This window comes from Pongo abelii, chromosome 5 (genome assembly GCF_028885655.2).
Source record: "Pongo abelii isolate AG06213 chromosome 5, NHGRI_mPonAbe1-v2.0_pri, whole genome shotgun sequence".
Classification (NCBI taxonomy): Eukaryota; Metazoa; Chordata; class Mammalia; order Primates; family Hominidae; genus Pongo; species Pongo abelii.
This window is the reverse complement of record NC_071990.2, coordinates 143,341,325-143,485,503: the sequence shown is the minus strand read 5'-3', so window position 1 is coordinate 143,485,503 and position 144,179 is coordinate 143,341,325.

The window sequence follows — 144,179 nt, the reverse complement described above, 5'->3', positions numbered from 1 at the left end:
ACTTCCCCATTACCTCTCTGTCTTAATTCTGTGCTCTTCCTCTCTTGATCATTAAATTCATCCATACTGGCCTCCTTATTGTTCCTTGAAAATGCTAGGTTGACTCATATCTCAAGGAACTTTGTGCTGTGGTTTTCTTCTTTTAAGAACACTCTCTCCCAGATATCCACATGACATTTTCCCTCATTTAAATATTTTTGCTTAAAAAGTCACCATCTCAAGTGAGACATTCTCTGATTACCCTATTTAAAATACTTACCAGTACTGCCAAACCATGTTCCTCCTATGGCATTTTGGTCTTCATTTTTAGCTTCATTTCATTCCGTTTAATCAGCATGACATATTATACATTTTTAAATAAAATTTTTGAAGTACTGTATACATATGACAGTCACAATCTATAAATATACAGCTCAATGCATACACCAAAGTGAACCAATGCTTATAATCAGAACCCAGAACAATTAACAAAATATTATTACAATCCCAAAATCTTAATTATCACCTTCTAGTCACTGCCATGCCAGCCAATGGTAACCACTATCCTGATTTCTAATACTATAGGTTTTTCTACCTTTAAACTCTATATAAGTGAAATAAGACATAAGATTCATATTTTCTTATTTTTGTATTCAAATATTATACTTGTGAGATTCATTACTATCGATGCAGTTGTACTCTGTTCAATTTCATTGTTGTGTGGTGTTCCATTGTATAAATTCACGACAATGTATCCATTCTAATGAGCATTTGGAATTTTTCCAGTGTGGGGCCAATAATATTGCTATTGATGCTGCTTGCTGTACTTTTTTTTGATATTTTATATTATATATTTGTATAAACACTACCATACGTGTATTTGATATTACATATTTCTGTTTATTATGTATATTCAGGAGTAAAATTGCTGGATTACTAATATTCTATTTATTTGATTTGGTTATTGTTTGTTTTTCTCTTTCAAGATGTAAGTTTAATGAGTACAAAGGTTTTTGCCTATAATATCTAGAGTTGGGGTAGAGAAGACTTTCTTAGAGAAGCAAATTTGTGTTGAAATGTTAAAGTTAAGTAGATAGTTTATTATATAAGAAGGTTGGAAAAAATCTTTTCTCAAGCAGAAGAAAAAGCCTGTTGAAAAGCTTGGAGGTGGCAGAGTATGTGCATTTGAGAAAATGAAAGACGTGTGTGGTGTTTAGGGAGTGAGGAGGTCAAAAAATGAGAGCATATTTTAGAAGATTCTAAAGGCTTTTATCAAGTCTTAAAATATTCTCACAGTTTTACTTATTATATTTAAACTAGTGGAAATGTGTTGCTTATAGGATAACTCATAATCATATTTTCATTTGAAACAAAAGCTCTGGCACACAAGCGGAGTTATAAGTGGGGAGATAGAAACTGACTAGGAGGATTTTTAGCAGGTTAGTAAAAAAACAATCAAGGTTGAAGAGAAAAGATGTTTTGAAAGGTATTTAGTATTTAAACTGTTAATTCATTGATCATGGTGGCTGAGATATTTTTCTAGGATGCTTTAGGCTTTTTTTTGGGGAAAAAAAAACAGATTAAGATGTATTTAAGACATTCAAGGGAAGATGCAGATGTATGTATATCTCCAAGGAAGAGTATCAGCTGAAGATATAACATCGGGCGTTATTTGTAATATAGTAAATAAATATGATATCTTATTTGAAAATGCCTAATACCCAAGATCAAGTTTGGAGAATTTTCAATATCTATATTGTGTCTAGGGGAACACAGGCCAGCACATGTGCCTAAGAAAAAAACGTCTAAAGATGCAGAAGAACAGCTAGGTAAATATAGAAAGGGAATGTTCCAAGGGAGGAAACTCAGTGACTAACACCATTATCATCACACACATATCACTATTTGACATTATTTTTGCCCATTTGTTTGATGTTCATTGTCAGTCTCCCACTTACTAGAATGTAAGCTCCATGAGAATAGGCACTTGCTGCTTCTGTTCACTTCTGCATTCTTAGTACCTAGTACAGTGGTAGGTACTCACAAGTATTTGTTAAATTAATGTTAATGAAAGTTTTCTTATTATGAAATTTCATATTTTCTTACTTTCGTGTTCAAATATTATACTTGTGAGATTCATTACTATCGATGCATTTGTACTCTGTTCAATTTCATTGTTGTATGGTGTTCCATTGTATAAATTCACTACAATGTATCTATTATATCCACCTTCTTATATAATAAACTATCTACTAAACTTTAACATTTCAACTCAAATTTGCTTCTCTAAGAAAGTCTTCTCTACCCCAACTCTAGATATTACAGACAAAAACCTTTGTACTCATGTCCATTCAATTTAGCAATATGGTTGTTTCAGTGACATTTTCAAGAACTGTGCACTAGTTTGCTCTGGCTGCGAGAATGAAATACCACAGGGCGTGTGGTTTAAACAACAGAAATTTATATTCTCATAATTTTGGCAATAGAAATCCCAGATCAAGATGCCAACAGATTCAATTTCTGGTGTGGCCCCTCTTCTGAGCGGGCAGACAGCCACTTTTTTACTGTGTCCTCACATGGTGTTTCTTCTGTGTTTGCATGTAGAGTGAGAGAAGGAGCCCTCCTGTGTCTCTTCTAGCAATATGAATCCTGTTATATCAGGGTTCTATTCTTATGACTTTATTTCACCTTAATTACTTCTTTAGGAACACCGTCTCCAAACAGAGCCACACTGAGGATTAGAGCTTCCATATAGGAATTTGGTGGAGACACAAACTTTCATTCCATAACTAGCTGTGTAATAGAGAAGTGGAAACTCAGTTGGGCAGAGTTGGAGTGAATGGTGGGTCAGGAAGTGAAGTTAACGACTTTCCCGATGAGAAGTTTGCCTGAGAAGGCATAGAGTGAGGAAAAGCAACTATTGGGAGATGTAGATTGGAGGTGGGTTTTTGTTCTGTTTGTTTATTTGTTTATTTTATTTATCTAGTAGGAAACATGAGATAAAGATAGCAAAAGAGAGCAAGGACAATAAATAGCATGTGTTTTCTGAGAAGGCTGAGGGGAAGAGATTCAGAGCACAGAGTGCTTGGCTTTAGGTACGAAGACGTGTGTTTTGTAACAATTAAAATGCAGGAGAAATTGGGTGCAGATACATTGAGGTTTAGAGGTCGAAAGAGTAAGACTTCCCATTTGATATTTCCATTCTTCCTCTATGGAGGAGAAGGCCTGGGCTTCACCCGAGTGTTAAGTGTTACAGATTGAATCGTGAGAGAAGGGTTTAATCAAGGAAACATATTAACTTCATAGGAAAACTGGTTTCAAGTGCATGCAATTATGCACTAAAGATGATCTCAATTTGATGCTCTGTTATGTGATTTATTCTCAAGGTATCCAGCTTGGCGAGTAGAGATAAGAGAAAATAGATGGTTTTTACAGAGTTGTTACTTGTGGATTTGTTTTCTAGTTCTTATATGTTGTATTTTGTTTTGAGACAGGTTCAGAAAAGAGAGGAACAACTTAATTAGGAAATTAGAGTAGCAGTTAAATATGTCTATAAAAAACTATCCAGGGTATTAAAAATATGTAGGAAAGAATTTTGCCTTATGTTTCAAAGAGCATAGAAAGGACTAGCTGCATTTTAAAATGTCTTCTCTGTTATTAGCTCACAGCATCCCATCCTTTCCCTTCATAATAATTAGTACTAATTGCAATATATATATTTATTTGTTCAATGTTTGTATCTTTTAGTAGAACATGAATCCATAATTGTAGGGATCTGTCCCTCTTATAATGTTGGTGCTCAAGGATATTTATTATGTTGAATGTATGGAGTTCATATGATAATTTCCTCCTGAATATTAGCATAAAGGTTCTGTTCAAGTCCAGAATTTCTTCTTGTTATGTGCTAATTGTTTTCAAATTGGTGTTTAATGAAAAGAGAGTAGGCTTTGGAGTCTAAGTAATCTTATGTAAGTTGCACAGTCTCAGTTTTCTCATTTGTAGAAACGATGCATCAGAAAAGAAAAGGTTGCTATCTAGAGAAGAAATAACAATTGAAGTCACACTATATTTCATGGATGATGGATAATTTAATCTAAAATAATGAGGTTATAAAAGATTAGCTCTATGAAGTCTTAGGGAAAAAAGTTGAGAAAAAAAGAATTTAATTCTGTATAATAAATAACTAAGAAATTGTGAGCAATATGTTAGTTCCCAGTAGAGTTGTTTTGGGGAGGCTCAGAAAGACATTTGGCTGGAAGAAATGGAGTCTTGGAATTCTGGTGTCAGACTATGGCTGTGGAACCTCATAGCTGGTTAAAAACTCCCTTATGGAAGTGATAAAAATAGTAAATGATGTGTGATATTTGATTTTAAATAGTTGCTGATGTGTTTTGTAATTTATCTTCCTCATCCAGAGACCTTGATAAGTTACCAATAGCTTGTGTGTGATTTACTGGCTTAGGTAACTCAGATGAAAAGGTCATGATTTCCTATGGAGCAATATGATGTTGTGAGATGACAGTAGTCACAAGACTGGTGGAGAGACAGCCAGAGTAATACACAAAATTCTAACCAGGAGATTATCACATCAGCTGAATACTGGATTCCAAATACATATTGAGGCTTCTTGAGTTTTCACAATTAGGAGGATGGGATAGGCTCATATTGTTTTACTTGACTACTTAAAGAATAATCCATGTCAGAATGTTTTAGGTTACATGGAATTCATAACACCTACATTGTAGGATTTGTTGCCAGGAATAATAGATAATGCTAGCACAACTGTTAGCACGTGCAGCAATTTTGTGCAGATTACAAAAAAAGGTATCCTCTTTTGGTGGATGAATTAGAAAAAGGTACCACTTTGGGACAGATGCATCCTGCTGTAAAGAGCATAACCCTAGCTAGACTAGGTTTCCCTACCTTTGTGGCTGGTCACTTGTGAACAGTCCCAAAACTGTACAATCTTAACACGGTAGCCTTTGGATAATGTAAATGCCAGGTATAGAATAGACGCACAACAGAAATGGTAACAACTAAAATTACTCTGGATTACATTAGACTGTGATTTAATGCTTGTTTCTGGAAATAATAACTGATATGCTGACTATAAATGATTTTCCATTTTTTCCTGCAATAAATCTAAGTTCAAGTATGTGTATGTGTGTGTACGTACGTGTGTATGTATGTGTGCGTGTATCTATGCATGCGTGTATCTATGCATGCGTGTGTATCTATGCATGCGTGTATAAGCCTGCTTACAAAGTAGATTCGTTGTATTTCTTTGAACTTGCTGATATAAAATACATGTACAATAGACACTTTGACTCATCTCCACTAACTTCTGCAAATACAAATGCATTCTACATTGGTAATAGATGTTTTAATAGAGTTCTTTTAGAGAAGAACTCACAAAGTATTTCAATTTAGTTTTAATTATCACTCTAGGATAGCTTTTCTTCTCTCACTACAATCTGAGCTATAAAGACAGCTCAGACTTCTGGAATTGGGGTGACCATGAGATCAGGCTTTGAGCTTTGAATGTTTTGTTACAAGCCAACCTCCTGCAGATCTCTCTGCAGTGCTATATTGACTTTTGTGAATAGATCCTCAGATGCAGTTTTGACTTTTGTGCTTCTGTGACCTTGGAGCACACCTAGAGAGGTGCAGCCATGCACTTTTTTTTTGTCTTGCACCTCTCTACCCAAAATTCACATGTTCTTACTGGTCTATAGTTAACTATCTTAGACATAATGTGACTACATAAATCCTGTATAGAACAAAGGGTATTTTAAGTGAAATATTACATGATTTGACATTATGCTTTCCAATTTCTTCTTCTAGAATTTATTTACAATTCTCCTAATTACTTGCTAAACCGAACTTTTTCAGAGTAAAGAATTAAAACAGCTTTCTTAATAGATAGTGCTATAGACTGTATGTTTGTATCCCCTACCCCAGATTCGTATGTTGTAGCCTAATCCCCATTGTGGTGGTTTTAAGAGGTGGGGCCTGTGGGAGGTGATTACGTCGTGAGAGTGGCACCTTCATGAATAGGATTAGTGCCATTATACAAAGAAATATGAGAGAAATTATTTCTGTCTTGGCCACGTGAGTATACATTAAAAAGGATGCTGTCTAAAAGCCAGGAAGCAGGCCCTCACTAGACATAGACTCTTCTGGAGCCTAGACCGGGACTTCCCTGCTTCCAGATGTGTGAGAAATAAATGTCACTTGTTTAAGCCACCAAGACTATAGTATTTTTGTTATAGTGGCCTGTCCTGTCAAAGATGGATAGCGTCAGGCATTATTTATGTTTAACCTTCCTGGGAAGGATATAGATCTAGAAAATGAGTTTTGAAGTCAGTTTTGATGGGAAATATGCTTCTGGCTACATATAAATATGCATCTAAATTCAACTAAATTCTCATCCTGCAAGGTAGTAGAAATGACATTTGTTAATTTAACTTGAATAGTAAATAATGGAATCACAGCCTTTAAAAACATTAAAAACAAAGCTGATGACAACATTACACAGTTCAAACAAGATAAACAGTTTCTTTGTACATAATAATATGGTGTTATTGCAATTGTTTACCCAGCATTGGTTTCCTTTTTATTCTTTCTAACAGAATGCTAACTTGGTTTATGCATCTATCTCTCTCCCACACCATCTATGCCTCAGAGAAATCTTCACAAACTCAGCTTCAAGGATGGGTCAGAGCCTTGGAAACTGCATCTGCCTGGTCAGTGATCAGCTCAAGTATAAGCTTGTGATCCAATGTTGTCCAGTGAAATGTGAGATTAGTTTTGCTTTTAGGAATGTTTTGCTCAGGCCTTAAGTCAGTCAACGCAGCTCTCTCCCTGTGGCTAAATACGAACAAGGAGATATAAAGTTACTGGCAGCCATTGTACAGTCTAATTTACCCCTGAATCAAACAACTGAAGTCCGACCTACCTCTGGATTTGCTTTCAAGTGAGCTAATGTGTTTTCTCATTGTTAATCAAGTTCAGTTCACTGGGATAAACACTAAAGGAATGATAGTAAAAACATTGTCACCCAAATCTATGCAGAGATAAAAAATGATAAACATTATGAAAGCAAAACAAAGCAAAACTAGATTTGAGGAGGGAATTTAGAATGGGCATTAGAGAAGACCTCTTTGTAGAGATCACATTTAAGTCGAGATCCAAAGTATAATTTTGCTAGGTGAAGCACTGGGGAATGAACATTTCATGCAAAGACTCTGAGGTGGGAAATTTGGTGACACTTTTAAGGAACTTAAGAACACTTACCATCCTATCATTACAGGTAAGGAGCAGGCAGGGAAACAGGAAATTGGTATAAAATCAGCCTAGGGATATAAGCAATAGACAGACACGACAGGTCGTTTAGGCATCCTAAAAAATTTTGGAGAAATAATAAATTCAATCAAATATCAAAAGATTTTATAAGTTTAATTGCATATAGCTCTTTCAAGTTGCCCCTGGACCCATATTAATAACCACAACAAGGGGAGGGTGTTGGAAGGCAAATATGTGAACAAGCAAGGTGTACATCCCACTTGGTTCCACTGTCCTTCCATTTCCTTTCTTTGTTGCTGGTGATACAATGACCACATATTTTGCTGTGGAGTTTTATTTCTTTTATTTCCAATTTAATTAATTCAATTCTGAAATATGAGAAAAACTTTATACGGCCCAGTTTTTAGTTAACCTAAACGAAGAGTTCTGTTCAATTTCTGTGGGTTGGTTGGATAAAGATGACAAAGATTTATGTTCACTCACAAGCTTGTATGTATCTTTCTTTTTATTATAAGCATGGGAAGGCATTTAGTTTGTGGCTTACTAAGATACCATACATATATAACTCTTGAATAAAAACCCAGAAGAACAAGTAACTCAGAACAGTGAACCTGCCTGCTGGTCCTTCTTTATCCTTGCACTCATGAGTCTATCATGAGTATGACAGAATCTCAATAATCTCAATAATCTCACACTGGTGGGAAAACAGAGAAGCAGAACTTATCAAGACTGGACCTAGAAAATCTTATGAGGTAGGAGGTGAGACACAACTCTGCAGGCAGAACTTAGACACCTGACCAAATTGAGGACTATCTAAAGTGGGGAAGGGGTGGAAGCAGCTTTCCGTAAGATATGCCCACTAGTGTGTCATGTCAGTTTACCATTGCCATGGCAACACCTGGAAGTTACTGCCCCTTTCCGTGGCAACAATCAGGAAATTTCTGTATAATCTGCCCCTTAGTTTGCGTGCACCTGAAAGTGGGTATAAATACGACGGAAGAACTGCCTTTTAGCTGCTACTCTGGACACACTGCCAATCGGGTAGCCCTGCTTTGCAAGGAACAGTGCCTCTGCTGCTGTTGCTGTACATGGCTGCTTCAATTAAAGTTGCTATCTGACACCACCAGCTTGCCATTGAATTCTTTCGTGGGTGAAGTCAAAAACCCTCCCAGGCTAAGCCCCAATTTTTGGGCTTGCCTGCCTTGTGTCACTTATCAGGTGAATGGCTCTTCCTTGAGTAAGATGGCTAGTAGGAGTCTAAATTATAGGGTCCACTGAAGAATAATACTTTGTTCTTCTGTGTGACAATTGAAATATAAAAAGTCTGTATCTGAGATACAGTTGTCAGATTTTTCAGGGAGGAAACACTCAAAATTCAGTAGAGAAGAATTTTATACTTTAGTAAGAACCATATGGATTATGGGAATAGAGTTCCCCCTCCTAAGCCCTTGCCAAAAATAAAAATAAAATTAAAAAAATAAAGCAAAGGTATTGTCAAAGGCTAAAAAGAATAAAAAATAGGTTGAGAATCAGCTAAGACTTTAAATCTAGTGGTAGAAATGGAAAGATGGTGAAACTCTTTGGAAGATGGCCAATTAAAAATAGAACAGGAACCAGCTGTAATATTTTACTGTTTTTTTGATTAACAAGTTAAATAAAATACATGTTCAAAAATGTAGCTATAACAACACAACTGCAATGATAACAAAAATGACTAAAGCTGTTACGGCTACCGTTTATTTATGCTAAGCACACTGTATAAGTATTGTCTCTCTCACAATAGAGCTACCCCTGTCAGGTAGATGAGTAAGTAGTTAGCCATTATTCATTGGAGGGGAAAGAAATCTAAAGTAAATTATTCTTTGAGGAATGTCCCTTATTACCTTACTGTGATCAAATTCACATACTTTAAATACTTTATGTATCTGCCTTTTTTACTTGCAAGGCAAAAAAATTGGAAGTTTAACTGTGTTTCTGTATATCATAAACAGTAACTCCTAGAAATTGTCCCACAAATTCCAAATACTGAATTAACCTGAAGGAATTAACACTGCTGTGGACCACAGGCCCTGTGTTGTGTTGTTGAGTACAAAGTGTTTGATAGGGATTTCATACAGCTTGACAAAATTAATTCATTACCAACTGACTAAGGGTCACTAGGCACAAAGAAATTAAGGAATTTCCTCAATATCATAATTGGGGGATACCAACAATGATTACATATTTATAGAGGGTATTGGAAGAAAAATGAGAAAAACATAAACAATATTTAGATAGTAATGAGTACTCAAAATCTGTTAATTAGTTGTTAAAAAATGAATTTCCCAAACTTAAAATCTTTTTAAACAAACAGTTCGTTTATAAAGGGTATTTTAGAAAAATGAAATTATTCACAAAGCAGGGATGCAACCTGAATCCAATAAACTGAATAAATTGCTGGCACCTGAATCCATGACCCAACCTGTTTGTCATTTATGGTTTCTGTTTTTCTTGGCCTCCCTTTCTATTCTGGCAAAATGTGGTGTTGACATTATAATTGCAGATGAAGCTAATAATAACATGTTTTGCAGAAGCTGTTTCTAGCAAGGTGTAAAATCCCACATTGGTCTACCTTGTTAGAGTCAGTGAAAGCCAAAAATAATCAATATGACATGAAAGATAACTGCATTTCCTTTCAAATTTGCATAATGTTAGGGGAAAAGAGTCAAACTCATTTTCACATGTTTTCTGGTTGAGAAAATATATATCAAGACTTTTTGACTTAATTATATAGCGATAGTGCATAACTTAATTCTGTTTTGAATAGAGGACTTTGCTCTTTTTCGGGCTCAGCAGAATACTCTGGTTGGTTAGGTTGGCTTCAGAAATATATTCAGCAACTGACTTGTGGATGGTTGTAAATAATTTAATACAAGGCATCCACTAGTATTATAAATTACTTAAGTGCCCTTAACATGGATGGGTGGGCATACAGTAGATGTTGAAGAATAAGTACTTGTTGAAAGAATTAAGAAAACTTGCATAAAATTGAGATTGTTTATTTATTTACATGTATTCATTTATTTATTTAATGATGCCAACAGGCTAAAAAGCCATCTGTGAATTAGGGCACAAAGATGCTAGTGAACTTTATAACATAAAGATAGAATCCTGTTTTGTTAATTCACCTCTGTCCATAAAAATTATGTAGTTTAACCCTGGAAAAGATGATTTATTTCATGGCAAAAGTAGATTCATTCTAGTAATGTAACAAGATTAGGATATCATCGAGGCTTCTTTACTTCATATTCAGTTATAACCTTTTAAAAATTAAGAGCAGGCACTCCCTAATATAATAATAAAATTTTACATTTGTATAGTACATGACTCTACAGGTATACTTACTATTTTAATTTTATCAGGAACAATTGGCACAGAAAGACCCTTTGACATACTTAGTTTTAAAGAAATAGACAATTTCCTGTCATTGCTAATTTCCCATTGTAAGTCCTTGGGTACAGGTGCGTGTATAACCTGGAGCCCTTTGCTTGTGCATTTATCCTCTGGAATGAACTCTCTCTCTCCCTATTCTATATGTGACCCAGAAGATAAATGCAAAACTGCTAAATTAGGAAAAAGCCTACCATAGTTGCTAATTCTTTCTTTTTAATAACACTATTTACGGTGTGATAGTCTTTCTGAAAACCTCTTTAAATGTTATTACAGTCCTTTTTTCTTTTTTAAGATGGAGTTTTGCTCTGTCCAGTCTCGCTCTGCCCAGGCTGGAGTGCAGTGGTGCAATCTCGGCTCACTGCAACCTCCACCTCCTGGGTTGAAGCAACTCCCCTGCCTCAGCCTCCCAAGTAGCTGGGATTACAGGCATGCACCACCATGCCTAGATAATTTTTTGTATTTAGTAGAGACGGGGTTTCACCATGTTGGCCCTGCTGGTCTTGAATTCGTGACCTCAGGTGATCCACCTGCCTCGGCCTCCCAAATTGCTGAGATTACAGGCGTGAGCCACCATGCTCAGCCCTGTTATTATATTCTTAAATTTGTATAATCTGCGCTTCATATTGTGCTAGGTTTAAATTTTATTTTAAAATTTTTCTTGGAAAGATACCTATGTATTTGATTACAGAATAATTTTCAGAACAGATTGTTGTCTGACACAAAATAAAATGAACTGTAAGAAGATCCTATGTGAAATCCTGTGTTTAGAGCTTAGTACAAATTCAGAAAAAGGTGTTTTAGTTTCATATGAAACAGAAAAAGATACAGGAATGCTTGATTTATTTTATGCTTCGTTTGTGTGAATAGTGTAATTGTGTTGTCAATAGTGCTAATATGATCTTAGGTTACATTTGTAGAAGTGGGATGTTTAGAAAAAGTCCAAAGTTTATTGGTTATTCCATACCTCAGATACTGAAGCAGCACAGCACATGCTTTATAAAAACACTTTGAAATCACATTGCCCAGGTGTGACTTTTGGCTTCTGCACATACTAGTTATGCAAACTTTGATAGGTTACTTAGCAAAAATCCTTAAGACCCAGTTTTCTCATTTTTAAAGTTTAGATGATGTAATAATACTTTCTTTAGAGTGATGTTTAAGAATTAAATGAGATATTTATTGGTATGTTTATTCATTAATTTATAAATATTAACATACCAAGTAAAAGAGTCTCTTACTTTATTTTTTAATGGCCTATGAAAAACCTAGTCCCTCAAAAAGACACCTTATATAATCAATTTATTAATGGAATGCATTCTGTACACTATCTTCAATGAAACTTGACTTTTCACTGTAGCCATATCTGTGAGGTTGACTGGTTTTCTACATTCTCTAAGTCCTGTGGCATAGAATTCCCATTAAGTGCTGTCCTTACCATTTAACCCTCGTTTAAAAACTCTCCCATATCTGAGAGTTTTGCATTCTTGCTATACTACCTTATACCTATTGTTCTGCAGTTATCTAACCTCTTAATAATGACATTCTCATCCTTTGAATAAGGATTCTCAATCACATGACTGAAATCTTTCTCTTGAATCTGTCTCTTGATAGTTGAATGGCCTGTGAAATGTAATGTAAGTTCATATTTTATTCTAAAATTATTAGTGTATTTGCATTTTAAGGATATTCTTTCATTTTCTTATTTGTTGTAACAAAGGTAAAGACAATATAAAGTAAATCTATTTAGTGTACTGAGAATATTGTTTTGGTCAAAAAATTCAAAAATAATTGACTGTCTTCATCAAATAGACTATGATAATCTACATATAAACAAGATTGAGAGCCAGATTTATGCACTGTTCATTCATAAGTTTTCCATTTAATATTTCCTTTCTTGTCTGCAGGGTTTAATGCCCTTATGGCAATATATTACTTGCTAATGGCAACATGTCCAGTCAAATATGAAATTACTTTGTTCATATTTATTTTATATTAATATACTTAAAATTTTAGATGTATGCTTTCACGTAAAATTGTAAAACTTTAAATAAATGCTTTTATAATTCTACTGTGAACAGGATTAATAGGCATAATATTGCATTTTAATATTATAAAAAGTTGAACTATTTGTTTTAATACTAATGGAGTTCACATACTAAGAAATACAGAACTTAGGAAACATAATATAAGATATACAAAATAGAACTGAAAGACCATAATCAAAATTAAGGTCTGACAATTTATAAAAATTTAATTCCAAAATGATTGAGATTTCTAGACTTAGAAACTTAATTACTCCTTGCATATTTTATATGATCCTGAATTTTTTATACAAGCAACTAAGACTCTTGCCTTTTGGGTTTCATGTGCTAACTTTATTCCTCTATCCATTTTTTACCACTTTGAAATATCTTCAGAATTAGAATATCTAAGTCATGTAAATGTAAAACCCAACACTACAAAACTCTAGAGGAAAACCTAGGCAGTACCATTCAGGACATAGGCATGGGCAAAAACTTTATGAAGAAAATGCCACGTGAGATCTAGTTAAACTAAAAAGCTTCTGCACAGCAAAAGAAACTATCATCAAAGTGAACAGGTGATCTATAGAATGGGAGAAAATGTTTGTAATCTACCCATCTTACAAAGGTCTAATATCCACAATTTACAAGGAATTTAAACAAATTTACAAGAAAAAACCACTCCATCAAAAAGTGGGCAAAGGATATGAACAGACACTTCTCAAAAGAAGACATTTATGCAGCTAACAAACATATGAAAACAAGCTTAACATCACTGATCATCAGATAAATGCAAATCAAAAACACAAAGAGATACCATCTCATGCCAGTCATAATGGTGATTACTAAAAGTCAAGAAATAATAGATGCTGGTGAGGCTGTGGAGAAATAGGAACGATTTTACACTTTTGATGAGAAAGTAAATTAGTTCAACCATTGTGGAAGACAGTGTGATGATTCCTCAAGGATCTAGAGCCAGAAATACCATTTGACCCCGCAATCCCATTACTGGGTATACACCCAAAGGAATAGAAATCATTCTACTTTAAAGACACATGCACATATATGCTTATTGCAACACTATTTACAATAACAAAAGCATTGAATCAACCCAAATGCCCATCAATGCTAGACTGGATAAAGAAAATGTGGTACATATACACCATGGAATACTATGCAGCCATAAAAAGGAATGAGATCATGTCTTTTGCAGGGACATGCATGAAGTTGGAAACCATCATCCTCAGCAAACTAACACAGGAACAGAAAAACCAAACACCACATGTTCTCACTCATAAGTGGGAGTTGAACAATGATAACACATGGACCAGGGAGGGAAACAACACACAGCAGGACCAGTCGGGGACTGGGGGGCAAGGCGAGGGATAGCATTAGGACAGATACCTAATGCATGTGGGGCTTAAAACCTAGATTACAGTTGATAGGTGCAGCAAACCACAATAGATTCTACAGATATTAAAATGATTTTAAAGTAATTAATAACTTATAAATGTGGCAACATGAATCAAATGGACAATTCTTTGAAAGGCACAGTCTATCATGGTTCACTCAAGAAGAATAGGTAACCTAGGCCAAGCACGGTGGCTCATGTCTGTAATTCCAGCACTTTGGGAGGCCAAGGTGGGCAGAGCACTTGAGGTCAGGAGTTTGAGACCAGCCCAGCCAATATGGTGAAACCCTATCTCTACTAAAAATATATATAAAAAAAAATTAGCCGGGCTTGGTGGCGGATACCTGTAATTGCAATTACTCAGGAGACTGAGGCAGGAGAATCTCTTGAACCTGAAAGGCAAAGGTTGCAGTGAGCACTCCAGCCTGGGTGACAGAGTGAGACTCTGTCTCAAAAAAAGAAATTATATCTTAAATATTATAGTATATCTCAAATATTATAGTATATAATAACGTATATATGTTATGTATATATTATGTATTCATAAAGGTGAATACATACATGCTATTATATACCATTAGATAGTATTTTGTAGTATATGTTACTGCTATAAGTATGTATGTTAAAGTAATTAAATTTGTAGTCAAATACCTTCCCACAAAGAAAATTACTAGGAAATTCCTACTAACATTTCAGTACAAAATAATAATTCTACACCAATTTTTCCAGTGACTGAAGAGAAGAGAATACTTTCCAACTGACTGTATAAGGTCTAAATTACCCTGATATTAAACAGACATAGGCATTAAAAGGAAAAGTACAAGTCAATATATGTCACAAATATGTATGCCAAAATTAAAAAATATATAGCAAATTCAATGAAATAATACAGAAGAAAGATAATTATGACCAAAGCATATAAAATCAATCTGTATAATTAATCATATTAACAAACTCAAGAAGAAAAAAAGTAAAATTATGTGATTAACGTAATAGAAACAGAAAAATTAATTGATAAAATCCAAGATACATTTCTGTTATAAACTCTCGGCAAAATATAAATATAATGAAATTTTCTAGACATGATAGAACTGATAAAAGATGTTTATGAAAAACATAGTTAACATCACACATATTGGTGAAAGTCTGAAAACTTTCCCCTTAAGATCAGGAAAAAGAGAGGACTATGTGCTTTCACTACTTCTATTCAACTTTGTACTGGAGGTTCCAGCCAGTAAAACGAGGAAGAAAAAAATTAAAAAAACAGAAGGTATGCAGATAGGAAAGGAAGGAATAAAGCTGTCTTTATCCAGAGACAACATGATTGCCTATATATCTGACGACATCTGCAAACAAAATTTACTGGGATTAATAAGTGAGTTTAGCAAGGTGATTTATGGTTCAGAATATTCAATCTTATTAAGATGTCAGTTTGTCCTAAAATGATCTACAGATTAAACATAACCCCAGTGAAAATCCTACAATGTGTTTTTATAGAAATGGACAATTTGATTCTGAAACTCATTGAAAATGCTGTGGCAGCCAAAGAAGTTTGATAATGAAAAACAAAATTGAGTGATTAATACCACCTCTAAATAAGAAAAGAAGAAATATAGTAAATTCAGCCCTGTCCCAGGAGCCTGTGTTTAAGTTTGACTTTAATTTCCAATCTGTTTTTTATTGTTTATTACTCAAAGTCCTCAGGTAGTTGCTTTTTGAATTCTGTCTAGAGGTGTAATCAGTAGCAGATATAGAATGTACTAATGAGTCTATAATATCTAGGCTTTACTAGCCTTCCTTAAAATTTTTTAAAAAATAACCAACTTCTGATATTTTTGGTCTTCTCCTTTGTAGGTTTGTTTTACATTTTATTAAGTTGTTTTCATGTTTATTATTCATTTTCTTATTCTTTCTTTGAATTTAATGTCTACATGATGTTTTGATGCTAACAAAAGTTCTAGATATCAAAATTTAATAGGACAAATCAAGTCCTTTAATCTAGCATCACACAACTTGAACAAAGTCTATGAATTTATTTTTCCATCATCATCCTTCTAATAAAAGACACGCAATTTAGTCCTTATCTCCAGAAATCTTCTCATTTTGTTTTCTTTTGTTTTGGTCATTGTGTTAGGCTGTCATTTTCTGTAAGTGCTGGTGAATGATCTGTGTAATTTCAAGATTTGCTTGCCAAATGCATTATAGCATACTGGATAAAAACAAGGACTGCTGGGGTAAGTTAGACTTGGATTTAAATTTGTAATGTATCACATACTGTATCAGCTGTATGGCTTTGAAAATAATCTCTTACCCTTTCTTTGAGTTCTTTATCTATAAAATTGTGGTGGTAATATCTAACGGATATGGTATGTAAGGTTTCTAGCATGTGCCTAGCATGTGGTAAGCATTCAGCTACAAGTAGCTGTTTATTAACCTTAAGCCAGTGAATGTTTTTAATTGTGACCTACTTATTCTGGTGGTTTATAATATTAAATTATTTTTATTTTCTGAAGTTTTTTACATTATTGTTTTTAATCTTGCATAACATCTGATTGGAAAAATTAGAGGAAGACACTAGTCAGGTGTACAAGTTGGGATTCTGCTACGTGGAGAAATAATATATGCTCTCCCAATGAACAAGACATGCAGTGAAGAAAGAAGCTGGCATTTGGTAACTTCCTTGAAAGGTCCCACGTAGAGAAAGAATATTGCTGGATATCTTAGTCCTGCCTAGGTTGTGAAGCCAAATATGCCTCCCCTTTTATTATTTAATGGACTTGATTCACTAGATGCTTCTCTGCATGGTAAGCATTAATTTAGAAAGCTGATAAACATCACATATAGAGCATATTAATTGTGAAGGAAAACAGAACAAAGTTTCTGAAGTGAACTGATTGCAAATGTACTAATTTGAATTAGTGTTTGCTTCACTTAAGGCCTGTTATATGTTCTAAGATCATTACATGTGAATAAAGAATTGATTTTAATTCTTATGTTTGAAAGGAAATGAAACAAATAAATTCAAGTTTGGACTGTCTTCAGATTTTTGAGTTTTTGGAAAATTTAAATTTGTTATAAATATAAATAATAAAAATAAAATCTGAAAGTTAATACTAACGGATGGTGTAATAAATGACTCTCTTACTGATCAAAGGCTTAAAGCCCAATCTACTGCCAAAAGGAAACAAAATATCATTCATTTTAAAGACACAATAACTATATAGCTATATTATAAAGTTCTAAGGTAGCAAATAAATTTCTTAAGCTAACACACACAATAACCAATGGTATAAAACTGAATGTCATATGATATAGTTCATTGTCTTACTATAAGGCATGTTACTTGAATTTTTCTTCTTTATATTTTCAGTCTAAAATTTATAATTACTGTAATAAATCATAACAGTTATGAAATTCAGCAGTGCTTCTTTGGTTATTATTTTGCAGGCATTTTGCTTTTATTTTAAACTAGATTCTAAGTGACGTCTCATTATACTTTGAGAAATTTATTCTTGTTTGCTGGCTTTCTCTCAACTACATATTTTTCTAAACACTAATGGAATTAAAAATTAAGCCATTATTCAGCTTTTAAATAAGAATTGCTTTCCTTTTTTGAATTGCCTTCTCATTAATATTAATAGATTCAATTTTTTAAACTAATGTTCGGTGTCTACCTGCCCTTAAAATTGTAGAAGGCTTTTGCACATGCTATTCTTTTCCTGTTGCTATATTTCACTTTCAAGACTCAATTTATCTTGGATAATAGGTTGTGTCATACAGGGTTTTTGATTTTGCTTCAGAGCAGGGGTCAGCAAACTGTAGCCTGAGAGCCAAATTTAGCCCACTGCCTCTTTTTTTGTACAGCCAGTGGACTAAGAATGGTTTTAACATTATCAAATTTTTGAGAAAATCAGTGCAAAAAATCTTCATGAGAAGCAAAAATATGAAGTTCAAGTTTTCATATCTATAACTCCAATTTTTAATTAAAATATTTAATATTTGTGAACATCTGCTTTCTCTCTTTTTTATACAAGTTCCCACATAATATCCTTAATTTTGCTTCTGGGGCTGCAAAATCTAAATATTTACTATTTGGTCCTTTACAAAAACACTTTGCTAACCCTTGCTGTAGAGCAATAGATTATATTGCAACTCTTAGACTGTGCCATGTTTTTTTTTTTTCTTTTTTCTTTTTTTTTTTTTCTTGCCTGGGATATGGAGATTGTCCTATAGAGATCTACTTATCTTTTCTGACTGCAAAAGTGCCAACGCTCAAGATTTCTTACCCTACATCTCTGGTAAAACTGAATTTGGCAGTATCTATGGGGAGCAGGGAGAGTTCTTCAGAGTTCTGTACTAAAATTTCATCTTTCATGGTATTCGCCAAGCTGTAATGGTTGAATTTCTTACCTTCCTTTCTTCCAACTAAGAGGAAAGTTTTGAGGAGATATGACTGTGATGTATCTCTCTGTAGCCTTATGGATCTTGCCTTGCTAATTGTGTGCACCAACCCTAAAGGTTTTGTTTGTTTGTTTGTTTATTTACAATTTTTGTGAAGTTGGAAGCTTTCCAATAACTCACAGAGAGTGGGTCTCTAGGAGATGTAGGGATGGGCATTTTGTAGGAAAGTACATCTGAGAAAAAAATGTGGAAGTTTTATGCAGTGCTTGTCAAAAGCAGAATAGAATAAATGCGTGAATTCACTTTAGTTCTACTGTGTCATGAATTGATAAAATTGTAGTAACTGGCTGAGCATTTATATTGACATTTCCAGAAATCAACGACTGACTGTATGTGGGATTTTATATAGCAAATGTGCCCAGTTGGTGAATTGAGAGTCTTCATGGAGTTTTGCACTCATGCATTTCCACTAAGATATGTATGTGTACACACACACACACACACACACACACACATACCCATATTCATATACATATGAAGCCACTGAGGGCTACATTTTTTAAAAATTATTTTTGATTTTTTTCTTTGTGCCTGATAAATTATTTTTTTGCTGGTGATGGAAACAAAACACGTAAGGGGACTGTCATAATTCAAAATCAAGGTCTCAAAGAATAGCAGTGAAGTAAAAAAACACATTTGTTGAGACTCATTCAACCAATTGCTCAAATTGAGTGCAGTCAACATTATTTACATTAACAAATGCTCTATTTTGCCCTCTAAGAAACTATTTGTCAATGTTGGAAAGTCATTTTTTATTAACTACTGTATTTCATGAATTGTGTAATTTTTTAATAAATTATTTTTAACCTAAGTAGTTATTAAGGACAGCATCTCTAGACTATAATAATAAAACCATAACATGGTAGATGGGACTGATGGGTTTTTGTCCAGGATACCCACAATTACATACCAAATTGGTTGTAAAAAAAAAGAATCCAATTTATATTATATGCTGTTATTATAAGTGCATTCAAATGGCAGTTCTTCAATATTGTTTCTCTTCAACTGATATTATAATCTAATTTGCAGTAAACTAATAGAAATAAGCCACTAAAATTTAAAGATAATATTCAAATAAATAAACATTTTGGGATCTAAAGTTGTCCCAATTCTCCTACAAAAATATAATATTTTGTAAGGATATATTATATAGCATTGTGTCCACCTGACCCTTTAAAAGAGCTATGATACATTGATTTCTGTCCACAGGTTTACTCTGGAACTTATCTTTTCTAATAAATTCTTCTTTTTTTTTAAAATCTTACTTTAAGTTCTGGAATACATGTGCAGAACATGCAGGTTTGTTACATAGGTATACATGTGCCATGGTGGTTTGCTGCACCTATCAACCCATCATCTAGGTTTTAAGCCCCACATGCATTAGGTATTTGTTCAAATGCTCTCCCTCCCCTTGCCCACAACCCCCCAACAGGCATGGGTGTGTGTTGTTCCCCTCCCTGCATCCATAGGTTCTTATTGTTCAACTCCCACTTATGGTGAGAAAATGCGGTGTTTGGTTTTCTGTTCCTGCATTAGTTTGCTGAGAATGATGGCTCCCACCTTCATCCATGTCCCTGCAAAGGACATGAACTCATTTATTTTTATGGCTGCATAGTATTTCATGGTGAATATGTGCCACATTTTCATTATCCAGTCTATCATTGATGGGCATTTGGGTTGGTTCCAAGTCTTTGCTATTGTAAATAGTGCTGCAGTAAACACATGTGTGCATGTGTCTTTATAGTAGAATGATTTATAATCCTTTGGGTATATATCCAGTAATGGGATTGCTTGGTTAAATGGTATTTCTTGTTCTAGATCCTTGAGGAATCACCACATTGTCTTCTACAATGGCTGAACTAATTTACACTCCCACCAACAGTGTAAAAGCATTCCTATTTCTCCACAGCCTGGCCAGCATCTATGGTTTCCTGACATTTTAATAATCGCCATTCTAACTGGTGTGATGTCTTTGTTTTTAATTGGGTCAACTTCTATTAGATGAACAGAACCCCAAAGTCCAAATTCCTGGGCTTTCTAATAATGTAATTCATAAAGTAATATTAGAATGCTTTTTACAATAGATTGGTTTAAAGTATGATATTTTATTGCATTAGATTATAAATATGAAATTAATATGCATAATTTAAAAAGAAGAATACATAATTAGAACAAATTTTTAAAAATATAAATACTTAGGTACCATTAAGCATCTTTCATGTCAGACATAACTAGTTTTAGGTACTGATTATTAAATTTAATCTCTGTCGGACTCAGACTTTCTTAATATTATTTATTTATAAAAACACTACTTTATTATATACATTGTGTTTTAAGCAACACACTTAAATAACAAAGATTATGCAACCCTTGTTCATTTTTTTCTAGGCAGTTAATTTTGAAAACTTTAGTTTAAATAGGTCAACACATCTGTTTCTTAGAATAATAATTGTTTTTGTTTTCTTTTCTTGTTCTCCTGTCTTTTTATGAACTTTAAAAAAAGTATCTGTCTATATCTAAACTATCTATCTATCTATCTATCTATCTATCTATCTATCTATCATCTATCTTTCTATCTATCTTGCATATTAGAAAGTATTGAGATAACTTGTCCAGGGTTCCCACAATTAAACATTCATTTGGCTATAAAGAAGAAAATGCCATTTATTTTTCAATTTGTTATAGTGATTATAATTGTACATGATAATGATATATATTTATAATGATATATATTTTTCAATAAAAACTTTTTTCAATGTTTTTCAATAATACATATCCTTATAAAATTATTATTGAAAAAAGGGTTTGCTCAACTTTCAAAATTTAATTGAGAAGAAAGAATTCTTAAAGAGCAGACCTAGTGCTCATAACAAACTCCAATTCTGCTAAGAAAATGTGTGAGCATGCACTTTCTCAGTGTATGTTTGGAAACTGGGTATGCTTTCATTCAATTTAAATTTCTTTACCCACACCTTTCTCACTCAGGTGCTTCCAAATTTATACAGACAAAATATTGGGGTGTTTATTCTAATTGGCATTGCAAAATTATTATATAACATATGGTATATTTGTTTCAATTAGTTGATTTTTGTATCAAAAATTATTCAATAATTATTTTGATTGCACATTTTTTTAGTTACTGGCTTTTTACACCAGAACCTCTTCATCTCAAGCAATTTATACTGTTTCATCTCATGACCTTCTAAAGTACATCAAGCCATAATTGTATTTTATTTTTTAATTTTTCTTTCTTTCTTTTGTTCTAATTTTTCTCTTTTTTTCTCCCTTTTCTCCCTCATCCTCACGCTCTCATCATCATTGTAGAAAAACGCATTAATTATATACTTTCTGAGAATTTCTAAGTTGACGTCTTCTAGGTGTATTATAATTTTATGTACCGCAAAGAAAGAAAGAAAAGGATTCTACCCAATAGACTCTGGCATGACATTGATCCAGAGCATACACTAATCTCAACCAAGTTAAAAACCTGAAACTAATTTGCATTCTAGAGTCAATGATGAAATTTAGCTGAAAACATCTTCCTTACTCTTCTGTGCATGAAGATCAACCTGGATATAGATAGAATCCTTTGGGAGGTAGCACAGCGTAGAGTTTAAAAGCACATAATTTGTCCTCAAAACCCAGCTCTGCTCTTTATTATTTGTGTGACCTTGGATAAGGTCACACTTTGCTTCAGTTTTCCCATCTTTGAAATAGGGGTAATAAAATGAGCTAGCTCATAGTGTTACAATAAGCATCAAAAGAGTTCCTATTGGAAAGCAGTACTCTTAAAACAGTATGGATCATATAAATATTAGTAACGTAAATAACAAATGAATAAGATTCTCAAACTCAGTGAATTGCCTTCTGACATTGTGCATGGCAGAGAATTTTAAAGCCAGGTAGGTAATAATTTGCCTCCCTTAGTACTGTTAGAATTTCCCAATTTTTAATATTGAAAAAAATTACACACTGTTACTTGTTGGGCTGCTTATAATGATTTTCTATTTAAAGCAAATTTCTTTAGACATTCCATGTTCTTACATTCAGGTTAATGTCTGCTGTTGCTTCTCTCTTTTTGCTCCTATTTCTCCTGCTGTAATTCCTTTTCCTACTTTTCTTCCCAGGCCCCCGCCTGTTCATCTCTTGTCTTCTTCCTATTTCCCTTACTTAATGTGGTTGCTGCTGATGTTTTTAAGGTTTATAACGCACTGCGTTTGTTGCCATTAATGCAATTACTACTCTAAGAAGAGATTGGCTCTTTCTCCCCTTTATTTTTGCTTTTGCCTTCACAGTATTTATGTTTTATCTTCAGAATCTTTGTTTTGGGAAAGTTTTCTTCAATATACAGTACTTATCTTCTACTTGAAAGTTATCAGGTAAGTCTCCATCACAATTTTAATTGGAAATTTTATTCTTTGTATGTCTTAAAATAATTCCCTTTTTATTTATTTATTGAGACAGGGTCACCCTCTGTCACCCAGGCTGGAGTGCAGTGGCACTATTTCTGCTCATTGCAACCTTTGCCTCCTGGGTTCAGGTAATTATCTGTCTTAGCCTCCTGAATAGTTGGGACTACAGCTGTGCACCACCATGCTGGCTAACTTTTGTATTTTTAGTAAAGACAGGGTTTTATTGGCCAGGCTGATCTCAAACTCCTGGCCTCATGTGATCCACCTGCCTCGGCCTCCCAAAGTGCTGGTGTTACAGGCATGAACCACGGTGCCCAACCAAAATTATGCCTTATTTAAGTTAACTTCTTATATTTCAAATTAACTTGTGGTCCCTGGTATTTTGTTTTTGAGAATATTTATAATTACCAATTCAGTTTCTTTAAATGCTACAGGTATATTCAGATTTCCTTTTTCTCCTTGTGTTAGTTTTGTTATTTAATATTTTTTTCTAGGAATTTTTCCATATCACCTAAATTTTTGAAGTTTTTGGCATAAGGATATTCATAATCTTCTCTTGCTATCTTTTTAATCTCTGTAGCATTTATGGCTATGTCCTGCCTTTCCTTCCATTAATGTCTATCTGGATTCCTCACCTCCTTTTTCTTCCTCTTCCTCCTCCTCTCTCTTATTTCCCCTTATCCACCCCAATGAATCTTGCCAGAAATTTGTCAGTCTATTGGTGTCATTTCAACTGAGACACCATTGTCTATCATTCCATGCCTCACCCATGTGCACACATTATTTAGCTCCTACTTATAAATGGGATCATGAACTATTGCTCTTTCTGTGTCTGACTTGTTTCACTTAAAACAGTGGCCTCAAGTTCCAACCGTGTTGCTGCAAAAGACTTGATTTATTTTTTTATGGCTGAAAAGCATTACATGGTATATACATTTACCACATTTTTCCCTATCCCGTCATCCACTAATGGACATTTAGGTTGATTACATATCTTTGCTATTGTGAATAGTGCTGCAATAAACATACAAGTTCAGGCACCATTTGATATAAATATTTCTTGTCCTTTGGATAGGTAACCCGTAGAGGGAATGTTTGGATCACATGGTAGTTCTATTTTTAGTTCTTTGAGAAATCTTCATACTGTTTTCCATAGTGATTGTACTAACTTACATTCCTACCAGCAGCATTATAAAAGCTCTCTTTTCTCTGCATCCTTGCCAATATCTATTATTTTTTGTCTTCTCAGTCACAGCCATTCTAATTTTGTGATTTTGATTTGCATTTATCTCAAGATTAGTGATTTGAACATTTTTTCATATGTCTGTTGGTGATTTTTATGTCTTCTTTAAAAAAAGTCTGCTTTTTTCAACTTTTAGGTTCAGCGGTACATGTGCAGTTTTTGTATATAGGTAAATTGCAAGTCACGGGGTTTGGTGCACAGATTATTTTACACCTAATAGATAGTTTTCAATCTTCACCCTCCTCCCACCCTCCACCCTCAAGTAGGCTCTGTTGTCTGTAGTTCCCTTCTTTGTGTCCATATGTACTCAATGTTTAGTTCCTACTTATAAGTGAGGACAAGCAGTATTTGGTTTTTTGTTCACTTAGAATAATGGCCTCCAGCTCTATCAATGCTGCTGCAAAGGACAAGATCTCATTCTTTCTTATGGCTGCATACTATTCTGTGGTATATATGTATGTAAAACTTTTTTTTTTATCCAGTTACCATTGATGGGCATTTAGGCTGATTCTATGTCTTTGCTATTATGAATAGTGTTGCAATAAACATACACATAAATGTGTCTTTATGGTAAAATGATTTATATTTCTTTGGGTACATAATCAATAATGGGATAGCTGGGTTGAATGGTAATTCTGTTGTAAGTTCGTTCAGAAATCACCCAACTACATTCTGCAATGGCTGAATTGACTTATATTCCCACCAGCATTGTATAAGCATTCCCTTTTTTCCACAACCTTGGTAGCGTATGTTATTTTTTGACATTAATAATAGTCATTCTGACCGATGTGAGATGTTAACTCATTGTGATTTTGATTTACATTTCTCCAATAATTAGTGATGTTGAGAATTTTTTCTTATGCTTGTTGGCCACATGTGTGTCTTCCTTTGAAAAGTGTCTGTTCATATTCTTGGCTCACTTTTTTATGGAGTTATTTGTTTTTTGCTTGTTAATTTGTTTATGTTTCTTATAGATTCTGGGTATTAGAACTTTGATGGATTCATAGTTTGAAAATACTTTCTCCCATTTGTAGGTTGTCTGCTTACTCTGTTGACAATTTCTTCTTGCTGTGCAGAAGATCTTTAGTTAAATTAGAACCATTTTTCAATTTCTGTTTTTGTTGTAATTGCTTTTGGCATCTTCATCATGAAATTTTTGCCAGGTCTTATGTCCAGAATGGTATTTCCTAGGTATCTTCCAGGGTTTTTGTGGTTTTAAGTTTTGCATTTAAGTTTTTAATCAATCTTGAGTTAATTTTTGCATATGGTGTAAAGAAGGGGTCTGGCTTGAGCCTTCTATGTATTGTCATGGATCCTTGGGGTGATGCTTTTCTGGCTAGAAACCCCTGTGGCTAGTGGCACCTTTGCCAAAGTTTTGCTCAGGCCTGCTGGGCTTGTTCTGCCCACTTGGTCTGGCAGGCTGTGCTCAGTTTACACTACTGGCCTGCATCCTATGCCAGCCAAGGGTGAGTAGAGTGGCAAGGGCTGTGTGAGCAAGTGAGCGTGGGGTCCAGCCATTGTGCACAGCCAGGCATGCTGGCTGCAGTGGGGCGGGCAGCCCCAGGCACTGGCCCTGGTGCTGGCTCCCTTTGAGGCTGCAGTTGGAGCAGGTGTACCCCAAGCAGCTTCCACGGCTGGCACCAAGGAATGCAGTGATGCCTGGAAGCTTGGAGATGCCAGGAACCACAGAGCCCCAAAGAGGGTGTCACACCCCTGGTTCAGAGAGCTCCTAGGTCTGGGCTCCCTGAAAGGCCACAGCTCTTCTTTCCTTATTTCTTTTCTCCTTTTTGTCACCTGCAATGTGGTGAGCAAGGGGCATGTTACAGCCCCGTTTGTGTTACAGCTCTTTTAGCCCTGCCATTCGGCAGTTCCTGAGTTCTTGTCCTGCATCCAGGAAGAATGAGGTATGTGGACTACTGGAGGGTGAACAAGGTGAAGAGGAGCTTTACTGAGTGATGAAAACAGCTCAGAGGAAACCTGCATTGGGTAGATCCTCTCTGCAGGCAGGGTGTCCCAGTGAGTGTTCAGCTGTCAGCAGAGAGGAGACCCTGGAGTGGGTAGCTCCTCTCTGCAGCTGGTAGTCTGACATCTCCACAGCTCTCAGTGGTAAGGTCCCCTTTATCATTTCTGATTGTGTTTATTTGGACCTTTTCTCTTTTTTTATTTATTAGTCTAGTGAATGGTCTACCTATCTTATTTATTCTTTCAAACAATCACCTTCCAGATTTGGTGATCTTTTGTATGTTTTTTCCTGTCACAATTTCCTTCAGTTCAGCTCTGATTATGGTTATTTCTTGTCTTCTGCTAGCTTTGGGGTTGGTTTTCTCTTGTTTCTCTAGTTCTTCTAGGTGTAATGTTAAGTTGTTAATTTGAGATCTTTCTAACTTTTCAATGTGGGTATTTAGTGCTATAATCTTCCCTCTTAACACTGGTTTGGCTGTGTCCTAGAGACCATTGTATGTTGTGTCTTTGTTCTCATTAGTTTCAAAGAATTTTTATATTTCTACCTCAATTTCATTATTTAACTCAAAAGTCATTCAGGAGCAGATTATTTAATTTTCTTATAATTGTATGGTTTTGAATAATTTTCTTAGTGTTGATTCCTATTTTTATTGTGCTGTGGTCTGAGAGTGTAGTTGGTATAATTTTGTTTTTTTAATTTTTTTGAATTTGCTAAGGATTGTTTTTATGGCCAATTGTGTGGTCAGTTTTAGAGTATGTGCCATGTACAGATAAGCTGAAGAGTCCCTTCAGCTCATTGGTCCATTTGGTCAAGAATTGCACTCAGGTCCTGAATAGCTTTGTTGGTTTTCTGCCTTGATGATATGCCTAATACTGTCAGTGGGCTGTTGAAGTCCCCGACTATTGTTGTGTAGTTATCTAAGTTTCTTTGTAGGTCTCTTAAGAACTTGTTTTATAGATCTGGGTGCTCCTGTGTTGGGTGTGCTTATATTTTTAGGACAGTTACGTCTTCTTGTTCAATTGGATCCTTTACCATTATGTAGTATCCTTCTTTGTTGGTTTAAAAGTCTGTTTTGTCTGAAATTAGAATAACAATCACTGTTTTCCATTTGCTTGGTAGGTTTTTCTCCATCCCTTTACTTTGGACTTACGTGTGTCATTGAATGTGAGATGAATCTTTTGAAGACAGCATACCATGGGTCTTGTTTCTTTATCCAAATTGTCCCTCTGTGCCTTTTAAGTGAGGTATTTAGCCCATTTACATTCAAGGTTAATATTAATATATGCGGATTTGATCCTGTCATTATGTTGTTAGCTGGTTGACATTGTTTGTGTGGTTGCTTTATAGTGTCAATGGTCTGTGTGCTTAAGTGTTTTTTTGTGGTGGTAATGGTCTTTCCTTTTCATATTTAGCACTCCCTTCAAAACTTCTTGTAAGGCATACCTGGTGGTAACAAATTCCCTTAGCATTTGCTTGTCCCAAAAGGATCTTATTTCTTCTTCACTTGTGAAGCTTAGTTTGGCTGGATATGAAATTCTTGGTTGAAATTTATTTTCTTTAAGAATGCTGGACGTAGGTATCCAATCTCTTCTGGCTTATAGGGTTTCTGTTGAAACATTGGCTTTTAGCCTGATGGAGTTCCCATTGTAGGTTACCTGACCCTTCTCTCTAGCTGCCTTTAACATATTTTCTTTCATTTCAACTTTGGAGAATCTGATAACTATGTGTCTTGAGGATGGTCACCTTCTGTAGTATTTTGCAGGGGTCCTCTGCATTTCCTGAATTTAAATTTTGGTCTATAGTGAAGTTGGAGAACTTTTCATGGATGATATCTTGAAATATGTGTTCTAAGTTGCTTGCTTTCTGTCCCTGTCTTTAGGGATACCAGTGAGTCATAGATTTGGTCTCTTTACATAATCCCATGTTTCTTAGAGGTTTGTTCATTCTTCTTTAATTATTTTTCTTTTCTGAGCTGAGTGAGTTGTTTTGGAGAACCACTCTTTAAGCTCTGAGATTCTTTCCTCAGCTTGGTTGATTCTGCTGTTAATATTGTGATTTTATTCTAAAATTCTTGTTGTGAGTTTTTCAGCCTTGTCAGATCACTTTGGTTCTTTCTTAAGATGGCCATTTTTTTTTCTTTCATCTTCCATATCATTTTATTGTATTCTTTAGAATTATGGGATTGGGTTTTGACTTTCTCTTGAATTTTGATGATCTTCCTTCCTATTCATATTCTGAATTCTATTTCTGTCATTTCAGCCACTTCAGCATGGTTAATAACCATTGATGGGGAACTAGTGTGGTTGTTTGGGGATACGAATATTCTGGCTTTTTGAGTTGCAAGAGTTCTGTTCTGTTTTTTTCTCATCTGTGTGGGCTGATATTTCTTCAATCTTTGAAGTTGCTGTCCTTTGAATGGTATTTTTTTTTTTTTTTTTTTTTTTTTTTTTGCTTATATCTTCTTTGATGCCCTTGGGGTTTAATAGTGGTATAATGTGGGTTCAGCCAACTGGCTTCCTTTTTGGAAGATTTTATGGGGCTAAGGCTCAGCTTAACCATCTTGGGCTGCATGCTCTATCTCTGTACGGTTGAATTGGGACTCTGACTTTGTCCTCTGGCACCTCAAGGTTAGGAACCTGCTGCACTGGAGGGAATGAGGTGTTCCTGAAATGACTGTCCACAACACTCTAATTGGTGGTGCTGGCCAAGTCACTTCATCAGGGTGGTGGCAATGGGATCCATTCTTGTTCACACATGCCAGCAGCCGTGGCAGCATGGCAGGGTGCATCATTATTAGCTGGGATGGGGTGGTAGCAGACGCGGGACTGCTGGTGTCTGTGCATTTGTTTGAAGTGGCGGTGGTGGTGGTGGTGTGGGGCAGAGGGCAGGGCCACTGGCATCTGTGTGCATGTTTGTATTGGCAGTGGTGTTGGCATGGGGGCAGAGAACTGTCAAGCACAGAGCTACCAGCTTCTGTGCATTTGGACCAGCTGCATTGGTGGTGTGGAGTTGGTGGCGGGGCCACTGCCATTCATGTATCTGTATACACCTTGGCGATGTCAGCATGAGGGCAACGTGCTGCCTGGCATGGGGCTGTTGGCCTTCATGTTCACATTTATGCTGGCAATGGCAGCTTGTTGAGGGGTGTGCACTCACACTAGCAACAGTGGTGTGGTGGAGGGGAGGTGAGATCCTCCCGTGTGTGTGTTCCAGCAATGCAGTGGGGGCGTGTGATATTGTTTCAATCTGTGTCCCTGCCCAAATCTCCTGTCAAGTTGTCATTCCAGTGTTGGAGGTGGGGCCTGGTGGGAGGTGAATGGATCATGGGGGCACTTTCTTATGAATGGTTTAACACTTTCCATCTTGGGTCTGTTCTCATGATAGTGAGTGAGTTCTCATGAGATCTGGTTATTTAAAAGTGTGTAGCACCTACCCCGCCTTCCTCCTGCTCTAGCCATATGAAGTACGTCACTCCCCCTTTCCCTTCCTTTATGATTGAAACTTCCTGAGGCCTCACCAAAAGCAGAAACTGCTACGCTTTCTGTACAGCCTGCAGCAACATGAGAAAATTAAACCTCTTTTCTTTATAAATTACTCAGTCTCAGATATTTCTTTATAATAGTGTGAGAATGGACTAATACAGCATGGCTATGGGCAAGTGTGTGCCATCAAAGCAGCATGGGGGAGGATGCAGTGAGGGGAGTGCGTGGATGGGCTTCTGCATATCAGCAGGGGCTGCTCTCCTGGAGCTCTTTGACAGACAGGTGTGGTTTGCTGGTGAAAGAGCTATGATGTGTGCCTCCAGGATTCATCACAGTTGGGTGTCTGAGGCTGCACTGCAAGCGGGCATGGCCAGACTGGTCCCATCTCATGGGCAAAACTGCCCTGCTGTGTCCAGGTCCGACAATATCCCTAAGGCTAAAGTATCCTAGGGAAGCATGGTAAACCTTAGGGGATGGGTATCCTTCTCTGTGCTTCATTGCAGATGTTCCCAAACCAAACACTCTGGGCACTGCACAGGCTAGTCCTGCCTCTACCACTTATCTAAGCAGCCCTTCCTGCCAGCTCCAGTGACTGAGGGTTGTCGGGTCTCCTTCTGTCAGAATTTCAGAGGTCTCCGGCAAGAGCGGGTTGCTTCTCACCTGTTCAACTCACCTCTTTCCCAGGAGTTTTGGGGGCCAGGAAAGAGTCCTGATGCATGGTAGCCAGTGCGGGGTTCCCAGCTTCCTTGCCCTTCAGCCCAGAGTGTGTGTCCTCCCTCTGTTCACTCTCAATGCCTTCTTTCTGAAGACCTGCTCAGAGTGCACCAGTCTTCCTGATGTACTGGTGTCTTGGTGGCAGATGTTCCTCTTGGCTGTGTCTAGTCAGCCATCTTGCCAGTTAACCCTGCTTTGTTCTTAATAATCATCTTTCCTCAATCTTCAGTGCTACTCTGAAATTCTTTTACTAACTTCTTAGATTGCTCATTAATATTCAGCAATTCCTTTCTTTCTAACTGAACATTTATTTATAACATGTACATTCCCATTCAAGTAATACACTAACTGTACTGTAGGATTTTCCTAAGTGTTTTTTTTATAATTAAGTTTAGTTCTATTTTTTCTGATTTTTTTTTTCTTAAATGGGTACATAAGATTGTGGGTTTTAAAAAAATTTCAGAAACATTTTATTTACATTTTTGTTATTAATTTCTGATTTCATCATGTTATTTTCAAAGAATGTGATCTGTGTTATATAAATTTTAAATTTTTTGAGAATTGTTTTACAACTCAATATGTGGTACTTTTTTCAAATGTTTTTTCTTTACTTCAAAAATACAGAGCATTTTTGACCTTTTTCTTTCTTTCATACTCCACAGCTTGTCTATCAGTGAGTACAGAAAATATTCATAATCATTCTACTTCGTACTCATGCCCAGATGTATAAAACACGTAAAGATGTATGCTGAAACTTTAAAAAATCTTTCTTGTTTCTAGCCTCTCTAATTCACTCTCTCATTTCTTTCTCTCTCATATTTTCCATATTCTTATCACTTTTATCACTCTGTGTTGCAATCTAGATAATTTCTTCAGATTTATCTTCTAGATCACCATCATCTCTTCTGCCTTGGTTAGTTGTTTAAGTCATTCATCAAATTTCTAACTTTAGTTTTTTTCTACCTGTAGAAAGTATATTTGAATACTTGGTTGTTTAATTTAATTTTATTTATATTAACATATTATAATGGAATCACATTATGTGCTGTCTTGGGCTCTTTGGTTTTACTAATCTTCCAATTCTTAGCCATTAGTTCTCACCCCCATAATATTAATTATATTTGTCTTTCTAACATCAGTTGTATAGATAAAATTCATTAATTTTGAGTGTATGATTAAAGAGTTCTTACAAATGTGTATAGCTACGTAAGTATCACCATACTTATGATACAGAACATTCCATCACCTCAAATTTCCCCTCATAACCTTTGGCGTCAGTCAATCCTCTCTCCCATCCCAGCTGTTAGCAACTACTGATCTGCTTTCTGGCACTATAGTTTTACATCTTCTATAATTTTATATAAATTGAATCATACTGTATATAGTGTTTAATTTTTGTATTTTTTTATTTAGCAGTTTTTGTGATTCAGCCATTTTTTGTGTGTCAGAATTTTGTTTTTGTTAATGAGTAATTTTCTATTGAATGGACATACCACAAATTTTGAATTCATTCAAAACTGATGAATTTATTAGTTTCCTGTGGCTGCTTTAACAAAGCATCACAAACTGGGTAGCTTAAGCAACAGAAATTTATTGTTTTACAGTTCTGGAAGCTAGAATTATGAGATCCAGGTGTTGGCAGGGTTGATTCCTTCTGAATTCTGTGAGGGATAATGTTTCAAGCCTTTCTTCTTGCTTCCAGTGGTTTTCTGGTAATCTTCAGCTTTCATTGGCTTGCAGATATATCATTCCAATCTCTGTTTTTATGTTCCCATAGCATTCTCTCAGTGTGCATATATGTCTCCAAATTTTCCATTTTTATAAGGACATCAGTCATATGGAATTAAAGCCCACTCTAATGTCCACATCTTAATTTGACTACATGTGCAAAGACCGTATTTCCAAATAAGATGTTATTCTTGAGGTACTGAAGGTTAGAGTTTCTACATGTCTATTTTGAGAGAAAGCAATTTAAGCCATAACAAGCGTTTGTGTTATTCCTGTTTTTGGCTAAATAAAATTGCATTGAACATTTAAACACAAATCTTTGAACATATGTATAAATACTTAAGAGTGGGAATGACGAATCATATGGTAAGTGTACGTTTAACTTTAAATGGTACATTCCAATTGTTTTTAACAATTTTAATTCTCTTCAGAAATGTGTAAAATCTCCAGTTGCTCTATAGCCTCATTAACACTAAGTATTTCAAGTCATTTTACTTTTAGCCATTCTGGCATGTATTCAATCATATCACATTGTGAAAAAGCTTTCTTTTTTCAAATGATGAATGAATGCCACTGAGCATCTTTTTATGTGCTTGTTTGAAACTTGTATATCTTCTTAGATGTGATGTATATTTAAATATTTTATCCATTTATAAGAAGTATTGTATTTAAAAAAGTGAATTTTAAGTGTTTATTGTATATTCTGCACACAAGTTGTTCAGACATAGATTTTGCAAATATTTTCTCCTATTCTGTAGGCTGCCTCTTAGTTTTCACAGGGGCATCATTGAAAGATTCTAGTCTCCAGACTTGCCAGACAATAAATTTCTGTTGTTTTAAGCCATCCAGTGTGTGTTACTTTGTTATAACAGTACCAGGAAACTGAAACATATAAATATTTTTAATATACTTTGTCTTTTATTCAGTTCAAGATACTTTTATTATTTGTTTTTAAATTTTATTTTAGATTTGGGGGTTCATGGGCAGGTTTGTTACATGGATCTATTGCATACTTGTGAGGTTTGGGCTTCCAGTGAAGTCATCACCCAAATAGTGAACATTATACTCAGTAGGTAATTTTTGAACATTCATCTCCCACCCACTCTCTCCTCTTATGGAGTCTCCAGGGTTTATAATTTCTATGTCTGTGTATACCAGTTGTTTAGCTCTCACTTATAAGTGGAACGTATTTTTTTTTTTTTTTCGAGACAGAGTCTCACTCTGTCACCCAGGCTGGAATGCAGTCGCACAATCTCTGCTCACTGCAACCTGGTTAAAGCAATTCTAGTGCCTCAGCCTCCTGAGTACCTGGGATTACAGGCATGTGCCGCCATGCCCAGCTAATTTTTTGTATTTTCAGTTGGGGCGGGGGGTTCCCTATTGGTGTGGTTTGGCTGCATGCCCACACAAATCTCATCTTGAATTGTAACTGTCTTAATTCCCACATGTCCTGGGAGGAACCTGGTGGGAGGTGATTGAATCATGAGAGTAGGTCTTTCCTGCACTGTTCTCATGATAGTGAATGAGTCTCACGAGATCTGATGGTTTTAAAATGTGAGTTTTTCTACATAAGCTCTTTTTGCCTGCCACCATCCATGTAAGACGTGACTTGCTCATCCTTGCCTTTAACCTTTGCCATGATTGTGAGGCCTCCCCAGACATGTGGAACTGTAAGTCCAATAAGCCTCTTTCTTTTGTAAATTGCCCAGTCTCAGGTATATCTTTATCAGCAGTGTGAAAATGTACTAATACAACCATGTTCACCAGGCTGGTCTTGACCTCCTTACATAAGGTGATCCACTCACCTTGCCCTCCCAAAGTGCTGAGATTACAGGTGTGAACCACCACGCCCAGCCCAATATTTTAATTTCTATTTCTTAGTTATTTCACTTAGGACGATGGCCTCCAGCCCCAGCCACATTGCTGCCAAGGACATAACTTCATTATTTTTTTATGACTGAGTAGTATTCCATGGTGTGTACATAGAATATTTTCTTTATCCAAGCAATCATTGGTGGACACTTAAGTTGATTCCATGACTTCGCTATTGTGAATAGTGCTATGTTATATAATAAACATACAAGCACAGGTATCCTTTTGATATAATTATTTCTTTTCCTTTGGGTAGATATACAGAAGTTGAATTGCTCGGTGGAATGGTAGTTCTATTTTTAGTTCTCTGAGAATGCTCCAAACTGCTTTCCACAAGGATTGAACTAATTTACATTCTCACCAACAGTATATAAGCATGTCAGCATCTTCATCAACCTCTTATTTTTTGCCTTTTTAGTAACAGCTGTTCTGACTGGCATGAGATAGTATCTCATTGTGGCTTTGACTTGTATTTTTCTGATGATTAGTTATGTTGAACATGTTTTTTCATGTTTGTTGGCCGCTTGAATGTCTTCCTTTGAGAAATGTCTGTTCATGTTTTTTGCCTAATTTTAATGGGGTTATGTGTGTTTTTCTTACCAATTTGAGTTCCCTATAGATTCTGGATATGAGTCCTTTGTCAGATACATAGTTTGCAAATACTTTCTCCCATTCTGCAGGTTGTCTGTTTATTCTGTTGATAACTTCTTTTGCTGTGCAGAAACTATTTGGTTTAATTAATCCAGGTTTTCTGTTTGTTTTTGTTGCATTTGCTTTTGAGGTCTTAGTCATAAATTTTGCATCTAGGCCAATGTTCAAAATACTTTTAAAATTGCCTTATAATTTCTTATTTTACTTATAGTTGACTGATGGTTACATTGTCTAATTTTTCCAATATTTGATAAATTTCCTTTTGTGATTGATTTTTAGTTTTAGCAATACATTTACGTAACTTTTGCTTTCTAAATCTTAGATACCCTCAGTGTGTTTTACACTGCTAGGACATTTGTATTTGTCCTAACAAGGATTTCAAATGTTCAACAGCTATGTTTGGCTAGTGGCTACTGTATTAGCATAGTCTATGTTTTCTCATTCTTGTACTTTTAGTTTTTATCCAGGTACAGACGTCCCCCAACTTATTATATATAATTTATGATTTCTCAACTTTGCAATAGTACAGAAGCTATACACATGAGTAGAAACCATACTTCCAGTTTCCATACAGGAATTCCGTTTTTTACTTCAGCACAGTATTCAGTAAATTACACAAGATCTGTCTTTTAAAATTTCCTTTGAACTTTTTTTTTGACCCATAAATTATTTAGAAGTGTGTTACTTAATTTCCACATGTTCCGAGATTTTACTATCTTTGTATTACTAATTTCTAGTTTTCGTTTCATTATAGTCAGGTAACATACTCTTATGATTTTAACTGTTATAAATTTGTTTTATGACCTAAGATACGACCTATCATATCAATGTACCATGGATACTTGGAAAATAATGGGTATTCTGCTGTTCTTATATAAAGTTTTCTATGTAGGTTTATCAAATCATGATGGATGATTTTATTTTTCACTTTCATTTTTGAAGACTTTCTTTCCTAGAATTTATAATTTTTAAACGGTTATTTGGTTTCAACACCTTGGACATAAAATTTTACTCCCTTTTGGCTTTATTCTTGCTGTTAACTATCATTTGAATTGTTGTTATTTTATTAAAGTAACCTGTATTTTTGTTCTGTCATTTACAAGAAATACATTCAGAAAGAGAAATGCTTGTGATTTCAGATTGTTGTGCATCATGCATGAGCTCTTATGCTCCTCTCTGATGGCAACCCAGTTTCTAATTAGGCAAATTCCAAAATAACACTATTAACTGATTAAATTTCAGCATATTTTTGAATTAAATCACTTCAATTCCAAATACGTTAAAGAAATTCTGGTGTCAAGAATATGTAATCACTATACATTTTTGTGAATCTCTACAAACCTTCCATCAAATTAATAGAGATCAACTAGAGTTCAATAGAGAACAAAAACAAAAAGACAGAAACAAACAAAAATAAACAGCAACAACAAAATCCAATGCATCCATTGGCATCAAGACCATTGGCTGTGTAACAATAGTTTTACAGAGAAGTGTGGAGGATCCTATCAGCAGAGGAATGCAGAAATTACTGAGCGTTCTTACCAGCCAAAGCAGTGCTTCTTAATAAATGAGAACTTAGGTGGTAAACCAGGAAACTCTGAGAAACCCTTACACCTTCCAGTGTCTGATGAGTGCTATCAGACTTCACTTAATCACTTAGCGGCCCATGAGAAAATTTAAACAGTTTTGAAACAACCTATGCTTGCCAGAGCCTCAGAAATATTCAACATATAGTCCCTTTTAGAAGGGGTTTTAAAAGTCTCTTTTAGAATTTTGACCTGGAAAAAAAACCCCAAAAAACAAAAAACCCTGCTAGAAGACAAGTATAACTGGGCAACGTATAAAAACTGAGAATCTCTGAGATTAAAACAAAAGAGTTCAGCCAGGCACGGTAGCTCACGCCTGTAATCCAAGCACTTTGGGAGGCTGAGGCAGGCGGATCACCTGAGGTCGGGAATTAGAGACCAGCCTGACCAACATTAAGAAACCCCATCTCTGCTAAAAATACAAAATTAGCCGGGTGTGGTGGCGCTGCCTGTAATCCCAGCTACACGGGAGGCTGAGGCAGGAGAATTGCTTGAACCCAGGAGGCAGAGGTTGCAGTGAGCCAAGATTGCGCCATTGCACTCCAGCCTGGGCAACAACAGCGAAACTCCATCTCAAAAAAAAGAGTTCATACACTGAGTGGAATGGACACATGTCTATAAAAGGCAGAGTTTTAAGAGGCTAGCAGAATATATATATGAATTTTTTAAGATGACACCGTTTTGGGATGTAAGGCCTTTAAAGCATGGACAATTTAGGAGTAAAAACAGAAAGTTTTCATAAGACTTTCTATTTCTGAAAGACAGGGAATTGCCTAAACAAGTGGCACATTTTTGAAAATATAGCAGCTTTGACAGAAGAGAGATTTATGGAGTCATGTAATTGGAAAAACTACTATAACTTATCTTCACCTGCTACAAATGAACCAACTGCAAGGAGTTTAGGAAAACCAGTCTAATATACAACTGGGGTGGAAAGGTTAATAATAGAACTCAAAACATAGACATTACAAGGAAAAAGATGTATGAACATGAATTGAGTATATTCCAACAAGATGAAAGTGTACCATAATTAAGTCCACAAAGAGGATGAAATGTATTTTTTCTCACCTACCACCTAAACTCACATGTAGTTATTAAATGCTTGTTAAGATCACTCACTATTTCACCATGCCTTTGCAGAGTGTCAATACAATTTAGTAGTAACCAACCAACGTTGCTGTCCTTTTAGGCATTCCCTCTCTCCCCATGTTTTATAGGTGCCTGCATTTTTGCACATGCTGCAGCACTTCCTACCCCTGGACATTTTTCCAGGTCACACTGTGAAAAGCTGTAACAATGAGTCATCACCTTGTGACAGAATGGCGTCTTCTTCTGTGTCAGGGAAAGGAGTGAGCCATCCCCAAATTACCACTTGCATTCTTGGGCTACTCCTGGTGGTGCTAGTCTTGGGTCTTGGTCTTCTGAGATGTAGTCACCAAAGCAGGTAAAGATTTTATTGGGGGAAATGCCTCTGTGAGAGAAAATATGGAGTTAACCTGAGAAGGCTGGAAGAAATGACCAAGACAGCCTAAACATTCCCCTCAGCTTCACTACACTTTAAACATCTTTCTTCCTGACTATGGGTCCCTGTCCTCTATTTTCTTAAAAATTTACTTTAGAAAACTTAAAATTGTAAATGCTTCCTCTGTCTTTTTGTGATGTACATCTTCTCCCAGCCTCTTGCCAGTTCCAAAACCCAGGAATGTCTTTCTCAAATACCTGGGAACCAGCTCTTTGAAATATAATCATCAAGAAAGATAGTGTCTCTGTCTCTCCCAGTGTCTGTGCTAGGGTAGAAGCCTGACTATAATAAGGGCCAATTAGCAAACACAGATGCCTAATCACATTGACCAACCTCTTCCTAATGTCCTCCAGCACTTTTCCACTAGTTCACCCCAGGGCTAAATAACTCTCCCAGCTTTTCTTTCAGAGGAGTTGAATTCGATCTCTCTCTTTCCCATTGCAATCTTGGAAAAAAAGTCTTCTTTGACCATTTAACTCTGTCCAGTGAAATTTGTCTTTGAGAGAAGCACTAGACTTGATAAAAGTCTAGCCCTGCGTGAAAGAAAGGGAGGAAAGGTTGGTGAAAGCCCCCTAGATTGCCTTATAGTCTAAAGAATGTTTGGCAATTCTATCATGGAGCCCTTAAGCCAAAGCTGTCTCTCAAAAGAGTCCCATGTTTCCCAGGAATAGGTGTACCTTACTTACCATTCCTCTGGGGTTCAGTTACTGGTTACGGTCAGTCTGTAGGAAGCTTGGTTTTGTTGCAAATGCCGTCATGGATTTCAGAGCACTGTAGCTGGGGTCCTTGGTTCATCTTTGTCACTGTAGTTGGAGTTCTGCTGCAAGTATATTCAAGGCAGCTACCCTATGTTACTTTACTAAAACTTTCAGTTCAGTGTTCAGTGAGTTCATTGCTGGGTACTTTCCTAAAGGTACACTGCAACTGATTAGACTAGTGTCTTTCATTCTAGAGAAGGCATGAGTTTGTGTTTATTCTCATGAAGGAAAAAAACAGATTACCACATTGTGAAAAGAAAATAAAATTTCAGGACCTTCCAAATTATTATGCCAAGGGGAAAAATTAAGCCCTGGAAACTGAGTTATGTAACATGGGTGTTTATCTTCCCTTGTGCATGACCATTGCTTCCTGACCTTTGTGTTGAGATGTACGTTAACTGGACTCCTTATTTTTCATCCAAACCTAGACTAAATTATATTGGAAATAGAGACCCTTCTGATTGTTACCACTTTACAATAGTATGTTAAGCAATCTCTTTAGAGTGTATTCAATAGAAGCCAATCAAATCTTATATCTGTATGTTAGCCTTTGAATGGAGAATGTTGTAATCCTGTTCAGCACCTCTGTTTTTGCATATATAAACAATTTTTACTAGGAGCAGTGGTTAGCATTCTTTGGCGACCATGTTTCCCAGACAGCCACCCTCACATTTTGCACTTGAATAAACACTTTTAACTAGATTTTTAGCCTTTTTCTTATTTTAGGTTGACAATATTTTGCTATAGAAACCAGATATAATTAACAGGAGTGTACAAATGTAGCTGAGAAGAACAAGAAGTAAATTAGAGTTGACACTTGAACAATAGGGGTTTGAACTGCATGGGTCCACTTATACACAGGTTTTTTTCAATAAATATATTGGAAATTTTTTTGGAGATTTGCAACAATTTGAAAAACTTGCAGAAGAACCACATAGCCTAAAAATATTGAAAAAATGAAGAAAAATGTCTGTCATGAATGCATAAAATATATATAGATACCAGTATATTTTATTATTTACTACCATAAAATATACACACATCTACTATTAAAAGTTAAAATCCATCAATACAGTCACACACACACTTACAGACCATATATGGTGCCATTCATGGTTGAGATAAATGTAAATGAATGTAAAAATGCATTATTAAATCATAACTATAAAATTAACTATAGTACATACTATACTACTGTAATAATTTCATAACAACCTCCTGTTACTATTGGAGTAAGGTCAAGTGTTTGCAAGTATCCCCTTAAAATGCTGTATGATGCTAATCATCTCTGCATGAGCAGTTCATTTCTCTGGTAAATTGTATATCTCTGTAAAAAGGGTTCTCTTATATTTCTCATTTATTTTACATAATGTTTAATGCAATAGTGTAAACTTTGAATAACACCACGGGACCTATAGGAAGTACCATTAATGATGCTGGAAGTGCTCCCAAGAAGCAGAGAAAAGTCCTTACATTACAAAAAAAAAGTTGAATTTCTTGATATAAACTGTAGGTTGATGTCTGTAGCTGCAGTTGCCTGCCATTTCAGAGAGTTAATTCATCTTGTAAGCAGATAACATAAACTTATGGTATCAATGAATACAATATAGTACTGTAAATATATTTTATTTTCCTTATGATTTTCTTAGTAACACTATCTTTTCTCTAGCTTACTTCAGTGTAAGAATACAGTATATGATACATATAACATACAAAATATGTGTGACTATGTAATTGGTAAGGCTTCTGGTCAATAGCAGGCTATTAGTTAAGATTTGGGGGAGTCAAATGTTTCACACAGATTTTGATTGGGCATGGGTTGGTGCTTCTAACCCCACCATTGTTCAAAGGTCAACCATACATATGATATAGTTTAGCTTTGTATCCCCACCCAAACCTCATCTTGAATTGTTATCCCCACGTGTTGAGGGAGGAACTTAAGGGGAGGTGATTGGATCATGGGAGTGGTTTCCCCCATGCTATTCTCATGATAGTGAGTGAGTTCTCACGAGATCTGATGGTTGTATAAACGTCTGTCATTTCTGTTGCTCTCATTCACTTCTCTCAGTGGCTGCCATGTAAGACGTGCCTGTTTCACCTTCCACCACGATTGTATGTTTCCTGAGGCCTCCCAGCCATGCAGAACTGTGTGTCGTTAACCCTCTTTTCTTGTTAAATTACCCAGTGTCCGGTATGTCTTCCAGCAGTGTGAAAACAGACTGATACAACACAGGAATCCAACTTTGTGTGCATCCTCAGAATTTCCTCAGCAACTTGTTCATTCTGAGAATTTTAATGCTTCCCATGCATAACTACTGCCATTTTCGGCACCCTTATGGAGCCCTCCTAGCTAAATAGCATCTAAGATGAAGTCTAGCTCTTGCGTATCTCTCAATCTCAAAACACTCAGCCCTATTTGAGCTAAGTTATCCTGACACATCCAGACTTGGATAAAATTATCCATTGCAGAGCACAGGATCTGGCTTCTGACCAGCCTCTTAGAAACGTATTATGCAACCTTCAATGTTTGGTAGTCGTTAGGAAATGGGGAGACCTTAACCAGTGAGATACTCGAGAAGAGAAGGAGCTGAGTGGATAAATGATCCCACCTGTGGGTTACACAGAAATGAGATTTTTCTTTTCAGGCTTTCCGCAGGTATATCCCCTGTGCCCAGTGAATGGACCTGATAGAGGACCTGCAGTTTCTATTTTTGTTTTTGATACTTCCTGGAGCAGTTGCTTGTGTTGCAATACACCACATGCAATTGCATTGCATCCTTTCTCCCTTAACCTCATTTTGTTTTTTGTTTCATCACACCCTTAGCATCTTTTGGGTTTTCAGCTTTCAAGTGAAGTGCTAGCATTTTAATTATTGCCTCATATTCTTTTTTCTAGAGAGCCCTGACTAATACTGACTCTAAGATAATTCACCCTGTCGACAGATCTAGAAAAACACAAAAACAAAAAGCAAAAATTGTATAGTCCTTCCCATAGATATTTAAAAAAGCATTTCACACACACAGACACACACATACACACACACATACTCCAGCCAGAATCCTATCCTACATAGTGGAGAAGCGAACACAGGTATTCCTGTTAAAGCAAGGAAGAAAAGCATGCCCACAATCACTACTTTGTAACATTGTGATGAGGGGGATTAGTCACAGTAATTAGACAAGAGGCATAAGAATATAAAGGGAACATGCAAAATTATTACAGATGATATAATGTTTAGCTAAAAAAACCCTGAAAACATAAGAGAATTAATTAATTGGGAGAATTAAATTAATATATGAAATTATAAACAGGGCTGGCACAGTGGCTTATGCCTGTAATCCCAGCACTTTGGGAGGTCAAGGCAGGTGGATCACGAGGTCAGGAGTTCAAGACCAGCCTGGCCAAAATGGTGAAACCCTGTCTCTACTAAAAAATACAAAAAAAAATTAGCTGGGCATGGTGCCGGGTGCCTGTAATCCCAGCTACTTGGGAGGCTGAGGCAGAGAATTGCTTGAACCCAGGAGGCAGAGGTTGCAGTGAGCCAAGATCGCGCCACTGCACCCCAGCCTGGGCGACAGAGGGAGACTCTGTCTCAAAATAAGTAAATAAATAATAAAAATAAATAAAGAAATAAAATTATAAACCTTATGTAAAAATAGGCAGATCAAAGTTGTCATGGAGGAAAAGATCACATTTACAGTGTCAACAAACTGATAACATATCTAGGCATAAAAACTTAAAAAATATGGTAACATTAATAATTTTAAATGTGTAAATAATCATAGTTATAGTACCAACAATGTTATATCTAGGCATAAAAATTATACGAAATATGGTAACATTATCTAATTTTTAAGCTCCTGAAAGAAACAAGTTTTTTTTTTCTTTTTCTGGATCTAGGCAAGGTGTTTTTAAAATAAGAGGACATAGGAAAAGTAAATAAGCAAGAATAATCCTAAAAGCACCCTAAAAATAAAAGCAATGCATTTGAAATAGTCTTAAAAGTTATTAAAACATATTGCAAGTCTATCTAATTAAAACAGTGTGATATAAAACAGTGTGATATTTTTACAGAAATAAACTATAGAAGGAAAAGAACAGAATAGAAAAATCAGCAATTAAACAGAAGGGCACATGTAAATTTAGTATATGATAGAGATACTTTCTCAAAACAAAAAGAACAAAAAACGATTAAGTAAATGATATTTGGATAATGTGAAAGTAATTTGGAAAAAGAAAAAATTGGACCATTTCCTTATGTCACACATTAAAATGAATTTTCAAAAGATCAGGGATCTAAATAAAAAGTTGAAGTTGTACAAAAGTAACAGGTGAAACAATAATAACAGAAAGATAAATTTCTTTTTAACTGTCAATAGGAAAGATATTCTTAACCATGAATCAAAATCTAAAAGTGAAAAAAAAATCCTGTGGCATTCAAAATGGATAATTTTTACTACATAAAAATTTAAAATAAGGACATGCAAATAAACATCACCAGAGTAAAATGGAAAATGCGGAAAGATATTTGCAATAGCTGTAACTGCCCTTATATATGAAAAGATTCTAAAAATTGAGAGAAAAAATGTAATAACATGATAGAAAAACAGGCAAAATATAGAAACATGTATTTCACAGAAAATATATAAGCAGGGTATAAAATGAAAGGTGCATAACATCCTGCATAATAAGAAATTAGGCAATTAAATAAATAAGTGCAAGTTAAACTTCAGATACGATTTCTCCACAATCAGATTGATACAAATTTAAAAGTTTGACAACATACTTTGTGGTAAGGCTTTGGAGACCCCATCACTCTCATACAGTGCTTGTAGTAATGCAAAATTATCAACCAAAGATGACAGTAAATTTAGAATATTTAGGAAAATCATATATACATTTATACTGACAATGAGCAATCCTACTTCTATGATATTATCAAAAAAAGATAGGGTTACAAAAAATTAATTAACATATGCATGAATTTCTCATTGTGGCAATGTTTGTATTAACAGAAGCTTAGAAATAACATGAATGCCCTTCAGAAAGAATTAGATGAATTCACTATAGTAAATCCACATAATGCAATGAAAACCATACAGGTGAAAAAAGGAATTGATGTCACTAGGGATTCGGTCTACATTCTGCCGCTTGCTGCCCACAAAGACAAACACTGAGACGATTATTACCAAGGAAGAAGGCTTTAATTGGGTGCTGCAGCTGAGGAGTTGGAAGAACAGTCTTAAGTCCATCTCTGTAACTCACTGAAATCAGGGGTTTTATATAGCAGGGGAGAAATATAATGATGTGTAGGAAAATAGGAACTTGGGAGGGGTAAGGATGCAATCATGGTGAATGAAGGGACTGGCATCTCATTGTCTGGATGTGATGATCTGGTCAGTTTTCACTCTTTGATATTTTTGAGAGGCCTGGGGGTCCTAACGTGAAGAATAAAATCAGATAAAACAAATTGAAGTTACAAGCTTTAAAACCAGAAGGGTCAATTTTTATGTTTGTCCAAAAACACTGTCTTTGGGACTATTGGGTCGGTTTCAACAGTAGTAGCGGAAGTAATTCCTTAATGTGTTATAACAATGTGTTTCAAAAATGTTTCAAGATTTCAAGACTTTTTCACATATTTTAAAATTTTCTTTTCACAATATTACCTTGAGTCTGGTAGACTCAATATGTCCATTTTAGAGATGAAGAAACTAAGGTTAAGAAAGTTTAGTTATTTGCTCCTGTTTATTCAGCTAGTGAATGAAACAAATTGGGATTCAAATTCACATCTTTCTGAATTGAAAGCCCACAGTCCAAAAACTATTCCCACTGCTTGATAATATGCCTTTAAAGTATGATGTTGCTTTATCAATATTAAAGAATTATTTTTGTTTTTCCCAAATCGTCAGTGATTTTGAAAGAAAAAAGATGAATTTGAGAAAAAGAATATAATGTAATGTTATTAATTTGTCTTTAGGAGTTTCTCATATATGGCAATTATGTGGTTTGGCTGTGTCCCCACCCAAATCTCGTCTTGAATTGTAGCTCCTATAATCCCCACGGGTCCTGGGAGGGACCTGGTGAGAGGTAATGGAATCACGGGGGTGGGTCTTTCTCTTGCTGTTTTCATGATGGTGAATAAGTCTCACAAGATCTGATGGTTTTATAAATGGAAGTTCCCCTGCACACACTCTGTTGCCTGCCACCTTGTACGACATGCTTTTGATTCTCCTTAGCCTTCTGCCGTGATTGTGAGGCCTCCCCAGCCATGTGGAACTGTGAGTCTATTAAACGTCTTTTTTTTAAAATAAATTACCCAGTCTTGGGGTATGTCTTTATTACCAGTGTGAGTACAGACTAATACAGGCAACATGCTGAAAGTTAAGCTACCAAAACATAGAATATTCAGCAGAATAAATTAATCTGGGCTATGAGTAATCCCATTTAAGAAACTGCTAAAATTTCATAGTTTTCTGGATGGAATGGATTAGCATTATCCATAATTTGATAAATACATGTGTGGCTGACTTGCATGCTTTTAATAATTAAATTCAGAATATGTCTCTGAAGTTTTCTGAATATATGGATGAGGCATAAGTATTTCCTAAAGATACAATTTAATTTTAAAAAATACTCATAGCCTTCTTTTGCCTAAAAGATATGTGTAAGAATCCCATAAAAATGTCCATGTCATGATGCAGGTTATTTTTAAAATACAATGTATGATAATAGTAGCACTGATATTGCATCAGTGCAAGAACTGAGAAGGGAAGACCTTCTGTGGACAAGAGGGAATGATTTAGGATATAATCCTAAGGAAACTATAAAGCACTAAAAAAAAAAAAAAAGAATGGGTGAATAATTGTTGAAACCTTACCCTGTATGTAGAAAAATATTTAAAACATTATTATCTCATATGTTGAGAGACTTTTCTATGTGACATAACTTTAGAGACAATTTTTTGAATACGATAGGAGAAATTCTAGATTGCCTGCCTCCTGAAAAATCTGGGAGATTGTGAAATTTGATGTTATGAAATTATAATATGAAAAATTATGTACTAATCAGAGAGCTTTGAACACCACAATAGGGCACACACTTGGCAATTTTTTTGATCCTTGGGAGTCTATCCCAAAGTAACACTGAAATTTATATTTAATTTTACTGATAATTTGTATGTATGTATGAGTGTAGGTGCATATATGCACACCCACATGTACACACATATATACACATAAAATATTATTTATTGAGCACTACTACCTCTAAGTTCTGGCACGTATTAATATTATTTTACATATTAATGTTAGGAATCAAATATTCACTATGTGTATATTCAATCAGAAATTGAGTTAAATCAGGGTTTAGTACTTTTGATTCTCCTCTCAGCCTCCTCCAGCATTTCATTCTGCTTTCTCAAAGCTAAAAATGACTCATCTATTCAACTGATGATTGGAGAGTCGGATGGCATTTTTCTCTGAAATTTGTGATTGTAACCTAAAAGCTGCATAGAAGGAAGATGAAGAACATACTTGTCACATCTCATATTTACGTAGGGCATAGGGCCACAGGAAGTCTGTAGTCAGTGGTTAGTGAGTGCTATAGAGTGGCATATGCCTGTCCTCTGAAGAAAAATATGCAAAAATTTCCTTCATTTCTCTTTAATTCAGTTTAGAAGATATTAAAGTTATTATGATAGCAGGGGGGAGGCGACGGAATTGCAAAGCCATTAGAAAATACTGGAATGTAGGCTGGGGACTCAGATCAAGTGCTTGGGAACACTCCCAGTTTAGGCTAGACTTGGATATTTAATATTCTTTAGATGTCTTGAGCACCACAGGATTCATGCAATTTCCATTATTCTGTGAGCTGGGTGACTTTAGCCCCATTTAAGGACCTGGCTGCTAATAATGGGATACTATTCCTCATAAAATGTAGACACATAAGAACTAATTGTACAAGGTACTATTATTATTCCTGTTTTGCTAATAAAGAATTGATTCTCAAAGAGGTTAAGCTACTTGAGATGGGATTTAAAGAGTATAATCTTGTTGCTTTCTAAATTCAAACAGTGCTCATGGAAGCTATTATGAAAACACTCAATTCTGAAATATGAAAAATCTGGTAAGCAGCTCACCATTGCAGATGTGATGCCTGAGGAATGTTAATGGTCTCAATGCTGCTTATGTTTTATTTCTTTACATTTTAGTGCATGGGGAAGAGTCTTTCCTGTCACCCTCCATTCTAGTTATACCTTACTTAGGAGACTTCAGGAAGCTGCTCTCCATCCTCAGGAGAGTACAGATGCCTTACTACATATGATGGGGTCACACAAATCTCAGTAAGTTGAAAATATGTCAAAACTGCATTTAATATACCTACACTACCAAACATCATAGCTGAGCGTAGCCTACCTTAAATGTGCTCAGAGCAACAGGAACAAGAGTTGAGCAAAATAGTATAACACAAAGCCTAGTTTATAATAAAGTGTTGACTAACTCATGTAATTTATTGAATACTATATTGAAAGTGAAAAACAGAATTGTTGTATGGGTACTTGAAGTATGGTTTCCATTGTATGTGTATTGCTTTCACAGCATCGTAAAGTTGAAAAATCCTATATTCAACCATCATAAGTTGAGGTCTGTCTGTACTGTATTTTGTTGTGGAGAATGAGAATTGCTTTATTCTTCCTAATATTTTCACTTGTAGATTCACCTGCCCATGGGGCCAAGGACTCTTCTTTTTCTTCCACTGCTATGTGGAAGTTCAACAGAGCAGTGATGATCTGTCATCTGTGTAACAAGATGGACAAATTGCCAAATTCATCTAGAACAAGGCAAGAAGGGATGGTGAATGGAGCTAAACACTTAGGTTCTACATATTTAAATAGACATCCCCCTCCTACATGCTTTACCTGTCAATTTTAGAATGTTCAAATCTTAGTTAATAGTCATGTCCTCTGTTTCTGCCCTTAAAGTTGGGTCTTCCCTGGTTGAACTCTCACTACACTCACATGTGCATGTGCTCACAAACAAACAAACACACACACTTTCATGTTCCGTGGAATGCTTTTAGTGTTTGCTTCTTGTCATCTTGTTCTTCACAACAATAAAGTGACAGGTATTAGACTACGTAAGAGTAAGCTTGTTTTCTGGAGTTCCCAATCACATTCCACACATTCAGAGCACTGCTACCCTCAGGAATATTTGCTAAATGTATTAATCTCTCAATAAAGTGATTTGTTTATGCTTTTAACAATACGTTAGAGGCAGGAGAGGGATTAGATTAGGCACTCCAGGGATTCTGATCTGATCCGTGCATGCTGCCTCAGTTACGGAAAGGAAAACAATGAAGATTTTCTGTTGAATACTTGGTGGCTAATTAGACTTTCTATTATCTAAAGACTAATTGGTTTCTTATCCATTCTATTCATTTAAGGTGAAATACTAATTAAATGTTTTCTCCCCATGATTTTTGTGAAGACAACAAAACAGCTAATGAATGGAAGAGGGAGTTTCAGCATTTTAAATGGATATAAATAAATATATACAGGGAGTTTATATATTTTATTGGGGATTTTAAAATACAGATGGAGCTTACTCTGCATAGATTTACCATTATCAAAAATCCCTAACCTTTATAACAGGCTAAATATGCCATAATGGGAGAAGAGAATTAAACCAGTGATGTATTAGAGTGAGGTTCCTTCTACATCCTCCCTGTTTCCTTCATGCTGCCTTTCTCTTGCTTCACTATATTACAGTGCTTGAAAACCCAGCAGGCTTAAGTCTGTTCCTGCTGTGAGTGTGTGTGTGAGTTCAAGTTCCTTCAGGAGGCAAAGTCACACTAATAATAATTTTCTGTTAGTGGCAATTTGGAAAAGTCTTATGTTACTAAAGACTGCTGCATGACTACACAAAGAACTATTTATTGAAGTAGCTAATATTTAAATGTGTTTTTGTGAAAGGTGGTCAGGCTTCCTTAGAAGGAAAAAAGTGATTTCTGAATACTTGGTTAGGCCCTTTTTTTGCATGATAAGAGAAATAAGCGGAAGAGTCTAAATTTTTTTGCTTAACTTTTTATCTTGAAACAGTTTAAGACTCACAGCCAGCTGCAATCATAATACATAGCTTATCCTCGTACTTTCTACTCAACTCTCTCCAATAATAACATCTTACATAAGCATAGAACATTATCCAAAGCAGGACACTCACATTGATACCATACTGTTAAGTAAACTACAGACTTTCTTCAGATTTCACCAGTTTTTACATATATTTGTTTTATTTTGTTTTTGGTGTACAGCATGATACATTTTTTTGTCAGATAGATAGATAGATAGATAGACAGATAGACAGATAACAGATCCATATAACCACCACCACAATCAGGACACAGAACCATTCTATCAACACAAAGAAAATTCCTAATCCTAGCTTTGTCACAATGACATCACAAATGACAATAATTTTGTCATTTGATAATATTATATAAATGGAAATATACAGTGTGTAACTTTTTATGGTTGACTTTCTTCACTCAGCATAATGCCCTTGAAATACGTGCAAGTAGTAGAGTATATCACTAGCTCCTTCCTTTTAATTGCTGACTAGTAGCCTATATTATGGATATTTATTTATTTTTATTCATTCACCCATTGAAGGACATTAGGGTTGTTCTCAACTTACGTCTATTACAAATAAAGCCATTCTGAACATTCATGTATGGGTTTTTGTATGGACATAAATTTTCATTTTGTTGAAATAAATACCCAGGAGTACAATTGCTGGGTTGTTGTATTATATTAAAACACCATAAAAAATAGAAACAGACACAACAGGGAAACTTTTAGAGGTGAAGGATATGTTTATTACCTTGATTGTGTGATAAATGTAGCATTAGTTCATTTCCTTGATCTGGTATATAGGATTCCATTACATGAATATAGTATAATCTTTTTGTGTGTGTGATCACAGACATTTAGACTACTTCCGTTTTTAAAAAACAGTTATTTTAGTTTTGGGGGTACACGTCCAGGTTTATTATATAGGTAAACTCGTGACACAGAGTTTGTTGTACAGATTATTTCATCATGCAGGTACTTAGCCTAGTACCCAATAGTTATGTTTTCTGCTGTTCTCCCTCTTCCCACCCTCCACCCTCAAATAGGCTTCAACAACTGTTGTTCCTCTCTATGTGTCCGTGTGTTCTTATCATTTAGCTTCCACTTTTAAGTGAGAATATGTGGTATTTGGTTTTCTGTTCCTGTGTTAGTTTGTTAAGAATAATGGCCTCCAGCTTCATCCTGTTTCTGCAAAAGACATGATCTTTTTATTTCTTTCGTTTTTTTTTTTTTGGAGACAGGTCTCACTCTGTTGCCCAGGCTGGAGTGCAGTGGGGCGATCTCGGCTCACTGCAACCTCTGCCTCCCGGTTTCAAGTAATTCTCCTGCCTTAGCCTCCTGTGTAGCTGGGACTACAGGAGCATGCTACCACGCCTGGCTAATGTTTTGTATTTTAGTAGAGATGGGGTTTCACTGTGTTGCCCAGGCTGGTCTTGAACTCTGGAGTGCAGTCAATCTGCCTGCCTCAGCCTCCCAAAGTGCTAGGATTACAGGCGTGAGTCATGAGTCATCATGCCTGGCCGATTTTTTGCTTTTTTATGTTGTACATACATGGTGTGTATGTACCACATTTTAAAATATCTCATCTGTCATTGATGAGCATTTAGTTTGATTCCATGTCTGCTTTTGTGAACAGTGCTGCAATGAGCATTTGCATTCATGAGTCTTTATGGTAGAATGATTTATGTATCCTCTGGGTATGCCCAGTAATGGGATTGCTGGGTTGAATGGTAGCTCTGTTTTTAGCTCTTTGAGGAATCACTGTACTGCTTTCCAGAGTGGTTGAACTAATTTACACACCTATCAACAGTGTATAAGTGTTCTCTTTTCTCCACAACCTTGCCAGCATCTTTTATTTGAAAACAAGCTCACTGCAACCTCAATCTCCTGGCTACAAGCAGTCCTCCTGCCTCAGCCTCCTGATTCACTTGGAACACAGGCACATGCCACCACACTTGGCTAATTGAATTTTTTTTTTTTTTTGCAGAGATGAAATTTCACTTTGTTGTCCAGGCTTGTCTCGAACTCCTGGGCTCAAGCAATACTCCTGCCTCCATCTCCAAGGTGCTGGGATTACAGGAGAGAGTCACAGCACCCGGCCCTCCATTTTCTTTTGTTTTTACAACCAGAACTTCTAAGAAAATTCTTATGTATGTTTCTTTGTGTTTGTGTGTGAGGGTTTCTCTAGAGTTTATAATTAAGAGTAAAATTATTGAGTCTTAGAGTTAATATACATTTTTCTATATGATGGGGCAAATTATTCTCAGTTTAGTTTTATATAATTAATTTCCTAGCAACGTCAGGTGGTGTTTCTTATTGATCCGTGTCTATAAATGCCTGATATTGATACACTTTTTACTTTCTGCCAAACTAATGAAAGTAAAATTTAGACCACTTACTGAGCTCTTACTAGTGAGATTCTTCATATTTTCATATACATATTGGTCACTGGCTTATCCTTATTTATTTATGGCCAGTTGATATCTTTGTCATATTATCCCATGGAGTTTCTGGTGTTTTTCTTTATATATTTGGTATATTAACACTTTGTGCTTATATTTCCTCTATTTATCCTACCTAGTTAGTGATAATTTTTTCTTATGATTTAAAGAACAGTACTCTGAATATGAATGTACATGAATTAGCAATATTTTATGTGCTGTGGTTTTTTCTTTTTGGTCTTGTTTAATATATTTTAAACTATTGTGAGAAAATAATATATTCTTGTATGGTTTCTTTTGAGAGTTCTAAAATGTTTCTCTTTACATTGAAGTGCTTAATGCATGAGGAGCTGATTTTGATATCAACACAGAGATCTATTCCCAACCCCACCATTGATAAGTATTATATTACAAATTATTAAATACTATTCCATCTTTTTCTGAACTGAAATGACAATTCTCCCGTCTATAAAAATTCCATAAACATATATCTGTGATTTTTATTCCAAAACTATATTTGTTTAATACTTTTACTGAAGCCAGTGTTGCAAATTTTTGGCTATTCTTAGCTTTTTGCGTTTCTACATATATTTTAAGTTACACTTGTCAAGTTCCTCCAAGTACTTCACAACTACTGAGATTTTGTTTAGAATATTGTGAATTTATAGAGTAATTGATGATAATTGATATTTTAAAGATACTAACATTTCCCATACATCAATGTGGTATATAGATATATATTTCTATGTAATATAACTCAATAAGATTTTGTAATTTGCTCTATAAAGATCATGCTTACATTTTATCAGAGATATGTCTGTGGTACACACCCATACACATACACAAAGCATGAAAAGAAAAAGAGATTGAGTTGAAAAAGTCATTTGAGTTGAGATTCAGGAAAAAAAGGAGTTGCTATGGAAAATAGAATCCTTGCAAAACTATGCTTTTTTTCACTTTTGTTACAGACAGAAAAACATTGATTTTTGTATATTGATTGCATATTTACTTAAGTTACTAGATTTCTGCATTATTTATAAAAATTTTAGATTCCATTGGGTTTTCTGTATGGATAGTAACATACTTTGTGAATACAATAGCTTTTTTTGTCATTTTCAATCTTCATAAATTTATGTCTTTTTCTTGACATATTATAGTGATTCTACCTTCTTTTATTCCTCATCTCTTTCCTAAAAATGACACTGGTTTCTTTCCTGCTTTACTGGCAGTTTCTTCTCACTTTACTCTGCTTTTCCTTTTTTAATTTTTCTCACCTCTAAATGCTGGATGCTACAGCAATCAGGTCTTTGACTTCTTTTTTTTTATATTTGCTTTTACAATTTTATAATTTTATTTTTTAAATTATAAATTGGTAATTTATAATGATATACATTTATGGGGTACAAAGTGATGCTATGTTTTGTAAATACAATGTGAATTATTATGTCAAGTTGGTTAGCATATCCATTATCTCAAATACTTAACTTTTTTTTGCCGTGGGAGCATTAGCAATTTAATCTCAGCAATTTTGAAATGTATAGTACTCTATTATTAACCATATTTACCATGCTGTGTAATAGAACTAAAAAATATATTCCTTGTTTCTGAGATTTTTTACCCTTTGGCCATCATTTCCCTATTTCTCTCAATCTGCAGCGACTGTAACCACTATCCTGCTCTCTGCTTCTATGAGTTCAATTGTTTTAGATTCTGCATAGAAGTGAGAACATGTGGTATTCATCTTTCCGTGCCTGGCTTACTCCACTTAGCATAATGTTCTCCAGTTCTATCTATAGTGTCACAAGTGACAGAATTTACTTCTTTTAAAAGGCTGAATAGTATTATTGCATTGTGCTATAGAGCATGTTTTCTTTAGATATTTGAGTTCTAATCTTCTGTATCTATGTATATTCTTTAAGTAAACTCAGTTTCATTGCTTTTAGCACGTAAGAACACTAATGTTTCTCAGGGTTATGCATCTAGGTTAACAGTCTTTCTTGAACTCATGACTTGCATGTAAATTTTTTTTAATTCAATACCTCCATTTATATGTATATTAAGGATCTCAAACTTACCAGGCTTGAAAATAAAGCCTAAATATGAGAGAGCTGGACAAGTTGAAATATAAGAGCAGGTAAGGGCCATTCTGTGAATTTCATAACAGGCATGAAGAAATTTTATCTTTGTACTAAAACAATGAAAAGTTATTGATGTACTTTAAGAAAGAAATAATAAGTTCAGGTTTGTAATTTTCAAAACTCTAGCCATAGTATGTAGAATAGATTGAAGAGTAATATGAGCAGATAAAAGGTGCAGCTCAGAGACTTTATTAGTAATCCAGGTGAGAAGTGATGGTGGCTGGGATCAGGGTAGTGGCTATGGAAATGGAGAGAAAAAACGTACTGGAGAAATGAGTTTTGTATGATGACCATACTGAATGCTTACATGTTGTTGGCTCTGTTTCTGACTTGTGTTTTCTTTTCCATTAATTTATCTCCCTATTCTTACATCAATACCACACTGCTTTAATTGCTGTGGTTTTTATGTGTTTTAATATTTGGCAATATACTTAGTTTATTGTGCCTTTTTTCTTCAAATAACAAAAGCTATTTTTGTTCATTTACTTCCTAGAACAGAGGTTGAAAAACAACAAATATTTTCCAGTTAATTTTTAATTAAAGCAATATTTTAAAATGAGGATATTTCATATAAGAATTGGATTTTTTTCCTACTGAAAGATCAGAAAATCCAGTGATGCTGAGACTATTTCTTATATGGCAATAATTGGCATGTGCTGAGAGACTGCTCCTGAGAGAGAGGATAATAATAATTATATATATATATATATATATATATATATATATATATATATATATGTTCAGATTTGCATGGGATGGTCTGGGCTGTAACTCTTACCTAGACTAATAATTACTCTCATATTGTCCAAGTTAGGAAAAAAAAATCAGGTTTACCCTGTCTTTGCATATTATAAATGCCCTTTCATTTTACTTGATTTTGTTAGTTTAACTACTTTGACCTTATAAACATTTGAATTTAGGGATACTTTTCTAGACGAACATTAGAACAAATTTGTCAAGTTCTCCCAATACTACTTAATTTAAATGCCTATACGGTAAATAATAACTAATTTGGAAAGTGCGTAGAGCATTTTATTTTTATTTACAACCTCACTTCTATAATTATTCTTGAATAGTAGCCAAGAAATTTGGTTTCCATTCCAAAGGTAGCTCTTTATTGGCTTAAATTAATCAGCATCTGGCACTTTCTTCATTGTAGTGACTAGTTAAGAATTGGCCACATAATTTAAGGTTGGCCAATTAGAATGCATTTCAGGAGTTTTGTTTGAAGTTTGTAAGAGATATACAGCTCTCTTTCTCTCTGCTTCTCTCTCTATGCCCTGCCCCAAATTCCCCACCATGTGGATGAGGAATATTCTAGCTCAGGGAAGTTTTGGCAATTGACTTGCAACCAGGAAAAAAGTCAATTTTAGATTTAGAATAAAGCTAAAAACATGCCAGAAAGAAAAAAAATGTTTAAAAACAACATTTAGATTTTAGAAATAATTAAGTCAATAAATTAAGCCAACCTTGAATTTCACTTTTCTTCTGAACCTCCATACACATGCGTGAATAAACACTCTCATCCACAATGCCAGTTTGACTTGGTTTTGTGTTATTTTTCACATAAAGTGTTCCAATTATCACAGAGAGAAGTAAAGTTTGCATTTCATCTTCCCAGTCAGGAAAGGAATGTGGCTTTCATTTGTTTGTATTTTCTCTACATGCCTCAGCAAATGTTTGTTCGTTTTTAATATATCTCCTGCCATCTTTATTATGTTTATTCCTAGGGATTTTCCTAGAAAGGATTACTATATTAATTAAATTTGCAGCACTATTTGTATCTCTAATTCTATGTACATTAGCCATGCATGCAAAAGAGCAAAGGAAGGTTTTGTTTAGAAATTCTAAATTTGAAATACAGGTAATATATAAGAAATAAATGAAGCACAGTATATTTTCACTTCTGAATTATATAGATATGAGAAACAATTTCTTACTTGAAAAATTGGAGAAGGCATCTTGGTAGTGATACATGGCTTATAACATAAGTATTATGTTGCAAATGATTCAAAATATATTAGCACAGACTGAACACTGTAAAGTGATGCTTAAATTTAGGCCACAGGTGAAAAAAGATAGGCTTTTATTAATACCAAATATATTGAAAGGAAATTTAAACTTTCCTATAGCCGTTAGCTTTCGTCAAATACATTTCTTAAACTGCTACTACAAATACAATTTGAAAACTCTGTAGAAACCTTTAAAAGATATTAAAACAGTGTAAATTAATGAGACATTCATGCATTCTTAAAAATATTGCTTTACTAAAATAAGTAAATACAGTGAACAAATCTTTTGTTGAATTGATCATTTGCTGAAGTGATCATTTGATGCATATTTTGCAAAGTGCACCATTTCTGCTGGTAACAAACAACATTCTCCTTTCTCTAAAGTTTACTGTAAAAATTATTTTTGTCTTTTTCTCTGTGTTAATATCCAGTAACTCTGTGTTTGATATTTGTCAATGGAAGTGCAGTAGAAATAAACTACATCTGCTTTATGAAATGCCTATCAAGCACTCAGTGGTCCCTAAACCATATCTAGCTTATAAAGGAAGAATAAACAATCCTGAAGTTTTGCTGTGGATATCTAATTTTGGAAGTAAAGCCTTCCTTTCCATGTGTCCTGTGTTTTTTCAAGTCCACCGTAAATATAAAGATTTAACTTACTTTTAGAGCCAAAGTCCACAAGCTTCAAGCTCAACGTTTCAGTGTAATTAAAATTGGCTTCTGAATTCTAAAGAACACTAAACTACAATTTGGCCCAATTCTTAGCAGACGGATTAATTATACTCAAGAGACTAATTACTTTTCCCATTTTGATGTTTTAAAATTGTAGTGTGGATTCTGTGCCTTGGGGTAATTAAGCAATTGTTTAGTTTTGAGGAATAACCCAAATGACTTACATCAAAGGACTATTCACTGTGAAAAAATAGCTTTAAAGGCAGTAATACTAAAATACTAAAATCATTTCTTTTTTATATTAATTATAATATTTAATTAGCTAAAACATAGAGACATAATAATTATGACTAATTTTTAGTTTTAACACAAATGTTAGAGAAATGTCCAGTTTAAAAACTGATGTTGATCTTAATGAAATAAATCAGTTGAACAATTTTATTTCAATTAAGGTCATTTGGACTGCTCAAAATACTCTCCCACATAAAGTAATCGGCGACCAAACTTAAATTTAAAATTAATTTATCTATCTATGTATATTTTTATGACTTATTTTTATGAAAAGGATATATAAAGATAGTAAAATATGATACCTTTTGTTTAATTTTATCTTTTGAATCTTGCCTCATTCCTTAAAATTGCACATGTGAATTTCTCACTTTGTATTCTTTTGAAAGTTTTATTATCTTGACAAGATGCTAAACCTGTATTTATATTCTAACTATAATAATAATGTAGTGACATTATTCAACAGCTTATCTTCAAAGGGCTCAAAGGCTGTAGATAACATGTTATCACACTCATCACAGCATTCTTATGAATTGTGAGGCTTTCTTTTCTTTTCTTTCTGTTTGAATTAAATAACTCCAGCATAGGGTGTTGAGAATGAAAATACTTCATTTTGGAAGCATTATGAAGAGCACGGTTAATTATTTTCTTAAAGTCTAAAATGGAAAATTTGAATTAAGATTTTATCAAAAGTTTCACAGATATTTGATTCAAAAAGATATTCCAGTTAATATAATTCAACTTCCGTCAGAAAGCAGAATAAGCCTTCCCATTATTCCATACATAGTATCACTCTGTGTCCTTAAGTTCTTCTATGTAACTAAATAATATCTTCTGGAATAAAGTAGTTCTACTTCCCTAAAATACCTTTTAAGAATTGAGCTGAAATTGGTCCAAATGTAAATTTCACTTTTAGCTGTCATTCTTCACCATAGAACAATAAACAATCTCTGTTACAGTAGGTAGTCAGGCAAGAGATGCCCCCCACCACCAATTAGAAATGTCAGGTGACCATCAAGTGATAGTCAGGCGATTGTTAACTGTCTCTCTCAAATAATAACTGGCTGCAGCCAGCACCAAGGAAAGGCATCGTGCCCACAGGTAGAAAATACCTGAAACAGGCCAGGTGCGGTGACTCATGCCTGTAATCTTAGCACTGTTGAAAGCCGAGGCAGGCGGATCACCTGAGGTCAGGAGTTCGAGACCAGTTTGGCCAACATGGTGAAACCCCATCTCTACTAAAATACAAAAATTAGCTGGGCATGATGGTGGGTGCCTGTAATCCTAGCTACTAGGGAGGCTAAGACGGGAGAATCGCTTGAACCCCAGAGACAGTTGGTTGCAGTGAGCCCCGAGATCACGCCACTGCCCTCCATCCTGGGCAGCTGAATGAGACTCCATCTCAAAACAAACAAACAAACAAACAAACAAAAACCAAAAAAAAAAGAAAAGAAAAGTCCTGAAATTAGTGATAAGCAGCTTCTGGATAAGATCTCAGGAGTTGAGTGGGTGTGCTCAAGCATGTGCATTAAAAGGCAAAATGGTGGAGCTTAACAGGTACATGACCTTCCAGGGGCATTCCACTGGTAAGGGAAGAATGCCTCAAGTGAGCATGCATACAACTCCACTAAACACGCTGTGCATGCTCCCCTCCACATTTGCATCCCCTCCACAAGGCCATTGCACATGTGGACAACCCACCCCAAGGGAAGAATCAGGGGAGAAGAGACCCAAGATTCTGGAAGTACGCTGACATCTAAAACCCCAAGTCAAAAGGTCAAACCCCACATTTGTCCTCCAAGATGCCCACTTGGCCCTCTTCCAAGTGTACTTTACTTTCTTTTCATTCTAGCTCTAAAGCTTGTTAATAAACTTTCACTCCTGCTTTGAAACTTGCCTTGGTCTCTTATTCAGTCTTATGCTCCTCCATTGAATTCTTTCTTCAGAGGAGGCAAGAATTGAGGTTGCTGCAGATCTGTAAGGATTCACCACTGGTAACTCAGATACGTGGCACCACTAACATCTCTAGCCATAATCCCAGGATTGAAGTGTTTTGGTGAACAGATCCAGGCTTAATGACAGATATGAACTATGGAGGGTTTTACACTCTCTAGGCTTTTATAGACTACAAAGAGCCAATATCTTTTGAGAATGAGGAAGGTTTTGAAAAAAGAATATTGCATTAAGATAATAAATTGGATTGGAAAGAGCTTGAATATAAACAAAAGTTTTACATAATAACCTAGAGGAAAGACATAAATACCTGAACTAGTACAATAATAATAATGATTGAGCAAAGGGGAGGGGTTTGGAAATTTTCACAGTTAGTTTAGAAGATCCGCTGACTCACTAGATGTGGGGCAGAGTAGTATCAAATTTTGAGCCTGATTGACATCAAGAATTATAATGATATCAATAGAATAACTCATTTACTCAATAGTTACCCCTCTAAGATAGCAAACAAAAGCATATTCAATCTTTGTGAGGAATTACAGAGTTTAGTGCCATCCTTAAGTACCTAAAAATACAGGAGTGTGGTTCCAATTATATCCCCATTTAGTTCACCAATCTTGTCCCTACAAAGACCAGAGAAATCGTGGTAGCTTCAGTGGTATCATCGTACCAGTCCAATATATTCATGACCTCAAGAAAACAAAACCAGATGAGCGGAAATTGTCAAGTTGGTTGAAGGCCTTGGTAGGAAATATATTCTCCATAGAATGAGAGCTGAACTGTGAAGACTTGGTTAAGTATTTAAGGATCCAGTAGTCCTGGTATACCATGACATCTCTTCTAAAGTACAGGACAGATTTTTGCATCTCGCCCTACCACATGGTAAAGAAAATGCAATGCCTGACATGCTGCTAGGTCATGAAGACAACTTAATCCATACCCAGAAATACAGTTCCGGCTCATACAATAAGTGACATGAAATGCCTTTCAATTCACCAGCTTCAGTGGTTCCCAGAGCAAGAAAGGCTTTGCATCAGGCTCTGGCTGTGGCTTATGTAACGGTACCACTTGATTCATATAAACATTATCATAAAGAATACCCTATAATATTAGCAGTATCTGAAGAAATATGCAGGAGTAGTTTTATAGCAAGCCCTATGTAGACTCTTCAGATTCTGAAGCAAGGCCATGCAATTTTTAGTGGAAAATTAATGTACCTTTTGTAAAAGAGCACCTGATTTGCTGCTGAGTCTCAGTTGAGAATTGGAATGCCTGACCATGGTTCATGATATGACCATGAGGCCATAATTTTCCATTCACATCTGGATTCAGTCAACTACAACAAGTCACAAGATTGAGAGGCCGAGCAGTAAACCATTGTAACATGGAAGTTGTTAATCTTGGTTCAGACACAACCATGGCTGGAAGAAATAAAAAAGTTGCATCCCCATATGACCCAGAAATCCACCTTTCAGTTTATGTCTAAGACCACATGGGATGCAGATCCCTCATGACCAGCTGACAGGGAAGGTGTGATGGTTAATCTTGAGTGTCAACTTTATTGGATTGAAGGATCCAAGATATTGTTCCTGGGTGTGTTTGTGAGGGTGTTGCCAAAGGAGATTAACATTTGAGTCAGTGGACTAGGAGAGGCAGACTCACCCTTGATCTGAGTGGGCACCATCTACTCAGCTGCCAGTGTGGTTAGTATAAAAACAGGCAGAGGAACATGGAAGGACTAGACAGGCTGTCTTCTGGCCTCCATCTTTCTCCCATTTTGGATACTTCCTGCCCTCAAACATCGGACTCCAAGTTCTTCAGATTTTGGACTCTTGGACCTATACCAGTGGTTTGCCAGGGGCTCCTGTGCCTTTGGCCACAGACTGAAGGCTGCACTGTTGGCTTCCCTGCTTTTGAGGTTTTGGAGCTTGTACTGGCTTCCTCACTCCTCAGCTTGCAGACAGCCTATTATGGGACTTCGCCTTGTGATTGTGTGAGTCAATACTCCTTAATAAACTCTCTTTTATATATATCTATCCTATTTGTCCTGTCCCTCTACAGAACCCTGACTAATACAGAAGGAAATTTTAAAAAGAGTTTGGTTCACAGATGGTTCAGTTCATTATGTGTGTGCAAACTAAAAACTGAAGTTGCACTTTGTTTCCACTCAGGGGTAGTTCTGAAAGAGAGAAGTAAGAGGAAATGCTCCTCAAAGGCACTACAGATGGTGAATTTGATTGTCAATTTTGGGCAGAAGAGTAGACAGCTGAGAGTACACCCATGGGTAAAAGCAACTGTTCTGGTTGTTTGGTCTAGGGGCATGGAAAGAAAAGATTGGAAAATCACAGGCAAGGAGGTAAGGAGTAGAGGCATGTGGACTGGTCTGCTGGCAAGGCATGGCGTGGACAACGTCTCATTGTCTACCAGGTAGTATTCATCTCAGAAGATGCATTCAATAACACAGTAGACAGCATGATTCTCCTAGTGGCCCTAACCTAGCTTCTGCATCAGCCACCCCTGTGCTGATATAATGGGTGTCTGAATATGGTAGGTATGGTGGAAGAGATGGGGCCTAAGCATGGGCCCAACAGGCCAGGTTCCCATTCACCATAGCTGATAACTATACTGACACTGTTAAATATTCACTTGCCAGCAAATAAGCCCAACACATAATCACTGATTCAGCACCTCACTGGAAGAGATTTACCAGCCTTTTGCTGGCAAGTTTACTCCCTGGGGCCCCTTTTGCCATGAAAGGTGCAGCATTTTCTTTTGACTGGAACTGGCACAATTCTGAATATGGGTTTCCCCTTTCTACCCATAGGTTCCCAGTTACCATCTTCTATGCAAGTGCTCAGTGTGCTTGTTCCAGTAACTTAGGAGTCTCACATTGAATTACATTGATCAGGACAAGAAATCCAATGAACAGCTAAGGAGATGCAGAAATGGGCACATGATCTTGAGGTTCACTGGTCTAATTACATCCTGCATCTCAAAGAAGCTGACAGCCTATCAGAGTGATGGGATGGCCTATTGAATGCAAAGCTGAGACTCAGATTAGAGATGACACACTGCAAGCATGGACGGTTATCCCCCAGAATGAAAAGTACACTATCAATTACCATTCTAAAGTGGAGAGTCCTCAAATAATAAAATACAGGGTCTGGGAACCGGGGGGCAGAAGTGTGAGCAGCTCTGATGACTGTTGCCTCTAGTATCTTATTTGAGGAAATTGCTTACTTCACAGCATCGAGCTCTGTAGGTATCAACTTTCTTAATCCCCCAAAAGGGAAAACTTACATCAGGAGACACAAGAGAACCAGTGAACTTTCTGTCATGGCTGCCAACCAGGAACTTAATTAAGCTCTTTGTGCCAAGGGGCTGGCAATCAAGTTAGGAAAGCCAGCATTCTGGCAGGGATAATTGACTCTGATCATCAGGAAGAATTAAGGCTGCTGTTAATGTTGAGGGAAGAGAAGAATATGTGTGGTCCCCATGTGATCCATTGACCCATGTTGGTGACGATAAAAAGACAAGTGCAATAGACACAGCCATAGAAGAGCAAGGTGAGTGGAAGCTCAAACCCCTCAGGTACATAGGAAGGCCACTTAGACCAACAGAATGACTAGCTAAGGGTGAGGAGAATAGAGAATGTACAGTAGAGGGAGACGACGATATTTAGTTATAGCCTTGAGAACAGCTGCTGTGGTGGGGGATTGTCCCATTAACTTTCCTTTTCTAAGTTTCCTCCAGGGAAAGAGGACCATTGGAATCCAGGTGAAACTACTCCCAGAGCTTATGTAGAAAAGTAGAACTAAAAGGCACAATTAGTAAATAGGGGATGTTACCACGTGTTACCCATTTCTCCTCTTCAGAAATGAAGTACTTACATCCCCAGTTGTGAATGCTATCTGCTGCCAGTCCTCAACTTCCCAGAACTGCACTCTCTGGGAATTGCCTCTACTTAAGAGAGCTACTTCCTGTGAGTCCACACGTCTTTTGTCGTTCCTAGGAACAGGCTTCGTCCAATGACTGTTCACTGGAGGAGTACAAAGGTCTAGCCTCTTGCTCCTACTTGGGATAACTCTGATGGACCATTCCAGCTTCAGATCCACTCATGGGGAATTCACATGAGATTTTTGCTGTCTAGGCATGGCTTCCTAATGCCTCCCCTGACAAATCTGACTTATTTTCCTTTTCCTACAGATGTTTAGCCAAAGAGCCCTCCTTTAAACATGTGACATTTTAATTTCCACCTCAAAGTCTAATTCTCAGAGAAAATGACTTATAGCATCAGATGCCTAATGATGTTGAACAAGTTTTCATGTGCTTATTGCTAATATATTTTTTGTGAAGTGTCATCAAAGTCTTGTCTTCTTTTAAAAATTTGTCTTGTTTCTCTTTTTTAGTGCTGTTTCATTGCAGTTTTTAAAAGATATTCTGGAAGCAATTCCTTTATTATGTCCATATGTATTGTGAATAATTTCTTTTCTTAACAGTGAGTAGATGTTTTAAGTTTTAATATTCAATTTATCAGTTTTTTATTTTATGATTACTTTTTGTGGTGTGTCCTCTCTAAAAAATCTTTGCCCACCCCAAGGTGGTGAAGATTTTACCTTAACATTTTTTCATAAAAATCTATAGTTTTTGTATGTTGAGCATTGGGGTTTGAGGTACATTGTTTTTTATTCATGTTGCAGCACCATTTGTTGACGTGGCATTCTTTTTAAAATTACATTGTCACAGGATTTTGTTGAAAATCAATTGACTTTTTATGCATGAGTCTGTTAATGAACTCTCTTCTGCTCCACTGAACTATTTGTCTCATCATATTTTCATATTGCATTGTTTTGATTACTGCAGCTTTATGGCAAGTCAACTTCCATTGCTTTCTTCTTTAGTAAAGATTGTTTCAATTACTTGTTTTTTAGCACTTTATATAACTTTTAGAATAGACATGTCAGTTTTTAAAAGTTTAAGTTTTGAATGAGATTGCATTAAACATACAGATCAGTTTGGGGAGAATTGATATCTTAATAACATTGTCTTTCAATCGATTATCATTATATCTCTCTGTATTTATTTAGGTTTTAATTTTTCTCACCAATGTTTTATAGTTTTAAGTTTAGAGTTTTCCACATCTTTTGTTAAACTTATATTTAATATTTAATTTTTATTATTATGCTACATTATTTTTTCAAAGTCATTCTCCAATTGTTTCGTGCTAGAAAATAGAGCTATACATGACTTTGTATACTGATATTTTACACTATGTCTTTGATAAATTCACCTTTAGATTTAGTCTTTTGGTTGTGTATTACCCGGATTTTCTATTCGAATTTTGTCATCTGCAAATAAAAAAAGTTTTACTTTTTCCTTTTTGATTTTCACGACATTTATTCCTTTTAATTGCTTTACTACACTTCAGACTTTCTGTACAGTCTTGAAAGGGCATGATGAAATGGGACATTCTTGCCTTCTTCCTCAATTTAAGTGGAAAACATGTAATCTTTTACCATCTAGCATCATCAGAACTTACATAAAGATTTGTAGATTTTTCTGAAGGATGCTTATCAGAATGTCGCCTCCTATTTTTTGTTAGCTGATGGTTTGCATCATGATTGGGTGTTGAGGTTTTTCATTTTTTCTTTTTCTTTCTTTTTTTTTTTAACAAATGATCATGGAATTTTTCTCCTTTGTTCTAATAATATGATGAATATATATATATATATATATATATATATAAAATTTGATATATAAAACTTACTACTGTAAGGAACAATGAGTTCCAGGCTTAGGATACTCTCAAATTATTCTCCAAGGTGGACTGTTAAATGCTGTTCTGCTATAGGTAGCAAACTCGATGCACTCCAGCTCCTTGCCCATTCTCATCCATTTTAGCCGTATTTCAACTCAAACTTTAGTTCATGCATCAGACAATATTTGCTATATTTCAAGTGCAACAATATTTAAAACAGTGATTGCACTTACCAACTTTTTTGAAGGGTTGGAGAAGGGGCTCTTCTCTGAATCTCCAGCACTGATTCACAGGACACACCACAGAACTGGTCGGCTGAGGAAGCTGCTACCACCACTACATTTAAGAAGCTGGGGAATCAGACAGCTGCTGTCCAACTGCTGCTTACCACATTGCACCACTTTAGCCTTGATCTTAGGATCAGAAGTCTGCTATGAATATTTCTTCCAGTTCTATATCAACAAAATGAATGGCTTGTATGCAATGTCCTCTTTTCCTGCCTACTCACTCTCAATACAAGTTTTGAACAAGTGCACCTCATTTGTGAAAATAAAGTGTTAGCTTTCCAGCATCTGCGGTATAGGAATGCACACCAAAATAGGAGCAGATGCTGGAAAAGGTATCCTGTCATACTCATTAGAATAACTTTCTCCAAAGCTTCAGCTGTCCCAACCAAATGAGAAAAGGGTGTGGTTGGTGGAAGTGTGGAAAAAGAGCAGTATCCTGTCTGCTCTCAGTGGATAGCTTTTCACCAAGAATCGAGCTTTTGTGTTTTGTCTTTCTAAAGTTTTACTTGGAAGATTCTTTTTCTGCCAAGAACAAACCCTGGTATATATTTTAAATTTAAATTAAGAGCCATTAACTTGAGCTTTGTTTTTTTCCGTCTGAGAATGTTTTTAGAGAATATAATTTAATATAATAATATAATTTAAATTATAATTTAATATAATTTAAAAGGCTATAATATGAACACAGAAATAAATAATATAATACAGAATACAGAAATAAATAATAACCCAGGTAACACAAACCTAGAACGCTGAGATCACAGTGCCTGTAGTAGGATGACTCACAATGCTTTATGTTTATCAATTTGCAACAAACCTGTTTTTTTTTTTTTTTTTGCCAAATAGTTCTGTCAAAATAGATAAATCAACAGCTTTATTAGACTTCATCACTTCGGTTGATAGAAGAGTGTATTCTTTTTTTTTTCAAACAGAGACATGATTTAAGGAAGTAAGGCTTAAGAACTAATAGATTTAGTTTTTATTGTGAGGAATTATTGCTGAAAAATAAACAACATATCCTCCAGAATATTTTATAATACCTTAAAGATGAAGTATCAGAAATCATGTGGGATCAACAAAGGTAATTAACTTCAAGGATTTGAAATAACAGGGAAATAAAATTGCTAGATTTTATAAAGTAGGGACATATTAACTTACATAATAGACATCTCTATTTTGTGTTTTTCAGGATGAAATTGAGATTATGAAGCTCTTGAGGTGAGAACATTGGTCACAAATCTATGAAACTAATTATGATCTGTTTTCAACCTCTTCAGAGTTGGGCCTTTTGCATCACATAATTGTGTTGAGCTCAAAAAGAGTAAAAGGGGTAGTTTTATTTTGATATGTTTTATGATACAAACAGCATGTGCTTCAATAAAGCACTTAACGTTCTAAATATTCTTTAAAATACGTAAAAATATTTTTCAAGAGTTCTCATTTTTACAGATGAAAAATAGAATAAACAGAAACAGAGATATATAAGAAATATTTTGGGAAGAAGAAAATATGTATATCTTCATTCATTTGAATACTAGTATCCCATTTACTAATATTAATTATCCACAGTTACAAAATAATGCCCCTAAAAACTGGGCTCGTTCTAGATGTATGAAGTGAGACACTGTTAAACATATGATTCTTATTCTACTGGGTTAGTGAAGTTAGCAGATGCTCTTCTCACAAAACAAATATTACACTGCTTTACTTTGCTGCTGTTGCTGGTATTAAAAGCTATTTGGAAGAAAAGTTTTATCTTTTCCCCACCAGTTTTTTTTTTAAAGACCACTTTGTCACTATCATTGTTTCATTGAATATATAGAAACTTTTATTGGCATCATGAGAAATGAAAAAAAATTGATGTGAGATTTATCTTATTTTAACAGGTATAAAGAAGAAAACATTCACAAATACCTTAGCAGAGAGAATATTAAAGTATTCTCTCTAACTTCTCTCATACTTACCCCACTGCATCACCAGAACAACCCATCACCTACAATAAATGTAAGAAAGGGACAGACAGGGATGTTTTTATAGGGAGTCTAAAGGATATCCTTTTTAATAATCACAGTTTACCACCACCAACTATGTCACAGTTCTGGAACATTCAGGAGCTGATATGTGTTTCAAAGGCTTTAAGTTCTTTCTATTTTATATGTCAGAGGGGAAATCTAGATTTATATCAATGAGCTAAAAAAATTTATCTACAGAGAAATGTAAAATGTTAAAGAGATGTAAGGAAGCGAATCTTTTGAAAGGAAGACAAATATTTATGTATATATCAGGCCATTTGGTTTGTGCTATTTCTCCCTAAAGTAGGACTCTGATACAAACAATGTAGAAACAAGGAGGAAGGGTCAAAATAAAAAAATAATTTATTTTATCTCTCAGGGTTTAATATTAGCCTTCTATGTAGTTCAACATTAGTATCATCGATACATTCAACTCCATGAACACTGTCTTTCTGTAGACCTCTTTTTCATTCCCATGATTCACTTAATGAACCTAGCAATAATGGTGGTATTAACAACACGTAGTCAAATGAGATGTAGCACTTGACTTTGGAGGAATGTGGGGTCAGATGATCAGCATTTGAGGTGTCTTTGTTCACTTGCTTTTACCACCCTGACCACAGGCATCCTGTTTTCTCACTGAGGAGGAAGGCACTGCTCTGGTTGTATTACAGAGCAAAGTTTGGCCCACATTTTTAATGGATGGAATCACTATTTCATACAAGGACAAGGTTCATGGGTGTGGCTTTCTCTTCATTTTCTCCCTTCTACAGCATGAAATAATAAGGGCCAGAGACTGCTCTTCCATGGAAAAATGTTGAGATGTCTCACAACCCCCAAACCCCACATAATCTACTTGGAATTAGTCAGTGGTGGTGATGTTGGTGCCACAGTTCAACTTTTCATCTCTTGCTCTATATCTATCTCTGGTTCTATCTCGTCGATGCTGGGCGAATGTTCAATTTTAAAAGACGGAGATATCTTTATGATCTGTTTGAGCTTGAAACTATTTAGGCCTAAAGTATTATAGGGCAAAGTTACATAGTAAAGTCAAGCTCACTAATGTTCTATAGGTTGAGTTACAATTCTCAAGCCTGAGATCATTTGGTGGAAATTGCAACCTCTGCAAAACAGTATGTTTGAAGACCATATGTGGGGTGATAATTGTAGTCTGAGGGACAAGATTCAGAAAATCCTGGATTTCCTAGCTGTAATATTTAACAGCCTTACAATTTCACCCCTTATTTTACACACCTCAGAGTGTTATTTTAAACCCTTTGGTTTTTATTCCTACGTAGAACTCTTAAAGAACCTTGGCTTCTGGGTCAGATAGTATAAGAGAGATAACAAAAGATTCAGAAGAAATAAAAAGTACCCTATAAAAGGATCAAAGGAGTAAAATATAGGTCTGAAGATGTATTACAAAACAATTATTTAGGTGTTGTCAAATTATAAAATTATCTTTCAAATGTAAATATAGATCTGGTGCTATAATTAATATTGGCAAGTCTCTTTTAAGATGTCAAGCTTCAGCATTTAATTTCATAATAGACTTTTCAAATGATGATATTTACCTTATAAAACAAACTAAAAGGCCTTTAGGATAAAGTTCAGAATGTGACTTACAAGGATGTCAATGAGAAATGCCTTTACACTATTCCACATATAGAAAATCACATGCATGTTGTGATGAGAAATTTTGAATAACTTGGAGGATATATAAGTCCTGATACTCAGAAACAGTAGTTTCCATTGTGATTTAAATTTGTGAGACTTTCCCAGCTATTCCAATAATTATTTAAAGCAAATATGATATGTATACACAGTGCAATATTGTTTTGGCCTGATTAAGCAGTGGTAGCTTATACTGCCTAGATGTCATTAATGTTGTTCCTCTTCTAAGTCCCCAAATCCAGCTACCCAAATATGTTACTTCTACCTCCAAATTGTCTTCTTTTCTTTTAGAGTTCCCATGCTAATGACATATTATATTTTGTTTATGCCACTGCAAAAGCCATTTTTGCTTGCTAACTCTATTTCTATTATCATTCAGAATTATCTTAAATAAACACAATTTAAATTTTAGGATTTTTTTCTTTTGTAATTGAAACCAAGCAAGTCAGAAACAGAAATAGGAGGAAGGAGTACACTTAATCCATATTAGGAACTGCAGCTCAAAAAGATATGCTACTGAATTGTTATCGAGGAGATAAGAAAAAGGAAGTAGAATTTAGGTGAATAGTATCCTTAATTAATATGGAAGAGTCTGGAACATAAGCTGTTTTAGGGGCAGGAGAGATGGAGATGATGAGTAAAATAGAAGACAGAATTCAGAAATGGACATGCCTGCTCGACATTTGGAAGCTTATGTTAGAATGCAGGAAAGAGGTTTTACAATTAATCAATGGAAATCATTCCCTGGCAGTTATCCCTTTGGCAAGGTGTTTGTGACAATGCCAGTGTTAGAAGAGTCAAACAGAGATTCATCGAGAAAATAACTAGTTTGTTTGTTTCCGTTTTGTTTTTGGTGTGATGAGGTGATAGCTGAGCCATCTTCTCTAATTTTTTTAGATGCATAATGTTACTATAACTCCTCACCTGTTTAAAGTACTTCTCCATTCTTCACTTATTTTTGCCTAATATAGATGATGATTAAAAACCTAAGGTGTGAGTGTTTTTATGCCATTAGAAAGGTGAGAAATCCCATTTAACACTTCTGCTGTAGCCTTCTGATTACACCTAGAAAATTGCTGGATTGCTGCTGTCTTACAAATTGATGAATGAGATCGGGTATATGAACAGTAGGATTATTATTTGTTTCCCAAATAAGTGAATGACATGTTGGCCTAAATGATATGCCAGCAACATAAAGTAGTTAAAGCAGCTTCCCCAGAATATTGAACATTGCAGCACTTATTCTGTCAGCTAAACTGAAATTGTTTCAGGAGGTGGCTTCAAGGGTAAGCCCCAAGGACCTCTCCTAGTTATCCCACAAGCAGTATTATTAAACAACTCAACAGAATATTCCCTTTGTTCTATCATTCTTTAAATTAAAGCTAAATGGTAGTGGGACTTTATACAACCATATTGCATCCCTATCCACACTAAACAGAGATTGCTTGCAAACAGCATAAACAACTCTCTGAGTCCCTCTGAATTCCATGAAGTAATAAGATATCTATGGTGGAATGCAAAGTAATTCCCAATGGAGAAAATCAATGATCCTCTGTTGTGTATCCTGAGTTTAAATCAACTGATTTGTCTAAGGTTCCTGGTTAGGAAAGATGGGTTCTTTAAGAAAATTAAAGTCCAAGTTAAAAGGTAGCAGATCCTATTAGGAGAGAAATGCCTACAAGACTCACCTTGTTTTAATGAAAATATTTTCTGTTTGACAGCTCAGGTTGAGAAGAAAATGATAATTGCATAAACAAAGAAGAAATAAGTGTGAGTGTACATTCCCATCCATTTTCTAATGCTTATAGTACAGTTTTGTGGCTTTAAAATAATAAGCTTAATGGGATTTGTCATCAAAGAAAACATTTTTTACTCAGCTTTCCCACTGCTATAAAATATAATTATTTTGTGATAAGGTATAAATATAACTTTGACCTATACTAGTGAAGGCTAAAAAAAAAAATCTAAGATCACCACAGAAGTATGTATTCAATTTCCCTACTTTCCACATGTATCTTTCTCCTTGAAATTTTTAGTGGACAGAGTAGAATATAAATTCTAAAATCATAATGTTTAAACAATATGAATGTCCACTGATGCATAGATCCTCTGTCTCTGGCTGTTTGGAGATGTTCCCATCAGCTGACACCAAGATAATAATTTCAGAGGATAATTTGAAGGATTAAATTGGAATTATTCCCAAAAATTCTAAGAGGGGAATGTTGACACAGAACAGATTGGAGTTTTCCTACTTTGGCCCACCTTGGCCTCCCAAACTTGGAATTACAGGCATGAGCCAGTGTGCCTGGCTTCTTTGACAATTTTTCTATCGTTTATGTTGATTATTTATATTTTTGCTGGTGGTTTTCCTTATTTGCCTGATGATACCTGATCATATTTATGAGTAATGATTTGTTTAATTAATTAAAGCATTAGGAATCAATTTCCTATACAATTAACAGATTAATTTTTAATAATTATTTAGAGTAGTTTTAGATTGACAGTAAAATTGGGAAAAGGGCACAGAGATTTTCTATATACTCCCCTTAATTGCCCCACTCAGGCATAGCCTCCTCCATTTCAACATCCGCCACCACAACAGTACATTTATCACAATTGATGAACCTACACAGACACATCATAATCACCCAAAGTCCATTGTTTACATTAGGTTTCACCCTTGGTGCTGTACATTCTGAGTTTGGACAAATGTGTAGTGACATATATCCACATTATAGTATCATATAGAGTACCCTAAAAATCTCTGTGCTCCACCTATTTATCCCCCAACCACTGGCAACCACTGATCTTTTCATTGCCTGTTTTGTTTTGACTTTTATAGAATGTCATTGAGTTGGAACCATACAGTGTATGTAGCCTTTTCAGATTGGCTTCTTTCCAGATTCATTTTTGAATGAGGAGATTTGTGTGTGTGTGTGTGTGTGTGTGTGTGTGTGTGTGTGTCTTGACAGGTTATACGAAACATGAGCAAAAGTCAAGAAATTCAAGAGAATGGACTTTCAGCTCCAAATGCCAAGCTTGGATGTAACATCAACCCTGGCTCTGGAAGTCCCAGCCTCCACTTGCCCATTGCCAACAGTTGGCTTCATTATATAGAAATTATTTTACTGTCTTCAACTGGAAGTAAATGCTAATAGTGGAAGGACAGGATTGTGCATAGTAGATGTGTGTGTTGGGGGCCAGTGAGAGAGAAATCCTACATTGATTCTATAGCCACTTCGCCAGCCCCTTACTTTGGCTGCCAGTCCCCTGGTGCTCCATGGAGGCTCTACTGAATTTCAGCTTTATCTTTACGTGCTCAGTGCTCCATGCACCTGAGCTTTGAGTTAATCAATTTTGTTGCACTAATTCTTTGTTTTACCTGAAGTTCATAATACCTGATTTGCTGAGGTATCTTTTGTTGTTTTCAGTACCTTTATACATTCATTCCTTTTTAAGACACCTTCTCCTTTTGATATAAATGATACTTTTAGCAGGAAAGAAAAGAAAGCGTGAGAGCTCCCTGTCATCTTGAAATAGAATTGGCTATTGTTGGGGCTTAGAAAAGGATACCCCAAAATATAACACTAAAAAAGCATCCTCGCCAGGCGCATGGGCTCACGCCCGTAATCCCAGCACTTTGGGAGGCCGAGGTGGGCGGATCAAGAGGTCAGGAGATCCAGACCATCCTGGCTAACACGGTGAAACCCCGTCTCTACTAAAAATACAAAAAATTACCAGGTTTTGGCGGTGGGCACCTATAGTCCCAGCTACTCAGGAGGCTGAGGCAGGAGAATGGCGGGAACCCGGGAGGCGGAGCTTGAAGTGAGCGGAGATCGCACCGCTACACTCCAGCCTGGGCGGCAGAGCAAGACTCCTTTAAAAAAAAAAAAAAAAAAAAAAAAGCAGCCTGAAGGCCTCTGACCATCCTCCCATTACCCCATCTCTCAATCCATACTGTCTTTCCCGAAGCACAGGATGTTCTCTGAAGTTCCCTTACCTATGTAGAAACCAGATCCTCAAAGAGAAACACAATTGCCTTAGATTCCTTCCTTAAAATTTTATTAACCAGAGAAGATTAAAACTCATGTCACAGAGAAAGAGACTGAAAAGTAAACATCACATCTAGAGCTCAGACAAACTTTGTCCCAAACCAGTTGTTTGTTCTCCAGTTCCATTCAATTCCCAAAGAGAATTATCTCTTTAACATTATCTGACAATTGGGTCTACTCATTGCCCCTAGAAATCATTTACTTTTATACACCCCATCTCCGCTTCCCCTATGAAAAAGGGCATATAAGCATCTTACCCTGTGGGTTTATTGGGTAATCATTCTCATGCAATTCCTCCATACTATGCCTGTTAAAATAACTGTGCATGCCTTTTTCTCCATTTAATCTGCCTTTGTCAATTCACATTCAGTGAACCTTCAGAGGAGGAAGGGAGTAGTTTTCCCTCTTTGCTCCTATTCTGTGCATATTTTGAGAAAAACTGCTAACTTCTCCATCCAAATAATTGTATTAATTTACTCTCTCAACATTCATGTGTAAAGAATGACAATTTCAACACTTGCCAAGAGGGGATTTTACAGAATTTTATAATTATTGCCAATGTAACAGGAGTAACACGTTATCGTTTTGTGATTTCAATTTGCATTTTCTTGTTACTAGTGAGGCAAAATATGTTCATGATGTTCATTTAGCCATTTATGTTTTTTCTTCTTTTAATTATCTACTCATTTCCTTTGCCAAAATATTTCATATTTAACTTTGTTATAGATTTTAGAATAATTTTCTATTTTTCTTATGCAATATTTATCTTAAAATGTTTTGATGATGTACTTTGTCACATACATTTTTGAATATACTTGAAGTCATCTATCCTTTATGATTTTTGTTTCATATACTTTTAGAACATTTTATCTAACTGCAGATTAATACATTTTATCTTATATTTTCTTTCTTTTATGACTTTTAATGCCTTTAGATTTTTTATATGTGTGTGTGTGTGCGCATGTTTATGTATACATATATAAACCTTAGTTTTAACATGGTTACTTTATTTCATTTTTTCTGTATATTTTTTCCAACACCAACATCATATTGTTTTATTTATAATTACCCTTAGCATATTTTGATACCTGATAATTAAGATTTTTTACACGAATTTGGTTTAGTACTTTGTAAGCTCTTTACTTTTGAAGACTTGTCCCTTATGCTAGTCTTGAAAACTTGGTAAATTAAGAATTCCACTGTTTTTTTAAAAGTGCTTTTTTACTCTTTCTTGTACATTTCCTCTTCCAAATGAAAAGTAACTTTTCTAGTTTGAGAAATTTACCTCAAATGGCGTTTTTGAAATATTCTATTTTTTTTTTTTTTGAGATGGAGTCTTGCTCTGTCACCCAGGCTAGAGTGCAGTGGCGCGATCTCTGCTCACTGCAAGCTCTGTGTCCCAGGTTCACGCCATTCTCTGGCCTCAGCCTCCCGAGTGACTAGGACTACAGGCGCAAGCCACCACGCCCGGCTATTTTTTGTATTTTTAGTAGAGATGGGGTTTCACCCTGTTAGCCAGGATGGTCTCGATCTCCTGACCTCGTGATCCGCCCATCTCGGCCTCCCAAAGTGCTGGGATTACTGGATTGAGCCACCACGCCCGGCAGAAATATTTTATTTTTTTAAAAAATGTGAGAAAGAAACATTTCTTACACTGACTATTTTAATATATTAATCTCACATTTTCCCATTATTCAGCTTTCTTATATGTTCCTCACTACAAATTATTCTTTACCCTAGGCTTGGGCATTTCAAATAAGGGTTATTACTAGATGATTTACAGACTTTTATTGCATTTGTAAACCTTCTTGTTCTTTTTTATTTACATTATTCTATTAATATAGACGAATAAGAAAACTTGAGTTTATATGTTGAAATGTGACTTAAGAGATAATGATTTTTCAACTAATGTCTTGTTTCTCTGTAGATTGTTGTATAAGTACAAATTACAATGATTCCTTTCTTCCTTTCCAATATTTAAAAGTCCTATTATTTATTCTGTTTTATTCCATTGGAAAGTACTTACAAAGCAACCTAGATATTGAATGGTTCTTGCAAACATAGAGACTCTCACAGATTGGGAGAATTTGCTAAAGGCATATCTGATAAAACACTTTGCTATCCAAAATACAAAAATAACTCTTAAAAATCAACACTAAGACAATGAACAACTTGATTAAAAAATGAGGAAAAGACCTGACAGACACCTCACCAAAGTAGATACGTAGGTGGTAATGTTGGAGGACTTTCTCCTCAGTTCAGCTAAAAACTGGGATCTTGTCACACAACCGGGAAAGATTAGGTTCGTTAGACACATAGATGGATGAGGAAAATGGAATTCACTGGGTGAAAAGGAAAAAGACTCCCAGCAAAGTGAGGGAGTTCCTGTTAAGAGACCCCCATCTCACAGACTGAATCCTGGGTCACCACGCAGGAACCAGAGAGGCCAGGCTCCTCCTCCCCCCTGCAAAGAGCCCGAACTTCCTGAAGCTCCACCCTCTCCTTTCAGTGTGCAGGCTGGTTGGAAATTCTACAAAGAACCCTTTTTACTTGGCTGTCTCATTCCCCTCTCTAAAGAAGTACATCTAACTGCTGTTAGAATAAGTATAAGGATAAGGATGAAGACCAATTTAACTGCCTCATGTTGTTTTGAAAAAACAGCAGCCAGAGCTCCCTCAGAGGCCTATGTAAGGGACCCCAGCAAAAGGACCCATCGTCTGAAGCTCCAGTTGCATGACCATTTGGAGTTTCATGTCCTGAAGGCAAGAAGAGACAGACCGAGTTATTAGAAAACATGTATCAAAATTAAACAAGGAGTGGGTAAGGACAGCTCAGAAATCCTGAGGCCTTTTACCACTTTGCACAGGGAGAGACAGGCCAAAAGCCCAACTGGTAAAAAAAAAAAAAAAAAAAGTTTACCGTTTTGCTGGCATGTCAGCCTTCTGGGTTCCCTTCCCCTGAGCCCAATCCTATGCCAACCAGTTTAAGGTTTGGGAAAGTAACTCTTCCCAGTTTGGAGGATGCATCTGAGAGGAGTGTCACACAGTATGGAGACACAATTACCTATTTGTGAAGAGAGGACAGAGGAGGAAAAAAGAAAAAATAAGGCATTTTTTCAAAGGAGTCCCAGGGGTTCAGGATGCTTTCAAAAGGAGTACAGAGAGAAGATAAATGACTACTTATCTAGAAAGAGGGAAGCAGGGGTCCCTGGTTCCTTTCTCTTCCCAGCAAATACCTGAGGTACATGAGGGAGGGAATGTAAGGCATTCCTCTTTCTTTCCTCCATCCTTGTATTCCTGAGTCCCAGTGAGCATGACAGGGTACCACCCATGAGTGTTAAAGTGGCTTTCACCTGTGTTAACAGGGGAGCCTGGGGGGTGGGACTATCCATTCTTATCTACATACGCCCTATCTCCCCTGAGATATGGTCAGTATCCTCGAATTCCCTAGACCTCATTTATGCTGTGAATATTAGCATGACCTTTACCCATGAAATGAGAAGCTTGGCTTAATGAGCAGGAGTCAGCCATGCTCACCTGCACTGTGTCTCTTAACTTCTGTTATTGTCTGCCTTTGGATACCTCATATCCAATTTTCTTTCCTGGGGCTTTGACCCAAAGCTTGGAATTCAGTTTGGGACAAAAATGTGTCAGGTTGGGGGAGGCATTGCACGGACTCCTTATGATAAGCCTAATGCTAAGGTGAAACTGTGGAATTGAGTCTTCCTCCAACAAGGGAGAGGAAAGGATGTCTTGTGACATGCCCCCAAAACATGTGGCTGTACTTATGCTTGTTAAGATTGTGGTGCATGGTGCTTGGCTTTTGTTAGCTCTCTTGGTCTTACTTTCCCCAAAGGAAACCCCTGGGTGATAGGCACCCTATTTATTCCCCTTACCTGGCAGGATTTGCAGGATAATTGCTCAGAACTAGAATGCTGATCCAGATTTCTACATTACCCTTCCTTTTTGTTTTTTCGGAGCCACATTGAGATTGCTGGTTGGTTCACAGGAACAAGAAGGGTTACTCTAAAAATGTAGGCAAAAACTTAAAAACAACTAATGAGCTTAGAATTTAATGACAAAGGTATGATAAGTTTTGAAACATAACATCTCTCTCTCCAGTCCTTATTTTTGTTAAAAAAAAATCATGGTAGGCCTGAGTTGTTTTGAGTTGTTTGCAAAATAGATTTTAGACATGTACTTGGCCTTATTTTTGCATAAGTTGCAGAAAGAATAACTATTTCTTCTTTCTATATGACTAGGAGGGTCAATTTCTACATTTATCAAAAAAATGGTAAACGTCAGTACTATGGGACAGTTAAGCTGGTTTCATAGTCACCTATGAAGACCGTCTTGGTTGCTTCCAAGTTTTGGCAATAATGAATAAAGCTCATATAAACATCCATGGGTAAGTTTTAATGTAGACAAGTTTTTAACTTCTTTGGGTAAATAACAAGGAGTGTGATTGCTGGAAGGTATTGTAAGAATCTGGTTACTTTGGTAAAAAATGTCAAAACTGTCTTCCAAAGTGGCTACACCATTTTGTATTCCCACCAGCAATAAATGGGAGTTCTTGTTAGCCCACATTCTCATCGACATTTGGTGTGGCTGGCGTTTTGCATTTTGGCAATTCTAATGGATGTGTAGTGGTATATTTTTGTTGTTTTAATTAGCATATTCCTAATGATATATGATGTGGAGAATCTTTTAATAGCCTTCTTTACTGAGACAGTCAAGTATAAAGGGCTCCCCGGAGAATGTCCAACCGGCCTGTGCACTGGGAGGATGGGAGGGTGCCTTGGGAAGTTCATGCTGTTTGCAAGAGGGAGGAGCCTGGCCTCTCCAGATCCTGTATGATAATCTGGGATTCAATCTGTGAGAAGGGGGCCTGTTAACAGGAGCCCCTCTCACTTTGCTGAGAGTATTTTTCCTTTTCACTCAATAAATTCAATTGTCCTTATCCTTCTATGTGTCTATAAACCTAATCTTTCCTGGTCATGTGACAAGAACCCAGGTTTTTACTGAACTGAAGAGAGAGTCCAACATTTTGAGGCCCAATGTGGGGCTTGAGAAGGGTAAGTGAGATGCAAATCAAAAAATATTTTTCTCTTTTGCTTCTAAACTTGAAACATTCATTTGTCTTATCTGAGTTCCATCCCCTGAAAGCTGACCTCAGGCCAAGCAGATAGTATCAAGAAATGAAACTCACCAGTTACCACATCCAAACAATGAGATGCCAGAGCCCTCATACATCATAATTTCTGTTTACCAACTCCTCTTCCTTACCTTTTTCTAATTTCTATTTTCCCACATGCAGTTATATTGCTTCCTTGCTATATAAATTCATAATTGTATTCAGCTGGGGAGACAGATTTGAGACTGATCTCCTGTTTCCCTTGGCTGCAGCACCCAAATAAAGCCTTCTTTGGCAATACTTGTTACCGAAGTGACTGGCTTTCTGTGAGAGCAAGCAGCAGGACCTAGTCCAAACCCCTGGCATTTTTGTAACTGTTACATGCATCCATTTGAAGAGACCACCAAACAGGCTTTGTGTGAGCAATAAAGCTTTTAATTACCGGGGTGCAGGTGGACTGAGTCCGAAAAAGGAGTCAGCAAAGGGAGATAGGGGTGGTGCAGTGTTATAGGATTTGGGTAGGTAGTGGAAAATTACAGTTAAAGGTGGTTTTTCTCTTGCAGGCAGGGGTGGGGGTCACAAGGTGCTCGGTGGGGAGCTCTGAGATTCATTGTCCAGGAGAAGGAATGTCACAAGGTCAATTGATCAGTTAGGGTGGGGCAGGAACAAATCACAATGGAGGAATTGTTAAAGCAGGAATTGGCTATTGTCACTGCTTTTGTGGTTCTTCAGTTACTTCAGGCCATCTGGATGTATACATGCATGTCACAGGGGATATGATGGCTTAACTTGGGCTCAGAGGCCTAACAGTAACAAATTTTGATTCCCTGATTAGGATTGTATTACTCATAGCTCAGCTACCAAGGGCCAGGAGTTTCAGAAGCCCTCCTAAACAGCTGCCTGACTCTTTTTTTTTATTTGGTCAGAGGTGGGCTTTGATCTCTCTCTCTGTGGTCCACTGCCTCTGGCCCCAGCCACATTCCTGATTGCCTAGGAAGAAAAACCTTTGAAATTTGACATCTGCATCTTAATGGGTGAGTGTCTTTTTTGGGTACCAGACAACAAGGTCTACTCCTCTTGATTTGAGGAATTCTAAAGGAATCTCCATCTGCAATTTGAACAAGCCCAACTGAATGAAAGAGGAAAGCACTTTGTTTCAGTTTGGACACTCTTGGGCTTATTGGCTGCAGCAGTTGGATTATGTTTGGTGGTTGTTTTTGTATGTGTCCTGTTGATTGGCAAAGTGGGATGGAGTTTCTGCATTCAGGCTTTTATGCCACTGTTCTAAGCACTGTCCTGCCTGGTCAGTATGTGATGTTCTTTTGGGGTGTTTGGCCCCAGGGTTCTTTTGAGTGTGAAGAGATTTGGTCTTAAAAACTCAAACTGCCATGGAAACTGCTTTACCCAAAATTTTGATTCACAGCTTTATTTGAATTACCTATTGGGGCAAACAAAGTTTATCCAGGTGAACATATTTGTAAACCAGTGAGTTCATATTGCTATCTCATGGCTAGAGATCTGAGATAAAAGCTATTGGATCTTTGTTTGTGTATACATGTTTAGATGTGTTTATGTGTATGGACATGAATAATGTTGTGTCTACCAAATTGGTTTATAAAGAAAATAATGCTCATAAATTAAGTAAATATGTTGAAGTGCTTTTCAAGGGCATGTGACTTAAGCAAATCTTTAATAAACAAGCAGTCTTTAAAATTAATGGTAAGATTAAAATAGAATTGTCTTTGGAATGGTCAGCATACATTTTTATCTAGGTTTTGTATTTGTCTCTGCTAGATATTTTAAGGTGTCGGGGTTTGACACAAGGTTATAAAACTACAAACCTAGCCAAATCCAAAGTGATCTTTGTGTGGTCTTTTTGATAAACAAAACTAACTTAATGTTGTTAGTTTAATGAAAACAATTGAATCTTCTGAGTGACTGGTGAAAATATCCATGTACTTAAGTTTCTTACACAGGTGAATACCTAATATGCACAGGGTATGAAAATGGTTAGCAAGGAGATAATGACTAGCTTTGTCTAGTATCTGAGTTCTCATAAGTAATCTAGATAAACAGTTAAAAATGAATGAAATGTAAATGGGGTAAATGCTGTTGGTAAACTTTTTGTGTAATTTAAAATCTTAAAATCATTTTGGATAGTCACTAGATATCTAGGTCACTTCCAATTAAGAAAGCGTTATGATATGGGGAAGTGTTTTTAAAAATAGTGGAATGGTTTTCATCTATAAAATACTAATATCTGATAAGCAGCTCAGGATTTCTTGCTTCTAGACTTTCACTAAAATTTAAGGTTTCTAAGAATAAGAATTTTAGTTAACATATAATTCTGTATATAAAATGTGCCAAAGAAGATGTGTTCTTATTGAGAAAAATAATAGTTTTGTTTAATTTAGAAGTTACGTAAAGATTGATTCAAATTATGGACTTGAAAAGGTTGTTTATGAAACAAGGTAGAAAGGAACCAGTAAATAGGGGAGAGACATGTGAAGAAAGTTATGGATATAAAGATGTATTTTTGGTAAGGAAGGTTATAAAGAAAGAGAATAATTTTGTGTGAGAAAATAAGTCTTGTATGGTAAACAGGCCAGAGTGTGGCCTGTTAAATGGCAAAGGAAATTCCTTTGAGTCACAGGCAATTCTGTAACCTCAATTTTGGCTTTAAGTTTTTGGCTCTTTTGTGGCTTAAGTGATTCTAAATGTTAAAAAGTGTCTTCCCACCTCCATTCCTATCTGGTCTAAAACATAATTAGTTATAAATCTTTTGAGTATTTTGGCGATTAGTTTCCCGTGGAGGGACAGGATGGATCTGGGGCAGGTAGCCACACCACTCCAACAACAGTATGGGACAAAATAAAATCCTAAGCCCCACGCAGACTGAATGGACCCACTTGTGGTCAAGGGGGCCCCAGTTGCCAAGAGACAAATCTTACCTGGGAAAAGATCTTGTCCCTTGCCTTGCTGACAATATACGTAGCCCCAAGAAGTTGGTTAGCTCTTAGCCTTTTTGAAATGCGTGGAAGATTATTTTCTGCAACACCCTGACTCCCTGACACTTGAGGATATTTTCTTCCCCAAAACAGAACCAAGATCACATGTAAAACAATTAGGAAATATATTATTAATAGCTAGTCTCTCTGAGTTTGTTTTCAACAGACTCCAGTTTACTAAAGGTGTGCCTCTCAACTCTTTGAAACTAGAGGACCATGTCCTGCTGAAAACCTGGAAATCCCACCAGACTGAAGACCAAAGGCAACCACAAGGGTTGTTTTTTTTTGAGGTGTTGCTGACCACCCACTCATCTATCAGGTTAGCCCGTGCTAAGCCATGGATTCACCATATTTGGGTAAAATGAGTGCTTCTTGGATCCCTTCAGAAGAAACAGTTATAGTCTGTGAACTCTAGTATGGCCTTAACTTGAAATTCAAGACCCAGCGAAAAGACTGTAGATAAGAAATCATAAGGGCAACATGCAGTTCTCTTGGATTCCCCAAAGGATCCACTCTATATTCTTTTGGCATTTAAAAATTTGGGTTATTTATGTTATTAATCATTCTAGTCAATGTGGCTTAAAATGTTCTAAAACCATTAATAAAAGTACCCAAGTCATGGTGCTCCAACAAGCCAGATGCCAACCAGGTATCCATAAGTACTTCCAACTACAGGGATAACATTTTCATTCCTCATCCCATGATGCCACTCCTGAGCATGAAGCAGTCAGAAGTATCCACAACCAGATTCCCTGTGGTTGAGGAAGTAATAAATGGAACGTTAATGGGGTGGGAGGGTGCTGCAACTGGTCAAACTGTCCCATAGAAATGATGTTTACTGTTTGTTGGAAAATCATAGAATTCGACCCTTCTGGTCTTAAAGCTTGAAACTTAAGCCTTACCTGAGTTATTTCCTCAGGAAAAAACCCTCAGTCCGAATAATTGTAACTCACCAGATCACTGCATCCAGCCAATGACACACCAGACTTCTCATTCATTGTAATTCCTTACCTCTCCTTGGCTTTCTCTGTGGCAAACAACAGGACCCAGACCAAACTCAGTAACAAATGGACAAATAAACTGTAGTACATCCAGATAATGAAATGTCAAGCCATGAAAAGCTGTCAGGACAAGGAAAGTCATGGGGGAAACTTAATTATATATTAGTAAGTGACATAAACCAATATGAAAAAGTTATATACCGTATGATTCCATCTATATTACATTCTGGAAAAGGCCCAACTGTGGAGACAATGAAAAGATCATTGGTTGCTAGGGGTTGTGGGGGGAGGGAGGGATGAAAAGGCAGAGTAGAGAGGATTTTTAGGGCAGTGAAGCTATTCTGTATGATACTATAATGACTGATAATGTAGTAAACATTTGTCTAAACCCATAGAATGCACAAACCAAGAAAGAGCCTTGGTGTAAGCTGTGGACTTTGGATGACAATGATGTGTTAGTGCAAGTTCATCAGCTGTAGTAAATATAACCGTCTGGCGGGGGATGGTGTGGTGGAGGAGGCTTTGCATATATGAGGAAGGGGCATATACAGAACCTCTCTATATTTTCTAATTAAATTTTCTGTGAGCCTTAAAAATACTCTAATAATTAAAGTGTGTAAAAAAGACAGAATTTCAGTAGTGATGGCAAACAGAGACTTCTCTTTTTTTCTAGACTGTATTTAGAATATTTCTGTATAAGAATAATGTTTGTGATGCTTGCTTTTTAGGTTCTAGTAGATAGTTAAGTATGTTCTCTTAGCTTCTGTCATTATTTTTATTGTTTTTTAAAGGTTATTAAATTTTGAAGAAGCTCGGAATAAAAGGAGGGCTTTTTTTTCATGATTTGGCATTTTTAGAGCATTTGAGCTCATTAGAATCTCTATCAAAAATAACATGCACTTAGATTTATTTATTTTTATTTTTTAAGGCTGGATAGTATTCTTTTGTTTATATCTGCCACATTTTGTTTTTATCTATACATTCATTTATAGGCACTTCAATTTTTCTTGGCTATTGCAAATAATGCTACAATAAACATGACAATGCACATAACTCTTTGATATACTTATTTCAATTACTATATATATATCCAGTAGTGGGATTACTGGTAGTTATACTGTTAGTATACGGTATATGTATATGATAGTTATATATACATATGTTAGTATATGGTAGTTAGTGTATGGTACAGTATACGGTAGTTATACTATTAGTTTTTTGAGGAAACTCCATACTGTTTTCCATAATGGCTGTACTAACTTATATTCCAACCAATGATATATAAGGGTTCCTCTTTTTCTATATCCTCATTAGCACTTGTTATCTTTCATCTTTTTTATAATAGCCATTCTAACAACTATGAAGTGTTTTTTTGTGGTTTTAGTTTCCATTTTCATGTGATTAATGATGTTGAGCATTATGCTAAGTGACATAAAACAGACATGGAAGGAAAAATACTAGATAATCTCACTTGTACGTGGAATCTAAAAAGCCTAACTCTCAGAAGTAGAGAATAGAATGATGTTTGCCAGAGGGTAGAGGGGAGGTGTGAACTGGAAAAGGAGAGATACTGGTTCAAAGGTACAAAGTTTTAGTTAGGAGGAATAACTTCTGATGATCTATTGTACAGCATGGTGACTGTAGTAATAATAATGTGTTGCATATTTAAAAATTGCTAAAAGAGAGCATTTTAAATGTTTTCACCACAAACAAATGATAGCTATGTGAAGTGCTAGATATGTTATCAGTCTGATTTGATCATTTCACAAGGTACACATGTATCACATTATACATTCTACCCAATGAATATATACAATTATTATCTGTAATTTAAAAATATACAGAATGGCACACAGTATTGAATATTGCCAAAATCTTTTTGATTTAATATTTACTAAGCAACGTGTAATATGCAAGAATAGATTATACAAAATTTGGTGATTCTAATGAAAACTGGGAAATTCAAAGGGAAGGATTGCAATCCATTGTATTGCAACATTAAAATTAATGGTATTTTGTATTGATGAAACCAAACATGTATGTAGTTTATTGGACAGGAAAGGGTTAACTCAGCAGGCTTGGTTGGCTCACATCCTGCACATTCTAAAGAAAGATCTATCTTCAGGACTGGCCCTTAGCCAACTACTTGGAGATAACCTTCGACCCCTTACATATTCTGCCTGATAGCAGTGTTTTTGTATCCTTGAGGCCTTAGGCCATGTTGTACCAATTTGACCAGATGTGTTTATCCTAGCTGTGTCATATGTGTTGAATGTCTGTTTTTCCTTTAGGGTGAGAGACCTGGAGTCTGAGAAGCTGAGGTCTGTGATGTGGGCACTGCACATCTACGTGACTGACTACCAATAAAAACTCTGAACATCAAAGTTCAGATGAGCTTCCTGGTGGCAAGATTCTACATGTGTTTTCACACAGTGTTGCTGGGAGAGTTGTGTCCCTGTGTGACTCCATTGGGAGGTGACACCTAGAATCTTATACCCGGCTTCTGGACTTCACCCCATTCATCTTTGTTTGCTGATTTAAGTCTGTGTCCTTTCATGGTAACTAACCATAACCATGCATCTAACAGTTTTTTATTGAGTGTCTTGTGAGCCCTTCTAGTGAGTCTTTGAGTCTGAGGGTATTCTTGTGGACTCCTTACACATTTATGTATGAACATTCCCAAGGTTTGTCAAAATGTCAATTATAGTGTATTCCTATATATATTTCAAAATGCAGTTGTGAAAAATGTCGTCATGGGAAAGCTGTGCTTCAAGTTATTGCATATAGTCTAATAACTTTGGTTTCCCAAACCATAGCTGTATAAAATTTGCCAGATATGGATACAACCAAAATTGACTAATTTTTGAATAGAAAGTTTACTTTCACTTTGCAGGTTAGGTTTATCAGAGTTAGAATGAAAGAGTTTGAGGGAAGGGTGGAGATTTATTTAAGATTAGAGAACACACAGATCACTGTCATTACTTTTATTTTGGAAAATACTGTAGCTCCTTTTTTGACACTTTACATAAAAATATAACAATTTTTATGTTAAAAATAAAGTTTCGTCTAGTTTATCATAAATTTTTAATCAAGGAGATATTCGACCCTTTACAATGCTATTCATATGTTACACAGAGTAGCTAAAGAACATTTTAAAATGTTGGATAACCCTTCAATTACTGGTATAATCATACTTGATTATAATGTTATGCTTTTTACACCTGATTATTTGCTCACAATATATTTGAGATTTTTACAAGTAGAGTCAAAATAAAAGTAATCTTTCTTATAAATTTTTCCTGGAAAAATTTACCTAATGGAATTTACTCATGCATACATATATTTATGTATTTAGTATTCATTAATTTCCAACTATATACTATCAGAATGGCTACAATTGAGAAGATGGACAATAACAACATTTGACAGGAATATGAAAAAATTAAAATTTTCATGCATTTCTGGTATGAATGTAAAATGGTACAGGCATTTTGGAAAATAATTTGGTTGTCCCTTAAAAAGTTAAACATGGGCTGGCATGGTGATGTGTGTCTGCAGTCCTAGCTACTTGGGAGGCTGAGGCAGGAGGTTTATTTGAGCCCAGGAGTTCGAGGCTTCAGTGAGCTGTGATCATACCACTGTACTCCAGTTTGGGCAATAGAGAAAGACCCTGTCTCAAAAAAAAAAAAAGGTAAACATGAAACATGAATTTACCATAAACCCCGGAAATTCCAATGCTAGGTATCAACCTAGAAAAATTAAAACAACAACAAAAAAATTTCCACACAAAGACATGATGTGAATGTTCATAGCAGCAACTTTCATAATGGCCAAAAAGTGGAAACAATTCAAATGTCCATTTAGCTGGTAAATGGATCTATGAAGTGTTGTATATCAACACAATGAAATACTATTCAGCAATAAAAAGGGGAAAAAACATGATTACGTAGTACAACATTGATAAACCTCAAAAGCATTATGCTAAGTGAAAGAAGCCAATCACAAAAGACCATGTATTATATGATTTACATTTATTAGAAATGATGAGAAAAGGCAAATGTACAGATACAGAAACCAGATTAGTTGCTGCCATGTCTGGGAAAGGCATAGCTTAAGTGTAAAAATGTATAAAGAAATATTTTGGAGTGATGCAAAAGTTCTAGAGATGGATTGTTGTGATTGTACAATTCTATAAATGTATTACCTATTATACAATTGATTTTTTATGTAAATAAGACTTTAATAAATCTGTTTTAAAAATTAGATAAGATTCAGCAGAAGTGGGGGATAGTAAACTAAAGATAGGATAGTTAAAATATTTAAACTGAGGTTTATGGGGGTACAAACCATACAAACTTGGGTAGACAATGTAATATAGACAGTGTAATATATATACATATGTGTATATATTAAGGAGCAGAGGATAACATAACATGTATTATTGAAGAGAGAAAGAGAAAGGAACAGAAGAGACACAGTGAAAGTTTCTACTATGCATGTATATGAAGTACAAGAGAGGAAAAATAATGAAACAATATTTAAAGAACTATTTCCTTGGAAGGAAACGGCATAGGTAGAGATAAATAATGTTATTAAAACAAAATTAACAAATTCAGTAACAGAGGCAGAAAATACATTAATTTAAATGGAACAACAATATGAATAACTATTGATCTTTCAACGTAAATTATGAAAACAGATGACATTTAATGGCATTTGCAACATGCCAAGAGAAAATGTATCCATCTAGAATATTATAACCAGCTGAAATATCCTAGAAAATGAAGGTGGCCATTATGAATAGTGGGCTATAAACATATTTCTTTATGTCTTGTTGAACTTTTTTGGAAAATTTACGTCAGAAAGAAACATTTGTTTAGCTTTTTTAGACACTGTTAAACAATAGAAGTTAGCTGTTATATCAGTTTACAGAATCAGCAGCAATATGTGGAAATTCTTGTTTTTTAATATCCTTACCAATATTTGGCATTACTTTCTATTTTCTGCCATTCTGTATAGTGTGTTGTGATATCTCATTGGGTTTTAATTTACATTTTATTAATGACTAATTATTTTGAACACCTTTTTACATGTCTATTGACCATATAGAAATCCTATTTTGTAAATACTCAATATTTTTTTCACATTTTGAAATTGACTTAGCTCATTTTTTTCTGATTTCCATGAGCTTATTTGCAGCAAATGGCATTAATAATGTTACTGACACCATTATTTGAGTTCTAAATTAGAAACAACCCAAATGCCCATCAACAGTATAATAAATAAATAAAATAGAATATCTTATACATGGAATACTACATGAAAATGAAAACAAATGAACTACCAGAACATACAACAACATGAATGAATTTTACAAACATATTTTAAAGTACAAAAATCAATCACAATGTAGTATACAACTTTCTGCAGTAGGCAAAAAAAAAAAACAAAACCTATCATAAAGGCTTAGAAAACTGTTTACCTTTATCAAGGAACATTAATAAATAAATGTAGAAATGAGGGAGACTTTGTTTCTGGAAGTATTCTACTGATCTGGCTGATTTTTACATGGCTATGTTTATCTTATACACATTCATCAAAGAAGTACATTTATGGTTTTATCTTTTTTGTATTTTTTATTTTAAGAGTTTACCCTAACAAAACAGAGAATGACAAAACATATGGGGCTATTTTAATGCCTCAGCTTAACTTTCTGACTAATAATACAATCCAAATTTGACAAGGCAAATAATAGAGGACCATTGAATTGATTGTCAATAACAGATTTATTTTATAAATGATTTACTGATTACCCATTAAAGTTTTCCACAAGTTATTTTTAATTAATAAGAAAATAAGTTTTTAATCATTTAAAACTTTGATTTTTAAACATAGGCTTACAGGAAGAAAATAATTTGTTTGAAACAAAAGGTAGATTTCTATTTTCTGGCATAAAACTTTTGCAGTTATAACAAAGAAGGTAGGTCACATCTTAAAAACTTTTGAAACTATTTTACTCTGTGAACTTATGTAGGAATTTTTCTTTCCATCAATGTGCTATAGAAGTGTTATTTGATTCAAATATGAAATTGCATTGCTTCTTAGCACAGCTATCATGCTTCACTTAAAATGTGTCTCAAACTTGTAATATCTTTTTAAAATTTTTATCTTGCAGCTAGCTGTGGCATTAATTAAAATGATGTGCTATTTGTGCACAGCAGTTTTGATACTCAGATCATTTCTCTACTTAAAGGAGCTTCTAAGTTGTTGGCATAAAATTGTGTGTGTTTCAGTGGCATGGGAGGTTTTATTTTATGAAGGTTCACAAGAAATTAAAACCCAGTAAGTTGTACTACAAGCATATGGAAAATTAAGATAGAAACATATTAATTATATTTTCTTTGGGAGGAAACAGAGGTAGACACAGTTATACTTTTACATTTTTCAACATACATTAGCTTGCTGCATCATTATTGTTTATAATATGAAAATCGTTTGCCACATATTTAAAATTTACATTATCTAAAATAAGAAAACATTATATTAAACTTTACATTAAAAATGTAGAGGGGATAAAGATTTAAATGTGTAGAGATGGCTATACCCAGATAAAGAATAATGACAAACAACTGAAATATGAGATTTCATCTTGAATGAATGCTTTGCTTAAATATTGAAAAGATTAATTTCTACCGTTTATTAGTTTTATTGACGATTTTGTGTCAGTGTAAAGATCTTCCAAGAACTTCAGATGTTGTTTTCTTTTTAAAGCGCCTGAACTAGACTCTTTTTGGAGACCATGCCTGTTGGTGTTCACGACTTTGTATAGTCCCCTTCCACATTGATTCTGGACTTACCATGAGATATAAGTATGATCCAAACACACCGAATAAAAACACACATATTGCTACATGCTGTGTTCTTTTAAAATTCTCATACTTAAGATCCAGACACTATATAAAGTAACACAAGATAGATACATGAAGATGCTTCATGGAGAGAGAGAGAGAGAGAATGACAGAGAGAGAGATTATGAGGGAGAGATAAATTCTAGTCTTCCAGCTCAAAGGGCTTATTTTAAAAAGAAGGAACCATTTCCATTTTGTTCATTGTTTGTCACAATTATACGGTGTAGTCTCTGTAAGAAAGAATGCATGCATTATTAAAACAATGGACACATTCAAAGCAGAAAAATAGACTGTAACTGGATTTTTGCTTTATATTCATAAGGAAATAAAGAATAAGAGATAATTGTCTTATAACCTATTTTTTGAAACAAAGAAATAAAAATTAACCAAAGACTTGACTTTATACTCTGAAGCTTGTGCAGACTCCAGAAGTTCTATTATAGTTATCCTTAACAATTAGACTCCAAAGATGAGTAAGACCAGAAAAGTTGGGTATGGAGACTAGGGATTTAGAACAACCAGATATTTGCCAATTTCACCGTTCAAAAGCAAGCTAAAGTACCAGAATCTAAGGATATAACTGAGACACAATAAAGCACATAATTTATGAATGTTTTTAAGGTATTTCAAGCTGGTAAGAGTGAAGAGTAGCATCTATTAAATCAAATAGGTATACAAGGACAAGTATAGACAGAGTAAGAGTATATGAGAAGAATAATAGTGATAACAAAACTACCGAGTGCAAGTCTAGATATTTTTATTCTGGCTTCCTATATGTTCTCCTGTCATCTTAGGTCAATATTTTCAAATCCATACATAAACATAATCATGAATAAGAGAGAAAGGAAGGATCGGGGCCTGATACCAGGCTGCAGTTCAGACAGAGGCAGAGGAGCTAGAGTAAGAAGATGCATGGCATAGTGACTACCCTGTTTTCTCCCCCAAGCCCTTGACAGCTTTAGGCATCTGTTTTAAAACTAGCTTGCTGACCACTATGCAGGAGGAACAATGATTGTCAGGTCCTTGTCACCCAGGTATGTGGTAACAGGGGTTAGAGATAGTCCTCACTCCATTAGTCTTCATTCAGTTGGATCCTTGATAATGGGGGAAGGGCTGTGCTGTGCTGGAAGAAAAATGTCTGAGCCTATGTCAAAGAGTAAATAGCCTAGAAAAACTCATTACTCCATCTGTGGTGAAGGGCTTTGAGACATAAAACCTTTACAGTCATTTCTCTATCTCTTTCTATTTTATATAGATCTCAGAGAAATATGTGAAAGAAAAAGGGTGGATTAGGAAAATTCCATACAATATCATGATTTTAAATATGAAACTTGATATAGGTTTAGGAATTTTGAGAATGAGTACGTTTTGAAGCACACGGGTTATTATGGTAGACATAGATTAAAAAGGTCAAATAGTTACTTGCTCTCCTTGGTGTATATACTTGGTGGTCCCTGGAAAAATCATTCCTACAACCCTCAGGATGTGTGTCTCAGGAAATGAGGAAGATAGTTCATTAAAAATATGAATACGGTTCAAAAAGGGTACTTGAGACATTATAAATAAATTTATTCCCATAGAGAGCTGATGTCAATTTACAGATTGAGTCATAAAACATATTTTGTTTCTTTGACTCTATTGTTCGTTTCCTGTTATTAGTATTCAATTTTCTATGTTTTATTTGTGGATTTGAAGTTATTTTTTAATTTCATGTTCAGTGTTCTTATTTGTCTGCAAAATTGTTAAAGTGGTTTTCAAGAATCAGATAAGGACAGTGAGGGCAAGTTACTTTTTTGCGGTGAGAGGACTAGGTTTCTCTCTGTTTCCCACTGCCCAGAAGTGCGATGGCTCCATCATAGCCACAGCAGCCTCGAACTCCTGGGCTCAAGAGGTCCTCCCACCTCAATCTCCTGAGTACCAGGGACTACAGGCACGTGCCATCATGCACAGCTAATTTTTATCTTTTGTAGAGATGGAGTCTTGCCATGTTACCCAAGCTGGTCTTGAACTCCTGGACTCAAGCAGTCCTCCTGCCTCAGCCTCCTAAAGTGCTAGGATTACAGGCCGGAGCTACTGCACCTGGCCAGGACAAGTTTTCTTATCAGATGATACAGGATGTAAAGGCTGAAGAATACTATAGCAGTACTTACTACTTTTGTCACTTAAATTACACTTTTAAACATATTAATTTATGTATTTTTTAAATGCAATATAGTAGGTGATATCTTTCCTGGACAGATATTAGTTTGCTCTTGTTTCTGAGTGAGAGCCACTGGGATATCAGAAAGTGACCTAAAAGGTTTTGTTTTTATTTGTGTTTTAGTTGAAAGAGCCTGAATTCTTTGACTGGCTTCTCATTCTGCCCCCTGCCTATACTGTTACACATACTTTCCAGGAGAGCTTTTAACTTGATTGAAAAAAATAATAATCTATGCAATTTCTTTTACATATGTTAGTTCAACTTAAAAATATAATTCTATTTGGGGGGAGGGTGTCATTTTCATTTCAGGTTAATCTCACCTATAAATTGAAGAACTTGGTCTGACTTCTCTAGCACGTATAAATCCTTTACTGCCTGATAGTAACTTACTGTCTTTACTAATTCACCTTAAAAAAAACCTCATGAAATTAATTAATATATAAACACATACAGTAGCTGTTGCAAACCAGATACCTAAATTCAAGCCAGCAGATGAGTTTTGTTTTGTCAGGAAACAGGGATTAAATTTAAAATTATTTATAAATGTAATTAGATGAACTCACCAAGAGCTTTGCCATTTCAAATGACTTTATAAATGATCTCCTTCACATTATTTTACCTGCCTAGTTCCTATAGGAATTTGCATTTTTACCCTTCATTTCGAGTAGCAGGTGTCTCACCCTATACATAAGGAAGAGCAGGCCACGTGAAAAAGATAAAATTAAGTCAAAATTCCTGAGCTGCACTGTATTAGTGGGGCAAATGTCAAAAATGAATTATATTCCATCAGTCTATCTCCATCTACAAAGAGGAAATAATGCCACCAGCTCTCTCTAAGGATGTCCAACAACTGTCTGTGATTACTGGAATGTTCTATTCCTGCATGATTCATTAGGATAGTCACACATCACATGTGACTACTGAGCATTTAAAATATGGTATGTATGTCTCAGGAACTGAATTTTTCATTTTGTATTAATTAATTAATAATGTAATTAATAAAATATTAATTTAAATTTTACTTGCCTCCAATGGCCAGTGACTATCATATTAGACAGGACAACTCTAGTCCATCTGTAGGGACCCAGGTTGGTAAAGATCCACAGTAAACAAATATAGTTTTTTAATTCTGTTTCTTAATCCATGGGAAATAAATCTATTTGATTCTTAATCAGTTTAGTTGAAATTAATAGCCAAGTTACAAAGCAATCTCTGAATATATGTTAACCAATACTGTCATGGGAAAAAGGTGGGGGAGAAAAAGACATCTATAAGTTAGAAGTGAGCACCAGTTTTCTTAGGTAAAAAATGTAAAACTCTTTGTCATGGCCGAATTCCAGGTAGGGGTCACTTCTTTCCACAATTTATCAGCCATTTTCGCCCTAAATTGGATATTTTATGATATTCCATCTGTGCTGCTTCAGAATATTGACTGGGTTGGGCTTGGGCCCTCTATGGTTTCTTGTCTCTCCCCAAAAAATGCTCATTGAAAGCAAAATCAAATGATAATAACTATCTAAGACCATATGTCTTCTTCTGGGATCAAGGTTGAATGCTGATAGTGATATTAAGGACAATTTCACCAAAACCTAAATTAACTCCTACCTCTGCCCTAAAAAACAAAACATTTGCAAAAAGATGATGGTTGGTAAATCTATTTTCTGTGAAGTAAATCCATTTTTAACTTTATTAAAATCATGAGGGTAAGCAGTATCCTCATGTCTTGAATTCTGAACCCTTGCCCAGGTGCCCGACACTTTAAAAGTTAGCCTGGCCTGTCTCTGCCATGTGATAATACTCATTTTCCTCCTGGTTGTCTTAAGACATGACTTTTAGGATTAATGTTCTTACTCTTCATAGATTGTGATAAGTAACTCAAATTCACTAAGGACTCAAAAATTCAAACTCGAAAAGAAAACTCAAAAAATAGGACACATAAGAGGAATTATGAAGATATACAGAAAAATGTAAACATATTTTCACTATCAAAACTGGCCAGAACTATACCCAGAGGGAAGTTTAAGTACCTATAAAAGTAATAGGAAATTATGGAAAGTAAGTGGGAACACAAATGGAAGCGGATTTGGAAAGTACAGAGAGGAAAAGAGTCTACAAAGTAGAGAAGGAAAGAAAGAATATAGCCTTTTATGCAAAGATGAATGTTTACCTATACTGGATTATTTTATTAATAGATTTTCTCTATAGCCATTTCAATACTTATATCAGTACTTTAAATTTCTGCATGAATTAGATGATAAGGATTTGCTAAGCACACACCTTACCAAGTCTTGAAGAAGCAAAAATAGAGGAGTGAAAAATGAAGATGGTGAAAAGGAAACATGAGGGGAGGGTGTAAAGTAAATTTAAAAGTACTTTCAGTATTCCATAGTAGTATGTTATATTTTGAAATTTTTTGATGGGGAGGGGAGGTGGGGACTGGGTCCAGAAGGGTGGGAGAGAGAGAGAGAAAGAGAAAGAGAGAGAGAAACAAGAACTTGAATAGGGTTAAGGAGAACTTTAGAGAACATTGCAATAACTCTACTAATTGTCTTCCTCACATTTTGTGTTTCTGGTTGCTTCCTTGCTGCCTTCTCAGATCTTCTGACTGTGACTTTGTTCTCTGCTCATCATCCTCAGACTAGCAATCTCACGGGCACACAACAATTTTTCTGTTCCAACCACATCTTCCTTGAAATGCATGTGCTGTCACTGTCTTGGTCCACCTCGGTGATTGGGACTTCAATTGGCCTACCAGAGTATCTGCCATTTCAATTATTGGCTTCATAGAAACTTGCAGGGCAACTGCTGATGATCCATGCTCCATGAGATGCTTATTATCCATCATGGAAACCAAAATACAGTGACAATTCCTACTTTAGGAATGTGGAAGTCAAGCAGAATTTGAACTATGCCTTCTTCTTGAGATTTCTGCCAAATTGCCAAATTATGTATTTAGGACAGATGATGATATTCAGTTCTACAAAATTTCTGTCACCTCCATTCTAAAATGGAGAAAATATAAAATGGAAAAATCTAAAATTCTAGAAAATATTATATTTTTCCAACACATGAAGCATTGGGAAGCTCTTTAATGCCACAGTTGTTTCCAGTTTAACGTAGTTAACCTACCACTTCTCTGAAGACATGAGGCTTGGCATGTTGCTTTCTTTACCCCAAAACCTAAATGAGCCTTTCCAAATCAGCCTCTTTTCTCCCTAACATATAGGCATTTTACTCTTCCTTTGGGTACACGAAAACCTCAGCAGAAAATAAGAATTTTGAAGATAAATGTGATGATTTGACTGAGAACCTTCATATACCCATCAGTACTAATATAAAACAGGCATAAGATTCAAATAAGTTCCATGCATTTTGAAAATAGCCTTTAATTTTTTGAAGAGTTTTAGGTTCACAGCAAAATTGTGCTCAAGGTACAGAGAGTTCCCATCTACCTGTGTCCTACACATGCATAGCCACCCACATTCCCAACGCTGCCGAATAATCTGGTACATTTGTTATAGTCGATGAACTTACATTGACACATCATCATTTCCCAAATTCCATAGTTTATCTTGGGCTCCGCTCTTGGTATTTTACATTCTATGGGTTTGGACAAATGTATAATGACATATTCACCATTATAGTATCTTACATATTAGTGTCATTAACCTAAAAATCTTCTTTGCTCTACTTATTCATCCTTCCCTCTCCCAAACTCTTGACAATCATTGTTCTTTTACTGTGTTCATAGTTTTGCCTTTTTGAGAACATTATATAGGTAGAATCACACAGAATAAAGCCTTTTCGGCTTGGCATCTTTCACTTAGTGATATGCATTTAGGGTTCTCCCTTGTTTTTTCATGGCTTGATAGCTCATTTCCTTTAAGCAGTGAGTGATATTCCATTGTTTGAATGGAATATAGTTTATTTAGTCATTCACTTACTAAAGGACATCTCATTTGCTTAAAAGTTTTGGCAGTTACAAATAAAGCTGCCATAAACATCCATGTGAAGGTTTGTGTGTGGACATAAATTTTCAACTCCTTTGGGTAAATACTAAGAAGCTCAATTACTGGATGGTATGGTGTAAGGATGCTTAGTTCTATTAAAAAGATAATTAAACTGCCTTTGAAAGTTACTGTACCATTTTGTATTTCCACCAGCAATGAATGAGAGCTCCTGTTGCTTCACATCTTTGCCAGCATTTGGTGGTGTCAGTGTTTTGGCCATTCTAATGGGCATGCAGTGGTATCTCATTGTAATTTTAATTTGCAGATTCTTAATAATATATGATGTTAAGCATCTTTTTATATACTATGCATTTTTTTCAGGAAAATAAAATGAAGTCCTAGTATTTTGGTTAAGTCAATTACATAACACAAATGCAGGTATGCAGGTAAAAACTAGCATTAGCATAAAAAATAATAAAGTGGTAGGTGAAAGGAAAGTGGAATTGGGCCATGACCCCATTTGAAAATGTTCATACTGTTCTCACTACAATCTTTATGCGCCACTGGTAAGTAGGAAGTTAAAATATTGAGTGCCATTTTTTGATATGCAGCACAAGGTGAGCTGTTTGCCATTGGTGATAACTTCTAAAAAGTTTGATATAATCATAATCTAGAATATTGATTTATGAAGATTATTTATGGAAGAATTGTCGAAATGAAAACAACTTGAAGCAAAACATTATAACACACACACACACCTCCATCTTTCTATCTCTTAAGGTTAATTTTCCAAGATAACAGAACATTAAAATGCTGCAACCATTTAACACTTTTTGTTTTCCTAAATAGTTAAAGGTATGAGATATGCATGGTGACAGTGTGTAACAAATGATTAATTTGTGTCCCATTCCTGGAGATGTTAGAAAATATAAAAATAAGTTCTCTCTCTCTTATTCCATTCAAGTATAAGTCCTTTAGTTAATAATTGCAAATTTGGTTTGGGGGTTCATTTTGAGTAAATCTCTCTCACGCTAAATTCTCTTATCCCTTTTCCCCTCTTCACTCCTCTTTACCTATTTTATGTTTTCTTTCCCAAGAGCAGCATGAAGAATTAACTGAAAAATAGTAGCTTAAAATTTATCTGTAGACCTCCAGTTTAAACAGGATGAAGTATTCACACTTTGCTTCATCCCCTGTGCTCCAATCACAGAGGTGAGCTTGCCACGTAGGGAAGGAATGTAAAGTAGTGAAAGAGATGTGTCTTCAGGCTTATGGACTGTTGGGAAGCAGTCAGAAGCAATCTGAGAATTTGTCAAGGGATGAAAATTTGCCCCACAGAAGGTTAAGTATTGAAGCTGATCCCACTGCTGCAAATCATGTATTGGGATAGATCTAAACACTGCCTGAGGATTTGAAATCTGTAAAGCTGAGGATCTAAGAAGGGAAGAGTACACAGAATAGTCACCAGAGATGAAATGTTTCCCTCTTGTCTCAGGTTTGATTTGGCAATTTATTCTTCTTGTTGCTGTTGTTATTGTTCCAAAAGCTTTTAAGTACACATATATGTCTTGGATTTGGACTGCTGTCCAGTAGTTTGTCTGAAGAAAATAACAAAATAGTTTGCTAGTTGGGGGGTAGAAAAGAAATAGAGACAGAGATGAAAAGAGAGATAGGGAGAGAGAGAATCAAAAGAAATCTACATCTTAAATTTTCAAAACTAGTGATGAATATAAATGCTATGAAGAACTACCCATAAAATCAAGAGTTTTATGATAAACTTTTTCAAGTTGAAATTAAAATAATAGAACAGTTTTATAAAGATGACAAAGTAAGTTTATTTAGAAAATTCAAAAAGATAAAAATATAACATATTGTAAAAAGTGTTTTAGTTTTCTATGGATGCATATTAAATTGCCATGTTTTAGTGGCTTAAAACACTTGATTATTGTCTCAGATTCTGCAGGACAGAAATTTAGGTATTTTTCAAATGGGTTCTTGATTAAGTGTTTCAGATGACTGCCATCATTATGTTGGATGGGCTGGGCTCTTCTCTAGAGGCTTAATAGGAAAAAAATCTCTTTCCAAGCCCATTTGGTTGCTGGCACATTCAGTTTTTTGGAGGCTTTAGGATCATAGTCCCTATTTTCTTGTTTGTTGTCAGCTGAGTACTGCTTTCAGCTTTTAAAGGTCATCCTCAGATCCTTGCAAATTGGCTTCCACCATAAGCAGTTCACAGCATGACTGCTTCTTCAAGGCCAGCAGGAGACTCCAGGTTCAAATCTCAAACTCTAGGGAAGGCCTGGACCCTGTTTTATAGAGCTCCACATGATTAGGTCTGACCCATGGCAATCTCTCTTTTGATGAACTTAAATGAACTGATTATGAACCATAATTACATATGCAAAATCTCTTTACATTTGCCATATAATGTAACCTCAGCACAGGACTGAAATCCCATCATAATCATGAGTCCTAACAAGGAGAGGGGATTATTCAGGTGTGCATACTGTGTGGTGGAGATTTTAGGAACTGTCTTAGAATTTTACCAACCAATCAGCTTTAAAAGTCCAGCATATACTATTTGGCCTAAAAATCTTTTATGTGTCTTTCAAGTTTGATTTTAAATTAGCACATTTACTAAAAATGAGGGCAGATATAAGAGAGTTAGACCTTTCATGCATGATATCTTAACTGAAATTGTAATAAGATGTGTAAAATCAAAGACCTGCATAAGGTATAAAATCTATAACTTCTCCAGTGTAAAATCTAATGTGTCATATTGCCTCAAATGTTTGCAGTATACTAACAAAAACATCAAAGTTATAAGCTGAAACCTCAGGAGAATCAGATAAATCCCTTCCAAGTTATGAGCTGCATTAGGGTCCCAAAGCTGCCATAACAAAGTGCCACACACTGGGTAGCTTAGAACAACAGAAATTTATTGTCTCACAGTTCTGGAGAATGGAAGTCTAAAATCAATGTGTCTGCAAGACTGTGCTCCCTCTGGAACCTGTAGGGTAATACTTTTTCATTGTCCTTTTCTAGGTTCTGGTGGTGGGTTGCCAAATTTTAGCATTCTTTGGCTTGTAAGTGAGTCACTCCAGTCACACAGCTGTCTTCTTCCTGTGTGTCTTTACATCATTGCCCCTATGTGCATGTTTGTCTCTGTGTCCAAATTCCTCCTTTTTATAAGGGCACTAGTCATACTGGATTAGGATCCATTCTAGTGACCTCATTTTAACTTGATAATCTCTGTAAAGACTTTATTTCAAAATGCAGCCAAATTCTGAAGCATTGAGGGCCAGAACATCAATGTATCTTTTTTGGGAGACAAAACTCAACCCATATAATGATCATCTTTAATCTTAGCTATTTAGGTACTGCAAATATTCACTGAGTTTATATGCTGTGTCCATGTCCCTTCCTCTAGCATGGTGTCCCAGTCCTCAGGTGAAACATAATCTTGTCACATCAACTTTACTCTTAAATATCTCTCAATCCTTAACAATTTTTTCACTCCTGCTACTATGTCTACACTAAACTTCTATCATCTCTAACTTACACTATTAAATTGTAACTGGTCTTACATCCACTCTTGCCCTCATACAATCTTTTCTTTTTTCCCCACTGCTATCAGAAGTGTCCTTCAAACAAGTCACATCAACTTACCCACTTGTTCAAAACTCTTCTAAGACTCCCATTGTTCTAAGGCTACAGAACAAAGTCTTATCTTTTCTAGTAAGACCAACTGAATTGGCTCCTGCCTACCTGCCTCCTCGGTCATATTCTACTGAACATAGTCATATTCTTGCTCTCCCTTCATCAGCTACTGAGGCCTTCTCATAATATGTTGGGTGTACAGCCTACCACAGAGTCATTGTATGTATTGTTTATTTCCCAGGAATGATGTTCTCAACTTCTTCTTCTTCCTTAAATTGGCGAACTTTGATTAATCCTTCCAATCACGTCTCTAACCTCACTTCGTCAGAAAAACTTTCCCTGACCTTCCACAAAAATATCTTCCTTTCCTTCTGAGTTTTTCTCAGTTAGGAAATTATACCTTAATTGATGTGATTATTTGAAACATATTCTTTGTTTCACGAAATTGTGTACTTTATGAGATCAAAGACTGTGCCCTTATTTTCTGCCATAGGCATAGTGTTTATCAATTAGTAAATATACATATTTGTTGGATGAACAAAAGATTTCACTCCATGACACTATTTGTAATCACAGTGTGGGCCAAGTTTAGGCACACAGCAGCAAGGAAAACAAAGTGCTGACCTGGATCAGTGCTTTCTGTCCTGGGCATTAGAAACCTGTGGTATACTAGAACTCTGGAGCAGTTTGCCTTGAGCTGAACTGATCAAGTCATTCTGGTTACATGCCTGAATGCCTTAGGACTATAGTGTTCACAGTGTTCAGGCAGAGGAAACTAGTCTGCAGGAGAGAGAAAGAAAGGAAGCAAGAAGGAGAGAAGGTAGGAAGAAATAAGCAATAGGCCTTTCAAAAGAAACAGAGATTCAGATGACATGGTCACTGAGAAACAAAGAAAAGCTTCGGTTTCTAGTTTTTCTATTCCCAGCTCCCATGCCCTTAAGCTGTGTTTGCTGCATTTATGTTGTGCAAAATTCTCCTACTTGTGCATGCCATGAACTTCCAATTTAGAATAAATCTGTTTGAGTAGTCAAATATGCCTTCACTCCACCAGTTCATATTTTAATTTTAAATAAAAAATGACTGTAAAATAAAGCAAAGGAATAAATATAAGCAAATTATTTCAACTACAATAATATTAATGACTTGGTGCCATAGTCTTATTGAATAAATATGTCTAGGATTATATTTTTATAACAAAGGACAGAGCAGAGCTCATTTGAGCATGATTCACAAAGGATTAGAATTTTTTTAAGCTTTAAGTTTGAATAAAGAAAACTGTACTTTTTAATAAGTTCTTCCTCTCAGTATGGTTTAAAACTGCCCTATAAATTTATTTTGAATGCTCTGAGATGCACATGATAATTCTTTAAAACTTTATATTTTTAGTAAAACATTATTTTGATTTTGGTGTTAATGATACTCAACTGTTTATCTCTCTCCAAATGTACCCAAAGAACCCTTCCATTGGCGTCTCCCACGGAGCACAAAATATGCTAATATAGTCATTAGTGTTTCTAATTTAAATCCATTAAGAAGGGGAAGATAATATTGAAGATGTTACCAATTTGCAAAATAACCTAATTTATATGCATTTTCTACTCTATTTCTCAACTCTAGCTATGTTGGCGGAGCAGTAAAATGAATTTAAAGTGTTCTCTCAAAATATCCTGAGACCATTTAAAGTAGAAAGACACTGGTGATTCAACTATTCTGTAGAGCTAAAAGAGGAAATGTTGGCAGTTTCCCACAAAATTAAAACATAAAAGATGCCTACATACATACATGTATAGCATAATGCTCTCCTTCCTAGGCTTTCTTAAATCACCATTCCAAGTTATTTATCTCCTAAAACCCTCCATTTGTACCGTATTTATTTGCTTTATGTTCACTCCAGTGATGTTGTTGTTTAGATTACAAATTTTTTGTCAAATATATTTTTGAGAATGTTTAAAGTTGTCAGGTATTAATGGCATTTGAAAGATTTTACAATTCTCACTCATGTAGATAATAGGTAGACAGAAACTATACAGAAGAAACAAAGCAATATGCTCAGAGATTGTGGATTTTTGGAAGTATTAATTCCAAAAAATAGAGTATGGCCTGTGACAGGCGTTGATTTATCTATGTTATTGTTTTACACCAGGGGCTATAGTCTCTGACCCCAAAAGCAATCTTTATGCTTTCTAGAACAAACAAGTTTAAAAATCTCGTTGTAAGCTCAGATTGCATTTCTGATTCTACCCTTAAAAATATGCTGAATGACCTTGGAGGAAATTGCTTATGTTCTCCAGTCTTATTTATTTTCTAGGAAAACAATATATGTTATTGCGACTAGATTATTTTAAAAATTGCCTGTATGTAGGTGAATGCACTGGCATTTCATTTTGTTATTTATGATGCTGCCTCAATTTAGGATATGTATAGAAATTTTTTCTTTTTTTCAGATGAAAATGTATTATGATGTTTATGTGATATTTGAATGAGACACAGACAGCTTTCTTTTGGATTTCAGTTTAACATATAACTTATTCCCCTTCCAAAATAGACTGAAATCCACAGCAGGGGCATCATGCAGCTTACTATAACATTGGAAACCATGGACCAATTTTTTGTTTCTGGTATAAACGTTTAATGCATATGGAAAATAGAATGCCTTTTATATAGCTTAGTTCTTCTTCCTTAATGCTTGTGAAATGTATAATTGACATGTAAATCAATTTAAAAAATTGATCAAAAACATGAAAAAACAGTTTTTTTAATAAGTAAATTGACTTGTGAATTGCAGAAAAAATATTTGAGAGTATAGAAAGATAGTTTTTGTCTTATTTTAGTCTTATCCTATTTAACGAAGCCACCTTATGTAGCACCTTGGTTCAGATTGGAAATGACTACTGAGGAAGTTCTGGGGAGAATGGAAAGAGGGAGAAGCTGCCAGAAATGCACTAAAGAGACAGGGGAGGGGAAGGCTGTTCATTTCATTCAGCATAGCATGACGCCCTCCTTACATAAAATGCCATTTCTTTTTCTTTTTCACCTATCTAAAGTCTTCCTCTGTAATTCCAGATCAAATCTCATCTTCTCCATAAAAATATGTCTGGATGCCTTGGTATCCATATCCATATCCATATCCATATCATATGATATTGGTATCATCACAGCAATATTTACTTCTGACATGATGTGCCAGGCATTTTTACAAGCATTTTCAAAATAATAATTTACGGAATCTCATATCTAACCTAAAAGTTAGATCTCCATTTTACAGATGAGGGTGTGGAGATTTCTGGAAGGCAAGGATTTGACCCTTAGCTTCATAACTAGAAACTGTTAAAGTTGGGTTTGGAATTCACGGAATATCCAGAACGAGTACACTTAATCCTTATGTTTACATTCCATCTTTTTCTTTGAAGTCTTAGGGTGCCTTTCTATTTTAAACTTTTATTCTTTTTTTATTTTATGCTGTTATTTATCTTTCTCATACAATTATCTGTACTTAAGGGTGTAGAGTGCAAATTTCTTGAGTACAAGGACACAGAGAAGAATCCTGTAATGATACTGAAGGAGCTGCTAAGTTTCTGCTAGATTAATGAGACTGAAAAAACCTCAGAACCTGTTGGGCATCTGGTCTCCTTCAGTACATTTCCATAATTTACAAGAGGTTTTTCAATCGTGGTGATGTGGCCTTTTGGGGCTGGATAATTGTTTTGGGCTGTTGGCTGTATACATTGTTGGATATTTACTAGCATCTGGAGCATCTACATGCTAGGTGCCAGTAATGCTCTCTTCTCCCATCCAGAATTGTGAGAACATGTCTCCAGACTTACCAGTGTTCCATGGGACACAAAATCAACCTTGGCTGAGAACCACTGCTCTTGACTTTTCTTGTCTATTATGTGAAAAAATTTTGCAGAATTGTAAAACTCTGCAAATTCTGCTTCTGTCACCATTTGACCAAGTTCAGCTTTCCAGATAATGTACATTCTGTCTCTTCATTCATTTTCATGGGAACTTGTGAGCCATTTCAGTACATCACTCAGGAGTCCCCCTAGACTTACTTCCTCTTAAAGCCAAACACAAACCATTTCTTCGACTTTTTAAAAGAGAGTATTTCCATACCTTTCAACATCTTGCTTTCCCTCTTGTTTAGGTTGTCCAGATCATCCATGATTATTGTAAAATATGTAACTAAATCTAAAGTAGTTGTTGGACACCTGTTTTCCGTCATTGGAACATTTAAAGCCTGTGTCTGCAATAAAATGTTGCATTAAAATTATTCTTTTCACTGATCTTTTTTTAGGTTAAAAAATTACTTTGTAAGATTAATATATGGATGTAGAAATTAGTGATAAGTATTTAAAATTGCTCCTGTAAGTGATAAGTTCAGTTGTTTCTATAGTAGTCCTCCATCTGTGGTTTTGCTTTCTGCAGTTTCGGTTACTCTCTGACCAAAAATGTTAAAAAGTGGGAAATTCCAGAAATAAACAATAAGTTTTAAATTGTATGCTGTTTTGAGTAGTGTGATGAAATCTCTAGCTGTCCTGCTTCATCCCACCAGGATGCGAATTATCCCCTTGTCTGGAGGAGCTATTCTGTATATCCTGCCCATCCGCTAGTTACTCTGTAGCTATCTTAGTTATCAGATTGACTGTCTCAGGATTGAAGTGCCTGTGTTCAAGTCACTCTTTTACTTAATAATTGTCTTCAGTGAAAGAGTAGTGATGCTGGCAATTCGGATATGCCAAAGAGAAGCTGTACAGTGCTTCCTTTAAGTAAAATGGTGAAAGTTTCTGACTTAATAAGGAGAGAAAAGAAAACCACATATGCTGACGTTTCTAAGATCTAAGGTAAGAACAAACCTTCTGTGTGAAATTATGAACAGCATATTGTCATAATTATTCTATGAATTATTTTTAATCTCTTACTGTGCCTAATTTATAATGAAAATTATTCATATGTATGTATATATAGGCAAAAATGTAGTATATATAGGCAAAAATGTAGTATATATAGGACTCAGTACTATCTGTGGTTTCAGACATCAACTGGGAGTCTTGGAACATATCCCCTACCGATAAGGGTGGACTACTGTATATTTTAATACTGTATCTTTTAAGGTATATATATATATATATATTTTTTTTTTTTCCTGATGTATTCTTTCATTTCCAATGACCTGCACGGCACCTGACAAGTAAAGTGCTGGTTTAAATTCAGGGCAGTGGCTGTCTGGAATTTTGAAACGACTTTATGAGTTTAGTAATTTCTATGAGATCTAAAATTAAAAAGCAGATATAGGATGTGAGTCTCCGTTAATTAAAAACCCATGGTAGCTGGATTATTTGGATGAAGTCTTCATCAGTTCAATAGGCAATAATGTAATGGGCCATGTATTAGTTTTTTCACCCAAAATAACTCTAGTAGCTCCTCCGTCTTTGGAAAGGGGAAGGAAGTGTGGGAAGGACTGTGGCTTGTGGTTTCGATGACAGCTCAGCTACAGGAAAATAGAACACCAGTTAGAGTTCTTTGACTTTTTACTCTAGTCCTTGACTCCTGGATGGCACCTCAGTACGAACCTGGGGCCTGGGGGACCTCACCACCCTGAAGAGAAGGACACAGACCTGACTGGCTTTGAGACTGGTTGATTGTAGAGCCCCAGGGCCTTGAGCAAACATAAGTAGTAGCCAGGGAGTGGTTACAGCAGGCCTTGGTGGGTACTTAGTGTTGTACTGACTTTAGGTCTGACCCGGCACGATCGTAGTGGTGATGGTGGCCACAGGGGTGCATGTGTCTCTCCACCCCAACCTTTAGGAGGCTCAGGACAGAGAGAGTGAGAGAGAGAGAGACTATATATATTTTGAAAAAGAAAGGGAAGAGAACAAGAGTTTCTGCCTGGTAATCTAGAGAATTCTCTCAGATCATGTCCAAGACCCTCAAGGCAAGACCTCTATGAGTCTGCAAAAATCACAGCATTACTGGGCTTGGGGTGTCCCTTAAATAAAAATAGCTTAGATCTCAATACCAAGTCTTTGCAAATATCTGAAAAGCCTTTCCAAAAAGGACAGGTACAAATAAACCCAGACAGGGAAGACTATAATAAATACCTAACTCTTCAACGCACAGATACCAAAGAACATCTACAAGTATCAACACCATCCAGGAAAACAGGACCTCACCAAATGAACTCAATAAGACACCAGGGACCAATCCTGGAAAAACAGTGATATGTGAACTTTCAGACAGAGAACTCAAAATAGCTGGTTGAAGAAACACAAATAAATTCAAGATAATACAGACAAGGAATTCAGAAGTCTATCACATGAATTATTTATGGGATCTAAAAATCAAAATAATTGAACTCATGGATATAGAGAGTAGAAGGATGGTTATCAGAGGCTGGGAAGAGTAATGGGGCCTGGGAGAAGGATTATTAATAGGTTAAAAATAGTCAGATGAATGAATAAGTTCTACCATTTGATAGCACAAAAGGGTGAGTATAGTCAATAATAACTGTACATTTTAACATAACTTAAAGAGTGTAATTGAATTGCTTGAAACTCAATACATAAATGCTTGAGGGGGATGGATATCCCATTCTAATGATGTGCCTATTTCACGTTGCATGCTTATATTAAAACATCTCATGTACCCCAGAACTATATACAGCTATTATATACCCATAAAAATAAAAAATATAAAAAGAAAATGTCCTTCAATTTAGGATATTAGTCTTTGAAATTTTATTCACAAATTGACCAAGTTCCTTTTCCTCTCTTCTTTGAAATTGTCTTTTAAGGTATTCTACCCCATAGACTAGTATTATTTTGTATTTTATCTTACCTCTTTTGTTTTAGTTTTGCCCATGAGTAGTTGTTCTCAAATTTATCTTCCAAACCTTCTGGTGAAAAGTAAATTATTTTAATCATATTGTGAGTTTGCCAAACTCTATTTTTGTTCTTGCTGCTACTTGAATGAAATCCACTTTCTCTAGTTAGCTACATCAATAGCCACTGTCTCTCTATTTTTCAGTTTTCAGAATTGTGTTGCTGCTTTTTTCTTTCCTGTTCTCTTTACCGTGAAGAGTTAGCCAATTTAAATCTTATGTTTAAAGATAGACTTTACTTTCAAAGCAGCTATATGGTCACAGAATAATTGATTAGAAGGTACACAGATTCTCTATATACCGGCTGTACCCATATATGCAAGCTTCCCCTACAACCAACATCTCACATTACAGTGGTACATTTTTTACAGTTGATGAACCAACATTGACAAATCTTAATTATCTGAAGTCCATAGTTCATATTAAGTTTCATGCTTGATGTACATTCTACATGTTTTGACAAATGTATAATGACATGTATATATCATTACAATATCATACAGAATACTTTCACTGCCCCCAAATCCTGTGCTCCACTCACTTATCTTCCCCTTCTCTCTAACTGCTGGAAATCATTGCTTTTTAAATTATCTCTATAGTTTTGCCTTTTCTAGAATGTCATATAGTTGGAATTATGCAGTATGTCATCTTTTCAGATCAGCTTCTTTCACTTAGTAATATTTATTCAAGTTTCTCTCATGTCTCTTCATGGCTTGATTGCTCATATCTTTTTTTTTTTTTTTTTTTTTTTGAGATGAAGTCTCGCTCTTGTCCCCAGGCTGGAGTGCAATGGCGCAATCTCAGCTCACTGCAACCTCTGCCTCCCGGGTTCAAGTGATTCTTCTGCCTCAGCCTTCTGAGTAGCTGGGATTACAGGCGCCTGCCACAACACTCAGCTAATGTTTGTATTTTTAGTAGAGATGGGGTTTCATCATGTTGGCCAGGCTGATCTCGAACTCTTGACCTCAGGTGATCTGCCCCCCCTTGGCCTCCCAAAGTGCCAAAGTGCTGGGATTACAGGCGTGAGCCACCACGCCCAGCTGCTCGTATCTTTTTAATACTGAATAATCTTCTATTGTCTGGATGTACCACAGGTTTTTAGAAATCCATTAAACTACTGAGGGACATCTTGATTACTTCCAAGTTTTGGCAGTTATGAATAAAGCTGTAATAAACACTCATATGGTGATTTCTGTGTGGAAAAAAAGTTTTATACCAAAGGTCAACTAGATTTTTGTTTATCCTGTATATTATATTCTAGGAGATTTACAGTTTTGCACTTTACATTTAGGTAAATAATCCATTTTGAGTTAATTTTTATGAAAGATAAAAGACCTGCACCTAGATTTATTAATTTTTGCATGCAGATGGTTGCATTGATCTGTTTTCATGCTGCTGATAAAGACATACCTGAGACTGGGAAATTTACAGAAGAAAGAGGTTTAATGGACTTACAGTTTCAGATTGGTTGGCGAGGCCTCACAATCATGGCAGAAGGCAAGAAGGAGCAAGTCACATCTTACATGGATGTCAGCAGGCAAAAAGAGAGCTTATGCAGGAAAACTCCCCCTTATGAAACCATCAGATTTCATGAGACTCATTCACTATCATGAGAACAGCATGGGAAAGACCCACGCCCATGATTCAATGACCTCCCACTGGGTCCCTCCCACAACACATAGAAATTCAAGATGAAATTTGAGGGAGGACACAGCCAAACCATATCATTCCACCCCTGGCCCTTCCTAAATCTCATGTTCTCACATTTCAAAACCAATCATGCCTTCCTAACAGTTCCCCAAAATCTTTACTCAGTTCAGCATTAACTCAAAAGTCCGCAGTCCAGAGTCTCGTCTGAGACAAGGCAAGTCCCTTCCACCTATGAGCCTGCAAAATCAAAAGCAGGTTAGTTACTTCCTAGATACAATGGGTGTACAGGCATTGGGTAAATACAACCATTCTAAATTGGAAAAATTGGCCAAAACAAAGGGGCTACAGGCCCCAAGCACGTCCAAAATCCAGTGGAGCAGTAAAATCTTAAAACTCCAAAAATGATCTCCTTTGACTCCATGTCTCATATCCAAGTCACACTGATACAAGAGGTGGACTTACACGACCTCGGGCAGCTCTGCCCCTGTGGCTTTGCAGGGTATAACCCCCCTCCTGGCTGCCTTCACAAGCTGGTGTTGAGTGTCTGCAGCTTTTCCGGGCACACGTGGCAAGCTGTCGGTGGATCTACCATTCTGGGGTCAGGAGTACGGTGGTCCTCTTCTCACAGCTCATACTAGGCAGTGCCCCAGTAGAGAATCTGTGTGGGGACTCTGACCCCACATCTCCCTTCCGCACTGCCCCTAGCAGAGGTTCTCCATGAGGGCCCTGCCTCTGCAGCAAACTTCTGCCTGGGCATCCAGGTATTTCCATACATTTTCTGAAATATAGGCTGAGGTTCCATTGTCAGGCTGCAAATTTTACAAACTTTTATGCTCTGTTTCCCTTTTAAAACTGAATGCCTTTAATAGCATCCAGGTCATAACTTGAATGCTTTGCTGCTTAGAAATTTCTTCTGCCAGATACCATAAATCATCTCTCTTAAGCTCAAAGTTCCACAAATCTCTAGGGCAGGGGCAAAATGCTGCTAGTCTCTTTGCTAAAACATAACAACAGTATCTTTGATTAAGTTCCCAACAAGTTACTCATCTCCATCTGAGACCACCTGAGCCTGGATTTCATTGTCCGTATAATTATCAGCATTTGTGTCAAATCCATTCAATGAGTCTAGGGAGTTCCAAATCTTCCCACATTTTCCTGTCTTCTTCTGAGCCCTCCAAACTCTTCCAACTTCTATCTGTTACCCCATTCCAAAGTTGCTTCCACATTTTCATGTGTCTTTTCAGCAGCACCCCACTCTACTGGTACCAATTTACTGCATTAGTTCGTTTTCACACTGCTGATAAAGACATGCCTGAGACTGGGCAATTTACAAAAGAAAGAGGTTTAATGGACTCTCAGTTCCACGTGGCTGGGGAGGTCTCACAATCATGGCAGAAGGTGAAAGGCACGTCTCACATGGTGGCAGACAAGAGAAGAGATCTTGTGGAGGGAAACTCCCCTTTATAAAACCATCAGATCTGGTGAGACTTTTTCACTATCATGAGAATAGCACAGTAAAGACCCACTCCCTTGATTCAGTTTCCTCCCACTGGGTCCCTTCTACAACACGTGGGGATTGTGGGAGTTCAATTTAAGATGAGATCTGGGTGAAGACACAGCCAAACCATATCAACACAACTTGTTTAAACAATTATATTTTCTCCATTGTAGTGTTTCTGCCTTTTAAAAAAAGTCATTTGACTATATTTAAGTGGGTCTATTTCTGGACTCTCTGTTCTATTTCATTGGCCTATTTGTCTGTTTTATTTTATTTTGTATCAACAATACAGTGTATTGATTAGTAGCTTTAAAGTAAGTCTGAAGGTGAGTAGTGTCAGTCCTCTGACTTCGATTTCCTTCAATATTATGTTGGCTATTCTGGGTCTTTAGTCTCTCAATGTAAACATTATTAGTTTGTCAATATCCACAAAACAATTAGCTAGAATTTTGATTGGGATTCCATGGAACTTATAAATGAAATTGGGAAAGACTAACATGTTGACAGTATTGAATCTTCCTATTTATGAACTAGAATGTCTCTCCATTTTTTTAGTTTCTATTTAATTTTTTTCATGAGAGTTTCATAGTTTTCTTCATATAGATATTTAGATCTTGTATATATTTTGTTAGATTTATAACTAAATATTTTCCATTTCAAATTCCATTCCATTTGTTCATTACTGGTAGTTAGGAAAGTGATTGACTTTTGTATATTAACTTTGTATCCTGAAACTTTGCTATAATTGCTTACTAGTTCCAGTTTTTTGCTATAAAAAACTTACTAGTTTTCTTTTCTTTTTGGCCAGTTCTTTCAGATTTTCTACATAGACAGTTATGCCATCTGAGAACAATGATAATTTAATTATTTTCTTCTCAATCTATATATGATATATTTTATTTTCTTATCTTATTGTACTAGCTAGAGCTTCCATGACAATGTTGAAAAGGAGTGGTAAGAGGACATTCTTATATTTTCCTGGTCTTAATAGAAAAGCTTTCAGTTTTTCATCATTAAGTCGGATATTTGCTGAGGTTTTCAATAGATATTCTTCATAAAGTTGAGAAAGTTCCCCTCTATTTCTACTTTTCTGAGAGTTTTTATCATAAATGGCTGCTGGGTTGTATCAAATGCTTGTCCTGTATCTATTGATAGGAACATGTGCCTTTTCTTCTTTAGCTTGTTGATGTGATATGTTACATTACTTTCTTTTTGAACCTTGAACCAGTCTTGCATTGCTGGGACAAATACCAATTGGTTGTGGTATATAATTCTCTTAATGCATTGCTGAATTCAGTTTTCTAATATTTTGTTGAGGATTTTTTATCTGTGTTCATGAGAGACATTGTTCCCTAGTTTTCTTTTTTTGTAATACCTTTCTTTGGTTTTGGTATTAGGGCAATACTGAACTCATAGAATGAATTGGGAAGTACTTCCCCTGTGTCTATCTTCTGGAAGAGATTGTAAAGAATTGGTATAATTTCTTACTTAAACATATGGTAGAATTCATCACTGAATACATTTGAGTCAATTAAACCATTATTTTAAATCCATTTATTATACTTTTATAGAATTCATGGGAGTGATATATTAAAAACATTTGTTTGATCTGCCATGTCTACAGAGAAATATAACAATTATGAAATAATTGATATAATAAGAACCATTTTTGCAGGAGATTTTCATTTTGACAATGGGAAAAACTAGAAGGAAAACAGACAGGTGATTTGGAAATAAGGTAAGAGGTTTGCTAAGTGTCCAGATGACAGATCATAAAAAATCTGAATCAAGGGGAAATTGTAGAGAGAATCAGGTGCTGATTGTGTTTCCTAATCCAAGAAAGGATAAAGATTTAAAAATGTTTGGCCAACCATACATTTGACTCATATAATAGACTTCTGTTTTTACCATACAATTCTTATTGGAGTTTATGACTTTTAAATTGAATACATGCCAAAGATACAATAATAAGATTTTGTCAGGTGATTTTGAGAGCAGTGGAGATTGGCATAGACTAAGTATCAGAATAGAAATTGAAAATATGGTAAGCAATGCAGGATAACTTTGGCTGATATTCTAGTTGTTAATTACATGTGAGCAACTGCATAAAAATTTCCAGAGATGACAGAGAGTGACTTTGAATGTGACTAGAAATTATTATATGAGTAAGTAGGGTTAGAAACCCTTTTTGACAGGATTATAGCTACTACCATTAACCTATTTTTACCTCCAGGGAAAAGAAGCCTTGGAAAAACTTAGGCACATCTCATTTATTAGCTTTATTATAATCATATCGTCCCCTTTGTAATGAACTTCGAATCCCCTTTGAAAATACTCTGACATAAATATTTTATATAACTTACTATTCAGATTGAGTAAATTGAATCATATAGTTAAATATTTTCAGGTTAGAGAAAAATGGGAGGTCTTATTCGATAATGTTAATGATGTACTGATCTCAGGCATATATTTTATTGTAAAAGGTCAAATGAGGAATGCAGAATAGAATTTTCTAATATTTGATAGCATGGTAGTATTTCAAATTGTAGATTAAATATTTAACAGGTAAACTAATTGAGAAGAGAAGTGTCATGGAAAGACCATAAGGTATATTTAGAAATTAAAGATACTACACTATAGAAGAGTTAATACTCAAAATACATGTATTTTTTAAACTACTTGATTCAAGATTAACATAAATTTATTGTAATCAAGAAAATGTAGTATTAGTAAAAGGACAAACACATTGATAGATTGAATATGAGAGAGAAAGTTAGAAATGCAACCACCAACAACATCATTTTCCACAAATGGCACTGAGACAATTAGATATCCACATGCAAAAAAGAACTTCAGGTTATACCTTGAACTAAATTTGAAACTAAATTGAAATGAATCATAGGCATAAATTTAAAACCTAAAACTGTAAAACTTCCAGAAAATATAAATATTCATAAATTTTAGTTTCTTAGGCCACAAAAAGCATAATTCATAAAAGAAAAAATCTAATACAATAGAAGTCATCAAATTTTAAAAATTCTGGTTTTCAAAATACACCACTTTTTCCAAAGAAAAAGAAATGACAAGACACAGACAGGTAGAAAATATTTGCAAAGTACAGAGTTGATAAAGGACTGATAACCAAGTTATGTAAAGAACTTTCAAATCTCATTACAAAGAAAACAAACAATCCAATTTAAGGGTGAATGTTTGTAACAGTATTTTACCGAAGAAGACATACAACTAGTAAATAAGAACAGAAATGTCATAAGTCATTAAGGAAATGGAAATTAAAACTCCAATAGATAGTACCACGCACCTATTAGCATGGATCAAATAAATAAAAACTGACACTAATAAATTCTGTTGAAGATGAAGAATAACAGTACTCTCAGATATTGCTGGTGGGAATGCAAAATGTTACATCCATATTGCAAATCGGTTTGACAGAGCCTCTCTTATAAACTTATACATTACCATCCTACCCAGAAATCCTCTCCTAGGTACTTAACCGAGAGCAATGAGGACACATGTTCATGTAAAACCTGTATGCCAATATTTAAAGCTGCTCTATTGATAATATCACATACTAGAAATAACACAAACTGGTGGATTGGTAAGTGATATGGTTTAGATTTGTGTCCCCATCCAAATCTCATGTTGAATGATAATACCCAGTGTTGGAGGTGGGGCCTGGTGGGAGGCGACTGTGTCATGGGGGCAGATCCCCCCCACCCCATTGCTGCTCTTGTGAGTGCTCAGATCTGCTTGTTTAAAAGTGTGTAGCACATTCCCCGCCCTCTCTTCCTCCTGCTCTGCCCATGTAAGATGTAGCTGTTTCTCCTTCACTCTTTTGCCTGGCTTATTTCACTTAACACAATGATCTCCAGTTCCACCCATGTTGTTGCAAATGACAGGATATCATTTTTCTTATGGGTGAATAGTACTCCATTGTGTATATGTACCGCATTTTATTTAACCATTTATCTGTTGATGGACACTTAGTTTGCTTCCAAATCTTGGCTATTGTGAATAGTGCCACAATAAACATGAGACTGTAGATATTTATTCAATATACCATTTTTTTTTCTTTTGGATATATACCTAGGAGTAGAATTGCAGGATCATATGATAGCTCAATTTTAGTTTTTTGAGGAACTGCTAAACTGTTCTCCATGGTGATTGCACTAATTTCTATCTCTAGCAAGAGTGTACGACGGTTCCCTTTTCTAAACATCCATCCTCTGCAGCATTCGTTATTGTCTGCCTTTTGAATAAAAGCCATTTCAACTGGGAAGTGATATCTCATTGTACTTTTGATTTGCATTTCTCTGATGATCACTGGTGTTGAGAACCTTTTTGTATATCTCTTTGCCATTGAATGTCTTCTTTTGAGAAATGTCCATTCATATCTTTTGCACAGTTTAAAATTAAATTATTATATTTTCCCCATAGATTTGTTTTAGGTCCTTATATATTCTCATTATTGAACCCTTGTCAAATGGATAGTTTGTAAATGTTTTCTCCAACTCTGTGGGTTGTCTCTTCACATTGTTGATTGTTTCCTTCACTGTGCAGAAGCTTTTTAATTTGATGTGATCCCATTTGTCAATATTTGCTTTGGTTACCTGTGCTTGTGGGATATTACTCAAGAAGTCTTTGCCCAGTTCAATATCCTGGAGATTTTCCCCAATATTTTCTTGTAGTAGTTTCATAGTTTTAAGTCTTAGACTTAATTAACTCTTTAATGCATTTTTATTTGATTTTTGCATATGGCCAAAGATAGGGGTCGAATTTCATTCTGCATATGGAGACTCAGGTTTCCCAATACCATTTATTGAAGACACTGTCCTTCCCCAATGTATGTTCTTGGCACTTTTGTTGAAAATGAGTTCACTGTAAATGTATTGTTATGTTTCTGGGTCCTTTATTCTGTTCCATTGGTCTATGTGTCCATTTTAGTGTCAGTACCATGCTGTTTGGTTACTACTATACCTCTGTAGCAGAATTTGAAGTCATATAATGTCATTTCTCCAGTACTTTTTTCTTTTGCTCAGGATATCTTGACTGTACTGAATGTTTTGTGGTTCCATATAAGTTTCAGAATTGTTTTTTTCTATTTTTATGAAAAATGTAATTGATATTTTGATAGAGATTGCATTGAATCTGTAGATTGCTTTGGGTAGTATGAATATTTTGACATAATTGATACTTCCAATCCATGAACATGGAATATCTTTCAATTTTTTCTTGTCCCTTTCAATTTCTTTCATCAGTGTGTAAATATTTTCATTACAGAGATATTTCACTTCTTCGGTTAAATTAATTCCTAAGTATTTTATTTTATTTGTAGCTATTGTAAATGGGATTATTTTCCTGATGTCTTGTTCCAATTGTTTGCTCTCTGGTTATAGAAATGCTACTGATTTTTGTATGTTTATTTTGTTTCCTGTAATTTTACTGAATTTGTTATCAGTTTGAACCATTTTTTTCAAATATAAGATAATGTTTTCTGTAAATAAGGATAATGTGACTTTTTTATTTCAATTTTGATGCTCTTTATTTCTTTCTCTTGTCTGATTTCTCTAGGTAGGACTTCTAGTACTATGTTGAATAACAGCAATGAAAGTGAACAACCTAATTGTATTCCAAATCTTAGAGGAAAGGCTTTCAGTTTCTCACCATTCAGCATAATATTAGCTGTAGGTCTGTCATATATGGCTTTTATTATGTTGATATATAATTTTGTTCTCTCTAAACCCAGCTTTTTGAGGGTTTTTATCATGAAGGGATGTTGAATTTTATCAAATGATTTTTCAGCATCAATTGAAATGATCAAATGGTTTTTATCCTTCATTCTGCTAACATGATGTGTCACATTGAGTGATTTGCATACATTGAAAAATCCTTGCATCTCTGGGATAAATCTCACTTAGTCGTGATGAATGATATTATTAATGTGTTGTTGATATAAATTGCTAATATTTTGTTGAGGATTTTTGCGTCAATGTTTATCAGAGATATTGGCCTGTAGTTTTCCTTTTTGATGTGTCTTTGTCTGGTTTTGGTATCAGGGTAATACTGGCCCCATAGAATGAGTTTGGAAGTGTTCCCTCTGCCTTTATTTTTTGGAATAGTTTGAGTAGAATTGGTATTAACTCTTCTTTAAATGTTTGGTAGAATTCAGCAGTGAAGCCATTGGGTCCTGGGCTTTTCTTGGAGGCTTTTTATTATGGCTTTGATCTTGTTACTTGCTATTGGTCTGTTCATGTTTTGGATTTCTTCATGGTTCACTTTTGGTAGTTTGTATGTGTCAGGTATTTATCCATTTCTTCCAGGTTTTGCAATTGATTGACATGTAGTTGCTCATCGTAGCCTCTAATGATCTTAGAATTTCTATGGTGTTAGTTGTAATGTCTCCTTTTCCATCTCTGATTTTATTCATTTGGATCTCCACTCTTTTTTTCTTAGTTACTCTGGCTAAAGGTTTGTCAATTTTATCTTTTAAAAAAAAACCCAACTTTTAATTTTTTTGATTTTTTTGTATTGTTTTCTTTGTTTCTATTTCATTGATTCTGCTCTGACATTTGTTATTTCTTTTCTTTGACTAACTTTGGGTTTGGTTTGGTCTTGCTTTTCTGTTTTTAAGATGTATCATTGGGTTGTTTATTTGAAATTTTTATTCTTTTTTGATATAGGCACTTAGAGCTATAAAATTCCTTCTTAGTGCCACTTTTGATGTATCCAGTAGGTTTTGGTATATTGTGTTTTCATTGTAATTTGTTTCAAGAAATTTTTCAATTTCCTTCTTTATTTATTCATTGATCCACTGGTCATTCTGGAGCATATTCCTTACTTTCTATGTGTTTGTATAGTTTTCAAATTCTCTCAGGTTATTGATTTCTAACTTTATTATATTGTGGGCAGAGAAGATATTTGATAGTATTTTTTAAACGTTTTAATACTTTCTTTGTGGCCTAACATATGGTCTATTCTTGAGAATGATCCATGTGCTGAGGAAAATAATGTGTATTCTAAAGCCACTGGATGAAATGTTTCTTAAATGTATATCAGGTATGTTTGGTCTATAATGCAGATTAAGTCTGTTGTTTCTTTGTTGATTTTCTGTTTGGAAAATCAGTCCAATGCTAAAAGTGGGGAGTTGGACTCTCTAGCTATTATTGTATTTTGGTCCATCTCTAATAATATTTACTTCATATATCTTGGTCTTCTAGTGTTGAATGCATGCATATTTATAATTTTTATATCCTCTTGAAGAATCAACACCTTTATCATTATATAATGACCTTCTTTGTCTCTTCTTATAGTTTTATCTTGAAATCTATTTTGTCTGATATAAGTATACCTAATCCTGGTCTTTTTTGGTTTTCACTGGCATGGAATATTTTTTTTCCATCTCTTTATTTTCAGTGTATATGTGTCTTTATAAGTAAAGTGTACTTCATGTAGGTAGCAGATTATAGAGTTCTTGTTTTTTTATATCTATTGAGCCACTCCTTGTCTTTTTATTGAAAAATTTAGTTTACTTACAATAAACATAATTATCATTAAGTAAGGACTAACTTCTGCCATTTTCTCATTTGTTTACTAGTGGTTTTGTGGTCTTCTCTTTCTTCTTTCCTTTCTTTCTGCCTTCCTTTTAATGAAGGTGTTTTACTCTGGTGGTATGATTTAATTTCTTACTTTTTGTTTGTTGTGTATCCATTGTGTGTTTTTTGATTTCAGGTTGCCATAAGGCTTGCAAATAGTTTTCTATAACCCATTATTTTCAGCTGATAACAAACTTAACACTGCTTACATAAACACACAAACAAACAAGCAAATTAAAATCTAATAAACTCTACACTTTAACTTTGTTTCCACACTTTTAAACTTTTTGTTCTTCCTATTTACATCTTATTGTCTACATCTAGAAAAGTTATTGTAGTTATTAATTCTGATTGGTTCATGTTTTATACTTTCTACTTAATAGTAGTTTACACACTAGAGTTATAGTGTTATTATGTTTTGTGTTTTCCTGTGTACTTATGATTACCAGTGAGTTTCATACCTTAAGAGGATTTCTCATGGGACATTAACATCCTTTTCCTACTGATTGAAGTACTTCTTTTAGCGTATCTTGTAGGACAGGTCTGGTATTGTTGAAATTCTTCAGCTTTTGTTTGTCTGGGAAAGTATTTCTCCTTCACAATTGAAATGTATTTTCACAAAATATGCTATTTTGGATAAAATATTTTTCTTTTCATCACTTTAAATATGCCATGCCACTCTCTCCTGGCTCGTAAGATTTCCACCAAAAAGTCTTCTGCCAGGCATATTGGAGCTCAATTGTATATTATTATTTTTCTTTTCTCTTGTTGCCTTCAGAATCCTTTCTTTATCCTTGACATTTTGGAGTTTGATTATTAAACACTTTGCAATAGTCTTCTTTTGGTTAAGTCACAGTGGTGTTCTATAACCTTCTTTTCCTTGGATATTTGTATCTTTCTCTAAATTTGGAAATTCCTCTGTTATTATTCCCTTGAATAAACTTTTTATTATCCCTTTCTCTACTTCCTCTTTAAGGCCAATAACACTTAGTTTTTCCCTTTTAAGTATATTTTTTAGATCTTGTAGGTGTGTTTCATTTTTTAAAAATCTTTTTCATTTTGTCTCTTCTGAATGTATATTTTCAAATAGCCTGTCACTCACTAATTCTTTCTTCCGTATGATCAATTCTGCTGTTAGAAGACTCTGATGAGCCTGGTGCAGAGACTCATGCCTCTAATTCCAGTGACTCAGGAGGCTGAGGTAGGAGAATCACTTGAACCTGGGAGATGGAGGCTGCAGTGAGCCAAGATCATGCCACTGGACTCCAGCCTGAGCTATAGAGTGAATGAGACTCTGTCTCAAAAACAAAACAAAACAACTCTGATGCATTCTTCAGTATGTCAATTGCATTTTCAACTCCAGAATTTCTTCTTGATTGTGTTTAAATATTTTAATCTCTGTTAAATTTATCTGGTAGGATTTTGAATTCTTTCTCTGCATTGTGTTGAATTTCTTTGAGTTTCCTCAAAATAGCTATTTTAAATTCTGTGTAAAAGGTCAACTATCTCTGTGTCTCTGAGATTTGTTCTTGGTACCTTATTTAGTTCATTTAGTGAATTCATGTTTTCCTGGATGTTCTTCATGCTTGTGGATGTTTGCTGGTGTCTGGTCTTTGAAGAGTTAGGTATTTATTGTAGTCATCACAGTCTGGGCTTTTTTGTATCCATCCTTCTTGGGAAGGTTTTCCAGGTATTCAAAGGACTTGGGTGTTGTGATCTAAGCTTTGGTCACTGAAGCTGTATCAAATTAGGATGTACCCAGAGCTAAGTAATGCTGTAGTTCTTGCATACTTGTAGACATACTGCACTGGTAATCTTGGATAAGAGTCATTAGAATGCTCTGGGTTACAGGCAGAGACTCCTGTTCTCTTCCTTTACTTTCTCCCAAACAAATTGAATCTCCCTCTCTCTCTGTGCTGAGTTGTCTGGAACTATGGGAGGGGTAACACATGCACACCTTTGGCCACCACTACTAGGACTGCAGTGGGTCAGACCTGCACCCAGGTCAGCATTGAGTCTCGCCCAAAGCCCATTGTAACCACCACTTGGCCACCGCCTATGTTTGCCTAATGACCTAGGGCTCTACAATCAGCAGGTGGCAACATCAGCCAGTCTTGTGTCCTTCCCTTTAGCATGGTGAGCACCCCCTCGTCCTGGGTTTGTTCAGAGATGCTATCTTGGAGCTAGAGCTGGAGTCAGAAACCTTAGAAATCTACTTGGTGTTCTATTCTACTGTGGCTAAGCTGGCACCAAAATCACAAGACAAAGTCCTTCCCAATCTATCTTCCCTTTTCTCCAGGCAGAGGAGTTTCTCCCCATGTTCACCACCACCACAGGCCCGTGGGGAGTACTGCCAGAGTACCACAGGTATTTACTTAAGGCACAAGGTTTCCTCAGTCAGCTTATGGTGAATTCTCCCAGGCCTGTGACTCATTTCATAGGGCAGTGGGCTCCCTTCTGTCCCAGGGTGCATACAGAAATGCTGTCCAAGAGCAAAAATTGGGAATCAGGGAACCCAAGAGCTCACTTCCCCACTGTGGCTGAGCTGATACCTAAGCAGCAAGACAAAGTCCCCTTCACTCTTCACTCTATATTTCTCATACAGAAGGGATATCTCTCATTGCCACTACAGCTGTGTATATGCTGGGTCACACCTGAATCCAGTGTGTCTCAGAGTCTCACTCAAGGCTCATGGTTTCATGGTTTGTATTACCTGGTTACTGCTGCTGTTATTCAGTGCTTAAGGGCTCTTTAGTCAGCAGATGGTGAATTCTGCCAGGACTGGGTCCTTCCCTTCAAGGCAATGTGTTCCCTTCTGGCCCAAGTTGTGTCTAGAAATGTCAAATGGGGGCTAGGGCCTGGAAGGGGGGCCTCCCGGCTGTACTCCATGCCCTATCATACTGTGGCTGAGCTGATATCCAAGTTGCACAACAAAATCCTCTTTATTTTTCCCCCTCCTCTCCTCAAGTTGAATTAAAAGGTGTTTTTTGGAACTGTGAGCTGCACTGCCTGGGTTTGGCGTAGGGGTGGTGCAAATACTCCCTTAGCTGCTCAGGCTGGTATCTCACTAGGTAATATGCCCCCCAGAGCCACTGGCTTTGAGCCCAGCAGAGCCCTAGGACTTGTCTAAGAGTTGCATTCCCTATGTCCTAGACAGTCTTTCAAGTTTATTTAGGACCCCAGAGCACTTTTTAGGCAGCCATGGGAAAGCTCACTGAACCTCAAGTTCTGACTGCTGGGATGGGTGATTCTGCTCTGGCTAGGGCTTGTCTGAATACTCCCTTCATGAGTGTTTGCTGATTTCTGCCTGGTGTTGGCAACCCTGAGTTCCAGTGCAAAGTCCCACAATCACTATGCTCTCCCTCCCACAGGCATACAGAACCACTGTGCTCTCCCTCCCACAGGCATACAGAACCACTATGCTCTCCCTCCCACAGGCATACAGAACCACTATGCTCTCCCTCCCACAGGCACACAGATTCTCTCTTTTTGCCCAGTGTCTTCTGCTAGGGGGTGGGGGAGGGCTGACGTTGCCAGTTCAAGACTGTCTTTCCTACCTTCTTCGGTGCATCTTTCAGTGATATAGAGTTAAAATCAGGTATTGGCATCAATTACCTGATTTCTGTTTTTTATGAAGGTGCTTTTTTTTTTCTGTAGATAATTGTAGAATTTGGTGTTCCTATAGGGAGAACAATCAGTGGAGGATTCTATTCAGTCGTCTTGCTCCACCTCCAAAATCCAACAACAGTTTCTTCCGAATTTGTTCTATATTTCTAGTTATGTATTATAAATTGAGATATATATTATAAATTGGCATTATATAATGAAATTTACAGTGAAATATGTATACCTTATGTTTATAGTTTAATCAACTTTGACAAGTTCTTACACATGTGTAACCCACAACACTATTACATAGAAAATTTTCGTCACTCCATAAAGTTCCATTGCACCCCTTCTTAGTCAATCCCCACCCCTACATCCTGAGGCAAATTTGGACTTTTATCACTATAGCTTAGTTTCACTTGTTCTAGACCGTCATATAAGTAGAATCATATGATATCTAATCTTTTGTGTCTGGTTTCTTTAACCATAATAATTTTGAAATGCATTCACTAGTGGTGAGGAGTGTTCCATATTATAATTGTTTGTTTATCCATTTTATGTTCTTAAGTATTCTGAGTTTTGGCTAGGATGAATTTAGCTATTGTAAATAGTTTTGTCTGAACATTTTATGTGCATATATTTTAATTTATCTTGCACTCTACATAAAAGAGGAATCACTAGATCACAGAAGTAAATATGCATTGTTATAAGAAATTATTAATTTTCTTGTTTATTTTTATTATGTTACTCAACCACTACTAATTAGAAAAGCTCCAGTTGCTGTATATTCATGGTAACCTATGGTTTTGTCAGTCTTTAAAAATTTTAGCCATTTTAGGAATGTATAGTAGTCAACTATTTTGATTTTATGCTTCCTTGACAACTAATAATGTTGGGCACATTTTTATGTGCTTTTTAGATATTTTGTCATTCTTTTTCATACATCTGTTTTGAATTTTGACCATTTTTATTGATTTTTGCTTGTGTTTCTTATGTACAATTCTTTATCTAGTCTGATTATGAGTCCTTTATCTGATATATGGATTGGAAATAATTTTTCCAACTCTATGGCTTGCCAACTCATTTTCTTAATGGTTCTTTTGAAAAATAGAACATTAATTATGCTAAATTTCAATTATTGTTTCTTTCTTTCACATTTTTGTACTTTTATACTAGTTCATATATTTAATGTCAAATAAAATACCAAATAACAGGATATGCTTACCAACAAAGTATATATTTTGATGAGAAACTTTTCATAGGCTCAGTAGAAAAAGCACAGGTGCTTATTCAAGTATAAAGCCATTGGGAGGGCAAATTGAATCTATCTACTATGAATAGCATTACAAATGTTATTACATGCCATGAAATATAACCTAGCCAAACACTAAAGATAAAATATTAAAGAACAATTGATATTCAGGTTATAGCAAAAGACAGCAAGGACCCAAAAGAATGTTTAAGTAGCATGGATGAAAAATATTCTATTCTGTCCAAATAAAAAAAATGAAGGAATAAAATAACTTGAGGGTATTATGTGATCAGAAATAAAAAATAATTTCCCCAGAGGTTCCAAATCTTAAAGTGATACATATTTTAACTCACTCCATTATTCCCATATTCCCTGAATTTGATCCATTCACTTATTCAAGAAATATTTATTGAACAGCTACTGTGAACTTTGATTTGATCCAATAATGAAGAAATGCTAAAGTAAAGCCTCTGAGTTAAATCAGGAGAGGATACTATTTGCTTCGTTCTGTTACTTCATTAGGTTTTTAAATTTTTTATTTTTTTAAATTGACATAAAATTGTATATTTTTAGTGTATACAACATGGTAATTTGAAATGTATATACATTGTGGAATGGCTAAATCAAGCTAATTAACATACTTTACCTCATGTAGTTATCATTTTTGTGATGAGAACACTTAAAATCTACTCTCAGCATTTCTCAAGAATACAATATATTGTTGTTAACTGCAATCATTTCAAAGGTTAATATTTAAAGAAGAAAAAGAAGGAAGAGAAAGAGAAGAAAGAAAGAGGAAGGAAAACAAGACAGAGCTAATTATTTGTGAGTCTACCAGAGAAACATTTAAGAACTATAGTCTCTAGGTTGGGCGCAGTGGCTCATGCCTGTAGTCCCAGCACTTTGGGAGGCTGAGGTGGGTGGTCACTTGAGGTTAGGAGTTCAGGACCAGCCTTGCCAACATGGTGAAACCCCGTCTCTAATAAAAATACAGAAACAAAAGTAGCTGGGCGTGGTGGTGGGCATCTGTAATCCCAGCTACTTGGAAGGCTAAGGCAGGGGAATCACTTGAACCTGGGAGGCTGAGATTGCAGTGAGCCCAGATTGCACCATTGCACTCCAGCCTGAGTGACAAAGTGAGACACTATTTTCAAAAACAAACAAACAAACAAAAAACTATAGTTTCTAATCAATTGACTTGGCAACATAAGCTAAACAGTGGCTATTTTATTTTATTTTACCAAATCTACCTAAGGAAGGATTATTTCTAATTTGGGGATTTCATTGGCTCTGTTCTTTGTAATACTTTCCTTTCATGTAGATCATAGTAGGTACTTTATAACTTATATGTATAGACTAGGCAGACAATTAAAGGACCCTGAACTATAAATGAAAGAATGATTTAAATTAGTGACAAAAGGAACATATAATATGATGTACTTCTCATTTCTTGACCACTTGGCTTCTAGACATTTCAGTATTTTACAAATATTTATTTGAGAGTAGGCTGCTTAAATTATTTCTGAATTTATCATCTTTATGACTTTTAAAGCAGCGGTCCCCACATGCTGCGTCGCGGACTGGTACAGGTCTGTGGCCTGTTAGAAACTGGACTGCACAGCAGAAGTTGAGCAGCAGGTGAACCAGCATTACTGCCTGAGTTTTGTCTCCTGTCAGATCAGTGGCATTACATTCTCATAGGAGTGTGAACCCTGTTGTCAACTGCGCATGTGAGGAATCTAGGTTGTGCATATTTTTATGAGAATCTAACTAATGCCTGATGATCTGAGGTGGAACAATTTCATCCCCAAACCACCACCCTCATCCTTGGAAAAGTTGTCTTCCATGAAACCAGTCCCTGGTGCCCAAAGGTTGGGGACTGCTGTTTTAAAGAATAAGTACACTAAGTCAAGGTGCTATGAAGTTGTTACAGTTTAAGGGACGTTCTTAAGAAGGAATTACTTAAGTATATTACTCTTCTCATTTTCAAGGACATGAAAAAGTAAAGGATGGTCTAGCACTATTTTATATTTTTTTGACTCGTACTGAATATATGTACTTTGAAGTTTTACATCTATAACTAGAAAGTATACTAATCTGAGGTCTGGTTACTAGGCCAGATTCTCGTTCAGTTATTTTTATCTCTGTCAAAAGTTAAACTAATGTTGTCTCCTTTTTAGTAAGATTCTACGAAAGTTTTTTAACTATTAAAGCTATTTCTTAAGGAGTAGCTCTTACATTTCCTCTACTCTCTTTTTCAGTTTCCATGAAAAGCTGTTTTCTTAGCTATTACTCCAAATAAAGTTCTTTGGTTTGCAGAAACAAAACAAAACAAAACAAAACAAAAGAATAAGTAATGGCCATGAGCCGTAGCTTACACCTGCAATCCCAGCACTTTGGAAGGCCGAGGCAGGCAGATCACGAGATCAGGAGATAGAGACCATCCTGGCTAACACGGTGAAACCCCATCTCTACTAAAAATACAAAAAATTAGCCAGGCGTGGTGGCAGACACCTGTAGTCCCAGCTACTCGGGAGGCTGAGGCAGGAGAATGGCGTGAACCCAGGAGGCAGAGCTTGCAGTGAGCCGAGATTGTGCTGGGTGACAGAGCGAAACTCCGTCTCAAAAAAAAAAAAAAAAAAAAAAAAGGAAGTAATTGCATTGAGAAAGTTCTGCATTATTCTGAGTCATATTCTTCAATCTCAATTTATTAATAAGTTTCATTTTAGAGGTAGGTGATGTGATGGCTCATCTTTAGATATGCTGTCACATTTCTGAAATATTTACAATAACTGTCTTAAGTTTCCATTATATAGTTTTGTACTCCAATTATTATGTAAGCCATAATTCCCACTGTTTAAAGTGGGAAAATGATTGTTACAAATGTCACATTATTTCAGAAGACATTAGACAGAAAAGATTCTTTCCCAGTTGAGTAGAAGTTCTTACCGCCTCCCTCTCCATGGATTTTATTGTTTTTTTTTCCTCAGGGAACATTTGCAAATCTGGGCATGGACTGTGGACCAGGCTTGCCTAAGTAGGAAGAGTCTGCTGGGCTAAAGATAAGCCAGTGGAACTTTTGATTGCTGCATTGGCTAATGTGACAGTTTGGAACCTGGAAAGGCCTAAATATAGGGCTGCCAATTTTCTCCCACTGGACTTTAGCTGAATGCTGAGGCATTTAAGGATTGGATAGAAACATGCAATGAAGTTCCATACAGTTGAACAGTGCTTGAAAGTCATAGTCCTGGCAGATGGAAGGATGTTTAATAACATCAGACAAGTTGTGCCGTTAAGATCTTTGAAACCAGAGTGAAAATGAGGCAAATGCAATCTGTAACCCATCTCTGAGATGCTTATTTCTTGATTGGATGAAGGTGATCCATCCATCACTCTGGCTACCTGTACAAGAAAAAGGCTTGATATCTCTGGGGAAATACACATCAAATTCAGCTTTTTTGTCATTTTAGGAACAGTCTGGCATTTAGACAAAATTGGGTAGACATGTTAAGAAGCAATAATATGTGACCCAATGCACATATTGTTGAAAAACAGAGCCAATAAAACCATATATTTACAAGATTTATACATTAAATGAACAAAAAGAACTTTAATATTACTACTATAAACATGTAGAACAGCATGAAGAGAAGCTTAATTATACTGCACAAAAATTAATAAATTTACCAGAGAAATGATATGCATTTAAAAAGTACATAAACTAACACTGAAAAATCCAATATTTGTAAGCATTCACTGGATGTGTTCAGCATTAAAAACAAACAGCTAAAGAAAATCAATAGAACCTATTAAAACTAAAACTTAGAGAAAAATAGTGAAAAAAATGAAAAAGAGAGTAAAACAAACATCATGAAATACATAAAGAGACACTGTAAAAGATTTTACTACATACACTTTGGAGTTCTAGAAGAAAAGGAGAGAAAGAATATGGCAAGAAACAATGCTTCAAGAAATAATTACACATATTTTTTCAAAACTGATGAAGGTAATCAACTACACATTAAAGAACTGTATTACATTTCAAAAAGAATTTTGGAATTAGTTTTTAAAACACATCAAAATCATATTGCTGAAAATGAAAGATCAAGAGCAAATCTGAACAACAACAACAAAAAAAACCCAAAACCAGTCGGGGGAAAAAAAGATAAATTCTTTCCAAAAGCGCAACACTGAACCTGACAACAGACTTCCTAACAGAATTATGAAAGTCAGGAAACAATAAACGGACACCTTTAAACAATAAACGGACACCAGTAAGCAAAAAGTTTTGCTGACTGGACTTCTGTAACCAGCAAAAATATACTTGAAAAACCAAGGTGCAATATAAAGATTTCAAAAAAACACAAGTTGAGAGAAATTGTCACCAACAGAGTCATACTACTATCGATACTAAAAGATCTTTGAACAGAAGTTTAATAAAGATTCCAGGTGGAGGCAGGAAAGTTAAAGGCAAAATAAATAACAACTAAAATTGAAAAGTATGCCGGTTTCCAGAAATAATGTCAATAATTATTAAAGGAACAATTGTGATGTTTTATGGATTATTTATTTTTTAAAAATTCTTCTCAAAATAATAATGGTAATACACATTTTTTGTATGTTTTCTATGAGTTTTTGAAAATAGATTCATGTAACCATGACCACAAATAGGTTACAGAGCAATTTCCCCCTAAGCATCCTTATATATTTTAGAGTTCTTTACATATTCAGGATTGAATCCTATTTTGAATATATGGTTTCAAAATATTTTCTCCCAGTCAGTTGCTTCTCATCAAACAGGTGGAAGATACTTGACAAATTACGTAGAAGACCTGTGTGCTGTAAAGCATAAACCATGCATGATGGTTAGTTTCATGCGTCAACTTGACTGGATGATGGGGTGCCCAGAGACTCAGTTAAAAATGATTTCTGAGTCTATCTGTGCAGGTGTTTCTAGATGATATCAGTATTTGAATCAGTAGATGGAGTAAAGCAGATTGCCCTCCCAAATATGGGTGGGCATAATCCAACTCACTGAGGGCCTGAGCACAACAAAAAGCCAGAGGAAAAGAGAATTCGCTCTTTCTACTCGGCTACTTGAGCTGGAACTTTTGTTTCCTGACCTCAAACTGGAGTTTATATTATTGGTGTCTCAGGCCTTTGGCCTTGGGCCAGGGCTACAGTTTCAGGTTTTCCTGGGATCCAGATCATAGCACTTCCTAGCCCTTCCATAATCACAGGAGCCATTTCCTTATAACTACACACACACACACACACACACACACACACACACACACAGAGACATGTGCACACATATATATATCCGTATCCTACTGGTCCTGTTTCTTTGGAGAACACTGACTAATGCACCATGTTCATAGTAATTAAAGAGACCTAAATGGAAAGATTTATTATGATCATGGATTAGATGACTCAATATTGCTAAGCTATCAATCATTCCCAAAACTGATTCACAGATTTAAAATAATTCCAAATTTCTGGCATCTTTTTTCTTAAAAATTGGCATGCTGACTTAATTATTTACATTTGAAAATGCAAAGGAAAATAACTAACCAAAAGAAATTTTGAAAAAGAACAAAGTTGGAGGATTTCACTATCTGAAAAAAGTCTTAATAAAAAGCTGTTGCATTCAAGACAGTAGGGTTTTGGCATAAATAAACACATATAGCTCAATGAATTTCTCCAAAATAGGGGATCCACAAGTACACTCATATCTGTCTATCTATCTATCTATCTATCTATCTATCTATGCATCCATCTATTATCTATCTATCTATCATCTATCTATCTCTCTGGCAAATTGATTTTCAACAATGGTATCAAAGTAATTCAATGTGCAAAGGATAGTCTTTTGATCAAGTGGTGCTGAAACAATTAAATATTAATTAAAAAATAAACCACACCGTCTTCCTCACACCAAAGACAAAAAGAGGCTTTTGTTTCTATTTCTTTATGCTAGTATATCTTTGAGATTGATCCATTTTGTGATGAGTCATTGCAGCAGTTCATTCTCTTTAATTGTTGTGTAGTAGTCCATTTTGTTATTGTAACAGCCTGTTCTTTTTAACAGCTTTATTGAGATAAAGTTCACCTATCATTAAATTCACTCTTTTAAATCGCTAAGTTAAAAGGTTTTTAGTATATTCTCAAGAGTTGTGCAACTATCGTCATTATTTAATTTTAAAACTTTTTCATTGCTTTTTCACTTCATTTTTATTATTCTGAGATAGTATAATAAAAATAATTATATACTGAAATGTGGAGGTAAAACATAAAAATTTAGAAGAAAAAAATTAGAATGGTATAGGCCAAGATTTGTTAGACAGGATGCAGAAAAAAGTACTATCTATAGAAGAAAACATGAAGTTAACTTGATCCAAATCAAAATTTTCTACTCTTCAAAATTTATCATTAAGAAAATTTAAAGGCAATACATGTATTGAAATAAAACAGATTATACATATATGTTCTAAAGTCTTATGTCATGAATATATAAAAAACTCTTACAACTCAATATGGAGAAGATAAACAATCCAATGAAAATAATCAAGTATTTGAGTACATGTTTCACAAAGGAAGAAGTAACAGCCAGTATTTAAATTACTGATGTTTAATATCAGTAATTATCAAGGACGTGTAAATTAAATCTATGATGTAATTCTACTATACAACTTCAATAATGGTTAATATTAATAGTACTGACAATACCAAATATTGAAGAGATTATGGTGCAATTTTAATATGCACCAATTATAATATATGGCTCTCATATATTACTGGAGATATTGAAGAATTGTACAACCAATTTGGAAAAATGTGTAGCAGTTTTTAGTTGTACAAGTTTACAATTCATGTAACCCAGAAATTAATGTAAATGATGTCAAAGAGGCAAGAATTTGCATAGCATTTTTCATAATGGCCCCAAACTGGAAGCAAATGAATGCCACCAATGGGTGAATTAATAGGTAAATTGTGGTACGTCTTGTATTACTTCATTTATTTGAAATGTCCGGAATAGACAAATTCGTAGAGACAGAAAATAGGTGAGTGGTTTCCAGGGGCTGAGGAGCAAAGTTATGGGGACTGACTGCTAAAGGGTTTGGAATTTCTTCTTAGAGCAATGAAAAAGTTTTAAAATTAAATAGTGATGATAGTTGTACAACTCTGAGAATATACTCAAAACCTTTTAAGTTAGTGATTTAAAAGGGTGAATTTAAAGGTATGTAAACTTTAGCTCAGTAAAGCTGTTAAAAGAACAAACATAATAATAAAAAGGACTACTACACAGCAATTAAAGAGAATGAATTGCTACCATGACTCATCACAAAACGGATCAATCTCAAAAATATACTGACATAGAGAAATAGAAATAAAAGAGCGCATTCTGTTTTACTTCATTTACATATTTTTTCTTCTTCTTCTTTTTTTTTTTTATTTTTGAGACAGAGTCTCGCTCTGCCGCCCAGGCTGGAGTGCCGTGGCGCGATCTCGGCTCACTGCAAGCTCCGCCACCCGGGTTCCCACCATTCTCCTGCCTCAGCCTCCTGAGTAGCTGGGACTACAGTTGCCCGCCACCACGCCGGGCTAATTTTTTTGTATTTTTTTAATAAAGACGAGGTTTCACTGTGTTAGCCAGGATGGTCTCGATCTTCTGATCCGCCCACCTCGGCCTCCCAAAGTGCTGGGATTACAGGCGTGAGCCACCGCGCCTGGCCTGTTTACATATTTTTAAGAAGATGTAACATACAGAGATGATTACAGGTCACAATAGACGGGTTAATCTACAGTAAGAATAACTGGAAGTATTCTGGAAAATGGCATACATGGAAAAGCGTCATCTTAGTGCATGCATGGAAAAGCATCATCTTAAGGAAATGTTTTATGTCTTCATCGGTTTGGTGATTATGTAAATGTGTATATTTATATGTTAGCATCTCTGAGACACACACAAAGGATTGGTATACTTTATGCAACTTATTGTATATATAATGTCTTGTAAAAAGAGCCCAATTTGTTGTTATATTGTGAAATTTTATCAGAAACTGTATAAAGTAGTAATTTTTTGATAAATGGTTATATAAAAATTACTCTTCTTAATTATTATTCTTTCTGTGCTTATCAATAATGATTTAACTGCAAATAATACAATGTCTCACTCCTTTGTTTTCTCAACCTTGATGGGATTATTGGTAAGAAAAAGCTTATTAGGCAAATATTGAAGAGCTTCAGGTTTTAAGGATATAATTTGTTGCTCTAATACTCTTATGGTGACCCCATTTGTAATTCCAAAAAAGAAAAACATATAATGTTGAAATGATGTGTAATAAACTATGCTTAGAATATTAAAATGAAAAATATTTTGCAAAATACCATTGGATGAAAAGGCAGGGAGATATGAATTTGCAGTAGTAAGTTAAAAAAATATATATATATACACTAATTGGTGATGGGTGGAATTTTTCAGAAAAAATTTAAATGCTAATGTATCTGGTCAAATCGTTCAGCTGGGAAACAAGTGGGTCTGTTTTTGTTGTTTGTTTTCCCAGCTTCCAATTTCTGTCTACCAAGAAAAATCATTTTATGAATTAATAAAAGCTTTCCAGAATGAAAATAAAGGGATATACAGCTTAATGGCTAGAATGTCTTGCCAGGATTTTGTAATTTATACAGTTTGTTATGACTAGAACAATGTTCCAATGCACTGAACTTTAATGATGAAATGTCAGCTTCCTATTGAGCAGTTCAGGAGACAGGCCCACACCTCCTTGCTTCTAGAAGAGTTGTCATTTATATCAACCTCCAGCACGCAAAATTGTGAAGCTGGTATGATGATATTAGGCACTGTTCATCTTCCAAATAGAAATAAAAAACATTTACAAATAAAACCTTTTGAAATGTTCAATACTTCAATTTTCTTCAACACTGAAGAAAAGGGTGGGGGAAGATGAAAAAGTCTGGTGAGAAAGACCCAGATGAACCTTTTTATTTTATCTTGAATTTAAGCCCTTTCAAAACAATGTGTTTACTGTTCCTGACAAAAATCACAACTTTTTAAGTCATTAGTTTTCATGTTGACGCATGAGTAATAGATGCAGTCCAATTCAGTGACTAAGGGAGACCAAATGTGGCTTGATATTAAAGTCAAGCTACGAAGAATAAAAGGCTTTCCATGTCACCACCTAAAAAATAATATCTTTAAAGTTCTTAGTTTATCCATGAGGCACTAGAATAATTACTTTGATTAATGAGTGAATTGTTATTATCAAGAGTTTTGAATTAAGTAATTCAAAGCAGGATTATGTCTTTTACCAAGTTAATCACTACTACCTGTGATATCCTTTCCTTTTTATTTACTTGTTCTTAGAAACTAATTTTGTAGAAAATAAAATCTCAGACAGGAAACGTATCTTGAGAGAATGGGGACACACAGGACACCTGTCATTGGATCCTACTTTGTGAACCCACAGTGACTGGACTTTTGATTCAGACCTAGATGTTAACTTAAAGTATACACATGCGCACTCTTACTAATTTTTAACAAGAGTCCACTGATACTTCCCCTTCATATGTCTTGTGTGTGCTTATCCATAATATTTTATATGCCATTTCCAGTGTTATTTTTATTTAGAGGGGAGTGAGAAATTAAAAGGAGTTGCAAATTAATTGTTGGCATTATCATTCATTAATTTTATAAATCATTTCCAGTTTTATACATTTGTTCCTAAGTAGTGCATTTTTAAAAATTTATTTTAGGTTTGAGGGTACACGTGAAGATTTGTTAAATAGGTAAAATTGTGTCATAGGGCTTTGTTGCACATATTATTACATCACACAGGTATTAAGTTCAGTACCCAATAGTTATCTTTTCTTCTCCTCTCTCTCCTCCTACCCTCCGCTGTCAAGTAGACCCCAGGGTCTGTTGTTTCCTTCTTTGTGTTCATATGTTCTTATCCTTTAGCTCCCACTTATAAGTGAGAACATTTGGTAGTTGGTTTCCTGTTCCTGCATTAGTTTGATAAAGATGATAACCTCCTACTGCATGTTCCTGAAAAATACATGATCATGTTCTCTTTTTTTATGGCTGCATAATATTGCATGGTGTATATGTACCACATTTTATGAAGTCTGTCATTGATGGGCATTTAGGTCTATTCCATGTCTTTGCTATTGGAATAGTGCTGCAATGAACATTGGCATGTATGTGTCTTTATAGTAGAATGATTTATATTCCTCTGGGCATATGCCCAGTAATGGGATTGCTGGGTTGAATGGTAGTTCTGCTTTTACCTCTTTGAGGAATTGCCATACTGCTTTCCGCAATGGATGAACACTCCCACCAACAGTGTATAAGGGTTCCCTTTTTTCCATAATCTTAATAGCATCTGTTATTTTTTGACTTTTTACTAATGGTCATTCTGACTGGTGTGAGATGATATCTCATTGGGTTTTTCACTTGCCTTTCTCTAGCGATCAACGATATTGAGCTTATTTTTCATATGCTTGTTGGCTGCATATATGTATTCTTTTGAGAAGTGTCTGTTCATGTCCTTTGCCTGCTTTTTAAGGGGGTTGTTTGATTTTCTCTTGTAAATTTGTTTAAGTTTTTTATAGATGCTGGATATTAGACCTTTGTCCGATGCATAGTTTACAAAAATTTTCTCCCATTTTGTAGGTTGTCTGTTCACTTTGTTGATAGTTTCCTCTGCTGTGCAGAAGCTCTTTAGTTTAATTAGATCCCATTTGTCCATTTTTGCTTTTGTTGCAATTGCTTTTGGTGTCTTTGTCATGAAATCTTTGTCCGTTCCTATGTCCGGGATGGTATTGCCTAGGTTGTCTTCCAGGGTTTATATAGTTTTGAGTTTTACATTTAAGTCTTTAATCCATATTGAGTTGATTTTTGTATATCGTGTGAGGAAGGGGTCCAGCTTCAATCTTCTACATATGGCTAGCCAGTTATTCCAGCAACATTTATTGAATAGGGAGTCTTTTTCCCATTACTTGTGTCTGTCAGCTTTGTCAAAGATCAGATGGTAGTAGATGTGTAGCCTTATTTCTGGGCTCTTTATTCTGTTCCTTTGGTCTATGTGTCGGTTTTTGTACCAATACCATGCTGTTTTGGTCACTGTAGCCTCATAGTATAGCTTGAAGTCAGATAATGTGATTCCTCCAGCTTTTTGTTGTGGTGTTGCTGTTTGTTTTGTTTTTGTTTTTGTTTTGCTTAAGATTGCCTTGGCTATTTGGGCTCTTTTTTGGTTCCATATACATTTTAAAATGTTTTTGTAGTTCTGTGAAGAATGTCATTGGTAGTTTGACAGGAATAGCATTGAATCTGTAAATTGCTTTGGGCAGTATAGCCATTTCAATGATGTTGATTCTTTTTATTCATAAGCATAAAATGTTTTTCCATTTGTTTGTGTTTTCTCTGATTCCTTGAAGCAGTGTTTTCTAATTCTCATTGTAGAGATTTTTCACCTCCCTGGTTAGCTGTATTCCTAAGTATTTTTTTTCTATGTGTGGCAATTGTGAGTGGGGTTTAAGTATTGCATTTTGAATTACTGTTTTCTGGTGGTAACAGGTAAGGACAATATTGTCTCAAATACTGAACTTAGTTTCCTCCAAACAGCTATCCCTTTCTATTCATATTTACTTATTTTACACATTTTTAACAAAGCTATGTAGTCACAGCAACTTGACATAAAGGTGTAGAGCTAGTGGAAACAGAAGAACATGGGTTTATGGGAAAGTAAGGCACCATGGTTTAATGTCTCATGGTTTCTTAGCTGGTGTTCAGTGAGGAACAGATAGGATGAACTTCTTTGTTAAATGATTAAGTGAATGTTACTTAAGAGTGGATCTACTGTATAAAATGAAAATAAAATCAACTATATTCATTCGTTCTAATACCTGATTGGATATGAAATCTCAGATGTGATTCTTAACCAATAATTTGAGGAAGTTCTAAAATGGGGTTGGCTATTATCCTGTTTAATAAAATCTACTTATTTAGATATAAACTGTCTGGGAACTTCACAGGGAAGATGTTCAAATAGTGTTTAAAAGAGAAGAGAAGATAGAAGGAGGAGCAAATAAACATGGCTGGTCACTTTAAATTTGCTAGAATGCTTCACTTTTACAGGTTCATTGGTGTTTACTCTTGCTCCCATTTTTTTCCCTGTAATCATGTCTGATGGAATATGTCCAAAGATTTGCTTATCTAATATGCAAAAAATACATTTTTCATTTATTTTATATAAATAGTACGGTATAGTGCTCTCTATAATGCCTTATCCACTCACCATAAGAAAAGTGCAAGATACAGACCGTTTTAATGTCCTGACTTGCTACCTATAAGCTTAGCTGAAGAAAGCATAAAAGTATTACATATTTTTAGGTTTTAATATTGTTTTATTAATTACATATAATTAATTCCCTCTGTATAATACATAAGATTGAAAATAGTAACCATTTTAATGTGTTTTACATGTTTAAACTTGTAAGTGGAGATTTTGAAGATCCATGTTCTTGTGTTAGAAAGTGAAGAAAGATAAAATATAACTACAGAGTATTTTGAAAGGCATGTTTTAATGTTACATAAGTAAAATAAAAACCATAATGAATAGAGTAGTAAGGAGATCCCAAAAAATGTACTGACCAACACAATACATAGTCCAAATTTAAATGATATTTTAGCAGATTTTAGGAAAATCTCAGCAAGTACTGTGGTTGGAATATCCGTGTACCTCCAAAATTCATGTTGAAAGTTAATCTCCAGTGGAACAGTTTTTAAGAGGTGGGGCCTTTAGGAGGTGATTAGACCATGAGAGATCTGGACACAGTGTTCATCCCTTTTTTGCTCTTCAACCATGTGAGAACACCTAGATGATGTCATTTATGAGGAAAGGGCCTTCATCAGACTCTGGTCCTGCTGGTGCCTTGATCTTGGACTTCCTACTCTCCAGAACTGTGAGAAATAAATTTTTATTTTTAAATTATCTAGTCTCAAGTATTTTGTGATAGCAGCAAAAGCAAATAAAGACAGCTACTATGAGAACTCTAGAGCACGGGAAAGAAAATAGCAAGAGGAAAGTAGTTTAGAGTTGAAACTTTAGTCTGCCCAAGAATTACATGGGTTACTCATTAAATATGCATATTTCTTGTTTCCAATAGATCTAATTCAGTAGATCCATGGTGATGTGCAGGAATCTACATTTTTAATATTAGACTGTTAGATCTACTAAAATGTAATATCTGTGAAAGTAGAAAAAGTGATTTGTAACTTTTCTTCTTCATTGATATATCCTCAAAAGCTAGGACATTTCCTGGAATACAGTATGTTTTCAATAAATGTTTGTTGAATAAACAAACTTATAAGATAACAATAGTACAGGCTGAAAACTAAAGAAACTTTGAAAAATACTCTTATCTTAGGTACATCATTAAAATATCAACTTTGGCAGAGAGGTGGAACAAGATAACTGAATAGAAGTTTCTACTGATCATTTCCCACCGCTTCCACGGGAACACCAAGTTTGATATCCGCACAAAGGGAGCACCTTCAAAGGAAGCAAAAATCAGGTGAGCACTGACAGTGCCTGGTTTTGAATTAATATTTCTGAAAGAGGCACTGAAGAGGGTAGGCAAAATAGTCTTAAATTGCTAACACTATCACTCTCCCATTCCCCAGCATCAGCTGTGTGGCATGGAGAATTTGTGCACTTGGGAGGGAAAGTACAGTGATTGTGATGCTTTGCATTGAACTTGGTGTTTCCCTGTCACAGTGGAAAGCAGAACCAGACTGTACTTATCTAATGCTTTCCTACAGAGGGAATGCTTGGACAGACCCTAGCCAGATGGGAATGGTCCATCCCAGTGGTCAGAGTTTGAGTTCCAGCAAGCCTAGCTCGTAAGTGCTGAGCTGGTCTCAGAGCCAGTGGACTTGGGGCATATGCACCCTACTGAGATACCAGCAAGGGTGCTAAGGGAACGCTTGCATCATCCCTTTCCCAACCCCAGGCAGCACAGTTCACAGCTGCAAAAGAGACCCCATCCTTCTACTTGAGAGGAGAGGAAAGAGAAAACAGGACTTTTTCTTGTATCTTGAAGAAAAACTCAGCCACAGTAGATTAGAGCACCATAAGGCATATAAGCCCCATTGCAAGCCCTAGCTCCTAGATGACATTTCTAGACACATCCTGGGCCAGAAGGGAACATACTGCCTTGAAAGAAAGGATCCAGTCCAAGCAGAATCCATCACCTCCTGACTAAAGAGCACTTGGGACCTGAAGAATCTCACAGCAATACCCAGCTGTGAGACTTGAGTGAGACTCAGAGACATGCTGGCTTCAGGAAAGAACCAGCACATTCCCAGCTGTGGAGGCTGTGAGGAGAAACTCCTTCTATTTGAGAAAAGCAAAGGGAAAAGCAAAGGGGACTTTGTGTTGCATCTTAGGTACCAGCTCAGCCACAGTAGGGTAGAGCACCAAGCAGGCTCATCAGGTCCCCAGTTACAGGCCTTGGTTCATGCATGGCATTTCAGGACCTGCCCTGGGCTGAGGGGAGCCCACTACCATGAAGAATGAGTCCCAGGCCTGGCAGCATTCACCACAAGCTGACTAAAGATCCTTTGGGCCTCAACTGAATATTGGCAGTAGGCTGTTAGTACTTCCCATGGGCTTATGATGGTGGAGGCTATGGGGTGAGGCTCCTTTGCCTTTAGAAAAGGAGGGAAGAATGGGGAAGGACTCCATTTTGTGGTTTGAGTACCAGCTCAGCTCCAGGGGAACAGAATGCAAGGTAGATTTCTAAAGATTTTTCTCCAGTACCTGGCTCCTAGACAGCATCTCTGGACCGACCCAGGACCTAGGGGAACTTGCTACCCTGAAGGAAAGAACACAGTACTGGCTGGCTTTACCACCTGCTGTTTGTAGAGACCCAGGACGTTGAACGAACATAGGTAGTAGCCTAGTAGTGGTCACGTTGAGCGTTGGGCAAGACCTAGAGCTGTGCTGACTTCAGTTCTGATTCAGCAGTGTCCCAGGGGTGGTGGCTACAAAGGTGCTTGTGTTATGTCATTCCCAGCTCCAGGAAGCTCAGCACAAAAAGAGAAACTCTATTGGTTTTGGAGAAAGTAAGGAAAGAGAACAAGAGTCTCTGCCTGGTAATCCAGATAATTCTTCTGGATCTTATCCAAGACCACTAAAGTGGTACTTCTATGAGTCTACAAAGACCACAGTGTTGCTGGGCTTGGGGTGCCACTTAATGCATATACAGTTTAGATCACAACACCCATGTCCTTTTGAATACTTAAGAAGCCTTCCCAAGGAGAAAGGGTACAAACAAGCCCAGACAGCAATGATTATAATGAGTACCTAACTCTTCAATGCTCAAAGAACTTCCACAAGCATCAAGAACATTCAGGGAACATGATCTCACCAAATAGAGTAAATAAGGCACAAGGAACCAATCCTGGAGAGACAGAGATACGTGACACTTCAGACAGAGTATTATTATGAAAATAGCTGTTTTGAAGAAACTCAAAGAAATTCAAGATAACACAGAGAAGGAATTCAGAATCCTATAAGGTAAATTTAACAAAGAAATTAAAGTAATTAAAAGGAATCAAGCAGAAATTCTGGAGCTGAAAAATGCAATTGACATACTGAAGAATGCATCAGAGTCTTTTAATAGCAGACTCAATCAAGCAGGAGAAAGATTTATTGAGCCTGAAGACAGACTATTTGAAATACACAGTCAGAGGAGACAAAAGAAAAAAAGAATAAAAATAAAGCACGCCTTCAGGATCTAGAAAATGCATCAGAAGGGAAAAATCTAAGAGTTATTGGCCTTAAGTGGGAGGTAGAGGAAGGGATGGAGTAGAAAGTTTATTCAACAGGATAATAACAGAGAAGCCCAAACCTAGAGAAAGATATACATATATATATATCCAAGGACAGGAAGGTTATAGAATACCAATGTGATTTAACCAAAAGAAGACTACCTCAAGGCATTTAATAATCGAACTTCCAAAGGTCAAGGACAAAGAAAGGATTCTGAAAGTAGCAAGATAAAAAACAATTAACACACAATGGAGCTCCAATATGTCTGGCAGCAGACATTTCTGTGGAAACCTTAAGGTCAGGAGAGAGTGGCATGACATAGTTAAAGTGCTAAAAGAAAAAAATGCTTATACCTCAGAATGGTACATCCAGGGTATATATTCTTCGAACATGAAGGAGAGATAAAGACTCAGACAAACAAAAGCTGAGAGATTTCATCAACACCAGGCCTGTCCTCCAAGAGATGCTAAAAGGAATACATTAATCACAAGAAAAATAGAAGTAAATGAGCAAAAAGAAATCATCTGAAGGTACAAAACTCACTGATAATAGTAAGTACACTGAAAAACACAGAATATAAAAACACTGTAGCTGTGTTGTGTAAAGTATCCTTGCCTTAAGTAGAAAGAACAAAACAGGAACCAATAAAAAATAATAACAACTTTTCAAGACATAGATTGTATGATAAGGTATAAATAGAAACAACAAAAAGTTAGAAAGTGGGAGAGGAAGTTTAAGTGTAGAGTTTTTATCAGTTTTCTTTTTGTTTATTAGTTTGTTTACTTATGCAAGCAGTGTTAAGTTGTTATCAACTGAAAATGTGTTATATTATTTGCAAGCCTCTTGGTAATGTGAAATCAAAAAACATATAACATACACATGAAAAAGAAAAAGCCAGACATTAAATCACAACACCTGAGAAAATCACCTTTACTAAAAGGAAGACAGGAAAGAGGAAAAGAAGGAAGAACAGACCACAAAACCACCAGAAAATAAATAACAAAATAATAGAAGTCCTTACTTATCAATAATAACATGGATTATCAATTGACTAAACTTTCAAATTAAAAAATAGAGTGACTGAATGAATAAAAAACCAAGATCCAATAATCTGTTGCCTAGAAGAAACACATTGCACCTATAAAGACATACAAAAACTGGAAATGAAGGGATGGAAAGATACATTTCATGCAAATGAAAATCAAAAAAGAATAGGAGTAGGTATAGTTACATCAGACAAAATAGGTTTCAAGACAAAACTATAAGAAGAGACTATATATATATATATGAATAAGGGGTCACTATATACGAATAAGGGGTCAATTCACCAGGAGGATATAAACATTATAAAAATATATGCACCCAACACTAGAGCACTTAGACATCCAATGCAAATATTATTAGAGCTAAAGCAAGAGATGGATCACAATACAATAATAGCTGCAGACTCTATTACTTCACTTTCAGCACTGGACAGATTTTAGACAGAAAATTTTAAAAAGTCAGACTTATCTGCACTATAGATCAAATCAACCTAGTTAGATATTTAAAGACCATTTCATCCAAGAGCCGCAGAATACAGATTCTTTTCCTTAGTACATGAGTCATTCTCAATAATAAGCCATATGTTATGTCACAAAACAAGTCTTAAAACATTCAAAAAATTGAAATACTATCAAGTATCTTCTCTGAACACGATGGAATAAAACCAGAAATCAATAACAAATGAATTTTGGAGAATATAAAAACACATGGAAATTAAACAATATGCTCCTGAATGACCAGTGGGTCAAAGAAGAAATTAAGAAAGAAATTGAAAAATTTATTGAAAGAAATGATAATGGAAACACAACATACCAAAACCTATGGGATATAGCAAAAGGAGTACTAAGATAGAAGTTTATAGCTATGATTGCCTATATCAAAAAAGAAGAAAAATTTTAAATAAAAAAATTTAATAACGTAAATTTAATAACATCTTAAAATACTAGACCATCAAGAACAAATCAAACAGAAATTAGTAGAAGAAAAAAATTCAGAATAGAGATAAATAAATTTAAATGAATAAAACAATACCAAATATCAATGAAACAAAAAGATGCTTTTTGAGAAGATAAACAAATTGACAAACTTTTAGCCAGACCAAGAAAAGAAAAAGATCCAAATAAATATATTCAGAGATGAAAGAGGAGACATTACAACCAATACAATAGAAATTCAAAGAATCCTTAGTAGCTACTATGAGCAACTATATGCTAATTAATTGGAAAATCTGGAAGAAATAAATTCCTAGACACATACAACTTATCAAAATTGGACCATGAAGAAATCTAAACCTGACTAGACAAATAATAACAAGATTGAATCCGTAGTAAGTCTTCTAGTAAAGAAAAGTCAGGCAGGAATCCAATTGTTTTACACTGAATTCTACCAAAATTTAAAGAAGAGTTAGTACCCCATCCTATTCAAAGGATTCTGAAAAATAGAGGAGGAGGGAATACTTCCATTCTCATTCTATGAGGCCAGTGTTCCTCTGATACCAACCTGAGACAAAGACATCAAAGAAGAAAGCTACAGGCCAATATCACTGATTAATAGTAGTGCAAAAATCCTCAACAATATATTATTAAGACAAATTCAACAACACATGAAAAAGATCATTCATCATGACCAAGTAATATTGATCCCAGGGATGCAAAGATTCTACATATGCAAATCACTCAGTGTGATGCATCATATCAAAGAATGAAGGGAAAAAATGTAGGATCATTGCAACTTACACTGAAAAAGTATTTGATAAAATTCAACATTTCTTCATGAGGAAAACACTCCAAAATCTTGGTATAACAGGAACAAACCTCAACATAATAGAAAGTATATCTGACAGACACACAATTGTCATAATATCATATTGAATGGGGAATATCTGAAAGCCTTTCCTCTAAAATCTGAAATGGGATGCCCACTTTCAACATTATTATTTAATGTGTTACTGGAAGTCCTAGTTAGAGTGCCCAGACAATAGAAAGAAATAAAGGACAACCAAATTGGAAAGGAAGAAGTCAAATTTTCCTTCCTTGTTTACAGATGATATATTCTTATATTTGGGAAAATCTAACGACACCACCAAACTCGATTAGAACTGATAAACTAATTCAGTAAAGTTGCAGAATAAAAAATCAACGTACAAAAATCAGTAGTACTTCCATATGGTAACAGTGAACAATCTGAAAAGAAATCAAGAAAGTAATCCCATTTGTAATAGCTGCAAATAAAATAAAATAAAATAAAATAAAATAAAATACCTAAGAATTAACCAAAGAAGTGAAAGATCTCTATAATGAAAGCTATAAAAAATTGTTGCAAGAAAGTGAAGATGCTACAAAAAAATGAAAAGATATTGCATGCTCAGGGGATCGGAAGAATCAATATTTTTTAAATGTCCATACTATCTAGACTAATATACAGATTCAATGCAATCCCTATCAAAATGAATATGATACCAATGACATTCTTCACAGAATTAGAAAAATCAATTTTAAAATTTATGTGGAACCACAAAAGATCCAGAGTAGTCAAAGCTATCCTAAGCAAGAAGACCAAAACTGTAGGTATCACATTTACCCTGATGGTATTACTATGCACTATATGACTATATCAAAATATGTCAACATTACTCCTCTGTGTACCTACAAAATTTTTAAAGATCGACTTTGTCACTAGGAACTAGACCACAAAGGACAAACACACACAGAGGAAAGAGATCAAACATAGCATAAGAAATTAAAGAAAGTAAGAAAAAGAATGAGAAGAAAATAAAGAGGAAAATGAAAAAAAAAGCTTTCTAAAAATGAGACTGCAAATGAAATTCCTAAACATAAGTAGGTACATAAAGATATCTAAATCTAAGACAATGAAAAAATCAACAATAAGAAAATAAATTTCATCCAGATGACATTGTTTTTAGAGTAGTCTGACAAAGATTAACATATATTTGGATTAAGCTAGAGAACTGAACACAAACATGTATTTTAGGTCAATAGTGAATTTACAAGTAAGTTATAGTAAATTGAATTTTTAAGGTATAAAATCACAAAGAACAGAATTCCAAAGACAACAAAATTTTGCCTTTAGAACATTATCTTCAGCTGCTTCTTTCTGCTCCAGATATGGCAAAAAAAGTTAATGCAACTATCTTAAAGGCTCGAGAAATCACCAGCAGTGATGGAAATGCACTTTCTAGAAAGTCAATGAAATATACAAGACCAATTCTCTAATCTCTTCTTTGCTAAACTGCATAGAACAGGGCTCATTCAAGTTAATATGGCATAAAAAATTCCCCATAAGTAAAACATAGTTTAAATATATTCCTGCTGGAATAGTCTTCTAACTAAAATCATCATCTTTTTTAATCTTATCTAATATGTGCTTATAATCTCCCACAACTATTGCTAAATTGGAATGCCAAATAATTAATCAAAGCTACAATGGGAATTTGAGTGTTTTGTATATTTTTTCATTAATATTGTTTCATAGTAAACTGGCCAATGATACCTTTTTCCCATATTGCTGTCTTCATACTATAACAAAATATCACTCCTGTAAGAAAAATTCTGCATGTGTATGATTACTCTTTTTTTCCCTATGAAATGATAATTTCTTCGTCCTTGACTATGCCAACTGAATTATTCTGACAAGTGCCACCTTCATAATCATTTAGCTTTAGAGCCATTTTTAAAAATCAGAATTATATGTATCAGAAGTTATAATGATTGCAGGGTATATTTTCTATCTTTGTAACAGAACAGCTGGCTTTATGTATACTTTGCTGCTGGGTAAGTCTTCTTTTCTCCAAAATTATAAATACAAGATGTTGAAAGCATTTTTCAAATATATATATATACTTATATATATATATATACACACACACACACACACACACACACACACACACATATGTGTGTGTATGGTGTATGTATACATACGTATTTAATAAGCTTATAATCACTGAAAAACACACTAGTGTCAGAGTTACAGATGCTTTGACAGTAAGCCAACATGGAAAGACAGAAAGGGCAGAATAAAAAAATTTTAAAAAATGTATCAATGTATCTATCGAAGGAACCGGAGGACATGAACCAGTTACCTAAAACAATCAGCTCTGACAATTTTTGAAGTCCTTTATTCATATCTTCAAGTATATTCTGCATTTGTTCCCAGAGATTGTGACTAGCATTTCAGTATGAGATACAGACTAAAAGACAGTAATGAAACTCTTGAATGTAAATATATGCATCAAATTATAATAAAATTTATCCTGTAAATTTGTCTTGAGGAAGTCTGTGTAATGTGCCTAACAAAATTGTGCGCCCTCCTGGGTTAATGTTTATACCTTCTTAAAGTCCCAAAAGGATGAAATAATAGTACCAAACAGCCAATATTTAATGATATATGTCTGTAGCTGGATTTTCAATGTCCATGGAAAAATGCTTAGTATAATTCAGATAAAATATTCGAGACAAGTGTGTAGTCTATTAAATAATCAGTGGAAAAATCTTACCCAGAAAAAGGCAAAGGTGAGTGGAATAAAGATCTCAAGCTATAGAACATTGTTTACAAATGCAGATAGATCCACAAACAAATTTTGCCGTGTTCAAAGTCAGATTCAGGGAAGTGAATATAAGACAACATATTTAAAGAAGAAAGTATACCTTCAAAATCAATCTCATTGATGGATTTACTAGTAATGAAAAGCATATTTGAATACTAATACCAACATTTTAAAATATTAATTTCTGAATTTAGAAGTTTTAGAGTTTTCTTTTTGGATTAAGAAATTAATCTGTTCACTCAGATTAATCATCAACTTTTCAGGCTGTTTTCCCCTAAGGCTAAAATATAAAATTAATCACTTCCTCTTTGCCATCAACATTATGTAATGTTCATATTTTAGTATAATCCATATCACATTTTAATTCAATGATTTGTTTCTACTATTTTTTCTCTTCATATGCCTGTGAACTAACTCTGCCAGCCTGTTTTGATTATCTTTGTATCCTTAGTAATATAGACTGATGCATTAGAGAGTCAAATGTTTAAATTCATGAACAAATCATGTCAAAAAAGAAATAACATTCTCAGTGTTTTTTCCATAACTGGCACTTTGGTAAAATAATTCCAGCACCTGGCACTCATCTTTTTTTTAGGATTAGCTGGATTTTAAAAATGCATATTTTATATCAATCAATTTGAGATTATATGTCCAAGACATAACTATTACCTCTAAATCAGCAGAATTAACAAGTGCAATTTTCTTTCAGTTAAGATCAGTTTAGAAAAAAACAACATCAAAACAAAAACAAACTCAACCTGGGTCTATGAACTCTTTTGGATGCAAAAATGGAATATATAATTTAAGTTTTTCCTGAATTTTCCTTTGATAATGATATTTTAAATAATCTATTGGACTTGTGTATATAAGGTTGTTATTATGGTCTAATTATGATATGTATCTCTGTTTTATAAAAGAGAGCAAATGCAATCTGTATGTTAAGAAAAAAGATGTGATATAGCAGGTGGATTGTGGTGTTTGGGAACAGATAATCAGAATCTCCTACATGATTTGGGTAAATTGCTTAAGGTTGATTATATTTCATATCCTCAATTTAAGAAGTAGATTTAACAGTAAAAAGAATGTTATGAGGATTGAACAAAAATATATATAAATTGGTAACTGGAAGGTAAACCTTCTATTTGTATTTTTCTATTCTACATAAAGCTTTAGCTTGGTATGTTAACAAACTAATGAAGTCTATGTGTTACTTTGCCATCTTAAACAAATATATGTATATCTATGTATTGGTGTGGCACCTGTTTTTCTGGATCCCTCTTAAAAGTTCAGCCAAGAAAGCCAAGGTCAAATTAGAGGGCTGAAATAAGATAAACTGATGGCAAAACACGCAAGATGGGAATAGTGTGGAGAGCTCCTATTGGCATTCTAGTTCCTATTTCTTCTGTTAAATGAGGACTATAATGTTGAAAAATAATAAAACACTTCTGTATATGCAGTTTTTTTGCCTTGGGGTCAAACAGTCCACACCTATAGTCACCAAACTAATTTTCCAATCAGTTAAATACATGTTCACAGCTTTTTATTATTAAATCAAATTCACTGAGGTGTATTTTAAGTGTACAGTTCTATTTTCTACTTCATTTATTTATATGTTACATTTTTATATTTTCTTTCTCTACTGAATTTGGGTTTAGTGGTTTTTTTACCCATTCTTAAAGTGATAGTGTAGGACATTACTTTTTATATTACTTATTTTTAATACAGGCATATTTCAGAGATTTGCAGGTTCAGCTCCGGATCACTGCAATAATGCAAATATCAAAATAAAGAGAGTCACACAAATATTTTGGCTTCCCAGTGCACAAAAAAGTTATGTTTACATGATATTATAGTCTATTCAGTGTGCAATAGCATTATGTCTGAAAAACAATGTTCTTACTTTCATTTAAACACACTTTATTGTTAAAAAATGCTCATAATCATCTGAACCTTCTTTTTGCTAGTGGAGGTTCTTGACTCAATGTCGATGGTTGCTAATTGATTAGGGTGGTGGTTGCTGAAAGTTGGAGTAACAGTGGCAATTTCTTAAAATAAGATAAGAATGAACTCTACTGTATCAATGAACTCTTCCTTTCACAAAAAAATTATCTGTAGCATGTGATGCTGTTGGATAGCATTTGACCTACAGTGGAACTTCTTTCAAAATTGAAGTCAATCCTCTGAAACCCTACCACTGCTTTATAAATTTAGTTTATGTAATATCCTAAATCTTTTGTTGTCATTTCAACAACATTCACAACATCTTCACTAGAAGTAGATTTCATCTCAATAAGCCACTTTCTTGATCTTCCATAAGAAGCAACTTTTCATACATTCAAATTTTATTGGAGATTGCAGGAATTCAGTCACATCTTCAGTCTCAACTTTTAATTCTAGTTCTC